Source organism: Ambystoma mexicanum, chromosome 12 (assembly GCF_040938575.1).
Source record: "Ambystoma mexicanum isolate Mex_15411 chromosome 12, UKY_AmexF1_1, whole genome shotgun sequence".
NCBI classification, from domain to species: domain Eukaryota; kingdom Metazoa; phylum Chordata; class Amphibia; order Caudata; family Ambystomatidae; genus Ambystoma; species Ambystoma mexicanum.
Window position 1 is genome coordinate 1,175,361,813 of NC_090936.1, and position 144,179 is coordinate 1,175,505,991.

At 47.3% G+C, this 144,179-nt stretch overlaps 1 protein-coding gene across 1 annotated transcript in view; it reads right to left on the reverse strand.

Moving 5' to 3' along the window:
• Positions 1-139,834: 139,834 nt before the first annotated feature.
• NTN4 (netrin 4) overlaps positions 139,835-144,179 on the reverse strand; it is a 626,566-nt gene continuing 622,221 nt past the window's right edge. Inside the window, exon 10 of the mRNA XM_069629824.1 lies at positions 139,835-141,938. Coding sequence (XP_069485925.1) covers positions 141,802-141,938 — 137 coding nt within the window. The 3' untranslated portion in view covers positions 139,835-141,801. The remainder of the gene's footprint in view (positions 141,939-144,179) is intronic.

The following is a 144,179-nucleotide window of genomic DNA, read 5'->3' on the forward strand; positions in this document are numbered from 1 at the left end:
CTTTCAGCCAGGTGAACGCGGGAGGCGTATTGAATTTGATTGTTTTTCTGGATGGTAGTTTCTTTTGGGTTCAGTTTTGAAATCACTGTCAATTTTCGAACGGATGAACCTTTCTTTCCTTCCACGTACTTATCACTCTGGCCAACCAATTTTGTGGACCTTAATTGGTTTTCTCCTGCAGCACCACTGTCCACCTGTTCACGTTCCGCTGATTGCTCTGGAAGGAGATCAGCGTAGATTGACAAGTCCTATAGGTTGGTAACAGACCCAGGTGACCCGATCACAGAACCTTCTATTTCGGATTCAGCTCTAGGTCGTTTGCTTGGAGGTACAAGTGAACGACATTGGGAGGCAGACGAGTTGTCCTCGGTTTCGTTACCTGTTTGTTTCCGGGAATTAGACATCTCATTTCTGCTAAGCAGCCCAGATTTTGTCAAAGGAGTCATGTTTCTGATGTGTTTTCTTTGTTTCGTGGTACCTTGAGCTCTTTTGGGGCCTTTAATTCCTTTTTTTAATGACAACTCCTGTAGAGTTAGTTTTTTGCAATCATTTTGGGGTCGAACTTCAGATTTGAAGCAGTTGATTTCGCAGCTTCCTCGAAGATACCAAATGAGACCAGAGGATTAGCCAAGATAATACTTGGATATTTGCAGAAGTTCTGTTGCGTTATCTGGATGGCTTAATCAGGAGGCTCCATTGTTGGGTCATTCCAGATGAGAGGCTCGTTTTCAGCGATGTATTGCAGAGTTTCTTGGATTAGTTTGTTCTCATTCAAGTGTAAGACTTCTTGTGGGGCAATTCCGCCAGCAGCTTCATTTAGGTTGATGGTTTGCTTGTCATTGTTAGACTTGACTTTTTCCTTCACATAAATCGTACTAGAACGAGGGGCATGCCGCTGTGACTGAATTACTGGCATGCCTATGGGATCAACATGAAGTTTAAGAATTCTTGGCTGGGTCGGTCAGGGCTAACATGGCGACATTTTAGTTTCACTTCAATTATATAATATATTGTCAAAATAGACAAATGTTTGCTTTCCAAGGTTTTTCTGTAAAGTCGCGTCTCAGACGGTTAGTGGTAAAGCCAAGAAAAAATCCACTCAAAAAGTATTCAAGAAAAGGAAAAAAGACCGAGAATGAGACTGCGCCCAGTTTTAAGAAAATAATATTGAATGTGTTGAGGTGCCCTTTGTGATGACACGTGTTTCGGTCCCTTAATAGACCTTTCTCAAATCAGGGCTCTTATTCCTTGAACTGCCCCTATTATTTTAGCTTTTGCAGAGAATATCCGCTTCCATTAACGGGTTAGATCCCTGAAATTGCATGAATCTCGTATAATCTTCGGACACTCAGCACGCGATTATACGCGATTCGTGCAGTTTCAGGTGTCATCACAAGGGCACCTCAACACATTAAATATTATTTTCTTAAAACTGGCGCAGTCTCATTCTCGGTCTTTTTTCCTTTTCTTGAATATGGGGTCAACAGATTTTGGGTCGTGGATCAATGAAGTTGCCGCTTGCTGGGCCGTCGTGAAAGTTGAGTGTTGCATCCATTTGACAGTTTCAAGCGGACCTTCAGATAGGGTGTCATTCTGACAATGATGTCGAGGCGCTAAGTCGCTCAACCTTTCTTGCCAACGTGTTGTTTGATCTACTTCACGTAATAATTGTTTCTGAAGAAACATGGTAACAGATTCAAAGTTTTCAATTTTTTCTTTGAGTGTTGATATAAGCAAAGACTGATCTTTAAAAGCTTCAAGTAGGGATTCATACATCTTTAGAAAGGGCAGCAGTGCAGTTGAAGAGGCCGCAAGAACATTGTTATAGATCTGCATGGCTGCAGCAGAAGAAAGACTGGGTTTAGAACTCCAACCAGAGTTCTCATCCGTACTTGAGTGCAGACTAGTTGCAGTGTCGGAATGAGAGTCACTTGTTAAAGAAATGTTCACAACTGGAGCAACAAGTGGGCCTCTCAATAAATGAGTTGAGGTTGGTCGTGTGCCTGCGTTTCGCGGGGTACTTGAGGAGGCCTTTCTATTTCTCTGTACATGTGGTTTGAAGTGAACAGCCTGATGTGAGGCCTGATGTAAGGCGTCGTCGGTCATGCGTTTTCTGGCTACTTCAGTACATGACGTTCCCATCAGGGGCCCATATACCGCAGGTATATTCTGGTTTCCTTTTGGACGTATTTCGGTGCCCTGGAGGCCGAGGTCCATACTGCAATTCAAGAGTGACTCAGGGAGGCATAACTTATTTTTAATCGACTGCACCTTCAAACTGTCAGACAGAATAGGGAATGACGTTGCCACCGTCGCTTTTGTAACCGTTTGTTGGTTTACATTTGAATCATTCTTTTTGAGCGAAATATTGCCAAGACTTGCAAGTGGATTATAGTCATTAGAGTTCGCCTTCTGCTTGGGCCTGGGCTCATTATCAATAGCACAGTCGGCCCTAGAAAGGCATTCCGACAACGTTGCAACGGTCATGCGCATGATAGAAGCATTAAGCTCGTGCTGAGGAGGCACCTTGACATCCTCATCCTGAGACGCTTCCATTAGTTCGGCATCAGTGCAATCAAAAGGTGCAAAAAAGACATCAGCAGTTTTGGGGGTAGGTATAGTCATCCCCCTCTGCCCTGCCGTCGTTGGAGGTGACAGTCTGTGTGGAACAGAAGGTACATCTTTTAGGGTGAGAAGCTTGGCATATGAACTGCCTCAGCCTCCGCTGAAGAGTCACCCAAGACAGTCACTTCACCAGCTGCCGCGATTAAGCAAGGCTCGAGTGCTTCAGCTTCGACCAAATGGGCGCTTGGATTACACAGCAGGAGGACCCGACTCCATAGCAGACACCATGACTGTTCCAGACGCCGCAGAGATGGCAATGGGATCGACAGAGGCGTGCAAAGACTCAGAGGACTCGGGTGTTGGATATGTTGATGGTAAGATACTTACCTTCGAAGTTTTGGCGGTCATATCTGCTTTCAGCTACGTCCATGGGTTCTGCATGCGGCGTTGTTGTAAAGTTTTACGCCTTGTAGCGGGACCCTCGTGGTCCGTGATCGCAGTCATTTTTGCAACAGTCCCGCAGTGGCTCTTAGCGGACTGGGGCAGACTGGGACTCTGCACCTGGACTCCGTGCTGCGCTCCACGCTAGAACGAGGTTTTTGAATAGAATGTTGGTGGAAAAAGAAACAGGGCTGACAGGTAGTCCAGCTCCTCGCACTTCGAGTAGATCAAGGAGACTGGGGCAGACTGGGACTCTGCACCTGGACATTGAATGCATTTTTTAAAGGTAAAGGGTTTAGTTTAATTATACTGGGTTTCAAAGGTTAAAAAAGGGGGGTTGGGAGTGGACTCCCATTAAAAAAAATGCTTTCGATGCTATTTTTTTCGATGCATTTTTTTCGAGGAATGATATGTCGATGGTAGGAATTTGATGCAATGACTAGGAGCCCAACACCCCTAGTGCCCGTCAGTAATGCAGGGCAAACACTGCAAGGGCGCGCTCCATGAAAATCACTACTTTTGCATTTAGAAAAGAAGTTAAAATACGGCACGTGTGAGGCGTCGATCGATGTCTACTGCACAAGTCTTTCCTGTTTTAGCTAGTCATTGCCTTCCTGGCAGCACCACTTTTCTGATTTACTGAAGGCTAAACAACACTTTCGTAAAATTAGAAAAGTGGCAGACTTTTGAGAACTCTTCGCAGTGTTGCTGCCGCACACCCTGCTCCCACAATGGTAGATCTGATCAGAGTTCGCTGCTGAAAAGCATAACCCCTGCAGCCGTCCATTTGCCTTTACTGCCAATTATTCTTTGCGCATGCACCCCAATGCATTACTCCTTATCCCCACAAATTGGCATGGCACAGAATTTCAAATGGCAAACTTGGCCGCAGTTTTATTTCCATGACAACAGAATTATTTGTACACATTTGTGAACTTCATTCTGTCCGTGTGGCGCTTGCTTGCCGGATTTCCTTTGCTTCCCCCTATCCTTGGTATAGTAGGCCCCCAACTCCCCCGACCCATTGTACCTGTTCCAATCCTGCCCATGCAGGTGTCCGTGGGCGGGGAGAGCGCCGTTTGTTTTTTGGGGGAAGCTGAGCCTTATTTGTCCCTACCAGACGCCCCCGCCGTTTAGGCCCCCAAGAGGCGCTGGTCCGGAAGAGCGAAGACCCATTCCGTTTCCTTCTGGCTCGTCCGGAGTCTATCCTTTGTGCTTGGTTGCCCAAACACCGCCAACTTGTCATATCCTGGCCTGGGTGTCCTGCGACAGCAACCCCCAGGTCTCCTGCTCTTTGCTTGTATTTCGTGGGTGGGTGGGTGGTGAACGAAATTCCTTCCATCTGCGAGCGAGGCGGCGACCGGGTCCCAGTGCAGGAGCGAGATGCCTGGCACCCCAGTCCCGCCTGCTTAAATCCTGATGGCCCCGCCCCTTTCTTTTGTTCCGCCCTTCGCGGGCTTTTGGGCCATTAGGCCTTTGGCGCCTTTCCGCCCCTCGCCTTTTGACCCCCAGAGGATGGTCCCAGGTCCTGGCGGCATGACCCCGCAGGGGTTAACCTGCTGCCTCCTCCATTTTGAGCTGATTTTTCCGTCGTCAGCTCCATAACCCCTGCAGCCGTCCATTTGCCTTTACTGCCAATTATTCTTTGCGCATGCACCCCAATGCATTACTCCTTATCCCCACAAATTGGCATGACACAGAATTTCAAATGGCAAACTTGGCCGCAGTTTTATTTCCATGACAACAGAATTATTTGTACACATTTGTGAACTTCATTCTGTCCGTGTGGCGCTTGCTTGCCGGATTTCCTTTGCTTCCCCCTATCCTTGGTATAGTAGGCCCCCAACTCCCCCGACCCATTGTACCTGTTCCAATCCTGCCCATGCAGGTGTCCGTGGGCGGGGAGAGCGCCGTTTGTTTTTTGGGGGAAGCTGAGCCTTATTTGTCCCTACCAGACGCCCCCGCCGTTTAGGCCCCCAAGAGGCGCTGGTCCGGAAGAGCGAAGACCCATTCCGTTTCCTTCTGGCTCGTCCGGAGTCTATCCTTTGTGCTTGGTTGCCCAAACACCGCCACGCCACTGAGTGGGTTCTCGCCCACTGTGGCTCCCCTTCCTCTCTCCTTCTCCCCTTCCAGTAGTTCAGTAGAGATGTCCTCGAAAAAGAGCTCCGTTTCGTTCGTGGACAAGTTAGTTTTTCCTCCGTCCGATAGGAAGTACTCGGGTGTTTCCCCATTAATCAAGCCATGCCTATTCTGACAGAAACCCCTGCCCTTGCAGAATTTTGCAACGGCCCTGTTCAGCTTCCTCCTTGCCTTCTCAACTGCTGTATGGCTCTCTGCCCCCTCCCCTTGCGCCGGGGGAATATCTTCCGATCACCCGATTTCAGTCTCGCCCCACTGTGCTGCTATTTCCTGCAAAGAGCTTGCAATGTCCCTTGGCCGGGCACCCCTCCCCAGGCTGGTCAGGTCGTTCCCTCCCAAGTGTATTACCAACCCTCTGGCTTCTGCCGCCTACTCAGCAATTTTCCTAGCTGCCCCTCTAGCTGAGCCAACTTCATCCCTGGCACCCCGTGCCACTCACTCTTGAACTCGCCGGCCGTCAGCGCCTCCTGCCGTTGAGTCCAGCTCGCATTAGCCTTTGAGATGCATGAGCGCCCCTACTACCTACACGGTACGTTCCCTCCTTCTTCGTGCTGCTGTGAACTGACAAAAAAGGAGGGAACGGCATGGTTAACTATATTTTGCGGGCCTGATATATCGTTTGTAACATCCTGAAGACCATCTCCCCAACTTTTTGATGCCTTCCGGCCATGCCTGGTCGGGGACACTTCTGCACCTACCACCTTTCCATCTTCCTCCACCTTAACCAGGGTGGGCCAGCTCTGGGACACTTCTGCCCCTACCACCTTTCCATCTTGCTCCACCTTACCCAGGGTGGGCCTGCTCTGGGACACTCCTGCCCCTGCCACCTTTCCACCTTGTACCGCCTTACCCAGGGCGGGCCTGCTCTGGGACACTTCTGCCCCTCCACCTTTCCATCTTGCTCCACCTTAACCAGGGTGGGCCAGCTCTGGGACACTTCTGCCCCTACCACCTTTCCATCTTGCTCCACCTTACCCAGGGTGGGCCTGCTCTGGGACACTCCTGCCCCTGCCCCCTTCCATTCTGCTCCGCCTTACCCAGGATGAGCCTGCTCTGGGACACTTCTGCCCCTGTCACCTTTCTCCACCATAGCCTGGGCTGGCCTGCTCCGGGACACTTCCCTGCCCCTGCCACCTTTCCGTCCTGCTCTGCCTTAACCATGGTGAGCCTGCTCCGGGACACTCCTGCCCCTGCCACCTTTCCAACTTGCTCCTCATACTGCACCCGTAGTAGGTTCCTGACTATTTTTGTTCAGCAAAAGGCTCCCCCACCAATTTAACCTTGCTCCGCCTGCCCTTGCAAGAGTCACCCTGTTGGGAGAGCGCCATTCCTGGCGGGTGAGCTTGAGCTGAATTCTTTCTGCTTGCTTTCCCAAAACCACTTTGCCTCCATTGCCCCTTCTCTCACTCTTATCCCTTTCTTTACCTTAAAGGAGGATCTACCCTTCCATATTCCTTATGTTGGCCCAATTCCCCTGAGCCTTACTCCTTAACGGGTTGCTTGCGCTTGGCTCACGATATAGTCCCCCGATACTTTAAATGGGAGGTTCCCCATTCCCTTGTCACGTCCGGCCCGCTTCCCCCTTCTTCCTCATCTGCGGATGGGACCGTTCCATTCCTTCAGCCGGCCAAAGCTCTCCCGCCATAGACCCAGCAGCCTGCCTCCCCGCAGCTGATACCAAGCTGATGGGGTGCTGTTCCCGACCCCCCCATCTGACTTGTCCTCGCTTCCCGTCAGCCATCCTTGGCCCACCTTCTGGCATCTAGGTAGCTTCTTATTACCAACCACTCTGCTATCTACCCTATGAACCACGAACATTGCTACTTGTTTTCCGATCCCAGAGGGTGAAGGCTGCGCTGGTCTTACTGCCCAGGTCAACTAAAACCCCACTCCCAATGTTTAACGCTGTACCCCACGTTATGCCAGATGGTAATGGTAATGCCTGACTCATGGCCCTCACTCACCACTTCGGAAACCCGGCCGCCCCCCGGGCCAGCCGTCAATGCCAAATGAACCACGTTTGTCATTGTCTTACTCGCCTACTCGCACACACTCCCCAGTAAGCAGAGTCATTTCAAGACTCAACACAGAACTAGCCCTCCCGCCCGTTAACTCGTAGCCGCGAACGGTCTGCCTCCTTTCCTTACACTACCGTATTCAGCGTGGGCCATGGGTTCTACCCCAATGTACCCTCCACCCTCTACTTTGCTCGGTGGGGCGCGTACCTGACTCGTCCTTAGACTCTGCTATTGAAGTCTGCAGCCCGCTTCAGACCTCGTCCTGAAGCATGCGACCTTTTGTGGTATCGCGCCCTCATGCAGGTTATTAATATTGCAGTCTTGCCGCCAAACAATTAATTTCCTCGTCTATTCAAACGTGGCATTGCCGCTGGTCCACCCACGGCTGCCCTCGGGGTCCGTTGTACTTGCGCCCTTTCCGTGTACGAGAGCCCCGACCCTGCTTGAGTAATGCGAACCCTGCAACCTTTTTTACATTCCGTGCCTCCAGAGGCCGGGCTCACCTGCACTAAGGACACCTTTTTGACCAACGAACCCGTCCATTAGGTGTTCCAAAGAGGCCTTAATCCACACGACTGCCCTCAAAACTCTCGCGGCCTGGTTGTGTAACCTGGCGTACCTACACCCATAGAAGTACCCTTTGCACGGTCCATGCGCCCAGTGTGCATCAAATAGCCCCCTTGCCGCTTACCAATGTAAGGACCCTCTACTGCCCCGTTTCCCCTATCGCGTGGAGCTGAGGCCATAACTCCCCCAAGGAATACCTTGCGCATTATGACAAACCCATACGCGCCTCTCTGCTTCTACCCCAACCGTGCTGAACCATATCGCCACTGAAGCTTGCAAAGCAGGTGATCACACTTGTCCCCTATTCAGCTCGAGCGCCTATATGGAACGGCGACCGTACTTTCCAACCGCCCATGCGGCCATGCGCGTCTCCCCAAGTGCGCGCCATGTGTCCACCCAACCAGTGTTTTAAATAACCCCCTTTTCCTCCAAGACTACCTGTGCCTTCAATTATCCCATTTAACATTAACTTAAACATTACGATTCCATGTTCCTCCCACTAGCCGCTCGCACATCCATACTCCTTTGCCACCATTGGTCAGTTCCTCCCAAAATTACGCGCACTGCAGACCGCATCAATTGTTTCCTTTCTTTTTCTCATACTATTGTGGTTGCAACGTTTAGCTTTGCTAGGGGGTTGGTTGTTCGGAGACGACCATGCCTGCTACTTGGAGGTCCCTGCGACCACTTCCTTTGCTGGGAGCCCGTTAATTTGTGTTAATCCCCCGCGCCGCTCTCGTGTGCCACTTAATGCACTTTCTCCTCCCAAACGGGCGGGCGGCCACCTCACTGAGCTATTTGCCAGCCGAAGCCCCTGAAGCACCAACTCCTGCCGAATAAAATTGTTGTGCCTGTGCACCACCTTGGATGGAACACTGAGCGACGCAATCCACAAACCATGCGCGCCTCCTAAAGCCGCACATAGCCCCTTCTCATTCTGGTTCCTGGCAATAACCCCCCTTGGCGTCCCTAGTGAGGCGTGTTGTCCGCCCCCATATTGCCACGCTGGTGAGCTTCCTACCCCCGCTTAGGCGTCCCCACAGGTTGGGGGAACCAGGCGTGCATCGACCACGACATACTAACGCCCGTGGGGAACTCTCCCTGCATCTCTGCCCGTGTGTGTTATCCAACCAACGAGGGGATATTTAACCCTAAATAACAATTGGGGGCAGGCGCCAAGTCATTCTAATGAAACATACTTACTAACACGTGTCCCATCACTGCCGTGATTGCACCAACCCCCCCACGCCTGATTGAATTCGACAAACTATGGTATGGTGCCAGGGAACTACTTTAGGACAATCCCAACCGCCCTCTCTGCACGTGGCAAGAGACGGGCCAAAATTGCGGTCTGGAGAAGACAATACTGCTGCGTTCATATAACGCTCCGAATCTGGGTATCCAGGTGCTGCTTATTATTACCCCCGTGTGTGGTGCTCATTTGTCGACCTCAAAAGGATGAAAGGCTGACCTTGGCCCTGCCGAGATTCGAACCTGTGTTAGCCTGATCTGCACAGATGCTAACGCGAGCGCTCTACTCGCTGAGCCAAATGACCGGACTCAAGATGGAGATATACTCTGATGCTATACGGCGGCCGCTTGAACTCGAACATCCCCGCAAATCTTATCCTTACATTTAACTGCACCTGAATATGAAGCTTGCTAATACACCAGGCGCTTGGCGAAGGGAGACAGCGAACGATGCCCACAAATCCCTCCATGCCTTTATAATCGCGTACCTCGCACGCATTACCTGACCCACCTATTTGCGTTTACTGACAACCGTCGCCCACACAGATCCAACCGGGATGCAAAATTACCCTTTATGCCACCAAAGGTTTATTTGTAACAATTTCAGTTTTGGGGAAACCAGGAATTTATTTAGTTTACATTTGCTAGGCACGGACCCGAGGGTCGAACCTGTGTTGCTTTGTGTCATTTTGTTTTTAAAGCGCGCACATTGCCGCCGAGCTATCCTCCCGGGATCAACAAGCACCGCCATAAAGGTGGCGTCCCCACGTCCTTGCACATTCCCCTGTTTTTATCACGCACCCGGCCCTGAAGCAAATATGAGCCCGACGTGATTTGAACACGCAACCCTCTGCACTGGAGTCGGACGCACTACCGTTTGCGCCACGAGCTCCTTAGTGCAACTCCAGCCCCGACTTTTAACTCTAATAACGTTAACGTTATTAGCTCCTGCACCCGCCCTCACTTCATCCTGATCCTGCCATACCCGCAGCAGCATCCCACTTTCGGCAGAGTGCCACCCCGCTCTCTATTTGTCCTGCTCCTTACCCCACACTCCTTCATTACTGCCACGGCGGTCCTCCTTCGCTGGAAACCGACATCACCGGAACCTTTCTCCCTCTGCAACGGACCGCAGCAACACTTCCTCCCCAACCACGGCAACACGAACGAAATACGAACGAAATTCCTTCCATCTGCGAGCGAGGCGGCGACCGGGTCCCAGTGCAGGAGCGAGATGCCTGGCACCCCAGTCCCGCCTGCTTAAATCCTGATGGCCCCGCCCCTTTCTTTTGTTCCGCCCTTTGCGGGCTTTTGGGCCATTAGGCCTTTGGCGCCTTTCCGCCCCTCGCCTTTTGACCCCCAGAGGATGGTCCCAGGTCCTGGCGGCATGACCCCGCAGGGGTTAACCTGCTGCCTCCTCCATTTTGAGCTGATTTTTCCGTCGTCAGCTCCACAACTACTCCCCTCCGATCCCTCCACCCACCTGATGAAATTGCTGCTGGAAACTGGAGGGGAGAACGCCGGCTTTCCACTCTACATCCTGGTACCCCCCATTTCCTGGTTTTAAATCGTCCCGCTATTGATGTATGTTTTTAGTGTAAATGTCCTTTGCGGCCGATGCCTGTGGGCTTTCGGGGCATAAATAAATAAATAAATAAATAAATAAATAAATGCTTTCCTCTGCGCTCAGAATCAGGACCCAAGGCTCTTATTAGGAGTCCAAGCGTAAAGATTAAGAGTCAAACCGTAAAGATTAAAACAGGAGGCATTTCAAACAGCAGTTTTTGCCATCCGTCCCCCAGATTGTGGGCAATTTTGGTAATTAGGGCATGCAGGAGCTCTGGTTCAAATTTGATGGAACGTGGTATCATTAACCGAGTCAACATGTCTTGAAGCACCTGGCAATCTTGGAGTCAATGATGACACTAAACTGCCCACTTCAATGCAGACCAGGTCCAGGCATGGACAGTGAGGTAACTTTGCTGCAAATGTCAGGACGGACGTGACGTCTAAAGGAAAGTGGCCCCTACCACATGAGCCCTGTTCCTTTATGCGTGACTTGTTTCTCACCCTCTGTGGTTTGATTAAGTAGGGCAGTTCTCCCTCCCCTGTTTCCACAATTAGCTTCTGTCACGATGGGTACATTCTGGTCTCAATCCCACCCTTCCCATTCAGACGCCGCTCTTCTCCTCTGCCCTCCACTCCGGCCCACCCTACTCCCAACTCCTTTTCAGTTGTGTGCTCATTTCATGGTGCGTGGGTGTTCAGTCATTTGCATCTCATTCACACCTGGTGAGACAGGTTTCGAGAAGTTTTCTGAATTTTAGATGGTCCTTCATGGATCGTATTTTTATGGCGAGGGAGCTCCAAAGCTTTAAGGCTAAGCACGGGAATGCTGATCAACCAAGTATTTTCCTTGTGTATGGTGTAGGTTCTAAGCGGATGTCATCGCAGGATCTGAGTGTTCTAGTCGGCTGGTACATGGTGATTTTCCTTTGTATGAATTCCATTGGCTGTGGATTGCTCTGTGTGTTATGCACACTGTTTTAAACGTGATTTGTTTTTTGATTGGGAGCCAATGTAGCATCCTTAGCACTGCTGTAATGTGGCCCCTTCGTGAGAGTTTGAGGTTGAAGTCTGGTGGCTGCGTTCTGAATTTGTTGCAGTTTCCTCAGTAAGTAGTCCGGCATTCTGAGGTATAGGCTGTTGGTGTTGTCTATCCTGGATATGATGAGGGAAATGATGCCAGTATTTTGTGCGTGACGGAGAGGAATGGTAGAATCTTTTTGATCGTGTGCAGGTCGAAGAAGCATTTCTTGATAATTGTGGTCACTTGTGGTTCCAGGGTTAACTCATTGTCACTTAGGATTCTAAGGGTTTTGACTACTTTAGATGGTGTGGGTGGGGTTCCCAGTTCAGTGGGCCATGGGATGTTTTGGTTGGTTCCTTGGTAGTTTCCTGTACTCATGATTTCTGTCTTGTCCGGGTTTATTTTGAAGTTATTAGTGTTCATCCATTGGTAGAGTTCTCTGAGGCAGTCTATTAGCGTTGTGTTCTCTTCTTGTCTATCACCGATTTTGTAGAGGCTATCATCTGTGTAGTTGTAGCAAGAGAAGCAGTGTCTTTTGATGAGGCTGATTAGTGGCGAACGTCGAAGGCAATACCCCCTGCAGAGCCTCAACAGAGGAGTTGCCCAAATGTCACTACTATTCCTGAAAGGAGGACCATGCTTGGGCTAGTACAGGATTTTGAATCAACTTACGTACCTGCAAGTCCACAGAGGGATATAGCGGCAACCGAGCCTGAGAGGGACACTGTGGACATATTACTTACGCCTTGTTAATCTAGGAAATAGAAAACAATTGAATTATTTGCTACTGATGAAAGCTGATATTTAAATAGGGGAAAGGTCTTGCAGATAATTCACCTCAGTCCTCAGCTAAAGACAATCACTACTAAGGAAGTTAAATCGGTGGTCTTGCCGGAATCTACGTATGACAGTAACTGGCAGTGGTTTGTTTTGCTTCACCGATAATAGCTGGGTGTCTTCTGCAGTACTATGGCAGTTTTTTTTAAAGATGGGATTTGAGTTGCAAGTTCAGCACGACGAAATAGCCATGATGCTGACAGCCCTTGTTACTTTGCTAATCCTTGTAATCTAAACATTCTGAGTAACAAGGATGGCAGAGCTATATATCAATGAGATGACAAGGTAAGACTTCCTGTGCAGGTTATTCAAAAAGAAGTTTGGTCTGGTTACCTGTAACTCTTGGGGGAAAGCAACACTGACAACAAATAGCCTATGGTGACTTATGATTTATTACGCGGCACACTAGAGGTTTTGAATAATTTACCAATTGTTGAGTTAGATCTACTTGTAATGAGTGACATCTACTTTTTGCAGGAAACCTGGTATGTGCAGTTAATTCTCTACAGATGTATATGGAACCATCTGCAGACCAGCTATACAGTCTTCTATAGGTTGACCTTATGCATAGGGGTGAGAATCATCTACATTTTATAGAAGAGTTTCTTCCCCAATGCACACACAGTAATGTAACATATGCAACTATTACTGATAGCAAATGTAAGCATAAAACCACAATGTTATTGGTAAATGTATGTGGCCCTCATTAGGACTCCGGCGCTAAACCATGGTGCTATTAGCACCATGGTCCATGCCGGAGTCCGCCATGGAGAAAGGGGGAATTACCACCCCATTCCAAGGTTGGCGGGGCGGTAATTCCCCCTTTCTCCATGGCCCTTCCCCATTCCCATTTTTGCCCCACAGGGCTCAATGGGAATGGGGAAGGCGGCAATTACAGTACCGCAAATTGCGGTACCGTAATTGCCATCAAGGTCCCTTTGCGGGTCCCTACTTTAACGGCTGGTCCAGACCAGCCGTTAAGGTCGGGAGCCGCATAGGGACCTCGTAATAAGGCGTTAAGGGGTTAACGGCGCCGCAGCCTTTTACGGCGCTGTTAACCCTTTAACGCTGGGGTCGTAATGACCCCCTATAACTCCCCCCCTTGGGCCATGAAGACCGGTTCCATTATAAATGATATTGGAAAGGTATACAAAGAATGGTCGCGCGTATTCTCTAAGCTCTGATGTCTCGTTGCTGGAGATCTAAATTCATATTGTGATCTAGTGAAAACGTATTGATTGAAAGATGGGCTTCAAGTTGAGGGTTGAAGCAATGCAGAGATGGTAACTGCTAATTATGGTATGTATGTGAATTTGCAGACAGGTAGTAGTGCCAAAAACATGATGAGAGCTGTGCAATAGTTGACCTTGATGGGTGAGCTAGGACTTGATTATCTTGATCCTGCTGACGTATTGGTGGGTGGTAATAGGGACAAGGTGTCCACTTGCTATGCCTAGTTTAATGGCATGGCCAACTCCAGGATCGATTACATATGTGTATCTTGGGGATATATTAAGGAACTATATTAAAGAACTAGTGTATTATGACAATTGCCACAGTGACCATTGCATATTAAAATTGACATTGGGAAAAACCAGCGGGGATGACTTAGTACATATGCCAGGCAACACCCGGGTTAAAATACAAGGTAACAGGGTGGGTTGAAGCACTGTAAATGCGAACAAGGTTACAGAAAGGTTGTTGGCTAACGTTCCACTGGGGGGAGGGTTCCATTTTTTGAGTGATAAAGACATCTTTATGGAAATCGAATACATTCTTTTGGCAACTGATCTCCATAAGCAAAGGATCCATCGTGACGGGCAGTCCTCTGATGTGGTTTACGATGCAGTGATCAGTAAAAAAATAAGAGAAATGAAACAAAACATTAGATATGTTAAAAGAATTGATACGCTAGCCAAAAGTAGGAAGTTATCTACAATTATAAACATTCGATCCAGGTACAAAAACACACACGTGGTCTATGCACAATGTGCTTTGGCAATTGATGTACACAATGGTTAGCTCCAAGGATACTAGGAAATTCTGGTAGCTTTATCAGAATCACACGGTGGGTAAGATGCTGATACCTGAAGAATACTAGAGGAAACATATAGGTGTTTTATATAACAATGATGAATTGGAGTTAATACCAGACAATGATAAGGGGTATTTTGAACACCCGCTTGATTTGGAGATGGATGTCGAAACAATTCAGAGTCTCATTGAACGTCTCAAACCTTCTAGGGCCCCAGGCCCTGATGGTCTGACTAACAATAGTGCTCACAAAGGTACCTGAATTTTGGGCAAAGTTTTGTATTTGAAACGATTATAGTGCGTTTATTTCAACTTCTTGGAAACAATCGATACTCATTCTGGTACATATAAAGGGTCTAGTTGGATCCTAGTAATAACCAACTATTAGCAATAATCGATAGTATGTGGAAAATATGTTTTAATCTTTTACTAGTCAAACTTAAATACTGGTCATTACCCACAATCTACTAAAGTCACAACAGACTGGTTTCCGACAAGGGATGAGTTTTGTATATAATGTATTGATGTTATTTGCATTAATAAATTCCACCCATAACATGGGGGATGCCAAAATATGTTTGTGTTTCATCAACTAGGCCAGCCCTTTCGACAGTGTTATTAGATCCCGCCGATGGAGTAAACTTGATAGGTGGGGGATTAATCTGGCATTGCTACATTATTTTAAACAAACGTATTGTGACACTTCGGTCCGGATAAGATTGACCAGGAGGGTTTCTTTCTAACATTAGCACCATGAAGGGGGGTGCCAGAAAATCAGGAGGCTCAGAACGTGGGCTCTATTGTATTTCACAAGCCCGCATTCTGTGCTGCCTGGGATTTCCCGCTCCCCCTATCAACCCTTCTCCCTCAGCGTAGCACCAGTGTAGCTACCCACACAGGTGCTAATGGTGTCTTAAAAAATAAAGAAACATACCTTTCCTGTGCGGCCCGGTGCCGGCAGTGCTGCTCGCCCCTCAATCTGTTTTCTATGCTGATGATGACAAAGTCAACAACATGGAAAACGCCAACCTCGTTAAGGGAACCTTGCTGCACTCAGGCCTTTAAATTGGGCGACTGGTCGTCACCTACAGGGTTGGTCGCCACCTCGTGACATATCGCCTCACTATACCTACAAATCGTGGCTTAAAGCAGGGTTGTATCCTCGCGCCCCTCCTATACAATCTTTATGTGGAAGGTACGCCGCAGGCACTAAAGGCGTTCTGCAATTTCCCTCCTAGAATAGAAAACAAATCCATATCCTGGCTATCGTTCGCTGACAATACGGGCATACTCGATAGATCCCCCATTGAGCTACAAAGGTCATTGAATGCACTTTTAGAGTATGCGAAAGAAAACAACTTGCGTGTAAATATGGGGAAAACAAAGATCATGATAATGAATGCTGGTAGCATTGGGAACTAGCTGGCAATACATTGGAAGTTGTTGATGACTATTCGTATTTGGTTGTCTCTCTTGCTAGTAAAATCAGTCATTTCTTTTTAGAAAGCAAACTCAGTTTTAAAATCACTAGATGGGTGGTTTCATAAGAGGTTTCCTTAAAGCAAAGAGAGGTAATTCTATTGGGGGTTACTTCAAGCTGTACAAAGCAAGCCATGTCCCAGCTGGGCTATTTGCAATGGAGACCTTTTCTGAATATCAGATCAGATGGTTAGAAAGATTAGAGGGTAAACTATGGAAAACAACCTTGGGCCTCCCCAACTGTGTGCCAGTTGAAGCTATAAGATGTGAGCTAGGCCTAACCTCTCTCCTATCCTTGCGGAAGATGTTAACTTAACATTTAGATACTGAAAGAGAAGGACACAGAAAATTGTATGTTTGGAGGATTTTTGAAAGAGACCCGTGTGATATGCTAGACTTTAAGGGAACTTAAATCTTGCTGTAATCCGTCCTTTACAAAAATTAGCTATGTCTCTTTCTGATGGCGAAACACGAGAAAATGAATCAATAATTAATGAGTACAAGCTGGTATCCATAATATGGACAATGAAAACTAAGGCTTTGCTGTGGAATAGGTCCTAAACTTTGGATAAATTGTCAGCTAGGAAGAGCTATGCGCGATATGAAACAGAAGGCATGTCTGTAAAGAGAGGCGGAGGAGAGGTGAAGTGGACACAAGTAAGTTTATTATCTGAAGGAGCCCGCCGTGCCCGTCCACTACTAAGCGCCTCCAGCGGTTCATACTTCCCCGTATGAATACCAGGGAGATTGGTTCGCGTGCCCCACATTCCATAAAGGAGAATCTCTACACACCTCGCTCCTTAACGAAAACAAGAAAATTCTCAATTTGAATTGGCAAGACTAAAGTTGCATATTAAACATTTAAACTAATATTACTCTTAAGCTTTTATCATGGTAATCCAAGTAAATTCTGTGAACACTACAAATTACAATTTAAGCACGAGTGACACATCCTATCATTAAGATGTATAGTCTTTCATCCACACAGGTTTTGACCTGGATCTCTGATAAGTACCGGTACTTCCATCAACATCTCTATCAACCACATTCTCGTTCTCAACTAGAACACTTCCATCAGAACTGTCATGAGCACTTCCACCTTGTTCACTCTCACTCCCACCTTGAACGCTTCCCCTCTCCTCATCTCTTTTCTTTTTGCAGTCATTATTAGAATCATTATTTTCTACTCTCTTATCCTCGCAATATGCTTTCGCAATTCTCCCCTTGGACCAGACCTCTCCTCCTTCCAATATAACCACACTCTTCCTTACTGCAGAGATCCTTTTTGGACCCATAAACTTGCTGTCCGAACATTTGTTCACTAGTCTGGGATTCTTTACGTATATCATATCTCCTACTTTCCACTCACGCTCTTTCACTTTCTTCTGTGCATCAAAACACAATTTATTTCTCTCTTGGCTCTCCCTGATACATTTCATTATCCGTTTTCTATCTACATGAACTACTCCCGCCACTCCCAACCAACCTGGACACAGTTTCGTTCCAGGTTCCCTTTTTTAAGAGAAACAAATGGTGATACCTTTGTCACTGAATGCGGGGTAGTGAGATAATTCCATGTCATTATCTCTAACATCTGTTTCCACGGTTTACTCTCTCCACCAGGCCATTGGCCCTTGGGTGGTATAATGCAGTTCTAACATGTCTAATGCTATAACTGCTGAGGAATTTTCTCATTGCCACCGAGACAAACTGAACTCTGTTGTCTGAAACCAGTTCAGTGGGCACCCCCTCTCTTAGGAAAATGTTCTCTAAGAACACAATGAGCTCTCTAGCCCTGACCTCTCTTACTGCTTCCCTTTCAATCCATTTTGTGTGGAAATCCACCAACACAAACAAAAATTTCAATCCATCTCCTAATCCCCTAATGGGTCCCACAATGTCCACCGCAACCTTAGACCACGGTTACTCTGGCACTGTGTTAAAGCTCAACAGTGTTTCCCTCATCACTTTAGTGTTGTCACTCATTTGGCACTCCATGCAGTCCTTCACCCACCTTTCTGCCATTTTGTCTATACGCGGCCACCAGAAATTCTGTCGGAGTTTCCTCTTCATTGCACTTTCCCCCAGGTGACCCTCATGAGCCAACTCCAAAAGAGTCTGCCGGATCACCACCGGAGGTACCACACATCGTCCTCTCCTCAATCTACCTTCGCTTATGTTCAAATCCTCCTTAACTTCCCACCAAATGTTAAAACTCTTATCCAAATTATTCTTGTGGGGCCATCCCTTCACAGTCCATTCTTTGATCAACTTGAGTTCCTCATCAGACTCCTCTCCCTGTAACCACCTTTCTTGGGCCACTGCCTCACTAACTTCAGCTATCACTGATTCTTCCACTGTCTCATCCTCCACTATCTCAGTTTGTTTTAAAGGCATCCTCGATAGACAATCTGCTACCAAGTTCTTCTTCCCAGGCAGATAACTCAAGTCAAAGTTGTACCCTTGAAGACCCAAGCCCCACCTGCTTATCCTAGGCGAACCCAAAGCCCACCTTCCACTCTCGAACAACTGTACCAATGGCTTGTGATCAGAGCAAACTACAAATCGCCTGCCCCACAAGAAAAATTTAAAATGTATCACAGCCCAAAACATGGCCAGAGTTTCTCTTTCGATAACCGAATACTTGAACTCCGCCCCCCTCAACGCTCTTGAGGCAAAGGCAATCACTCTCTCCTTCTTGCCTTCATCCAATTGTACCAATGTGGCTCCCAACCCCCTCAAGCTAGCATCTACAATTAGAATAGTCTTATCCATGGGGTTAAACCTCCCAATAGATGGTGCCTTACTGATTGCGTCTTTGATACCTTCAAATGCCTTCTCACATTCTGGAGTCCACTCAAATCTCGACCCATTTTTTAGTATCATTCTTATTGGGGCCGACACTGTTGCAAAATCTTTCACAAAACGATGGTAATATTCTGCAAGGCCTAAAAATGACTTCACTCGGTCCTTATCCGTCGGTACAGGAGCCTTTTCTACAGCTTCTACTAAACATTTTTTTGGTCTCACACCCAATTCATCAATCTCATGTCCGAGATACTCCACCTTCCTCACTGCAATCTTACACTTGTCTCTTTTCACAGTCATTCCAGCCTCCGACAACCTTCTCAACACTTATCTCAATACTTCATCATGTTCCGCCTTCGATTTTGCAAACACAAGCATATCATCTTGGAACACTACAACATTCCTCACACCCTCCATCACTTTGTCCATAACTCTCTGAAATACAGCTGCTGCCGAGGCAAGCCCGAATGGCATCCTTCTATACTTGAAAGTTCCAAAAACCGTAATGAACGCCGTCAAATGCTGGCATTCTTCCTTCAAGGGTATCTGGTGATACGCCTGAGACAAGTCAATCACAGAAAATACTCGGGCCTTATCGAGAGTTGACAACTCGTCACTCATTATCAGCAAAGGGTGCCTGTCCACCAGAATGTTCCTGTTGATGTCCCTCATATCAACGCAAAGTCTTATGTCTCCATTTGCCTTGGCTGCCACAACGACTGGTGATAACCATTCCGAACTTTCACTTTCTTCAATGATTCCCTTCTGTAATAAGGACTCAATTTCAGCCTTTAGTCTCTCTCTTAGGTTATGCGGTATCGGTCTCACCTTATGCACCTTGGGAATTGCTCCTGCTTTTAAGCGAATCTCATGTTGAAAGTCTCTTACCATTCCCAATTCTCCTTTAAAAACTGCTGGGAACTCCTCCTCCCATTTATCATGTACCTCAGCTACAGAAACAGGATCCTCTGCACTTGCTTGTATCCTGATTCCAAGCTTGCGCTGTTCCTCCCAGCCTAACAAAGACAAGCCTTCCCGTGTGACAAACACCTCTGAATCACAACTTCTGCCCTTATACTTAATCATTGCTTTGAACTTGCCTAACACATCTATCTTCACATTTCCATAGGCATATGGTTCTATTCCCTGCTCCTTTAAATCTTCTACCTTCCTTTGTAAACAGACTTCATATGTTTTCCTCGAGATCAGCGTCCATGGAAAGCAACTATCCACTTTCAATGCCACCACTCTTCCGTTCATCATAAACACGTCAGTCGGAGCACTTCGCTTGCCGGATAGTTCCGATACTTCCAGCATGTGTTTGGTCTGAGTCAGCTGAGCAATATCCGCATTTTCTTCTTGCTCCGAGATTCTTGCACTAGACCCTATGCACTGCACTTGCCCTGATTTTCTGCACACTCTGGTGAAATGTCCTTTTTTCCTGCATTTCAAACAGAAAATGTTCTTTGCAGGACAAAACGTGCTCGTAGAGATATGGCGATTGCTTCCACATTTGTAGCATTTGACTTCTCTGCTCAAATTCAATTTCTTGAATGCTCTCACAGCCGCTACTTCACCCTCCGCTTTTTCACTCTTCATCGTGGACATGTATTTGAGAGTCTGTTCCATTCCTCTCGCAATCTCAATTGCTACCTCTAAAGTCACATCTTTGGTTAACAATCTTTCTTGTATTGTCATGTTGCTTGTGCAACGCACCAGTTGATCTCGTATCAATGAGTCTGTCAACCCTCCGAATTCACATGTGTGACTTAATGATCTTAGCGCTGCCACAAAGTTCTATACTGGCTCCTGTGGCTCTTGAACTCTCTGAAACAACTTGTGCCTTTCAAATGTCGTGTTCTTTTTTGCTTCAAAATGGATTTCCAGTTTCCTCTCAGCTATATTGTACTGGTCCAAATCACCTTGGCCCTCCAGTGGGGGCTGGGGCAAGCCATCATAGAAACTACGACCTTCAGTGCCTAGGTTTTGCAAAGGAATCGCCTCTTTCCTCCCTGCAGCAAATTTGTCACCCCCAATTGCCACCAAGTAGGTGTCAAAAATCTCAGGGCGGGGCCATACTGGCTGCAGCCATGATGAATGTAGAATGTCACTTGCTCCACCTATCTAGACAAAACTGTTTGTCCCACAAAACTGTGCAAATGTCTCTAGAAGCCTTCAATTTGGTTTTGATGCTAGTTGGCAACACTGTCTAAGTGTGCACTTCCTTTCACATGCTAGTGTGCTGACCGTCTCACATAAAGCTCTCTTGCTTCAAAACTTTCCCTTTCTTCTTTTCTTTGGAACCGATAGGGCTTGTATTCTCTCTGTGTCGGGGGCGTATCTCTCTTGTAATCCTGAGCAGTCAGCCAGCTAGCTTGCGTCAGCCGCCCCTGCCTCCCCTCCTCCTCACCTTTATACGTGAAGCCTGGGGAGTGCAGCTGGTCCCACGACCCTGCGTTCAAATGAACGCGGCTCTGGCAGCTCCAGCAGCACTGCAGCTCCACCCAGCCCTGGGCCTCCAGCCGTCCGCGCTGGCGAGGCCCTGTCAGCAGGAGGGCTGGGGTGTCGCGGATCGCGGGCTGTCTGCGTCCCTTGGCGGGCCCCCTTCGATCCTCGTCGCCAATGTAAAGAGAGGCGGAGGAGAGGTGAAGTGGACACAAGTATGTTTATTATCTGAAGGGGCCCGCCGTGCCCGTCCACTACTAAGCGCCTCCAACGGTTACTGGGTCACGCGAACCAAGCCCCGTATGAATACCAGGGAGATTGGTTCGCGTGCCCCACATTCCATAAAGGAGAATCTCTACAATGTCCTTTACTGGGTATTTTGAGTGCATTGTTGCTACTCCAGGTGAAAAACCAAATCGTTACATAATGAAACTACGGTTTAATATATCACCAACATTATCGCATGCAGGCGCTTGGCAGTGTCTCATGCCAGAACAGAGAACCTGTTGGTTGCACAAGCGATCAATAGAAACACTCTGCTATGTTTTGACAGTCGGCTCTTTCCTCGTGGATTATTGTGTACGAGGATTTAGCAAATTTCTTAGTGACATTAGCCACATACGGCTGGACCAGAATTTGTGTTTATTCAGCTACACCCTTGGTAATAACCACTGCAGCCTACCACATATGCAGGGAAGGAGAGATGTTATGGTCTTATGCAAAGTAAAACATGTTTCTAGTAAATTAAAAGGCAACATCAAAATGTAATCATGTATTTTAGAATTACATGCTGTTTTATGGAATTGCCAACATTTTTGTTTCATGCGATAGGATGAGTTATGACAATCAGATGAACGATCATGTCTTGTGCCTTCTAGGCGAATTTCTTTTCCTGACCCGTAAATTACTTTCCCCAAATATTCTTGGAGGGGGGTCATTTTCGATTATGAAGTCCAATACTAGAATATTTGGGGAAAGTGTTTGATTTTACTGAGGGTGCATATTTGGGGAAATGTTGCCCCTGGCAGCATTTTCCTTAATGAGATGTTCACCAGATACAGCTTGTTTTCCTCAAACAGGTGTTGTTTCAAAGGTCTGCAAAAGTGCGGGCTTGTTTAACTGCTGATGCCATTGGAAAAGTCATTACGGCCTCTGGGAACAGGTCCAGGGAAGAAGTGATTGAGAACGTGCAATTTCTGAAACATTGCGGTGCAAAAATAGCAATTTCTTTTAACCCCATTAAAGATGAATAGCACCTTGAAAGGTAGGCAAGTCCGCGTAACAAATCATGCTTCTGCTTTTTAGTCACACACTGCTGTGACGGCGCAAACAGTCCATTCACACACAAAAAACATTCTCAAGTGCACACCTGAAGGGCAATATACACACTTTGGTAAAGTATAAGTATGGAGGTGTGCAGGGGCAATGTTGTGTGTTAATTATTTCCTAAAAGCAAACCTACCCCCAAGAGGCCATGGTGTGTTGTACATATCACCAAGGTTGGACTCACGGAAAATGGTGTGTGGTGGGGGGGGCCTTCGTATAAATGTTTCTATGATGAAATCCCTAACAAGGGAGATATGCATCCAGCAGCTAGAAGAATACTGCACAAAAATACATCAAATTGTAGCTCCTTGAACATACTAGAGCAATTTAAGAAGGGGGGGATCTTTGGGATGAGGGAGTGCCGTTGTTAGATGAACAAGTTCATAGATGGTGGGGAAACAAGTATTGTTTCACCTCATTCCTAAACTGCTGGAGTTATGGGGCGGCTTTGAAAAATCTGGGGTCAGTTTGTCTTAGAAACTGGGGACGGGGACATAAACCCATAAAGCTTGTAGCTGGGTCCTATTTGACGTTTCTATAATTCTGAGAAGGGTTAGATGCGGGCGCTGGGACATTGGGTGCTTGACGCAGGGAGACATTTTGTTGGCTGGGAAGTCTGTTTTTTTTAGTGTGCCCAAGCAGCAAAAGATGCTAATGTTCTTGACAAGGATATTCACAGGAAGAGGAAATCGATATCCACTAAGCTGGCGAGTAGGACATTTCCGTTATCGATACGTGAGCGGGCAAGGATACAAATCTAATGGGGTCTGGATACAGGAATGGTTTCAACATAGTCTGGGTGGGGAATTGCTGCAAGACAATTTTGGATGGCTAGCTGATGTGCTCTTTGAAGGTGACCTTGAAGTCCATGGAGATTTGGAGGGATCTGGTTTAGTTGGTAATCGACACGGAGCAGCTGTCAATCTTCGCGGGTGAAGATTATTAAGCAGAGGATGGACCCCTGGGGGAACTCCACAAGTGATGTGGGCAACAGGGCTTCTGGAGGTTTTGCATTAGACAAATTGCTGTATGTTTGACAGGAGTAAGGCCAGCTATTTCAGGCCTGTGCAGTCGTAGTCCTTGCGGTTGGACAGAGCGATGTGGATGGACCAGTGGTTGATAGTGTCAAAAGCTGTCAAAAGATCCAGTAGTGCTAGAAGGGAGGTGACCGTCTTGTATGTGATGTGGGACAGTCTGTGGGCTGCGATCAGGTGAAATGCAGGTTGATAGCGTTGGAGAAGCTTGGCACAGGCAATAATGATTTGGAGCTAAATTGTGACTGCTCTTTCTAGTACCATGGGCAGGAATGGAAGGTGATTGATTGGGCGGTAACGCCTGTGCATCCCTAATTCACAAAGTGTTGTGCACCTACTGTGCACCTCAATGGCCAGAGGGCCCCTACCCCGCCTTATAGAAGAGTATGTGTTACGCTCACCTGGCTCCCACAGGGGCGTTGATCGGAACTGGACAGCGGTTTCCACCCACGAGACGCGTAGTGCAGAGATGACAGACTGGATTGGCCCACCTAATCTCTTATTCTCACCTTAGGTTTTTAAAGGATGAGCTCTCCATCCTGCGTAGAATGCAGGGGTGCGTGGATAACCAGTTATTTCACTGGTCCGAAGGAATTGGAGAGATCCAGAACAATATTGACTGAGGTTCCTGGCGAGGAGCTTTAAGTATATAGTTCGTAAGAGTTCAAAATGTCTGACTTTCACTCTTGTCCGATTCCTTGCAGCTTGCAGCTTGACCCTAGAGAAGATTGCCTCGTGCGGCTGGTAAAGTTCAGGTAAGAGTATGTTTTATCCAACACTCTCGGTAAATGACATCTGTATGTAATCTGTTGCTTTCTCCCTTATTACAGGTGCAGAGTGAAAAATGATGGCGTTTTCAGGAATAATACCTCCGGCGGTAAAATCAGGTAAGTCTATTATGGAGAAAGAGATTCCCTTGGTTTGTTCTTTCGGCTCACCTGGCTGTCCTTTTGTTCCCCTTAGATGCTGGAGTTCGGCGAAGATGAATGGAGGCTGCGCCGGCCCATGGAGATGAAGAATGCCTCCGGCGGTAAAATCAGGTAAGTCTATTGTGGCGACTAATATTGCCTTATTATTCTCTTGGCTCACCTCACTGTTCTTTATTCCCGTTAGGTGCCAGAGTTTGGCGAAGAAATGATGAAGACAGAGGTGGATCGTGGAGGTGCTGCGAAGGCTGGTGAGTATAGTGCGGCGCTGCAGCAGGCGATGCGACGCGCATCAAATAACGTCTTTCTTCCTATTCAAAGGCGCGATGGATCCAGAATCAGGTGAGGAAATAAGTATTGTTCTTGTTCTAACCTTTTTTCTTCTTTCTTCCCTTTTTCTAGGAGCTCCAGACTCGAGGCGGGCGTGCCAGAAGACTGGATGCTGGCTTGCAGGCACGGTGAGCGTTACGCTGCAGGATGCAGAATAACACGCAGCGTGAGCTGCTCTTCGGGCGTGGTTTAAATAGCCTTCAAAGTAGTCTCGGGTAAGAAGTTCCCAAGACCACACCCGAGTAAGAAAATAGTCCCTGAAATAAAGTAGTCCCCCTTCACACTTCACGTTGGCTTGAATGCTGAGCAGCATGGTCTGCATGAGGTAAGTGAAAGCAAATGAGCCTGGTGCCTATGGCGCCAGGACTGACCCCTTCTATGAGCCTGGCGCCTAGCCGGGGCTGCTGGGTTTTTCCCAAGTATCTGGATGCCTGCTCCCGGGACAGATGGACCTGGTCCGGATGCCCAGGGATAGGAATCATGACAGTATGTGCGTAGTACAACCAAGGGCTAAACGCCCATCTGCACGAATTTGCAGTAACAGACTTGGGGGTGGCCTTCTGCCTTTGTCAATAGGAAAAGATCTGCGCCACATTCTTGCATAAGCAGTATGGGACGAGCAGCGGGCTGCCACACCCGGGGACGTCAATTCCATAGAACGCTAGGCAGAATCGAAGTGACTTTTTTATCCCAAGGACATTGCAGGAAGTGCCATGATATGACCCTTGACCCTCTCATGGCATTGCAGGAAGTGATATCACAGGTTCCAAATATATTAATCACCGTTGACGGGGTCACAATATGACTTCGGCACCCCCGTTATCTGCCTTCACATGCCAGTACACCCTTGTACAGACAGGTGTTGCTGCTATCCTATGCCATTTATATCACCATGTGGCATATACAGTCATCACATGCTGAGCACATCTTCCTACATGTGTGTGCGGCCGCCTCTTACTAGTTCAGGATCATACCATAATAAAGGATGTAAACATTTCAAAGCCCAAAATACCGAATTTCGAGAGCCCCATTTGACTGTTTGGGTCTGGGTTAAGTTAATAAAAAAAGTAGAGGGGCATCGGGGAGGGAGGTTGGGGGCAGTATAATGGGGTATTTCTTTTTTGCAATACTCACATAGATCCGCTACTTCTAGACGCACACCCAGGTATAGTCATACTGTATAAGGTAGAGCCGGACATATCCAGGTGCCGCAATCATTAGCCATGTGTAACCTCAAATGCCCTAGTATTGCCAGTTTATGGCACTTAATGCTTCAGATGCCAAGTCTAGAGAAGGCATAACCACACGTGCTGCCATCAGATGCCCAGTTCAGCCCACAGGCCTTCATTAATGACATCTATTGCCAGTTCATGCTTCATCTGCCTATTACAGCTTTGCCTTGCTTGCCCAGGTTATGCCATCATATAGTGTGCTCCCTCAAACCCTTGGGTTCTTCTGGCAGTCATTGGCCCTCGTTACGAGTCAGCCGATCCTGAACAAATTGACGGTAACAATGGTTACCAGCACCTTTTCCAGAAAGGTGTAGTCCAAGCAGTGAACAACCGGCGAGCCTGACCTGCCGGTAGTTCAGGCCCGAACTGGCAGAAAAATGACTGAAGCACCGGCACCGTTAGCAACAGCTTCAGTGTTCCCATTCCCGTGGAGTCCTGACTCCGTGGGAATGGGAACTTACCGCTCCAACCGTAATGTCCTAGTATTACCGGGATATCGGGCGGCGGAAACATTAAGCAGAGGTTGCCGGTAGGCCGCCGATGAGGGCTAATGTCTCAGGTGCCTGATAAAGTCACCTTTATTATTGAGAGTTCATGACTCGCCTGCCACATGTGCCTCATGGCCGCGTACAGATGTGGGCAGGCTGCGAGTAGAGAAGCCATCTCTGTCTCTGTTCTGTGTGTCTCTCTCTCTCTACCCTTGCTCCCCCCTCACCCAATTTCCAGCACCGGGTGAAACTACATCAATGCTTGGAAAGTGTGCGAGGCATGCAGCCCACATGGACAATACATATACATTAGATGTGATGCCATATTAAGCGAATTCAATTAAATAAGTTCTTTGCTAATACAGTGGGAGGTACACACCATGTGTGTAAGTATATATGGGATTTAAAAAGCGCTAACGTTCTTGGGAAGCAATGGAGCACTGTACATGCGGATGCATCACAGGGGTTAAAGGTCAGGTGCAGGGTAGCAGAGGAGCCGGAATTGATAGAGGATGCTGAGGGTTGTGGGATAGCATATTGCAAAATGGTGTCTTGCCTCTTCAGGTGGGCCAGGTGCAGTACCCTAATGTCCACAGGTGGCCGCTGGTACTACTGGCTACCCCTAAATGATGTCATTGGTGGCCCTGCCATGCCGCTGCCAGCTTCAGTCAGTGTGCAGGCCACCTGCACATTGTGACCTGTGCACGCACCTATGGTTGTGCATGTGTGTGCGAGACATACATGTATGCTAGTCCTTGTGAACCGCCTCTTTGTTGTCATGTGCACACTAAATAGTAATGCCTACTTACTCGTTGCATTGATCCTGAGATCCACTCAGGCAACTGCACCCCTCTCTTAATTCACATGGTACAAGGGATGTCGACTGGATTCTCTTTCAGTGATAGGACTGAGACCCGCTTACACAACTAACACACAGAATATACAGAGTTCAACACAACACACCAAGGAACAACACAAAATGCTTCTTGCACAATAAATGTTATGTTTGGCCTTTTACAAGAGGTGACCTCAGTTGAGATTCGGTGAGCCAAATGGCCGCCATTTTGTGGGCAGCTTCAGTTGCAGCGATTCACTGCCATTTTGAGCTACATCTCACACAGAGACAAGAGGAAATGTCCTTGGAGAGATCATTGCCACAAAAGGCTGCACTTTGAGGTTTTAAAGGTTATTACTGACCTGAATTCCAACCACGCCGGGTTTTTAGGATCACCACGGACTATTTAAATAACTCATTTATCTTCACTGCATTCAGATGTATTTCAAGGGGACATCCTGAAAACGTGCAGAGGACCAAACTTGGAGACCCCCTGCCCTAAATGAATGCTAAGGTAATGCAAAATGTAGCACTTTATCTTTGCCCCTTCTTACCATCACCTTTGAACTAGAGGGCAGTACTGTAATAGTGACGCCATATTGAATTGCTGGAATGCATTCTTATCAGCTAATAGTACTAATTTATACCAACATACGCTGGCGCCTCAAACTTATCACCCCTCCCCCCCACGCCACTTTTGGAAAAGGGGTTGTTATCAGCAAAGCATTGGCACATTTCAGAATTCAGTATCCACGCAAATTGTATTGTCTGCCAAATAGCGTTGCCGTTTCTTGATCACGTAGTTACGCATGCCCTTAGTCTCGCCTGACGCAACTCCGTGCCACTCGGCTACTGGGCCAATGAAACTTCATTGTGGATTCGTTAAGCATACGCGCACCCCACGAAATAAGGCAGCCCTGTGCTGCTCAGCTCCCACTGCACTAAAGTACCAGTGCACTATCAGTAATCATTGTTCCATTCCATATCTAGGTAGTCATGACCCTCCTCACTTTGAATGAATCTTTCTATCATACGTCAATTTGATCTTAACATTGCTACGACCCTACGGATCCATCACATATCCACTGTGTAAATTTCACTCTAGGGCGACAAGTGTTTGTATTAGCCCCTTTATCATTGTAGGTATATAGGCATATACTGAAGAGTTTCGCCACACAACCTTCATGGTCAGTATCTATTCCAGGAGTGAAATGACTTCCCAGACCATTGTCAGGGTATTTCACCCCATTCTGCCCTGCGGGGGTGCGAGCAACAGGTGAGAGACACTATCTCATTTCAGAATATCCCTTCATAAGAGTAGAACTAGCACTGGCTTTAAAAGGCTGAGTAGATTGTAGTGCCTTGAAGGGAATAAGCAAGTAGGGCGATACATGCTTAAAGGCCAGTCTAGACTGCAATATTCAGTAATCGCAACAGTAGTGCTAAAAACAGCAAAGGTATACTCAAAGCGCTTTAATGCTCAAAGGGGCTCCTTGAGGCCTGTGTTAGCATTGTATTGAAAAGTATTGACATAGCAAGAGCATTTTTGTAGCACTGTAAAAGACTCATAGTGACAAGTGTGTTTCTGTGTTAGCATGCATTCATTCATTTATGCAACCAGTTAATATAGCAAAGCACTAAGCAGCTTGATATCTTGATCATATCATACATACATGCACGCAAGCACGCTTATGTATGGAGTTTCGAGCAGGCCAGTACATTAACCCTATATGTACATACAACATATAGCTATAGGGAGTAGGCAGAGAAATCAAATCTGCGTCATTTTCTCTGTTAGAGGAATACATAGCATCTAGCTTAGACAAACAGCTCGTGAGGTTGGGGCCTTGAATTAGGGACATTTAGGGCCAGTAGATAATTCGGCTTGAAGCCGTTAGAGATAAATCGTCCAGAAGCCGACACTTGATAATTCGTCAACAAGCTAAAGGGAGGTAACAACCATATTGCTAACCTTAATCCTAAAAGGAATCAGGAGGTGCCTCTAGATCAGAGTCAGAAGCATGGGATTTGCCCAGCAAGTGGCAGCCATTTATAGTAAGGGGGATTTCCAAACGTGGGCCCCTATATATATGTTGCTTGCCCAAAAGCCAGGGCTGCTATTGCTGAAGCCACGCCAGGAGTTTCAGGGGGTGTGAGCTCTGAGCTACACATTAAAAGCATTATTATATTTTCTTTAAGATGAAATGGGTTTTGGCTTCATTGAATAATGTGCAATTCTGATCCTTTGTGCTTTGATGCTGTTATTTTGTGCTTTGCATTGAATAGTGTCATACATATCAAAATGAATATGATTGCTTTATTGATTTAAGCTTTTCATTTAATTTGGAAATGGAACAGGTTTGAGTCCCTGTACACAATATTGAAACAGACAATATTGCAGCAGTGAATTGAGCATTGCGATTTGACTTTAGAAGTGTTGTGCCTTTCCTTTCCTTACAGAAAGGATACAGGATGGGCAGGGTTTTTTGTATTGTAGATGTGAATTAAGTCCTAAAACAAGAGCACTGATGTTAATTTAGTGAAAGAAACGTGAATTGGTATCTACCAAACACACGTGTTTGAACCTTAGGTTGATCTGGTGAGGAGAACTGAGGGGCATTGAAGTTGACAAATGTGTTTGAACAATGTGTTGATTTAGCAACTGAGGGCATAGAAATGTAAATGAAATACTTATTTTGTACACAACGTTGGTCATTCTTGATTCTCGCATATATTGGTACAGTGAAAAGCTTATCGAAAGCACAGTGATATGTGTGGCATTTTGCCTCTCTTCGAAGTCTTTCTGTTTTGTCAGTCTCTCTATCCCTATGTTTGCATTAGGAAGCGACACAAGAATTTACATGGAATGGTTGCAGAGACAGTGAGTTAACTGTCAGGTTCTGAGGGTTGTAAATTGTTGTGATAGTGAGTGGGGAAGGGAAACAGACTCTGAGGCCCACAAATTATAAATCAAATATTGTAGCATGAGCATAGGATCAGCTTTGAACTGGTCAAGGGGAGACATCCTCTTTGGTCAATCCATTGGCTGATAGCTTCTTCCGTCGCATTAAAGGAATGCTAGACCTTTCGCTGAGCTCAGCTGAGAGTAAGGACAGAGTTCTTATCTGCCAGGGATGATTGTTAGACATGACACGCGACACCATGATGAAACTTCTGCCAGTGAAGACTGGTCCTGAAGAAGGCATGTTTAAATTAATTCAATGTGCCGAAACATACACGTTGACACCTATAATTATGTGATTTGTGTTGATTAACACCATGAAATTTTGTATACTCTGGCTGATGAAACCGACTGTAACACTTCAAGAAATTATTTCTAGTCTAAAATAATTCACTACAGATCATTTGAATAATTCCTGATAGTCAATATTGAAAGTATATTTTTCTTGTCAACAGTTAATCTATATTTATTTAACTAGTGTGAACGCTGAGTGATTGGGGCGTGTATGAATACATGATCATGGGAAGGAATTGTGTGATATTTTTACTGGTGGTATTCACAATCTTACTAATGTATATTTTCTAAAATTGTTTCTTGTTTGATTGTGATGACTTGTTTATAATCATAACACCTGTTTCCACTGAGGCACTTGTGTCACTGTGACTGCTGTGCTAGTGGAGCTGGTGAGGCACGGTTTTGTGCTGTGGGGGAAAGATGTCTGAATATTTGTAGTGTGCAGCAGTCACCAACTAATGGCAGGGCAGGTGTTTCTCTTTAGGAGCGGGGTTGCCTCTTGGCCTGATTTTAAGGGGCATCCCCTTCCCAGGTTGGCAGAATTCGTTTGCTGCCCTCTGCCCTCTATTTTCGTGTCCCTACATCTCTTCTGACCCTGTACCACCTCCCCCTTCTTGCCAGTGCTGCGGTTCCGCAAGTATTCCCGCAGTGGCAGCTAATTAATAGTGGACCCTCCCCTATGGGTTGGCAGACACCCAAGTACACCACCCAGATACATACCAACACCTGGGACTCGAGTACACCTGCCTCTCCTTCTCAACCCACTAACTCTCCCTCCCCTCCACATTCTCTTTCAAGCCAAGACTCTGGCAACATGGCAGAACCTGCACTATGTAAGACCACTTTACATTCCATTGCATTTGCACAACAAACCGCCATAGTATTTACCTTTTGCTCCAAAAAGGGTTAACAAGTCCCCTTGTCCGACAATGTCCCTCAAAATTACCTTGATTTGGTGGTACACCGTAATCTCTTCCATGTACCACTCTTGTGCAATTTTTTATTTCTGAATGACCTTTTAGGGTCAGGGGTGCTGATATAGCAGAGAAATCTATGGCGATAGCCTGGCACTGCTTGGAATGGTCAGGTGGCATTGATGGAAATTCCATGTGACCAGTTACAAGTGACCGCCACTGGATCCAGTTCCTGGCATGTGGGTTTTCAGATATCTGCTAATCTCCTTAGAGAAAAAAAACAGTATATTCCAGTTGTAGCTAGGACCTGGCTGTAGGTGTCTAATGGATTTTTTTTCTCTTTACTTGGCGGTACAATTCCATTTCCGTTTGAGCTCAAACTATGTCAGGTCAATGTCCCAAAACTTGTACACTGTAACTGGACCCAGTAGAACCCTGTAACAGTCAGGAGGGTCAGTTATACCACGGAGGAGACCCAGAGACCCACCTGGTTGGGGAATGGTTGGGTCAGGAGATATCTAATCCAGGCGAAGCACAGACGGAGAAATGTAATATGGAACTCCAGGACGGGCCCAAAAGAGTCGGAACGCAGCCTTTCTGCGAAGTAGCAGAGATGACGACGTTCAATTCTTGCGGCGGTCTGAAAGACATGGAACCTTCAGGCGGACACACGAGAGTCAGAACGTCGCACTCATGCGAATTAGAAGAGACGCCGACGTTCGACTCTGACAGCCGGCAGAGAAGTCAAGGAACCGCGAGCAGGGAGAGGCGGGGCTGCCGCGGCATGGGGAACATGCGGGTACTCGGCAGTTGTAACCCACCTGAGAACCGCGGAGCCGCGCATTATGAAAGACAGCTTTGTAACAACATAATAGAGCAGGACAAAAACACAAAACTCCCAGAGACCCACCAAAACCCTTCCAGGAAGGAACTAAGAACTCACCTGGTCAGAGATGACTGGAACAGGGAGCGGGTGGAGGTCGAGGTCGAAGAGAGCTTGCAATGCCTCAAGGGAAAAGGGGGCGGGGCTTGGGAGAGTTTATATAGACTGGAGGAGGAACTGAATACTGATTGGCCTGTTAAACTCCGGCTATATAAAGACAACGCTGGAAGGCGAGAGTGTGTTCATTCTTGGTTTTGTTGCAGATCGAACCAGACAGGACATCAGGAGCTGCTGAAGGCTGGTGGGCGTATGAGGACTAGGAGGAGAAGCCTTGCCAGAAGTCCTTACCAGATCCCCTGCAAGGATCAGAGAAGAAGCATACGCACAGAGAAAGGACCTTGCAGCAAATTTTGATTAAAGCTTATTTTCTTTTTATCCTTTTTGAAATAGTCTGAATAAAGACCCATTTTTAATTTCCATCAAGCCGCCTAGCTGTCTCATTGTCACAAATTTTGGTGACAGCGGTGGGATCCTGAAACACGGTATGGAGAGTATCGTCAAGGCCTTAGCAGAAGGCCAGCAACAGCTTCAGCAACTGGTGCAGGAGCAGGGAAATCAAGCCCAGGCGGATCGACAAGCCATACAACAAGCCCCACAGCTGCAAGCTGCCTCCCAGGATGCCCTGAAGAAAGTGACAGAAGCTGTGGTTGCTCATAGAGGCATGACGCCTGCCCCTTCCAACATTCTACAGAAATTCCAGGCCGGCGAGGATCCAGGTTATTTCTTTACGAATTTCGAACGGGTCGCTAGAAACTCCCAGTGGCCGGTGGAGAAATGGGGGCACTTCATAGCTCCTTTGCTAACAGGCTCAATGCCAGGGGCTTACCAGGCGGCAAACCCTAAAGGAGACACAAGTTACGCGGACATAAAAAGAACCATCCTAGAAAGGATGGGGGTGGATGAGGAGGCATATCATCAGAAACTTCGGGAAACCAAACTCTGCGATCGGGAAACTCCGAGGCAACTGTACTATCGGGTACACGATTTAACCGAAAAATGGTTAAAACCAGCCAACTGCACTATACCTGAAATCATGGACAAAGTGAAGTTAGAGCAGTTTGTGGATGCGCTTCCAAGCAATATGCAATGATGGGTCCGACAACACCATCGACCCACTCTCACTGAAGCCATTGACATTGCCACAGGATTCCAAAAAGCAGGTGGAGCCAGGATAAATCCTGTGGAAGGAGGAAATAAACCCTTACTTCCTCGACCCACGAATTTGGGAGATGTAAAGCCAACCAAGGTAGATCCCAGAGGTTCGACATGGCCCATCTCCAGCAGGCAACCCTGTGTTATGATTGTGGGGAGTGGGGACATTTCGCCCGATTTTGCCCAAGGAAGAACAAACCAGAACCTATGGAGATTGGTTGTATACAGAACCAGGAGTTTAGAAGGAGAAGAGAGCCCTATACAGTGGAAGTTCAAGTGGACGGTGTACCCCGACAAGGCCTGGTCAACAGTGGAAGCGAGCAAACCGCCCTCAGACCAGAAGTAAGTGTCGTGGGAAAAAAGGGGAAGCAAAATATTTCGGTGAAATGTGTACATGGGGATGTAAAGTCCTACCCTTCCAAAGAAGTAAACATAGAGGTTAACGGGGTTCACACACCAATGGAGGTAGCCATCATGCCTCATATACCTGCTCCTGTATTAATAGGGACTGACCTGCCCAACTTTGATGACTGTGTTAGAGAAAAGGAATGGTTAAGAAGAGCTCCTTTCTCAGAAACGGATATTGAAGGAATAGGGAGAGAATACCAAGGAAAACCAGAAGAGAGGTGAGAGAAGAGAAACGGAGATGGGTGGAGAGTTTCAGTGGACTCGTAGATTGGATTTCTGAAGATAAAAGAGTTTCTTTTAGAAGCAAAACACTAACTGACCCATCTTTAAGGCATGTCCTTGAGCAAGCAATGAAAGACCCAGAAAGTACAAGCAGTTATCCGAGGTTTAAAGTACAGCGGGGACTTCTATACTGGGTTACCAAAAAGCCTGATGAACAGGAGATGGAGCAACTTCTAGTACCCCTGAGTTTCAGAAAGTCTATACTGGGGATGGCTCATGATGACCAGACAGGCGGTCACATGGCCAGAGAGAAAACCCTAGAGAAAATCTTGCAGCAGTTTTACTGGCCCAGAGTTTATAAAGAAGTGGCAAAGTACTCTGATGAATGCCCCACATGCCAAAAATCAAACCCAAACAAACCCAAGACGTGCCCCATTAGTACCTATGCCATTAATCGAAGAACCATTTTTTAGGATTGGCATGGATATAGTAGGTCCACTTGAACCCAGTAGTCATGGATACCAATATCTATTAGTAGTGGGGGACTATGCTACAAGATATCCAGAAGCTTTTCCGATGCGAGGAACAAGTACCATCCAAGTATGCAACCAATTGATTCCATTCTTTGCCAGGGTAGGAATACCATCAGAAATAGTAACGGATCAAGGTCGAAATTTTGTATCAGGAGTGATGAGAAGAGTATGTCAACAGCTTCAAATAAAGCAAATCCGTACGTCGGTTTACCACCCACAAACCGATGGTTTAGTAGAGCGGTATAACAAGACCATTAAGCTAATGCTTAAAAAGGTAACGGCACCTACCGGAAAGAATTGGGACAGAGCAGTACCCTGGGTCCTATTGGTATTAAGGCATACTCCACAATCTTCAAAAGGTTTTTCACCCTTTCAGTTATTGTTTGGACATCAACCGAAAACAATACTGGATACTGCCAAAGAAGAATGGGAAGGTCAAGAGGATCCTGCCACCCTAACAGACTATGTGATCGAACTCCAGGATAATTTAACTAGGATGAGGGAGCTGGCACAAACCAACCTGGGAAGATCCCAGTTGACCCAAGAAAAATATTACAATCAGAACACCTGAGTTAGACAGTTTAAAATAGGTGACCAGGTGTTAGTATTATTGCCCACAAGCCAGAACAAAATGTTGGCCCAATGGAGGGGGCCATATAAAATAAAGGCAATATTAGCTCCAGTAAATTACTTGGTGGATCAACCCAATCGGAAGGAAAAAACACAGAATTACCATGTAAACTTGCTGAAGGAATGGAAGACCACAGACAAAGCCATACAGGTAGTCACAAGAACGACACAGGAACCTGCATTCAATTCAGTTTAGTGGGCAAAAAAGCTCAAAACAGAAGAGAAAAGAGAATTGAAGGAACACCTTGAGCCTTTAAGTAATGTGTTTTCCTTCTACCCAGGAAGACATACTTGGCAGAACACAAGATTGAAACAGAAACAGGACAGACCATAAGGATCCGTCCTTACCGATTGCCTGAGTCAAAAAGGAATGCAGTGCAAGCAGAAGTGGAGGAGATTCTGAGGCTGGGGGTAATTGAACCATCATGTAGCCACTGGTCATCCCCTATTGTTCTGGTCCCAAAACCGGATGGGAGTATACGCTTTTGTATGGGCTACAGACAATTGAATTCCATCTCTACATACCAAGCCTACCCCATGCCCCGTATTGATGAACTTATTGAACAGTAAGTGAACAGTAAGGCACTGCTAAGTACATTAGTACCACTGATCTGACAAAGGGTTATTGGCAGATTCCGTTAAGGACTGAAGATAAAATCAAAACCGCTTTTTCTACCCCTTGCGGTCTATATCAATTTACAGTACTACCATTTGGTTTACATGGAGCCCCAGCAACTTTTCAATCACTGATGAATCAGGATCTCGCTCCTCATAAGGGATACAGTGCAGCCTACCTGGATGACATAGTTGTATACAGTAAAAACTGGAAGGATCATCTGAGTCAACTATCATCCGTAATAAAATCATTGCAATCTTAACATAAACCCAAAGAAAACTCTACTGGCCACCAATCAGACTCAATACCTGGGATATCTGGTCGGGGACGGGGTTAAACGACCCCAGTTGGACAAAATTGAAGCAATAAGGAAACTGCCTATGCCCAGCAATAAGAAGCAGATCAGAGCATTTTTAGGCTTCATTGGATATTATCGGCGCTTCATACCTTTGTTTTCTTCCATTTCCAGCCCATTGACGGAGGCTCTCAAATCTTCCTACAAAGGCGACCTGCTTAAAGATGAAGAAGCTTGTAAAGCCTTTACAGTGCTGAAACAGATAATATCAACACAACCTGTTCTAAGGTGTCCCAATTTCCAAGAAAGGTTTTTTGTGCAATCAGACGCATCAGGAATAGGAATAGGTGCTGTACTATCACAAGGTAGTGAAACTGATCTACGGCCAGTGGCCTTTATAAGTCGCAAGCTCTTACCACATGTGGTGGTGTATTCTACCATTGAGAAAGAATGTCTAGTTATCAAATGGGCCATTGAGACACTCAGATATTACCTCGCTGGAAGAAAGTTTACAGTTTTTACAGATCATGCTCCCCTCCAATGGTTGGCCACGCACAAGGACTCAAACCAACGAGTATTGAGATGGTTCTTGACCCTACAGGAATTTTGTTTTGAAACAGTGCAACGACCAGCGGCTTTCCAATTAGTTCCAGATTACCTATCCAGAAATCCTGACCAGCCCGATCGGCTGGATGCTTCGGGGGGTGTATGTAACAGTTAGGAGGGTCAGTTATACCACGGAGGAGACCCAGGGACCCACCTGGTTGGGGAATGGTGGGGTCAGGAGATATCTAATCCAGGCGAAGCACAGATGTAGAAATGTAATATGGAACTCCAGGACGGGCCCAAAAGAGTCGGAACGCAGCCTTTCTGCGAAGTAGCAGAGACGCCGACGTTCGATTCTGGTGGCGGTCTGAAAGACATGGAACCTTCGGGCGGACACACGAGAGTCAGAACGTCACACTCATGTGAATTAGAAGAGACGCCGACGTTCGACTCTGACAGCCGGCAGAGAAGTCAAGGAACCGCGAGCAGGGAGAGGCGGGGCTGCCGCGGCATGGGGAACCTGTGGGTACTCGGCAGTTGTAACCCACCTGAGAACCGCAGAGCCGCGTATTATGAAAGACAGCGTTGTAACAACATAATAGAGCAGGACAAAAACACAAGACTCCCAGAGACCCACCAAAACCCTTCCAGGAAGGAACTAAGAACTCACCTGGTCAGAGATGACTGGAACAGGGAGCGGGTGGAGGTCGAGGTCGAAGACAGCTTGCAATGCCTCAAGGGAAAAGGGGGCGGGGATTGGAAGAGTTTATACAGACTGGAGGAGGATTTGAACACTGATTGGCCTGTTAAACTCCGGCTATATAAAGACAACGCTGGAAGGCGAGAGTGTGTTCATTCTTGGTTTTGTTGCAGATCGAACCAGACAGGACATCAGGAGCTGCTGAAGGCTGGTGGGCGTATGAGGACTAGGAGGAGAAGCCTTGCCAGAAGTCCTTACCAGATCCCCTGCAAGGATCAGAGAAGAAGCATACGCACCGAGAAAGGACCTTGCAGCAAATTTTGATTAAAGCTTATTTTCTTTTTATCCTTTTTGAAATAGTCTGAATAAAGACCCATTTTTAATTTCCATCAAGCCACCTACCTGTCTCATTGTCACAAACCCATTTGTAACTAGCCAACTTCAGCGTACCCCTTAGAGGTGTGGGTGGTAGGGCTCAGATTGTGTCGGCAGTACCCACAATATTTGTCCTCCTAAATCTACACTTTTATCAGCTGTGCGGTGCACCTACTGTTGGAAAAGTTGGGGGCCCTGCTGCAGTCTTCAGGAGCCTCTTCCGCGTGCATTAATTTTTACCAGGGACCTTTGTGTAGACCTGCTCACAGTTGCAGAGCACTGCCCCCTCAGCTGCTCTCATTGCAACACTGTAACGTTCCATTGCCCCTTCGTCCATCTTCTTCGTCACAGTCCTCGTGTGGAAAACAGGCTTTTCAGAAGCCTCCCTCCCTTCCCAAACATATTTAGCTTTCCCCAGAAAACAGTGGCGGCTCTACCCACCTTCCTAGTCACAGGACATGCATTGCAGAAACCCACAACCAATTTTTTAATTTCTGACATGCAGAACAGGGCCCTTGCCATGTTAAGAGCCAGCCTTGCCTTAGTGTGTATTGCACCATGTCCACTGCCTCAAAGGCAAGGGGATATCCTAAAAGGGAAGAACAACAGCATATTTACAACTAGAATAGAAACTAACCCCAAGCATGTCCAAATAGCTTAATCCTGTGACATACCGGAGATGGCGCACACGTGAACCTGCCTTCCTACGGAGACAGACAAAACAGGAAGTCTCGGTGAGTCAGAGGTGCTTTTATACCTTGCTTAGAGGAGGAGATAAAACATGGGAAGAGCAAAACATCTTTTGGGGGGAAGGGGGCTTGTGAAAAGCCTGTCTCCCAGGTGAAGATTCACCTGGGACTGTGACGAGTAAGACTTGGACTCAGAGTAATGAAGATTACTGGTAGGTAATCAGACCATTTCTTGTTTTTCTGGCGTTTTGCACAAATGTTATGGTATGTTGATTGATACTGTGCACCGCTGATTTGCATGATCTCCAGGCGCTCACGTGGCTCTGTAAGATAAGTGGGTAGGTATAGGTTAGTGAGGGAGCGAAGGATAGGATAGAATGTATGCTCACGTGTTGTTTCATGCAGAAGCAGGAGGAACTGGCGTCTATGTGTGTGAGGTTTCTGGGTGTGCTTTGTTACGTGCCCTGGGCTTGTTGTGTCCGTAAGCGTGGCATCCAGTGTCTGAGTTGTTTTTTGTTTTGTAGGTATTGGGTTTGTAGTATGATTCGAGAGGGGTGTGCGGTTGCGAGTTTTCTGGTGGGTTGTTTCACTAGCCTTCTGGGAGTGTGTAGTACATGAAAGGAGTGAGGGTGTAGAACAGAGAAAGGGGGTGTTTAGTTGGTTTCGGGAGATCTCTGGGTGTTGGGTAGTTTTATTGGTTGGTTCTTCATTCTGTTTTGTTCTATGTTTGCTTTGGTGCTGGTGTTTGGTTTTCAGAGTGCTGCGTCTAAACTAAATCTAAACAAATAAATCACTAAAATTCTAGTGTGGCTAAATTCAAAAGCAGAGGGCACCAGATAAGCACAGTTCTAGTGCGGCGAAGTTCAAAAGCAGCACTAGCTAACTCAGAACAATTCTAGTGTGGCTAAGTTCAAAAGGAGCGGATGCCAAATCAGTACAGTTCTAGTGTGGCTGAATTCTAAAGCAGCATTGACTAAATCAGTACAGCTCTAGTGTGGCTGAATTCTAAAGTGGCGTTGACTAAATCAGTACAGCTCTATAAATCAGTACAGCTCTAGTGTGGCTGAATTCTAAAGCGGCGTTGACTAAATCAGTACACTTCTAGTGTGACTGAATTCTAAAGCAGTGTTGACTAAATCAGTACAGCTCTAGTGTGGCTGAATTCTAAAGCGGCATTGACTGAATCAGTACACTTCTAGTGTGACTGAATTCTAAAGCAGTGTTGACTAAATCAGTACAGCTCTAGTGTGGCTGAATTCTAAAGCGGCATTGACTAAATCAGTACAGCTCTAGTGTGGCTGAATTCTAAAGCGGCGTTGACTAAATCAGTACACTTCTAGTGTGACTGAATTCTAAAGCAGTGTTGACTAAATCAGTACAGCTCTAGTGTGGCTGAATTCTAAAGCGGCATTGACTGAATCAGTACACTTCTAGTGTGACTGAATTCTGAAGCAGTGTTGACTAAATCAGTACAGCTCTAGTGTGGCTGAATTCTAAAGTGGCGTTGACTAAATCAGTACAGCTCTATAAATCAGTACAGCTCTAGTGTGGCTGAATTCTAAAGCGGCGTTGACTAAATCAGTACAGCTCTAGTGTGGCTGAATTCTAAAGCAGTGTTGACTAAATCAGTACAGCTCTAGTGTGGCTGAATTCTAAAGCGGCATTGACTGAATCAGTACACTTCTAGTGTGACTGAATTCTGAAGCAGTGTTGACTAAATCAGTACAGCTCTAGTGTGGCTGAATTCTAAAGTGGCGTTGACTAAATCAGTACAGCTCTATAAATCAGTACAGCTCTAGTGTGGCTGAATTCTAAAGCGGCGTTGACTAAATCAGTACAGCTCTAGTGTGGCTGAATTCTAAAGCAGTGTTGACTAAATCAGTACAGCTCTAGTGTGGCTGAATTCTAAAGCGGCATTGAATGAATCAGTACACTTATAGTGTGACTGAATTCTAAAGCAGTGTTGACTAAATCAGTACAGCTCTAGTGTGGCTGAATTCTAAAGCGGCATTGACTAAATCAGTACAGTTCTAGTGTGGCTGAATTCTAAAGCGGTGTTGACAAGAGCTCTAGTGTGGCTGAATTCTAAAGCGGAGTCGAGTAAATCAGTACAGCTCTAGTGTGGCTACATTCTAAAGCAGGGGGGTACAGTTCTAGTGTGGTTCAATTCAAAGCAGCAGACACCAAATCAGTGCAGTTGTAGTGTGGCTGAATCCAAAAGCAGTGGTGTACAAGTCTAGTGTGGCCAAATTCAAAAGTAGCGTTAACTAAATTAGTGCAGATTCTCACATCTGCATGTAAGAAATGCGTAGCATGTGCAGCCCCTCGATGTAAGTAAGCTTGTAGTTTGTGAATCTGTAAACAACACTTATTTTTAGATATGTTTTAAAAATTACGCAAATTGCACTTTGCGAATATACCCCAATTTTTCCCTGAGCACAACTATATGCATTCGGATACATTTCCTGTTTTATTTTATGGGAATAGGATGTGTTCCTAAAACAGATTGCTGCTTCCATTCTGAGTGAAACACCTTTGATATGATATGATAGGTTATTTATAACACGCTTAATACCCAGAGGTTTCTAAGGGCAGGGCCCAGGGATCGAACCTGTGTTGCTCCGTACTGTCTTGCTTTCAAGGCGAGCATGTTGCCCCTGAGCTACCCTCCCGATATTCAATTTAAACATTTGCATATTTAAAACTCTATTCCTAGTCTAATCATATTGAGATGCCCCATTATAAGCACATTACACCCCCCTCCGTACCCCCACCTGGAGAGCCCAGGCAATACATTATGGGCATGACAGCCCAGAGACAGAGCTCAGCACAGCCCCACTGCCTGGCGGGAGCTGGAGAAAGAGTCTTTCACGAGGCCTTGCAGATGCTAATAAGCTCACACTCTTGAACTGTGTCGGCTCTTTATCTGCTAAAGTCTTCGCTTTCGGGGAAAGCACAGCCATTATATCCACAACAATGCAACACAACAAAAAAAGGACGCCTCCTTTAAGTCCCGGCGCGCCGCATGTCAAAACCATCGAGCGGTTCACAGCCAGGCTGGGAAGGAAACCATTTTGTTTTTGGCCAAGGTGTGCAGGCCTTCCACACTCACCGGATGGCAGATAATAAAGGTACACTGAGGGTTCTAAAAAGAAATGTCTAGATGTTTCTGCCATGGGGATACAAGGGGCAGCCCCTTCGCCCAGCCCCCCCCCCCACCACCGTGGATGAATTTCATTTGCCTTCTGTAAAGAGTTGACTGAAACTGCCCACTGTGTACACATCCTGAATGGCCCTTTCAAGGCGCCCCCCCCACCCCTTTTCTGCTCTCTTTGCATAGACAAATGAAGGAAAGCTCTATTTTTTTAGGGGGGGGAGTTGGCGGCTTGTCAGCATTGGAATCCTTGCCTGAATCAAGTAGCCCAAACCTTTGTCCTCTCCCCCAATCACTTTCTGCCCACTAAGTGGCACAGGGCCTATCTGCCAGGGCACGTTGGCTCTCCTGGCGGTGAGAAGAGCTGGCAGGATTGTGAGTCGAGCTTAGCGGTGATGAGTAAGCTAGCTTTTCTCACGCCTCGAGCATTGTGCAAACCCACTCAGCTTCATAGGCACATTGTACATGGGAGGTTTCATAAGCATGTTCAGTGACTGGGACACAACACTGAAGACATGATATGTTGTCAAGAACCCCCACAGCAACATCTGTTCATGAGAACCCCCAGGGGTTGAAGCTATTAGGGTCTTCCTCATGACTTGAGTTATATCATGTGTGAAGGTGGTTTGCGTACAACGAAACGGTGTCCGCAGAGCGCTTCAAGATTGAGACTAGTACTCCAGAACGTATTCAAAGACACCAAGACAGCCTCGGATAGAACGTTAGAACGTTAAATACGCCGCCTCGTAGCTACTTCCAAAAGATTTTACGGACAGTAGTTGATGGATGCCACAAGTCCACTGTGCGGTCTGAAATGGATCCCACTCACGTGGAATGCCATCATGATCCTTCATTCCAGAATAATTCCAGCATAAGTGCTAGTCTGGTGGCCCGCCCGTGGTCTGAGGGCACCAAACTGACTTCTGCCCAAGGAGCCAGTCGCTTCTTGGGCAAATGTTTAGGCACCTCTTTCAAATTTTGGGAGCCAACGTATATAGACCAAGTTAAGTCACCTTTAGTCGCATCAGCACATGGAAGACTTTGATGACCCCCAGTATAAGCAAAACAGCAGTGAGCACGATATGTTAGGGCCTGGACTGTTGAGTTCTCGACACTCCTCACCCTGGTGCTTGCCCAGGATTTGTCATTAGGTTATATTGTCAAGTGGTGAAGTGACTGGCCTGCGAGCCTGGCAGTCGGCATAAATTCAGAAAAGACAGCCAATGTTTTTCATTTTGCACCCGACCTATAAATTAATGGTGAGTTGGTGACCGCCCTCTGAAAAAAGTGGGCGGATGGCGTCCACCGGCGTGTGCCCTCGACTTGAGCCTTGCGGCTCAGATACTGACTTTAAGAGCAACTTTGGCGGGGAAGAGATCAGAAGCATATCGGCACTGTGGAGAAGAGGCGTGGGACCATGTTGATCTACTTTACCAGAAGGATATGCAGCCGCCAGCTTGATAAGACTTTTGTCGGCCAAACAAGCGCTCCTAACGACGGGAAGATAGTGGAGTCCAGCTCTCGGCGCATAGATATGACTACCCAATTTATGAAGTCCGCAGATCAGATAGACCGATGCATTTTTTAACCCACTGGAGCTTGCTAACAAGACATGGGGAGGCCACCAGGCACAGCATTTCAGCAATGTTACCGTTATATGACATCTGTATCCGCCGCCAAGGCTTTCTGTTTCGGCGAGATCAGGGGGATAACACTGCAGAGTGGTCCAACCATAAAAAAACAGCTGCTGATCACTGATTTAACCCGAGGAAAGAGGGCCAAGTCGAGATTTTTTTTATTTTTATTAATTTGATTTAGTTGATACACAACTTTTCAAATATTTACACAAAATACAAACCATTACAACACATATAAAAGGAATAAAATAAAATACTACTGGTACAACAGATACAAAAGATTAAGAAAAAGGTACAAACAAAGCAGTTTGGATTTCATATGCGTTTCCGTTAAGTTTAAAAACGATACTTAACACACATCGCAGGCCAGTAAAGCCCAATACGAGAATGAAAGAGAAAATCCAGCACTCACCAGGATGTTGGGTTTAACTTACAGACCTGCAGCAACACAGTACTAGCAATTTATTGCCCCTAATATTTGTCAGCCTATGTTTCCTGGTGTGAACCATTGGCTCTAGGAAGAACCATATTGGACTATTGCAATCTGTACCCTTTCTCTTGAGGTTGAGAACATGATTTGTCATTTACGCTCGCCCGGAGTGTGGGTATGATAAGTAATCGTATTCTGAAAGCATCTTTCTCACACCAGCATTAGGGCTGGACAGTCTACTAGCAAATGTTGCAGAGTTTCTTGCTGTTCTACATCTATACAATATCTACAATAGTTTTGTTCTAGGGTGATCAATTTGCGTGTGTCTAAACAGTACATCACGCGTACCCCATGAATTAAATCTAAACCTTTGAAAGTCGGATCGGATAGCCGGGGAAGGGCATTTCAACAAGTACGGTGCCATGATTCCATAAGGCTTAACACCAAACACCCACACATTTAAATCTTTATAGTTCGTGCACTTGGACAGAGTCCCCACCCAGTCAGCGCAGTAGGTCTTTACTTTGGCACGGTCTGGGTTCTGGAGTAACAGCTCTAAGGTTACATTAAGGTTACAAGTCGAGATTTTTGTTACTGCTTCAGGAAAGAGAGTGTCCCAACAACAGAGAGAGAAATGGGAATCTTCTCTACCCTTATCCTGCTTTTGACCCCTAACATGATCACCTCCATTTTGGACCCATCAATTGGATATGATGAGTACTGATCCGATCAACTGTTGGCAGTAGGCTCGAATTTCGCCACTTCAATGCAAATTTGTGTGTGGTCCTCGTATGGCGGGTCGTTGGTTAAGGACTACATCACAGAGTAGAAGTGTACTGTTTTGTATGCAAGTGGTTTTGAGTGGAGAATCGGGTTGAGCAGCACTCATGGCTGAATGCGATAACAAATTCACTTACAGTTAGTTGCTGCTGCACCCAAAGGATTTCTACCTGCCAGATGTGCAGGTTCAAGAGAAGATAGTGGTACAAATGACCTGTTCTATCTTGTGCGCCTAGTTTGCATGGTTTAGCGGGATGGGGAGGTTACATCATGGACGAATTTGTCGAATACAAATTTGCCACATTTTTCTAATCGAATTTTGGCCAAAAATATATATATGTGAGGGGTGGGTAATCATGACAATTAAGATACAGGGATGTGGGGGTGGTGGATCCCGGGGGTCTCCTCCTGCACATATTTGAGGCCAAATTGCATTAAAGAAAAAAAAGAATTCTACAAAATCGTATTCGATGAATTGTTTTCGATGTAATGACATAGAACAGGTTAAGCCCATTCCTGCAATGGTTCTTTCTTTCTGAGAGGTACAGTTCCTGGATGAGTTCTTGTTTTTCAACAGGGGTAGTAGAGAAGGTGAATATAAGAAGTTGCTGGAAAATATGGCGCAGTGGATGGAATAAATGGGTGTTCAATTGGTGCTGTAGAAAACAGAAGGGCTGGTGGATATGTTGACATTGTTAGGACTAGAACTGGACTCCAAGGAGATGTGTTCAAGATTGCATGAGGATACAGTGGTGGTGTAGAGGCAACTATTGGTAGTGGCTTCACAGACAAACGTTGGAGGGGAAGGATGATATAGAAATTGTGGGACATGCAAAGTGGTGGTGCTCAGAAGGATGTTTTGGTGCAACATAGCAAGATCCATGTCAGGTGAGAACGCTCTGTAAATTGGGGATTGATTATCAAGAGCAACAGAATATAGTGTGGCCAATTTCTTGAGTTTCCCGGGGTTTCCATGTCATTGCAGTGGTCACCGGGTGGACTGGGGAGTTTAGATATGTTCTGACGTCACACGATTCAGCTCATACTGATAGGGAATTGGAAAGTGAGTTGGTGGGCGAAAGGACAGAGTACAGCATTCCTGGAGTGTTTCCATTCGTAGTGGCGCTTAGCTTGTGTGGGGGAGAGGGTGTGCTGGAACATTTAAAATAGTATTTTTTAATGTTGCCATTAGGTAAGCATGGCAGTTGGGAACTGGCTGTCAGCTACAGAAGGTGTTGACGCGTTTGCAGGTCTTTGCCCTGGGCTGCTTGGCCCACAATATCGTTTTTAGAGCATTGCATGTACCAGGACGGGCCAGTGGTATAGCCATCAGTGTATCTCGGTTGCATTGGCAGTGATTCCTTGGGTTGTTACCATTGGCCGCAGAAGTGTAGCCAAGATGCCAGTTGAGCTATGCCACTTTTCACATAAGGTAATTCGTGCTCGTAGATAACTCTTTCGCATCATCAGCAGTGGAACGTTACAGGGAGAAAGAAAAGTGCAGAGTGCTAAAACGTGTTGTAGACCCTCATCAGTGGGAGAAATTCCTTAGAACAGGATATTTGACCCATGTTCATTCTTAGTAGAGGGGCTCCCACACCCATGTTTAATTTGTAAAACTTGGTGTTTCACCCTAAATAACCCAGGGTAGTCCAGACGTGGAACCCTTGCTCACTGTGCTCTAGAGAGGCTCAGCTTCACCTCACTGATGAGTCCAGACTAAGCCGAAACACCTGTCTGGGTTTGCTGATGGTACTCTTGTTTAGAGGAGACTTGCCTAGCATTTCGGTGCTGGACTGCCCTTGTGGGTGGGACCAGACTGACATGCAAATTAATAATTCTCCTTCGCGAAGGGTGAAGTGAGCTAAAACGTGGTTTTAGACCCTCCTAGGTGGAAGAAAGTCCATAGAACAGAGTTTTTGACCCATGTTCGTTCTCAGTAGAGGGGCACCCACACTCCTTTGTAATCTTGTAAAATGTGGGTTTTCATCCTAAGTAACTAAGGGTAATCCAGACGTGGACCCCTTGCTCACTGTGCCTTAGAGGGGCTCAGCATCACCTCACTGAGGAAGCACAACAAGGCAGAAACACGAGTCTTGGGTTGCCGATGGTACTCTTGTTTAGAGGAGAATTACCTAGCATTTTGGTGCTGGACTGTCCTTGTGGGTAGACTGGTATGCAAGTGGATATTTCTCTTCTGTGAAGGGTGCAGTGAACTAAAACATGGTTGTAGATCCTCATAAATGGGAGAAATCCCATGGAACAGAGTATTTGACCCATGTTCGTTCTCAGTAGAGGGGCTTCCACATCCTTGCTTAATTTTAAAGTTACAGGAAAGACCGGTGTACATTTGTGAATAGTGTGGAGCAGAATTGGTGGGGTTTTGCCACTTGCGTGCAGGAGAGGATAGGGCATGGTGAGCTTGACCCTGAACGCAGTGGATAATGGTTTTTCACGGACAATTTCAGTGCAAAACTGCCCGCAATTGCACTTGACAGCAAGTAGTTACAGGGTTCTGTACTAGAAGGTGGTGGTGTGGGGGAGTTACCAGAAGTATGCTAGAAGGTCTGAACGCGGGTATCAACTGTTCAAAGTGTGCTCTCTGTGTGGAAGGTATTGCAGTGGAAGGAAGAGCCGGGTATTGAGGCCTGGTCTGGATGTTTTCTTTAGAAGGTGGAAAGTTGATCAGAGTAGGGGCCCAGGTATATGGTCAGGATGGTCTGGGCAAGTGGAGATTAGGGTGCTCTAGAAGTGGGTTCAGGTTAGCAGAAGAAGACAAGGAAGCATATTTAAACCTGCTGATTGGGGACCTTTGTTGACCTTTTAAATATTGGGGGTACTGAGGAAGGACCTAGGATCTCTGGAAATGGATGGTGCAGGTTGTGGCAGGTATTTAGTTAGACAACGCTTGGCATCAGACATCGAAAGGCTTGGATTGTAAGAGGAGGAATTGAAAAAAGCAGAGGGAGATTGAAGTCCGGCAGATATAAGATTTACGTAAGACCCTTTTAGGTGAATTGGTTATGTAATGTAATGTAATGTAATATGGCATTTGTATAGCGCCTATTCCCATCTATTGTTTGAACGCACTTGGAGGACCAAAGTCCGCAGTATGAGAGATCGGTCAGAGGAATTTAGAATGTGTGTGCACATTTTAGACCATGCAAAGGTAGGTGTGGGGGGCCAAGTCCATGCTAGGGACCCACGTAGAGCTGACTTTTGGATGGGGGCTGTGAAGGCAGTCGGGAGAGCAAGTGTGTCCAGGAGACTGATTATGTGTCCATCTAGGCATGATTTCATATGTTCTGTTGTATCTTCCTCCCAACACTCTACAGGTTTCATGTCATGGGCAAATAAACGAGAACAACTGTATGCCACTGTTTCTGAGGCATGGACATGGGACACTAGCTAGTGAGGTGGGCTAGGCAACAGGCTGAAAAAAGGGCATATGGCCAGCAACTCTGCAATAGCTTCTAGGACGTGGTGGTCAGGAGGTCCGATCTGGGACAGAGGGCATGCCGTGGGACCAATTGCTGCCTATGTTGGCACAGCAAAAGACAGGCCACCTGGTTCCTGGTTTTCAACTTATACACCTAGGGTACAATGCCATAGGGAAGGTCCCTGGGTGGGGCATTAATACAGAAGATCAAGAGGGATTTGATGTGGATATGGGAAGATTTTCCAGGTGTTCAGTTGCGCTGGATGGAGTGGGTTCCTAGGAGGCTGTTTCGTTTTGTATTTGAATACAAAATAATACATTTTATACTTGGAAATCCTGCAAAGATAGAAAGGATTTGGAGGTATATCATCTGGCCACTAAGGAATTAAAACATGCCGTCACTAAGGTTGAACAAAATCATGTTTGACACCAGAATCCAGGAGGCTAAGTATGAATCGAAAGAACTATTTAAAGTCCTAAAAGAATTAGAAGATCCCTGTCCTAGCCAACTGGATGGTCCAATTAAAGATACAGCATGGTGCGCTTCAATTCAAGAAGCGATGCTGGGTAAGCTGGACCGGATGAAGCAGAATATAGAGGATAAGAAACGAATACAGGTGCTATCGCAGCCTATGTTACACAGTCCTATTCAGAAGTGCTCAGAGACCCAGTTTAACTTTCATCCTGTAACAAGCTGAGTTTTCAGATATTACTGGTAATCTAAAAGCAACTAATTGTAAAGGGGATACCTGCCCTTCTAGTATCCTTAAAGCATGTTCACCCCCTTTGATAGGGATGCTAGCTACATTTTTCAATGCTTCTTTTGTGAAAAGACATGTTCCAGATGAAATTAAGAGTGCATGGATTCCCCCTTTACTTAATAAACTAGGCCTTTGCCCATTGGAGACGTCTAACCACAGGCCTATTACTAATACCCATTTCTATTGAGAATTTTAGATCTTGTAGCTTATAGGCAGATTTGAGAATATCTCCATATTTTAACATTTTAAACAAAAGGTAGTCTGGTTTTAGGCAGGGGCACAGTACTGAAACAGAACAAAGAACAAACGGCTCTACTTATGTTACTGGATTTATCTGCAGCTTTAGACCTGGTGTATCACCCACTACCTATCACCAGGTTTGAAGAGGTTGCTGCTTTTTCAGATAAGGCAGCTGAGTGGATCTGTTCATTTCTGGGCAATAGACTGTGTATGGTCTGCAGTGAAATGGCAGAGGCCGCACCAGTATTGTTCCAATTTGAATTCCCCCAAGGAGCCTGCCTGTCGCCTTCGCTCGATAACATTTTTACATTTACTCTTTTTAACTTGCTGGAGGAGAAAGGCATTGGTTTTACAAACTATGCCGATGACACCCAGTGTGCCATTCCGCTATCTGGCTCGTATGAGGAGGATGTTAAAAGGGTCAATGGGGACTATGAAGTTATTCAGGCATGGATGGTTGGGAGTGCCCTTGCACAGAATACAGGAAAAACTGAACTGATGGCTGTAGGAACTCCTAACAAAATCACAAAGCTAGGAGGAGATTCCAAGATATTTGAGGTGGCTGTTTGTGAGATTGAGACTAAAGAGAAAGCCAAAACCTGGGGGTTCAACTAGATAAATATACAATTATAATTTACTATAATTGGTTATTTATGATTCTCTTAATACCCAGTGGTTTCTAAGCGCAGACCCGAGGATTGAATCTGACCATGAATGCGCAAGTGAATAGTCTGGTCTCTGCCTCGGCATATCACATTAATTTATTAGTGCAAATATGCTCCTACATTTCTAAGGCTAACTCTGAGCCAGTAGTGAGAGCAATCATAGGATCCAAAATAGACCACTGTGGTAGTCTGTTAGTAGGAATCAAGAAGACAGAATGTGCCACCAGTCTACAAGTCGTACAGAATAGCGCTTCCCGGGTTATAGCTGGCCTTGGACGACGAGATCATGTTACTAAAGCAAGACCGGACTTGCACTGGCTTCTGATTGAGGCTAGGATCGATTTTTGCCAATTGGTAATTACTCACAAATGTCTCATTGGTGCGAGCTCATGCTATTTGTCGGAAGTACTTGTGAATAAATCCAACACCAGAACACTGAGATCCAGTGATAGCAATCAGCTAAGGGAGCCCAGATGTTCTCTCTCACGGGTTAATAAGGCCGCTTTTTTGGCTGCCGCCCCTAAAGCCTGGAGTTCTATTCCTCTGGATTTGTTAGCGGAGCTCTCCACGGAACTATTTAGGAAGAAATTGAAGACTCTGCTGTTTAGATAGGACCTGCTAGTCTTTAAATGTGTTCTTGGACCAGCTAATTGTATTTTTGCTAGGAAGTCTTTTTGTTGTTTTGTGTTGTTTGTGTTGCGCCCATAAGCCTCCGGGTCATTCTTTGTGCGGTAGAAACGATTAAAGTAAAGTAAAGTATACAAATAACAAATTACATTACATTACATAAGCGCGCCAACAGTCTAAACCCCCAGCTGAGGGATAAAACTTTAAAAGGTGGGTACGCCATGTTGCCGAAGTCCTATTACCGAGTTAAGTTTAATGTGTGGAGATAAGGTAGCAAACGGCTAGGTCTCGGGAGGATAGCTCAGGGGCAACGCGCTCGCATTAGCAGCAAGACAACGCGGAGCAACACAGGTTCGATCCCCGGTCCAAGCTTAGAAATCTCTGGGTATTAAGCGCATTATAAATAACCAATGATAATTATAACTAACATTAGGATAATGCATGTTTGGTTTGATGACCCACCTCCTACTTTTTATCTGAGTATTTCTTGAGACGGCAAATGTCCAAAATAAGCCAACTCACTGTACGCCACCAATCAGAATCCCGGCCCTGAGCGGCCAGTTACTAAAGGAATAGCTCCCAGCGACGTTATTGAATGATGTGGGTCACAGACCTCCCCTTGCTTTCCCCAGACCAAGGTCTGGCGACCCCCTGGCAGGGTTGCAACATGCCACCTTTCGGCCAAGGCCAGATGCCGTAAGACCACTATGGTGCTGATGGGCGCAGGATAGATATTGGGTCACATAACAGGGGCATCTTCTCAGCCACTTTCTACCAGCGGCTCAGGCGTAGGCCTGACCCTTGCGTCCTTGGCGGGCACTTGGCATGATGTGGACACAGCTCTACATAGCAGTCGGTAATGGGGCCCACCTGGAAGGTAGTGTGGCCCGGCGCTCTGTCATTATTGGACATTGTTAATTTCTAAGAATTTCCATGGTCGGAGGAAGGCACACCCTGCTGCCCCCAAATGGACCCCCCCCCCACCTGTTTGTTTGGCTTGTTTTAGGCATAAATGGAGTGAAGCCAGCTTGGGCCGAGGTTGGTGATTTCTGGAAGGCAATCGGGCAATTCGGAATTTTAATGACTTCCAATGCACATGCCCCCTGCAGAGCAGCCAACCCACCGAAAAGTGTATGCCAATCTCAGGCTAGCAATGGCAAATAGAGTATCAGAAACCAAGCCCTTTTCCCTTAAGAATGTACGCTGCTGAGTCCAGGGCATGCTATGCAAACATGCTAGGACCTGCAAACTAGAGCCAGTGGAGTAACTTTGCTGAAAATGTTGGGGGGGGGGAACATGCCATCTAAATGAAAGGGGCACTGCCAAATGAGTGGGAGAAAATGGTGTGCCACAAATGTTGGGAGAGAGGACAAACACCCTTGCCCCCCCCCCCTAAAATTTCACCCATGAGTCTAGACCTAAACCAATATTACAGTTTGGCGTGTGATCAGCGCTTCCACTTACCGGGCTCCCCATTAATCCTTCTATTTTCATTAAACACACGGGTCTGGAGTAGGAGGAGCCCGGTGGCGGTTCTCTCAGTCTAAAGCCGTACCCATGCTCATCTCCATGTTTTTTACAACGCTGCCTTTCCTTGTTTTCAACATTCATTGTAAGCACCTCTTATTCGCGAAATCAAGGAATCAGTGAAACAGTTACAACACCCCGATGCTTGAACATTTCTTACCTGCTGAAGCCAACCAGATATCTCTGTGTATTGACCTACTTGTCTTCACATCACAGAATTAGCTGTTTCATACAAGCATCTTCTGAATAAAATGTACAAGTGGGCATGCGTTATTACCGCATTGTTTTCATGTCAACAAGGTAAACTCATTGCAGACTAGCTAGAAAGATCAGGCTTATGTGGTCAAGGCATTCACTCTGGAGTAGATGCAGAATGAGGGCCTTTGGAATGCTACTGGCCCTTTCCCGGTGAGCTGTGAGTTGTCAGGGAAAGAGGCCATTGGCTCTCTCTATTCAACACATCACACCTGTGTCGGTCCCAGCCATGGGTCAAGGCCTAAAAATAAAATGGAGGTGACTCGTTAACATAGCAATTGAATGTGGCATCACCAGAAATTAGCATATCAAGGTGCCCTCTGAAAAAAATGGGGGGGGGGGCTCCTGAAAAAAGTGAGGGCACTCCATCTACCTGTGTGTACCCTCAAATTGAGCCCTAGTTAAAAGAAGTATGCAGAAAAAAACAACCATTTATCAGGATTTCATGAGGCAAATCTCTGTGTTTTACACTTCAGAAAAGCACCGTTTTCCGGGATGAGGATGCGTACCACACAGGAGTTTAAGTGCCACCACTGGGAGGAGAAAGTGGAGGCAACACTGCACCCACCCATTCTGACCCAGGAGGAATGATGAAACTTGGAAAACACACTGGCAAGTGATGTGTGTCTCAGAATTAGGCACTGACAGAAAGCTGTGGGCAACAAGTTAATAAAAGAAGAGAGCTTCCCACTTTTAGATTTGCGCATGCTGCAAACAATGGATTTTCCAATTGTGCCACAGCTTTCCGTACAGTACTTCTGAACGGAAATGTGTAGGATTTGATACAAACCGCATGCACAACAACTTCCCTCCCTTCACTCCCCTCCCTGCTTTTATCATTCATGTCCTCTGACTTGGAAGCATTTGACGAACAGTGTATGAGCGACAGGGCTAAGCTATCCCTGCGGCGACTGGGAAGAAACAGTCTCACTCACCTGCACTGCCTGCCTGGCAACCCCTGCACTTGGGGACTGTTTCTGTATCCCTGCAGTCCCCTTTACCAGCACTTGACACCTGATGTCTGCACTTACCCTTGCACTTGCCACTTGCTGGTCGTTACCTTACTTATTGCTATTATCTATTCCCATGTACTGCACTGTCCCTCCGCCCCATCCCATGTACTTGCGCGATCTGAATGACACCTGGCCTAGTATGATCGTTGTCTGTCCTCCCTTTGTTCCCCCTCCCTTGCCCTCATCGCGCCTTGAAACACTTTTGCATAGGCGCGTTATAAATGCCATATCATATCATGTCATTCATTCACACAAACTGAATTACGGATTACTTTTCCTCCCCAAAAATGGAAGGTTCCCCAACTTTGAGATTCACACCTGAGGCCGCTGCTCTACACACCCCCTAAGTATGCAGAAGTCATTTATGAAGAAACAACGAAACTGATGGAGAGATCTTCAGCTGAGGGATCAATACAGGAGAGCAAAGTGAGTCCCACGCGGCTCTCTGGATCCCTAGGGGACTCTCCTACACTATTTCTGGACCAGTTCTCAGGGCTCCCCTTCACCTAGTCAACAAAGGATGCCAAAGCCGCTTTCCTCTCTTCCGGTGCTGCTGTCTAACCTAAGGAATTGCAAAACTCTGGGGATTTCTCTGTAACTGCCCTGAACCTGGTGTTAAACTCCTTGGTATGTCTTTATGATTATATCAATGGTCAAAGAATAAAGATAACAGGGAGTCGATCAGCTACATTAAGGACACATTATTTACCTTGGAATCCCTGTGGGTTAAATGTAAGTAGATGGATTGCTGTCTAACCTAGGGAATTGCAAAACTCTGGGGGATTTCTCCATAACTGCCCTAAACCTGGTCTTAAACTCCTTGGTATGTCTTTATGATTATATCAATGGTCAAAGAATAAAGATAACAAGGAGTCGATCAGCTACATTAAGGACAAATTATTTACCTTGGAATCCCTCTGGGTTAAATGTAAGGAGATGGATTGTTGTCTAACCTAGGGAATTGCAAAACTCTGGGGGATTTCTCCATAACTGCCCTAAACCTGGTCTTAAACTCCTTGGTATGTCTTTATGATTATATCAATGGTCAAAGAATAAAGATAACAAGGAGTCGATCAGCTACATTAAGGACAAATTATTTACCTTGGAATCCCTGTGGGTTAAATGTAAGGAGATGGATCGCTGTCTAACCTAGGGAATTGCAAAACTCTGGGGGATTTCTCCATAACTGCCCTAAACCTGGTCTTAAACTCCTTGGTATGTCTTTATGATTATATCAATGGTCAAAGGATAAAGATAACAAGGAGTCGATCAGCTACATTAAGGACAAATTATTTACCTTGGAATCCCTGTGGGTTAAATGTAAGGAGATGGATCGCTGTCTAACCTAGGGAATTGCAAAACTCTGGGGGATTTCTCCATAACTGCCCTAAACCTGGTCTTAAACTCCTTGGTATGTCTTTATGATTATATCAATGGTCAAAGGATAAAGATAACAAGGAGTCGATCAGCTACATTAAGGACACATTATTTACCTTGGAATCCCTGTTGGTTAAATGTAAGGAGATGGATCGGGTGGAAGGTGCAGGAAAGCTAAGGTTTGATGATCACATCCTTAATGAAACAATCCTTTTGAGTGAGGCCATGCAATTGAGGCAGTGGGCATTTGCTTTAAAAGAGCAACCAAATGTAGAAGTTTCTGTGGTCGTGATGGCGGTCGCTCAAGAACGGGTGTCTTTTAGTAAAAGATCTGCACCTAAGGGTAAGAGGAGAAAATTAGACCGCCAAATAAATAATCAGCAACAAAAACAATTAAAAAAAACAAAAGAATCTGGCTACCAATAAAAATAAGGGCTCTAGAAAATCTTTGTGTCAGTTGTCACGCATGAAAGATGACCACTAATTCTATGGATGCGTTGGCGGATGCAATGTGCTCTCCCCTAGTAGATAAACCCACATCACCTCAAATGAAGGACGTGGGGAAAAGGAGATTGAAAAAAGTGGGATTTGTCAAAAATTCAGCACCTAATATTTGCCGTTTTTGTTTAACACAAGTGTTGCTCCAACGGAATGGATTGGAACTGACGATTCTCGTGTTGCCCCACAGGAGGATCCTATGACTAGTGCGTACTTTATATCAACACACTCGTCTGAGTGTAATGACTCTTTAAGAGCCAAGTCCTTGGATGTGCCTGGGGGATAAATCTTCCTCACCAATTACACAGAGGGTATCCTTCAATAGTAGGACTCCACCTAGTCTGCATCCATTGGAATGGAGCAAATCACGGCCCTATGGACATGGCCGATGGTCAGACTAGACGTTGTGTGGATGCCAAAGGATGCCGTTGCCTGAGCTTGGAATTTCTTATAGGCAAGAGGCCCCATATTATATTAAGCAGATCAAACATTTGGGCTCTGATGTAGAATATTCTACAAATAAGGATGGTAAACTATAACGCTATTGATTTGTTGGAGTTCACTGACAATGGAAGGACTGATGTTGTTGCATATCTGCAGCCCTACAGATAAGGGGTGCATCGGCCACTTTTACTCCCTAATAATAGGCAAACACTCCCAAAAAATCAAAATTGGGAGTAAAAATACTCCCAACAAAAAAAAAGGAACCCGACACATAGGAAGGAGCGTGTCCCCCTGCTTTCATCCACACGGCTCCATGGATATGTTTGGACATGGTCCATGTAGTAACACAGGAAGGAACTACTACTATGACGGCCTGATTGGAAGAAGTAAACGTGTATCTTTTAATATACATGTATAACTAAGTGCAAAAAAGTAATTATTGCAAAAACATTTCTGTTTTCCGGCTAAAACATTTTTTCTGCTTATGAAATTCTCCCATTGGAATTTGAGCTTACATTGTTACTCCCTAAAAATGTATTACACTCCCAATCGTGTCTGGAGCCCTGCATATATATTCACAAATAAAGTATGAATGTTTATTGTCTGAGGTAGATACTTTTCTTTCCCTATGATATGATTTGTGTCCATTTGAGAAGCTCGAATTTACCATGAATTTTAAGGGGCGAATGATTTGTGAGTCATCAAAAGTAACTTGTCTGAGTGAGGTTTATGCCTTTCATGGGAATCTAAAAATATTAATTTAATTTGTATTTATTTATTTGTAATGCGCCATATCCCGCAGGCACCAGGGCAACATCCGCAGGACCACAAGAATAAACATAAAACAGTATGAACAAACACAATTAGATACACAATAACATTTTCAGCTTCCTTCTAAATGTGGTGAGATTTTCTTCCTTGCCGAGGGGCTCCGGAAGGCGTTCCAAGCCCCGAAGCTTTAACAGAGAAGAAAATACCTTCACTCTTGCTCTTCTCACCCGATGAACTACGTGCAGGTTTGCTGTGCTAGAAAGCAATGATCTGGTCGGCACAGACCTAGTTAGCATTTGTGTAAGGTATGTTGGAGCTATGAGTTAGAGGTGAGGATCTTAAACTGGATCCTTTCTGTGACGTGCAGCCATTGGAGTTCTCCCCTATCACCGGAGACATGTTCTTTCCTGGGGATGTTACAAACTATTCTAACTGCGTTATTTTTAACAATCTGGAGTCTGTGTATACTCTCCTTGCTTGCCCCCCCCCCCCAAGGAGGGCATTACAATAATCCAGCCATGGCATAATGATGACGCAAACCAGAGTTTTGCAATTCTTGCGTGAAACAATTGGGTTTATTTGGTGGAGGATTTTTAGATGGTATTGGGTATTTTTGAAAATGTTGTTTACGTGTGCATCAGCACTTATAGATGCTTCTAGACCTGTACCCAGGGTTTTGACTTGTATTACTACTGGTATCTGTGAGATATCAATCTGGAACTCAGAGTATGCTGAGTCCAGCTTGCTTCTTGCTAGATCCGTAACAAAAATGATGATTTCCATTTTAGATCTATTAAGGCACATCCAGTTGTTTACCATCCACTCCTGGATGGATGAGTAAATGGAGGTTAAGTTTGCTAAATCCGTATTGTAGTCCCCACTAAGGTCCATGAGAAGTCGGAAGTCATCTGCATAGTTGGTGAATTGCAGGCCCCTTGCTTCAAGTTGGTCACACAAGGGCTTTATATACAGGTTAAGAAGGGCTGGAGAGATACATGAACCCTGTCCAACTCCATATTTGATTGGGATTGTCTTGGAACATACAGTACCCCAACAGATTTCGGAGTGTCTTTCACTAAGGAACGAATTTAGCCATGCAATGACGTCACTGGAGCATATCCCCGCAGAAGCCAGCGTTCTGAGGAGATAAGAGTGATCCAGCAGGTCAAACGTGGCTGATAAATACAAGAGGATCAGCACGCCAGTTTTACTTCCCTCTAATCTCTCCAGCATTTGTGCTTGCAGATTCAACAAAGCAGTCTCAGTCCCATGATGGCTCCTCAAGCCTGATTCACTGGGATGCAGAATGGCAGATGCTTCAAAGTGAGCCTGTAGTTGCGTGGACGCAACCTTATCCAAGATTGTGTACAGGAAAGGCGTTTTAGTAATAGGTTGCAGATTACCGGGGTTTTTTGTATTAAGGCCCGGCTTCTTGATAAGAGGGGTAACAGCCACTTCCTTAATGGTGTTAGGAACGGTCTTATGTCTAATGGAGGCATTGAAAAATCTTGTCAGGAAACGGGCAAAAGGTTTATTATTTGCTAGAATTACTTGAGACGTCTGTAGTTCTCCTGGACATGATGAGGGTCTCATTTTAGCAAGGATGTCTTCCATTTCTGGCGTGGAGATGACTTGAAATGAAAAACCTAGGTCTAAACCTTCTTTCCTGAGATCTGGTTCATATGCCAAATCAGGCGGTTTGTCGAGTAAGTCGCGAAAAGTTTGGATCTTATGGCATTGCCAATAGCACTTTGTCCTCTAGTGCTTTCTGGGTCTTATCACAATCAGTAGTGTCCGGGGAACAGGACAGGGATAGAGCCGCTGGTTTTCCCAGTTCCTGTAGATTTCAAATAGTGTGCGTGTGCTGTTTCCTGCTCTGTTAATTTGATCATCACAAAAAAGTATTTTTTCTTCAAGAATTTTGTTTTATACATTCTTTCTAAGTGTTTCAATTTTTCCCTATTTTCTGTTGATTTGTCTTTAGCCAATGTTCGCTCCGCCTGTCTTTGTTCCTTTTTCAGGAGATTGAGTTCAGGGGTGAGCCAGTTTTGCGTATTAGGGCAGTCGCGCTCTGTTAGGAATCTAAGAGGGACTTTGTCTTCTAATAGAGTGGACAGGTGCTGTTTATAAATCTCCACTTAATGCTCCAGTGGATCTAACTCGGAGGATGCGGTCCTAATTGCCGTCAGGCGGGCGCTTAGATCTGAGGCAGCCAGTTTATTGAAATTCCTATTAAGGATTTTCTTTGGGGGTGCTCTACTTGGCCCTGACCTCCTAGGGAGGTTTATCCTACAGCTTACGATCCCGTGATGTGACCAGATGCACGGCTCAGCATCTACTGTGCTGGTAACGAGTAGCTACCCAGTCCAGTGTGGGTCCTTTCATATGGGTTGTTTCGTGATTAATAACATGAAAGTTACTATTGGCCCGAAGGAGCTCTAATTCAGTATCTTGCTTGTCTAGCGGGTCACCTTTCCAGCGGTTGATGTCTTAGGCCGCTCCATTGGATTTAGAAGATTTAGTAGCTCTTCATTAAAGGATGGCATATCTGAAGGGGGACGGCAGATGAGGATAAAGTGTAGACAAGTGTTATTTGTTGGCGAAAATTTGGCATGAATGCGTCAACACAATGTAGGGTTGAACAACAACAACACACACAATACAACAAGGACCTTGAAATCCTTCCAGTGTACCTAGAGACTGAGACCCTTCGAGCCACTGCGCTCCCCAGATCCGACCGCATAGGATACTTCTTCCTTTGGAATATCCCGTCCTGATGAAGGCCATACCACCTGAGCTCATTTAGCTCACCCTTTGGCCGAAAACCTGTCGTGTTGACTTGTTGTATTGTGTGTGTTGTTGTTGTTCAACCCTACATTGTTTTGATGCATTTGTGCTGCTCATTATGCGACTACTTCACTAAGTTCTCTAGTCTCCTCCCCAAGGATTCTTTAGAGGATGTAGAAGCAATAGAATTATGCTACAAATATTCAACATGTGTTCATGTAAACTGGGTACTATACCATGAAAATGTAAAAAAATGGAAGTATCTTTTGTTCCACTTAGTCAAGTGTACCTAAAACACTCACTGCAAACAAATTAAATCTAAAATTGCAGTGCACAGAATTGTCCTGTCAAATATTTGTCAGAAACTATTTGTACTAGTCGGTGTCCACCACGCAAAGGTGAGACCTACTCAGGAGTTTGTTCATTCCTCTTTCAGCAGTGAGGTTCTCATGACCTTGCTCATTCTTGTTCTATATATGATACTACCCACCTGGGCAGAACGAGGCATCAACCAGGTGCCCTTTTTTGATAATTGATAAGGACAGTGAGGTCATCTTCTTTATAATGGCATAGAACCATATACACGATTACGGGAGCTTCATGAATGAAAACACAGATCTCCAAGTGTTTGCTCAGATTAATCCAGATCGTGGGAGCCAGTATTATCCAGAGCTTTTTTCGAAATGTGATCACGAGCATCGCTATACATTTGCTATGGCCGATGCGGGTGGCTGTGAGATTTTAATTATGATACTATTCTGAATTTGATTAATAAGCTCAATATCTCACAGGTTGCGGGACGTGATGGACTCACCAACTATTAAAAACTCACCAAATGTGTACTTACCTATTTTTATCAAATCACACAATTAGGAATGGCCCCCAAATCCCGCACAACACCCTATATTGTGTCAATGTAAGGGTAACAGATGAAACCCCGAGACATATAGACCCATAGCACTGCTTGATATCACACGGAATACATTATTTTCTGTAGTTATATGGTTCTATGCTGTTAGATCGGCAGGTTATTTTTCACAGAATTTTTGGCCAAATATTTTCAGCCGAAAAAATGAATAAAATGTTTTACATTTTTTTATTTGGGGTCCCCCCTCCACACCCCCTTCCTTATTATCTAGTCCCTATTCCCCACGCCCCCTACCTCTTATATCCCCATACCCCCCATATTTTTCAATGAGTTTCTTCAGCCGAATATTTACAGCAAAAATGATGCTTAAAAAAAGCTGGCCGATGTAACAACGTCGTACCAATTTAATACCATTTGGATACATGGGTAGTGAAGGATGGGAGAATGGATACATTTCCATCAGGTTTAAGGAAGTGCCAATGGGCATCACAAAAAAAGCCTGGTGCCAGGGCACTGCAGAGGTTGGCCTGGAAGAGAGGTCAGGCTATCTATACCCCCTTTATAGATTTAGCGCCAGCTTTTAATCGAGTGACTCAACCTAGACTTTGGTGGGTGTTTTTCGAAGTGGGCGGGGCTCGCCTGATGACGTCTTAGGTCCCCTTGTGGATTTGCATTCGGAAACATCTCTGCAGATTCGCCCGAATAGTCGTGGCTCCATTTCCGAAATCATACCAACATATAGAGGCCTTCGTCAGTGATGCGCTCTGGAACCTACTCTCTTCAATGTATTTACTTCTGATCTCTCTCACAAGCTTAAATATTTTCTGCAGCAAATGCACAAAGGAAGCTAACTTACAAGTTAATTACAGGGACGTACAAAGTCTGGATCGCTTGGAGAAGGTGTATATGAAAATTGTTCCAAACTTATCTGTAACTAGGCCAGGCACCCCCTTTTCTTCCAAAAGGCTCAGAAAAACCAACATTTCTGCCAAGCGTACGTCCTCCAAACCGTCAGAAGTGGACGCATGTTGTCGACGCTAACCAGTGTTTATAACGAAAAAAAATAATAACGATAAACCTTTTAAACGACACCTAAATAAGTAAAATAAAATCGAACTTTAAAATAAAATTCGACTTTATTTTCGTTGTGTAGGTGTCGTTTAAAAGGTTTGTTATTATTGTATTTTCATTAAAAACACTGCAGGTGGGTTAAGGGATTAAAAGGGGTAGGAGTGGTAGGGGGAGGGTAAAAAGACAGTAGAAACGGGGGGCTTGGAGGGGCTTTTCGTTATTTAGGTGTCTTTTTTTTACAGTATGTCGTAATTTTGGGTGTCGTTGTAAAGACATGGAACCGTTTTCCACCTGCATGGATCAGTTTTTCAGGATAATCCAGGGACTACACGCAGAGGCGTAGCTAGGATTGTCTAACAAGTGGGGCCTGAACTTAAAGTAGTTGGGCCCACCGCAGTGACATTAACATTGGTAAATGCCTTCACAGCGCTGATTGGTCGGCATTTACATATTCTGGGTGGGCCTTGCCCGCTCAGGCACTACCCCGTCTACGTCTCTGGCTACACGTAGCCATGTTGGCAGTACGTATACCCTGAATCGCCAGATCTGACTCCAAGATGCATTTACATATTTTGGGCGGGCTTTGCTCGCTCAGGCACTACCCTGTCTACGTCTCTGGCTACACGTAGCCATGTTGGCAGTACGTAGACCCTGAATCGCCATATCTGGCTCCAAGATGCATTTACATATTTTGGGCAGGCCTTGCTCGCTCAGGCACTACCCTGTCTACGTCTCTGGCTACGCATAGCCATGTTGGCAGTACGTACACCCTGAATCGCCAGATCTGACTCCAAGATGCATTTACAAATTTTGGGCGGGCCTTGCTCGCTCAGGCAATACCCTGTCTACGTCCCTGGCTACACGTAGCCATGTTGGCAGTACGTACACCCTGAATCGCCAGAGCTGGCTCCAGGATTCTCACTCTGTTCCTCCAGCCATAATCAGGTCTGCAAGGAATAAACCTACACAGAAAAGGAACATATATCAAAGTGAAAAAAGATTTCATGGTAATGGCTGAACATCCTGGCGATCCTTAAGGAGTACTGTTATTCTCACTAACCTTTACGCCGTCCCTGTTTTCAGGGTCCATGATAGTCGCCACATTTTCAAATGGGTGCAGTGTAGATACTGGATGGAACGTGAGATGTGAATTACTGAGTGCAACCAAAATCCCTCCGGCACCCAGTCGCATTCGCTCCCAGTCTCAGTTCAAATGGAGGTGCGCCCATTGGCATAACTGGGGCTCCTGCACCCCTGCTGTGTGGGGGTCCATATCCTGCGAGGGGCCCCTTAGACACATTTATTTATTTTTTTACAATTTGTTTTTTTTAAACAGAACAAAAATAACGTTTTTTAAGTCACTCTGCCTTCATAAAGAATTTATTTACAGAATTTCTTTATGAAGGCAGAGTGACTAAAAAAAGATGCTATTTCTTTATGAAGCCCGAGGGCTCCCCCACCTCATGACGTGGAAGCATAAAGGCTTGTGACCTCCAAGGCATGGTGCAGGTAGCCCCATGTCTTCAAAAAGAAATAGGGCCTCATTGTGAGGTCGGCAGTGACCCGCCAGTTAACTATTCTGCTTCAGGATTCCACCTCCTCCTTACTCCAGTGTCATGATGCCCTCGGGTGACCGTGTGCTTAATAAGTGCTATTAACATAACATAACAATGCCACCAAAAGATTGCTGTACCAGTATCAAACTGCCCCGGCCCAAAAAATACTGCTCTAGTTTCACATGACGCCCAGAATGCCCCTCCCTCATCCATGCACGAACTGGTATGTGAAAGAGAAGTTACCTGAGTCAGTCAGGTACTCCACCCACGTAGCAGGTACTTTGTCCACTATCAGACACTGGCTATCAATATTGTAAACAAACACACACAACTTTCAATTGTCTTGCTCTGTGACAGCCCACCTCCCTGTGGCATAAAGGATGCATGGCTTCACTTCCCCAGCCTTCACTTCATCATCACAGGGGTAGAGCACCTGTACCCCCTTCTTTATTATCCCAGGTTCTACCCCAACCACCCTTGACCCCAACTCTCACCTTATGCTAACCTTAACCACATGCATTGCCTGTGAATATGCAGATGAAGTAAGGGCACAGAGAAGTAAACGTAGGACAAACTAAATGTCTGGCGAAGTGAAGGTAAACTCAGTAAGTGTAAGGGAAGTGAAGGCAGACTCGGTAAGTTTAAGGGAAGTGAAGGCAGACTCGGTAAGTGTAAGGGAAGTGAAGGCAGACTCGGTAAGTGTAGAGGCACTGAAGGTAGACTCGGTAAGTATAAGGGAAGTGAAAGTAGACTCGGTAAGTGTAAGGGAAGTGAAGGCAGACTCGGTAAGTGTAGGGGAAGTGAAGGCAGACTCGGTAAGAGTAGAGGAAGTGAAGGTAGACTAAGTAAGTGTAGAGGAACTGAAGGTAGACTCTGAAAGTGTAGGGAAAGCAAAGGTAGACTCGGTAAGAGTAGTGGAAGTGAAGGTAGACTCAGTAAGTATAAGGGAAGTGAAGGTAGACTCAGTAAGTGTAAGGGAAGTGAAGGCAGACTCGGTAAGTGTAAGGGAAGTGAAGGCAGACTCAGTAAGTGTAAGGGAAGTGAAGGCAGACTCAGTAAGTATAAGGGAAGTGAAGGTAGACTCAGTAAGTGTAAGGGAAGTGAAGGCAGACTCGGTGAGTGTAGAGGCACTGAAGGTAGACTCGGTAACTATAAGGGAAGTGAAGGTAGACTCAGTAAGTGTAAGGGAAGTGAAGGCAGACTCGGTGAGTGTAGAGGCACTGAAGATAGACTCGGTAAGTATAAGGGAAGTGAAGGTAGACTCAGTAAGTGTAAGGGAAGTGAAGGCAGACTCGGTGAGTGTAGAGGCACTGAGGGTAGACTCGGTAAGTATAAGGGAAGTGAAGGTAGACTCAGTAAGTGTAGAGGAACTGAAGCTAGACTCAGTAAGAGTAGAGGAAGTGAAGGTAGACTAAGTAAGTGTAGAGGAACTGAAGGTAGACTCTGAAAGTGTAGGGAAAGCAAAGGTAGACTCTGTAAGAGTAGTGGAAGTTAAGGTAGACTAGGTAAGTGTACAGCACGTGAAGGTAGAGTCGGCGAGTGGAAGGGAAGTGAAGGAAGACTCAGTAAGTGTAGAGGAACTGAAGGTAGACTTGGTAAGTGTAATGGAAGTGAAGGTAGACTACGTAAGTGTAGAGGAACTGAAGGTAGACTCTGTAAGTGCAGAGAAAGCGAAGGTAGACATGTTAAGTGTACATGAAGTGAAGGCAGACTCAGTGAGTGTAGAGGAACTGAAGGTAAACTCAGTAAATCTAGGGGAAGTGAAGGTAGACTCAGTAAGTGTAGAGGAACTGAAGGTAGACTCAGTGAGTGTAGAGGAACTGAAGGTAGACTCAGTAAGTGTAGGGGAAGTGAAGGTAGACTCGGTAAGTGTAGAGGAAGTGAAGGTAGACTTGGTAAGTATAGAGGACCTGACGGTAGACTCAGTAAGTGTAGAGGAAGTGAAGGTAGACATGGTAAGTGTAGAGGGCCTGAAGGTAGACTCAGTAAGTGTAGGGGAAGTGAAGGTACACTGGAGAAGTGTAGAAGAAGTGAAGTCAGGCTTGGTATGTGTAGAGGAAGTGAAGGCAGGCTTGGTAAGTGTAGAGGAACAGAAGGTAGATTTGGTAAGTGTAGTGGAAGTGAAGGTAGGCTCGGTAAGTGTACATGTAGTGAGGGCAGACTCAGTGAGTATAGAGGAACTGAAGGTAAACTCGGTAAGTGTAAAGGAAGTGAAGGTAGACTTGGTAAGGGTAGAGGAAGTGAAGGTAGACTCAGTAGGTCTAGGGGAAGTGAAGGTAGACTCAGTAAGTGTAGAGGATGTGAAGGTAGTCTCAGTAAGTGTAGGGGAAGTGAAGGTAGACTCGATAGGTGTAGAAGAAGTGAAGGCCGACTTGGTAAGTGCAGAGGAAGTGATGGCAGGCTTGGTAAGTGTAAGGGAAATTAAGGCAGACTCAGTAAGTGTAGAGGAAGTGAAGGTAGACCCGGTAAGTGTAGAGGAACAGAAGGTAGACTAGGTAAGTGTAGGGGAAGTGAAGGTAGACTCGGTAAGTGTACAGGAAGTGAAGGCAGGCTTGGTAACTTTAAGTGAAGTGAAGGCAGATTCAGTAAGTGTAGAGGAAGTGAAGGTAGACTTAGTAAGGGTAGAGGATGAAAAGGTAGACTCTGTAAGTGTAGAGGAAGTGAAGGTATACTCGCTAAGTGTAGGGGAAGTGAAGGTAGACTCAGTAAGTGTAGAGGAAGTGAAGGTAGACTCAGTAAGTGTAGAGGAAGTGAACGTAGAAAAGTGTAGGGGAAGTGAAGGTATGCTTGCTAAGTGTAGAGGACCTGAAGGTAGACTCGATAAGTGTAGAAGAAGTGAAGGCAGTCTTGGTAAGTGTAGAGGAACTGAAGGCAGGCTTGATAAGTTTAAGGGAAGTGAAGGCAGACTCAGTAAGTGTAGAGGAAGTGAAGGTAGACTAAGTAAGGGTAGAGGAAGTGAAGGTAGACTCTGTAAGTGTAGAGAAAGTGAGGGTATACTCGGTAAGTGTAGGGGAAGTGATGCTAGACTTGGTAAGTGTAGATGAAGTGAAGGTAGACTCGGTAAGTGTAGAGGAAGTGACTGTAGACTTGGTAAGTGTAGGGGAAGTGAAGGTAGACTCAGTAAGTGTAGAGGAACTGAAGGTAAACTCAGTAAATCTAGGGGAAGTGAAGGTAGACTCAGTAAGTGTAGAGGAACTGAAGGTAGACTCAGTAAGTGTAGAGGAACTGAAGGTAGACTCAGTAAGTGTAGGGGAAGTGAAGGTAGACTCGGTAAGTGTAGAGGAAGTGAAGGTAGAATTGGTAAGTGTAGAGGACCTGACGGTAGACTCAGTAAGTGTAGGGGAAGTGAAGGTGCACTGGAGAAGTGTAGAAGAAGTGAAGGCAGGCTTGGTATGTGTAGAGGAAGTGAAGGCAGGCTTGGTAAGTGTAGAGGAACGGAAGGTAGATTTGGTAAGTGTAGTGGAAGTGAAGGTAGGCTCGGTAAGTGTACATGTAGTGAGGGCAGACTCAGTGAGTATAGAGGAACTGAAGGTAAACTCGGTAAGTGTAAAGGAAGTGAAGGTAGACTTGGTAAGTGTAGAGGAAGTGAAGGTAGACCCGGTAAGTGTAGAGGAAGAGAAGGTATACTAGGTAAGTGTAGGGGAAGTGAAGGTAGACTCGGTAAGCGTACAGGAAGTGAAGGCAGGCTTGGTAACTTTAAGGGAAGTGAAGGCAGACTCAATAAGTGTAGAGGAAGTGAAGGTAGACTTAGTAAGGGTAGAGGATGTAAAGGTAGACTCTGTAAGTGTAGAGGAAGTGAAGGTATACTCGGTAAGTGTAGGGGAAGTGATGGTAGACTTGGTAAGTGTAGATGAAGTGAAGGTAGACTCAGTAAGTGTAGAGGAAGTGAAGGTAGACTCAGTAAGTGTAGAGGAAGGGAACGTAGACTTGGTAAGTGTAGGGGAAGTGAAGGTAGGCTTGGTAAGTGTAGAGGACCTGAAGGTAGACTCAGTAATTGTATGGGAAGTGAAGGTAGACTCGATAAGTGTAGAAGAAGTGAAGGCAGTCTTGGTAAGTGTAGAGGAAGTGAAGGCAGGCTTGGTAAGTTTAAGGGAAGTGAAGGCAGACTCAGTAAGTGTAGAGGAAGTGAAGGTAGACTAAGTAAGGGTAGAGGAAGTGAAGGTATACTCTGTAAGTGTAGAGAAAGTGAGGGTATACTCGGTAAGTGTAGGGGAAGTGATGGTAGACTTGGTAAGTGTAGATGAAGTGAAGGTAGACTCGGTAAGTGTAGAGGAAGTGAACGTAGTCTTGGTAAGTGTAGGGGAAGTGAAGGTAGGCTTGGTAAGTGTAGAGGAAGTGACGTCAGACTCAGTAAGTGTAGAGGAAGTGAAGGTAAACTCTGTAAGTGTGGAGGAAGTGAAGGTATACTCGGTAAGTGTAGGGGAAGTGAAGGTAGGCTTGGTAAGTGTAGAGGAAGTGAAGGTTGACTTGTTAAGTGTAGGGGAAGTGAAGGTAGGCTCGATAAGTGTAGAGGACATGAAGGTAGACTAAGTAAGTGTAGAGGAACTGAAGGTATACTCGGTAATTGTAGGGGAAGTGAAGGTAGACTCAGTAAGTGTAGAGGAACTGAAGGTAGACTCAGAACGTTTAGGGAAAGTGAACGTAGACTCAGTAAATGTAGGGGAAGTGAAGGTAGACCAGGTAACTGTACAGCAAGTGAAGGTAGACTCGGTGAGTGGAAGGGAAGTGAAGTTAGACTCAGTAAGTGTAGAGGAAGTGAAGGTAGACCCGATAAGTGTAGAGGAACAGAAGGTAGAGTAGGTAAGTCTAGAGGAAGTGAAGGTAGACTTGGTAAGTGTAGAGGAAGTGAAGGTAGATCCAATAAGTGTAGAGGAACAGAAGGTAGAGTAGGTAAGTGTAGAGGAAGTGAAGGCAGGCTTGGTAAGTTTAAGGGGAGTGAAGGCAGACTCAGTAAGTGTGGAGGAAGTGAAGGTAGACTTAGTAAGGGTAGAGGAAGTGAAGGTAGGCTCTGTAAGTGTAGAGGAAGTGAAGGTATACTCGGTAAGTGTAGGGGAAGTGATGGTAGACTTGCTAAGTGTAGATGAAGTGAAGGTAGACTCAGTAAGTGTAGAGAAGTGAAGGTAGACTTGGTAAGTGTAGAGGAAGTGAACGTAGACTTGGTAAGTGTAGGGGAAGTGAAGGTAGGCTTGGTAAGTGTAGAGGACCTGAAGGTAGACTCAGTACGTGTAGGGGAAGTGAAGGTAGACTCGATATGTGTAGAAGAAGGGAAGGCAGACTTGGTAAGTGTAGAGGAAGTGAAGGCAGGCTTGGTAAGTTTAAGGGAAGTGAAGGCAGACTCAGTAAGTGTAGAGGAAGTGAAGGTAGACTAAGTAAGGGTAGAGGAAGTGAAGGTAGACTCTGTAAGTGTAGAGGAAGCGAGGGTATACTCGGTACATGTAGGGGAAGTGGTGGTAGACTTGGTAAGTGTAGATGAAGTGAAGGTAGACATGGTAAGTGTAGAGGAAGTGAAGGTAGACCCAGTAAGTGTAGAGGAACAGAAGGTAGACTAGGTAAGTGTAGAGGAAGTGAAGGTAGACTCAGTAAGTTTACAGGAAGTGAAGGCAGGCTTGGTAAGTTTAAGGCAAGTGAAGGCAGACTCAGTAAGTGTAGAGGAAGTGAAGGTAGACTTAGTAAGGGTAGAGGAAGTGAAGGTAGACTCTGTAAGTGTAGAGGAAGTGAAGGTATACTCGGTAAGTGTAGGGGAAGTGATGGTAGACTTGGTAAGTGTAGATGAAGTGAAGGTAGACTCAGTAAGTGTAGGGGAAGTGAAGGTAGACTCGATAAGTGTAGAAGAAGTGAAGGCAGACTTGGTAAGTGTAGAGGAAGTGAAGGCAGGCTTGGTCAGTTTAAGGGAAGTGAAGGCAGACTCAGTAAGTGTAGAAGAAGTGACGGCAGACTCAGTAAGTGTAGAGGAAGTGAAGGTAAACTCTGTAAGTGTGGAGGAAGTGAAGGTATACTCGGTAAGTGTAGGGGAAGTGATGGTAGACTTGGTAAGTGTAGAAGAAGTGAATGTATACTCGGTAAGTGTAGGGGAAGTGAAGGTAGACTTGGTAAATGTAGAGGAAGTGAAGGTTGACTTGTTAAGTGTAGGGGAAGTGAAGGTAGGCTCAGTAAGTGTAGAGGACGTGAAGGTAGACTCAGTAAGTGTAGAGGAACTGAAGGTATACTCGGTAAGTGTAGGGGAAGTGAAGGTAGACTCAGTAAGTGTAGAGGAACTGAAGGTAGACTCAGAACGTGTAGGGAAAGTGAGCGTAGACTCAGTAAATGTAGGGGAAGTGAAGGTAGGCCAGGTAAGTGTACAGCAAGTGAAGGTAGACTTGGTGAGTGGAAGGGAAGTGAAGTTAGACTCAGTAAGTGTAGAGTAAGATAAGGTAGACTTGGTGAGTGTAGAGGTAGTGAAGGCAGACTCAGTAAGTTTACAGGAAGTGAAGGCAGGCTTGGTAAGTTTAAGGCAAGTGAAGGCAGACTCAGTAAGTGTAGAGGAAGTGAAGGTAGACTTAGTAAGGGTAGAGGAAGTGAAGGTAGACTGTAAGTGTAGAGGAAGTGAAGGTATACTCGGTAAGTGTAGGGGAAGTGATGGTAGACTTGGTAAGTGTAGATGAAGTGAAGGTAGACTCAGTAAGTGTAGGGGAAGTGAAGGTAGACTCGATAAGTGTAGAAGAAGTGAAGGCAGACTTGGTAAGTGTAGAGGAAGTGAAGGCAGGCTTGGTCAGTTTAAGGGAAGTGAAGGCAGACTCAGTAAGTGTAGAAGAAGTGACGGCAGACTCAGTAAGTGTAGAGGAAGTGAAGGTAAACTCTGTAAGTGTGGAGGAAGTGAAGGTATACTCGGTAAGTGTAGGGGAAGTGATGGTAGACTTGGTAAGTGTAGAAGAAGTGAATGTATACTCGGTAAGTGTAGGGGAAGTGAAGGTAGACTTGGTAAATGTAGAGGAAGTGAAGGTTGACTTGTTAAGTGTAGGGGAAGTGAAGGTAGGCTCAGTAAGTGTAGAGGACGTGAAGGTAGACTCAGTAAGTGTAGAGGAACTGAAGGTATACTCGGTAAGTGTAGGGGAAGTGAAGGTAGACTCAGTAAGTGTAGAGGAACTGAAGGTAGACTCAGAACGTGTAGGGAAAGTGAGCGTAGACTCAGTAAATGTAGGGGAAGTGAAGGTAGGCCAGGTAAGTGTACAGCAAGTGAAGGTAGACTTGGTGAGTGGAAGGGAAGTGAAGTTAGACTCAGTAAGTGTAGAGTAAGATAAGGTAGACTTGGTGAGTGTAGAGGTAGTGAAGGCAGACTCAGTAAGTGTAGAGGAAGTGATGGTAAACTCAGTAAGTGTGAGGGAAATGAAGGTAGACTCGATAAGTGTAGAGGAAGTGAAGGTAGACTTGGTGAGTGTAGAGGAAGTGAAGGTAGACTCAGTAAGTGTAGAGGAAGTGATGGTAAACTCAGTAAGTGTAGAGGAACTGGAGGTATACTCAGTAAGTGTAGGGGGAGTGAAGGTAGACTCAGTAAGTGTAGAGGAAATGAAGGTAGACTCAGAACGTGTAGGGAAAGTGAACGTAGACTCAGTAAGTGTAGAGGAAGTGAAGGTAGGCCAGGTAAGTGTACAGCAAGTGAAGGTAGACTCGGTGAGTCGAAGGGAAGTGAAGTTAGACTCAGTAAGTGTAGAGGAAGTGATGGTAGACTCAGTAAGTGTAGGGGAAATGAAGGTAGACTCGGTGAGTGGAAGGGAAGTGAAGTTAGACTCAGTAAGTGTAGAGGAAGTAATGGTAGACTCAGTAAGTGTAGGGGAAATGAAGGTAGACTCGGGGAGTGGAAGGGACATTTTTTAGGCAATGTAAAGGGGGATACAGGAATAAGCAGGAGGCAGAAAGCCGGGAGAGAGGTTGGCAGTCACTTCTATTCCTACACTGACGCCTTTAGCACGTAATCAGAAGGCCTCAGTCTGCGTGCACACTGGGGTGGTGACGCAGTGTTCCCACACTGCTGCATCATTTACAGGCTCTGAAAGCATACCTGTCCACGCCCCTGCTTTTGGCAGGTGAAACCTGCCATAGAGTCATTTCATTCACATACCAGTCCCCTGGCCTGTCTATAGACGTCAGTGGAGCTCTTGCCCGTATAAACAGAATTCTCTTTTTCCCCCGCCTCAAAAGGATGGTGCAGAAGCGAAGGTTCGGAGCAGTGACTAGTGGGCAACCACTTTAGGTCCAGTTGAATGAATCACTCAGTCGCCGCCACATTAAGATGCGCGGCAGAGTGCTTTAGGCGAATCGAGACGTTCACGAACTCGGTGGCGCCAACACGGTTTCCAACACATGTACACTCTGGAGGCGAGCATTATTTTGCAACATGGCCTTCAAGCATTAATACGCAAACAATGTAACATTTGTGCTCCTGTTACCTTTGTTGAGCGCACATTCCTGCGGTCTCCTGCCACTGCAAGCCGGATCAGGGTCTGGGAGCGGTCATGTTTCTGCTGGCAAGGCCGCCCTTCCTCAGACACATCGCATCAACCTGAGCCGGCAGGTAGGCATTTCGGCAGCCTGCCACACTGGCTATAAATGTGATTGCAGCTTTGTGTTACAGCAACCAAAGGCCTGCAAAGGCCACACCGTGCACACAATGCATGCGGGCTAACAGATCACTGCACACACCAGACGTCACAACAGTAGCCCTTTGTGTTCAGGACTGGCTCTGGCGTGGGGTTCTAAGGTGAAACAAAAGGAAGGGGTAGTGATTCATTGATGAAAAGTCAATAAAACGCTGCAAGAAGAGATGGGGATTGGCTAAGTACCATTCTATCTGTCAACACAGGAATATTCCTTGTGCACAGCACATGCGCTGGGAAGGTGCGTTGGGCAAAGTCCAGGTTGCTTCTGTTCATAACGGTGCATGTGAACTGTGCCCGCAGCCATTGTTCTGTGTTTGTGTAATAGAGGATACACACACACACACGCACGCACGCACGCACGAACGCGCGCGCGCATGCGTGCCTGAGCGTAATTCTAGGGCGAGCAAGGGTGTTAGCCCACCCCTCAACTTTTGTGGCACAGCATTCTGTCCCCCTCATTTGGCAGGGGCCCCTTTCCTGTAGAAGCCATGTGCCCCCTAACATTTCCAAGTCACTCTTCTGCATGTGTGCACACTTTAGTGATGCAGAATGAATAAGCATCCCAGAAGCACCTTCAAAGAGCAACACCCCTGTAGGAGAGCAGACACGCCACCTACTCATCAAAACACGGGGCCTCACACGGCAGTGCGGTAAGGAAGTGTCGGTAATTCCGTTACTGCCACTATTTGGGCGTGAACCAAAGGACTGCCATGTTCACTGCACTGCCAAATTCTGAGTTTGGAGGTAAAGTGCAGAGTTCACCTCTGGCAAAATGCTGGAGGGCAAGCCCCCACTTTACCTCCAAATACCGGCAGATTTACGTCACAGGATTACCACCTGCGGCAAATCCACCGAAATACCCCGTGGAGTCCTGTGGACTCCAAAAATGGGGACTAACACCAGGCTCCCACCACTCGTAATCTCGTGGCAATACAGTGGGATCGAGTGGCAGTAACAGTAAAGGATTTTGCCAGTAAATTGGCAGATTTACCGCTAAACTCACAATGAGACCCATTGTGTTGTTGAAATTACTGGACTTGAATACACATGGGTTCTTTTGGTCTTTAGCCTGGCCAACGCTTACTTGCCAGACTAAATAACTCTTAGAATAGGTGAAAAGGTGGAAACAAAGCGAACATTTCTGCTGAGGACTTACTCGTAGAGGAAAATTACTTTCAATCCAAAAGTGTAGCTGTGTCGCAGATAGGCGTTGTGTAAGCTTGTATACAAAGCGTTTATTTAGCGCTTATATAGGCACCAAACAAATACATGAAATAAAATAAACTGAAACAACGGAAATAGAGTGTAAATAAAACAATTTTTATTTCCAAATATTTTTCTCTGGTTCTTGACAGGAACAGGATTCCTGTAACTGGATGTCTTTTTACACAAAACACATTTCACTGGTTGATGTTCTTGGGAAGGGCTTGCTGCCCCTTCACAACCTCGTCCCTGAACTCCTCTTCGCTCCACTCCTTTTGGGTGTTGTTGTTGTCTGCACTGCTTTAGCTTCTAGGATCATCTGGCAGACTTTCTCCTGATGCCAGAGTTGCCAGAGGAGTTGGAACTTTTCTAACTTCCGTCCTTTAGGTCAACTTCTTGAGGGATCTGCTTCAGTCTTGGAAATTCTTTCTCAGGTTGATGTCCTTGTGAACAGTGTGTTGCGCCTTCACACCCGAGTCCCAGACCTCCTCTTCGCTCCACTCCTTTTGCGTTGTTGTTGTCTGCACTGCTTTAGTTTCTAGAATCATCTGTCTTTCTCCTGATCCCAGAGTTGCCAGAGGAGTTGGAACTTTTCTAAGTTCCGTCCTTTAGGTCAACTTCTTGAGGGATCTGCTCCAGTCTTGGAAATTCTTTCTCGGGTTGATGTTCTTGTGAACGGCGTGTTGCCCCTTCACATCTCAGACCCAGAACTCCGCTTCGCTCCATTCCTTTTGAGTTGTTGTTGTCTGCACTGCTTTAGCGTCTAGGATCATATGGCTGACTTTCTCCTGATCCCGGAGTTGCCAGAGGAGTTTGAACTTATCTACCTTCCGTCCTTTAGGTCAACCTCCTGAGGGATCTGCTCCAGCCTTGGAAATTCTTTCTCTAGTTGATGGCCTTGGAAATGGCTTGTTGCATCTTCACACCCCAGTGCCAGAACTCCTCTTCGCTCCACTCCTTTTGGGTGTTGTTGTTGTCTGCACTGCTTTAGCTTTTAGGATCATCTGGCAGACTTTCTCCTGATCCCGGAGTTGCCAGAGGAGTTGGAACTTTTCTAAGTTCTGTCCTTTAGGTCAACTTCTTGAGGTATCTGCTCCACCCTTGGAAATTCCTTCTCTGGTTGTCACCTCTGCCTGCAGATCTTAGACTCAGTTGGGAATCTTAGGCTTGCTCCAGTTTTCCTAACATCCCACAACTTTCCCCATGGAAGCTGGCCTCCTTGCTGTCTGCATAATTCTTTCTCAATTACCGAAGACGTTGATACTTCTTCTCCCGTCTCCAGAGTGCAATGTTGATTTGTTAAGTAGAGTCTCTTTCTTACTCATAAAATACTCTGGGTCTTTGACTTTGGTACCCAGAATGCAGCATGGCTCTCTGTTAGTCAACTTGATCACATTTACAGAAGGGTTTGGAGCTTCTAAAAAACATATGGGAAAGGAATGACTTCCAGGGTGTTCAGTCCTCCTGATCATGAGTTGCAAACCCAATAGGAGGTGATACCTCCAGTACATGCAGGAAAGTATGTCTCCCCAAAAATAGACGAATTATCTTCCAGCCAGTGGAATTACCTCCATGGGTAATTCCTCCTTTTCCCAATGAAGTGCTATGGGACTTCAGAACATACAGCAACTCATAATCAGGAGGTAATTCCACAGTTACTACTGTCGGTGACTGTAATTGCGTTTGGAGGAATTACCTCCAAATGTGTAATGATGCCACATGACTTTAAATTCAAGACCACAGACATGTATCTTTGAATTCCCTTTAAATCCCAAGACGCTGTGCTGTACTCTCTTTTCCTCATTCACACAACTCCCTGGTGCTATGCCTACGAGTCCCAGAATACAACATTCTAGTCATATTTATGATCATGTTCTCATTGCCAATTGCTTTAGGACTCGCATTCCCAGAATGCAGCTTTGCAAACTTGTTTGCAAACTCCTTCCAGGCACAGAACGCTTCGGACTCCAATTCCCAGAATTCAGCTTTTTTCGCAAATTTTGTCTTGTTTATTTACACCTTCAAATGTGCATTTGTGGGAAAAAGTTCTTATTGTACCCACAGTAGGCCCAGCTATGAAAGTTGATGGCTTGGTTCAACTTGAATAGTGAGGAAAGCAGAGCATTCTATTAGTCACACGGTGATCAATTTACTTTCTGGCCCAATGGGAAATAGCCTACAACTCCCAGCCTACCTTTCACCAGTGCCATTAAAACAATAGGAAGAAAGCCATGTAACTGCATTGACCTGTGGCTTGTGCCTTTATGTTAAACTCTATTTTGTTCTGTTTTGCTCTGTTAGGCTCTCTTTCATTTTAGGCACATTCTGGTCTTGAAGCTTCCGACGTCTCCCTGATTACAGCATTACGCATAGGGCCCGATTCGTGGAACATTTAGCACGGTGCAAAGTCACTTGGCACTGCTGAAAAGTCACTTGCATTGCCAACACACACCCTGATTCATGGAACTGTGCAAAGCGTATTTTTGCGGTGCAAAGTCACACTGTACTGCAAAAATGACTTTGCACTGACTTTGCACTGGAAACATACACTTTGCACAGTTCCATGAATCAGGGTGTGTTGACAGTGCAAAGGGACTTTTCAGCAGTGCAAAGGGACTTTGCACCGTGCTAAAAAATGTCATGAATCGGGCCCTTATTGTCAACAACTGCAGTCACTTTTGTATTTCGACTCCACATTAACTCTCTTATTGTGTGAAGGGATTATTTGGGAAAGCCCAGTGTCACGTTTGTTTTTCTTCTTTAAATGAAATGATATTTTATTTATATCGCGCTCATGTAAAAGTGTTTCAGAGCGCGACCAGGCAAAAGGGAGGGGAACAAGGGAGAAAAAACAAAAAAACGAAAACAGCGATCTTACTAGGCCCAGTGACATTTAAGAAAGCGCAAGTGCAAGAAAAGGGGGAAAGAGCATGGGAGGGGTGGGGAAAGTGGTAAGTGCGGAACAGAGGAGAGAACAGAATAAATACTACATTAAATAAATAAATAAGGGCAATAAACGATGGTAGTGCGGCCCACAGGTGGCGGATGAACGTGAGTCAGATAAGGTAAGTCTGATAAGTGCAGAAGAAAAGTGTAAAGGGGACTGCATGGGTACAGATACAGGCCCCAGTGCAAGGAGTGGCAAGGGGGCAGTGCAAGAGGGTGGCAGGGTGAGCAGGTACCTGGGCCAGAGTGACAGAGGGTGGCCAGGTGCACGATGCCAGGAGAAGAAACAGATCAACAGGGCAGAAGGGGGGCAAAGGCAGAGGCAAACAGGAGGGTCTTGAGGCACACAGGGAGACTACCAAGGAGAGGCACACAGGGAGAGCTTGGTGGCAGTGCCTTGAGTCACACACTCAAGTTTCATTCCTGCAAGATGCCTAAACCACTGCAGGTCGTAGGTCATCAGTGCATGACCTTTCAAGCAGCCCCAGATATCCCTGAAGCCAGACATGCCCAGAGCTGGGCAGAAGTCGTGTGTAGGGGGCCTACCGGGTGCCCACCAATGTTAACTCGAGAGCAACTTCAGTTACACAATGCAACATTTTGGCAGCAAAGTCTGACCTTCGTGTTTGTTGAATACTGATGCAATAGCCCCTCGCCCCCAACATAGACCATGCAATTGATGGTTGAAGTGACCTCATGCCAGTGTCCATCTGATGGTAGAGCAAAAATCAAATGAAAAAAGACAAGTAAATGATGAAGTATTGACGGCACCATACTCATCCGCACTCAAAATAAATCCGGTACAAAACCTCACTGCAGTCACCAAGTGCAAGGGATCTTCATTGCAGAATGGAAAAGTGCAGCACTTTATTTATTTATTTATTGAGCATTTCTTAGGCGCCTATACAACAAAATGGTGTTTCCAGGTTCCACAAGACAAATGGGGAGGGAACAAGGTGTTAAAAACAATGGCGAAAAAAACAGTACATATAGAATCGTGGTCCTATTACACCTTGTGACACACGGACGTGCAAATGCAGGGAAGAGAAGTGCAGGAGATAGTGGGTGGGACAGGGAGCAAGGTACGGGCAAGTGCTGAGAGCCAGGCAGGGCAGTGCCAAGAGGTGTCGTGGGGGAAGGCACTGGCTAAGTGCTAGAGTGGGGGAATCCCAAGGGTGGGATGCACAGCCACCAGACAGGGGGCCCCCAAGGGCAGTGCTGTGGGGGGGCGCGGGGTGCTGGCCTGGTGACCTGTGAGATTCATGAAGGGCTAGGCACCAGTCTCAGCGGCAGTGAGGTAATTAGTAGGGAAGGAAAAGGGGTAAAGAGGTGGAGAGGAGCAAAGTTTTTAGAATTTTACGGAACTTAAGGAGGTCCGGCTGAAGTCTGAGAGGGGCAGGGAGGCTTTTCCAAAGAGAGGCACCAGACGAAGACAGAGACCTGCCCCCAACTCTCTGCTTGGAGAAGTGTTTGACAAGCAGAGAGTTGGAGTTAGAGGAGCGGAGGGCTCTAGCAGGGAAGTATTTAGGGAGAGAACGTCGGAGATAGCGGGGTCCCAGGCTCCAGAAGGCCTTGTGGATGATGCATTTGATCTTTGCGCCCACCAGGAGCCAGTGGAGAGAATTTAGGGCTGGGGAGACATGGTCCCGGGGCTTCAGACCAAGGATAAGTCTTACAGTCCTATTCTGGATTAGCTGAAGAGGGCGTAGGGAGGAAAGGGGGAGATTGAGAAAGACACTGTTGCAGTAGTCCAGCCTAGAGAGGACCAGAGCTCTGGAGTCATTGAGTTTCTGGGGGAAGGTGAGGAAAGGGAGAATGCCTCTGAGGAGGTGGAGCTGGAAGTGGGCCTTCTTGGCAAGGTCCAAGATGTAAAGGGTGAAGGAGAGAGAGGAATCGAAGCTAACCCCAAGATTTTTGGCCTCACATGATGTTGAGGGTAGAGGGCCCAAGGAGGATGGCCAGAGGGTAGGAAGGATACAGGGCGCAGGTGTGTCAATAAGAAAGATCTCTGTCTTACTGGCATAAAGACAGAAATCGTCAGCCGCGCACCATGCCTGAATAGCGGTCAGACAATCAGGGATCAGCGAGGAGGAAGAGCAGGTAGTGGAGCAAAGTTTGAAGGAAAGCGGTGTGTCATCAGCATAACACTGGAAATGAGCAAGAGGGGCAAGATAGATGTTGAAGAGCCACAGTGAGAGGATAGAGCCCTGGGGGATGCTGCAGGTAGAGAGTGCAGTGGTGGAGGAGAAAGGACCCAGAGGGTATCACAGAGCCGTTTTCTGAGGATAGAATGGTTGACCGTGTTGAAGGCAGAGGAGAAATCAAGGAGAATGAGAACAGCTGGAGAGTTAGAGTCAGGATTTGCGAGCATGTCTTCATGGGTGTTCAGAAGAGCACTTTCCGTGCCTCTGGAATTCCGGAATCCAGATTGATGGTCATGGAAGCAGCCAACAAGTACAGTATGAGGGGTCAGTTGGAGGGTGGTGGAGATAGGGCAATAGTTATCCGGGCAGGAGGGGTCAGCAGATGGCTTTTTTAGGCGAGGGTGCACAAGGGAGTGCTTGAGGGATAAAGGGAAAGAGGGAAAGAGCCGATGGCGAAGGAGTGGATACAGAAATCGGCAAGACCTGGGCGAGAGAGGAGATGTTGTCTTTGATAGTTCTAGAAGAGCAGGGGAGCACCTGTTTGGATGAGAACTTCATAGAGCGGACAACTTTAGAGACCTTGTCGGGTGTGATGGGCAGAAGGGTGGAGAGTGCGAGGGTGGAGGGAGGGGAGCCAAGGGAGGCAGGAGAGCAGGAGCGGGAGTGGAGATGGGGGTGGTGGAGAGTGAGGACAGGATGTCCTAAGTTTTAGATGTGAAATGGGAGTCCAGATGGGTGCAGAGAACCTGGGAAGGATGGAGAGAGACTGCAGTTGGATTGGTGAGTTCCTTTCAGATTTTGAAAAGATCGTCCGTGTTGTTGGTGGCTCCAGAGATGCAGGCTTGGATGTGGGTCCTTTTCTTGGAACGGATGGAAAAACCATATTGCCTTTGGAGCAGGCGAGAGGCCAGTTTGTCAGAGGATGAACCTGACGTCTGCCCTTCCATTCAGCAACTCTGCATTTACGTTTCAGAGACGCTAGATCAGTCATACAAGCTGCCGTGCATGAAGGCAGGCTTCAGGTGGATCCTCATGACAGGGGCAAGGATGTCAAGGGTATTAGAGATGGAGTGGTAAAGGTTAGCAGTACAGAGTCAGAGGGAGAGTCAGAGACATGGGTAGGAGGGGGGATGAAAGTGGTAGGAACAGCATCGACTGACACTTGTTTCATCGGTTGAAGGATGGTGAAGGAAGCTGGCAGTGCAGGAGGCAGCTCGGACAGAGGGCCGAGGGGCTCCAAGCGGGCTGAGAGGAGAGAATGGTCGGACCAGGAGAGGGGGGTGGTGACCGGTTTAAAGATAGGGATGTCTCCAGAGATGAAGGCCTCTAGATAATGTCCGGCTGAGTGGGTCAGACCGGAAGGGAGAATAGTAAGAGAGAGGGAGTTGCAGATGACACAGAACTGTGAAGTGACTGATTCAGGCGAGTCAAGGTGGATATTGAAGTTACCAAGGAGGAGGAGTTTCGAAGTAGAGGTCAAGAGGCAGGAAGTGAGGTCGGCCCAGTCAGAGAGGAAGAGACAGATAGGGCTGAGGGCTTGTAGATGGTAGCAAGGGTGAGTGAGAGGGTAAGAGAGACCCCAACCCTACAGACAAGGCATTCAAGTAGGATTGAGGAGCTATGATAGAAGCAGGGCCCACTCAGGGAAAATTAGGGCCAGTCCACCTCTGGGCCGGTTGGGCCTGGGATGGGGAGGAGTTTGTAGCCATCAGGAAGGAGAGTGTTGAGAGCAGTGACAGAGTTGGCATTGAACCATGTTTCGGTAAGGCCGAGGACGTCGAGGTCAAAGTCTTCAAGAAGGAGACAGATGTCAGAGGAATGTTTGACAGCAGAACAAGCGCTCAGTGTAGCTAAGAGAAGTTGATTACCACTGTTGAAAGAGTTCCAAGGAGGGGTAAATGGGGTGGTAATCCCATCAGTGGTGGTGGAGAGGTTAGAGGAGAGGAGGACGGACGAGTAGCAGGAGAAGGGAGGAAGTTAATGAGAGGTGGCAGGCGCTGGTCAAGAAGGAGATGAGTAGGTTGAGATCCTTGGGCCATGATAGTGCCATTGTGATAGACATTAATGATGCGCCTAGAGGATGAGAAGTATGCCAAGTGTACTTCCCATCTAGTACCACCATTAATGGGTGAAGAGGAGAAAGGGAGAGTGCAGAGACCAACCAGAGAGTCCATAGGTCCGGGGAGGGGACAGAAAAGCAGATGTCGGTGATAGTCTGCTTGGAAGTAGTATTGACATAGGTGTCAGCCAAAGGTAGGTCTGGATTAGTGGCCAGGAGAGTTTTTTTAAGCTTTTTCATTCCAGACTTTGTAAGGGAGATAGGAGAGGTGCTAGAGCAGGAGTTAGAGTAGACAGGGGAGATAGAGAGCGCCATGTGAGTGGTGGGAAGGGGGAGGAGAGAGACAGACAGAGGAGCTGCACAGGCATGAATAAACTCACCAGGTGGCCTAGCAGCCGCTAGACAGGCAGATAGAAGTCCAAGCCAAGCTCTTTGGATCCAAACGGCCAGTCAGCTCCTCATAAGCAGGATAGATGAGGTGTAGGTGCAGTCAGTGAGGCCGAAGGACAGAGACAAGGAGGAAGAAAAAAAAGGGCGGGATCTTCACCGGTGAAGAACCTCAAGGAGGAGGCAGTTCATTGCAGGAGAGGCCATCACAGGCACCTGTAGTTGATAGATTCTGGAAGGTGAAGTGGATGTTGCGGACTGGGCGTCTGTTGGCCTGTGGCAGTGAAGAGTGAAGCTTTCCAAGATGGTCGCCTCAATGTCTACAAGGTGGACATGCTTAGGTTCTTGGTCAGTCGGCTCGCAGAGACCAGTCGGCCTAGCAACCACGGAATGCCAATGGGCAAGGGATGTGGGTGGCGTTGGCCAGGACAGAGGCCCAAAGTGGGAGAGAGCTCCACATGGGAAAACCAAAATTGTGCAGCCAACAGAAATGGATCCGTGTAAGGGGAAGTGAGGCGCCTCCTTTGGAAGAAGCGGGATTGAGGAAACCATAGAGCAAACCAGGTTGAAGGCAATGCTGGCCAAAGCAAAGGCCCATTCGAAGGATAAGTAAATTGGAAAGTTGCATATCTGTGCCGCCGACAGCAATGGATGGGTGCAGGTAGGAAAAGTAGGGCCCAGATGAGACACCCAGCACATGGAGATGAAGAGTTGGGGGAATCGAATCGGGTGCTGGGAATCAAGCTGCAGTATCAGCAATGGGGAGCAAGGAAAGGCCAGGCTGACGCAGAGAAGATGGCCCAAAAACACAGACAGACACCCATGTCGTGGTGTGAGAGAGGCAGCCGTGGTGCCTGGTAGATCCCAGTGGGGGGACCGTAGATATGGCAAGGAAGTTGCGGGGGTAGGCCTTACTTGAGAGGCAGGAGTGGAGGCCTCAGGAGTCCACAGGAACCATTCATGGGCAGAGATGGAACAGGACAGCGGTGCAGGTGGACAGGAGGAATATGGCGAAGCCAGGCACCAGGCCCAGGACGTCCCGATCTGAACTTTCTAGTGACCCAACACCCAAGAAGCTCTCCAAACTGAAGGCCTCAACCAGGGCAGATGGCAGGGACGCCACCACGGAGTCTGGACGGGGACTCAGGGCAACCCTCTGAAGAAAAGTCTGAATACGAAGGTCTCGCAGGGCACGCGACATGCACTGTGGTCATGGAGCGGCCGACCTCTGTTCCAAGCCAAAACACACAAACAGAGAGGCAGACTCTATGCACTTAGGGACAGCCACCGAGGGGATCGCCAGTCAGACTCAGTGCACTCTACAGCAAGGCCACAGAGCTAGATGCAAGGCAGATGATGCATGCCCGCTCCACGCCCACTCGCTCTGGGGCCAAGAGGACTGAAGCAGACAGCCAAAACCCAGGGTCTCCAACCATTCCAAGGTGGGCCTTCCGACTCACCACGTCCAGTAACCAGATCTATGCACTGGCACGTTAAAATCCCCTGATTTTGAGGTATGAGGGTTCCAATCATTCAGCATAGTGGGGAACCTCAAGCCATGATCAAGGCTGCACACTCACTCGAGGAAGCGACACCCAGTAAGAGAAGTGGAAGCAGGTCTCAGCCCGCCCGGTGTCCAGTCCTCAATGAGGGCCGACGAGATGCCGTAGGCCGACCACCTCTACCTCTCACACACAGCCTCTTGGGGTACCTCATCAATGGAAGCCTTGGAGAGAGCGCGACACTCAAGCTCAGGCCACACAGACGGACTGGTTCACCAGGGCACTCAGCAAGGCAAATCCCGTTGGGGCACAACCAATGCTCCAGCTACACTTCCTGCTGTGCTCAGGGTGCCGTTTCAAGGGCTTATGGCACCTCGGATTATATGAGAGCCGTGCTGTTGGCATGAAGCAATTATCGGCAAGATGGAGGTCCTCTGCAAGACCCCAGGTGCTCCCACACACCAGCAGTTACTTGTAGGGCAAAAAGACAAATCCAGAACATCTAGCAGACGAAGGTCAGCCATATCACCTAAAGGAGACTCTGGGGTAACCTGCATGGGGCATCTGGGGTGCTCGGCATGCCATTCCTTTAAGATCTTGAGCGCAGGAAGAAAATGAGACTAAAATCACTCTCAAATAAATGCAGTGAGCGTTACATTCAGATTTTCTTTCAGGTGCTTGAATCAAAGTCAGAAGATAGCAGGACTCGGGGGACCATTGCCTAGTTTGTTGACAGTGCTTCTTCTTCGAACACCCCCAGATCTCATTCAAGAAAACATACATTCTCTTCACCAACATGCACAAAATAGGCCGCAATCTCATCAAAAGCCCACTACTATAATGCCAGAATCACCAAGGCCAGCTCCAATGCAAAAGAACTTTTCTTCATTCTCAAAGAGCTAGAGAACCCTGTCCCCATCCTTTCTCAGACCTGGCCAGACAAAGAATGGTGTGACACAATCCAACCCGCCCTTGCCACCGAAAATGACACTATTAGGGAATCAATCTCTGCCAAAAAAGCACAACTAGCTGCCAAACTACTGTCCGCAAACTCTCTGGCACCCCCATCCCGACTAAACACCCCCCCACCTTCTCCCTTCAGTTTCCCTCAAGTATAACACACTACTGTACTTGAAACTATCTATTCACTCAAACCATCCAACTGCAAAGGGGATCCCTGCCCTGCTCATATCATCAAAACTTGCACCCCCACACTTAGCCCTGTCATTACTGAATTCATCGACACCTCCTTCCAGACTAACTCAGTCTCTAATAGCTTCAAAGCTGCCTGGGTTACCCCTCTACTCAAGAGAACCTCCCTCGACCCTACCCTCCCTATCGACTACCACCCCATCACCACTGTTCCTTTTCTCCTGAAAATCCTAGACCATATGGCCTACTCCCAAATCCAACTCTTTCTAGAAAACCACCATCTGCTAGGAGCAAAACAATCAGGCTTCAGTCCTAAACACAGCACTTAAACTGCACTGTTAGACCTCAAGACCCAGTTAGATAACATCTGTGACTGAGGTAATCTGTCTATTCTCCTCCTTGACCTCTCCGCTGCTTTTGTCTTGGTGGACCATGAAACTCTCTGCTACCACCTTAGCTCTAACTTCCATTTCTTCTTGGATGCCACCACCTGGGTTAAATCCTTCTTAAGTGACCGCTCATATAGAGTCTTCATTGGGGACTCTCCAGCAGTCCCCCTCGGAGTCCCTCGAGGCTTCTGACTCTCCCCGACCCTCTACAATACTTACACCAAGCTATTCTTTGACTTTCTTGACTCCTCCGCTATCACCAACACTAACTTTGCAGATGATACTCAAATCCTCATTCCTATCACAGGAAACTACCACTCCGATACATCTGCTATAAACAGGGTCCACAGCATCATCCAAAATTGGATGGCCGCCCACAATCTGTGTCTCAATGTCATCAAAACAGAGTTGCTTAATGTGGGCTTCAACTTCTGTCTCAAAAACCTTGACCCTGCCTTCTCCTTCTCTATTGAGGGCAGAAACACTTCAGTCCTGAAACTTGTCAAAACACTGGGCTCTCCCTGGACGCAGATCTCTCCATGACCAAACATATCAATGCCCTAGCATCCTCCACTGCATACACCTCAAAGCTTTTCTGTCTGAGCAGACCATTCCTTACCACGGAAAACTGATGCTTGCGAGGGCCACCATTAACAGTAAACTGGACTATTGCAATGCTCTTCGCTTGGGTACCTCTGAAAAATACCTCGCTAAACATCCAGATGAGATGCCCACTGGCCCCCCTTTGGGGCCTGTATCGAATTCAAATTTCTATCACACACAGCTGCATATACAAAGAGCCTCCTCTATACCTTCACAACAGCATTGCCCCCGGAACCCCAGATTCCCCCCCTCCGATTAGCGGCCAGCCTGGTTCTGGCCACCCCGAGATTCAAAAGCAAAAGAGCTGGAGGCGTGAGGTTCTGTACCACAGCGCCTTCTCTCTGGAACTCTCTACCACTGAACATCAGAAATGAATGCTTTTATCTGCCTTTCAGAAAACTTGTGAAAACTTGGTTATTTCACAAATATGACTAATGACTATCCGGATCTCTACCTGTGTCTCAATTCCTCATGTTTTCTATGTACAAACGCTATCTGGCATTACAAAAAAGTAATACATAAAATAAATAATGATACCTCCAAGTAACTTCTAGAGTGTTTCATGCCTGGAATAACACCCCACGTCAATTCTAGGATGTTTCATTCACGGGATAACTTTCTAAATAAATTAAAGATGTTGCATAGACAGGCTAACTCTCTAAATAAAGTCTAGGATGTTGTGTGCACGGGATAACATTCCAAGTAAATTCCAGGATGTTGTGTGCATGGGATAACATTCCAAGTAAATTCCAGGATGTTGTGTTCATGGATACCATTACAAGTAAATTCCAGGATGTTGTGTGCCTGGATAACATTCCAAGTACATTCTAGGATGTTTCATGCATGGAATAACACCTCAGGTAAATTACATGATGTTTCATGGACAGCTAAACACTCCAAGAAAGTTCCAGGGTGTTGCCTGCACGGGATAACACTCCAAGTCAATTCTAGGTTGTTTCATTCACGTGATAACATTCTGAGTAAATTCTAGGGTGTTGTGTGAATGGAATAACACTCCAAGCAAATTCCCGAATGTTGCATGGACAGGATAACTTTCTAAGTAATTTCTAGGATATTGCGTGTGTTGGGAAGGGGACACGATCTTCCGGCACTCCCAAGCGCTTTAGAATAAAGCACAGCCCATCAGCGGTAATGTAAGAGACCAGGGGGGAGGGGTGCCCTTAAAGGCTTCTACGCAATTACAGTATTGCATGTTTTGTAGGTGCAGTGCACATGCAGGAATATCAGCCATCTTAGATATTAGCAGCCATATTGGAACACAGAGCTTAAATGTAGCGCGGCAGCCCGCATACCAGGTATAGGCAGCAAACTGAGCAAGGAATAGGTTGGATCCCGGGCCCTGATGAGAAATGCCAGAGCTGCCCGGATCCATAAGCCCTTCATTGTCCTAAAATGTTGCCAACGTTTGCACCCTGGGAAGAATGTGCCCTACAAGGCCATGGGAAGAGGGCTGAGCGTCTTTGTACGTTGCAATCCCACAAGAAGGAGGGCATGGGCCTCTGACCCTATCAGTCCTAACTATAAGTTGTAGCACAATAAAATACCCCAGCTTTAGGACCTCTAAATTCCAATGTACTGGCCAACCCGCCAGACCACTGATCATAAACCTGCTGGACCCCCGATCGATCAAAAAGATCAGAAAGTAGTGCATTCCTGCCTTCACTCCCAGGTCACGTGATTTGTGCTGCGAGGTGCAGAGAGGGATGAAATTATAGCTCAGAACGAGGGTGGAAGACCTGGAAGAGATGCCGGCCTGTCGGGGAGGGTTGGAAGTGTGAGAGTTAGTATTGATTGATTGATTATTGATTGATTATTTGCTATGCGCTTATACACAAGTGTTTCAAATTGCAAGTATGACCTCGACTTTGCTCCCGCCCCACTGTCTGCTTGTACCAGGTGCATCGTTACATAGGTAGAGATGTGTTGTTCAGTTTGAAATATCAGTGTTCCTTGGCAGCCTTCTGACAGATGATGACTGTAGCATCCCCCACATAGATGGACGGACGGGGCTGTGACCAATAGCCTGGCATTCCATATGGAGCAGGTGAACTATGTGTAAGCTAACAAGGTGGGTCCTGGGACTCCCTCTGCCAGACATTAGTCCTGGTTACCAGAGACTTACCCAGAGTCTTTAGCTCACTTTAGCTTTCACAGAGGAGAAATATCCCAAACATATCAGTCTTTGTCCTGCCCTGGGGCAGTCCAGCACCAAAATACCTGGCACATTACTATGTGTAAGGTCACACCAACCAGCCGCACGAGTTTCTACTGTATTTAATGACGTCACTGATGAGGCTGTGTACCTTCATAATGCTTTGCTCATTCAGATTTTGGCAGAATGTTCAGCGGCAGCAGAGTTCTTTGTTGGCGCTTCCATCTACGTGTGGAAATAAACATATTGGCCCTCATTACTACCCTGGCGGAAAGTGACTGACCGGACCGCCACAGCGTAAATAGCGTTTCCGCCATTGCACGATGGAGCAAAGTGCGGCCCATTCCGACCCATCGGGCACGAGCAACACGGCATGGCGGAAGTGCAAAGTCCGCGATGGCGGAAATGACCCCAAAACGGCCCACACCGCCGCCGTACGGCGCCCTAGGTGCAATACCGCCACCCATCTTAGCGGACACCGCAGTGAGCGCCAACCGGAAAGTACGGTGACCGTAAATATACGGAAACGGAAGTAAAAACATGGGCCCGGAACGGGAAACAACACGCCGTACACCTATAAAACCACAAAATCCACACAACCACTAAAAACACTACCCTGAGACACATCCCAACCCGTCATCCACCCTAGTGAAACCAAGAAAAATGGGAAAAGTAGCGAAGAAAGCGTGCGACCGCAAGCGGCAGGTCCACTTCTCCCGTGAGGAACTCACCGTGCCCACAGAGACCCTCCAGGAGAATGCCGCCGCCGTCTTCTCCACGCAAATGACCAGGACGGCACTTGCGAACAAGAAGGCCATATGGGCCCTGGTGGCACAGTGGGTAAGTGCGGTGGGGACCGCACCCCGCAACCCACAGCAATGCAGAAAGCGATGGGACGACCTGCGGATACGCGTCCGTAGCATACTTTCTGCCAACCGCAACATTGCCACAGCCACCGGGGGAGGATCGGAATCACCCATCAAGTTGACCCCCTGGGAAGACATCTGTGCCTCCACCATAGGAATGGAGAGCATAGAGGGAGTCGGAGGGATGGAGAAAGGAGTGCAGACATCCGGAGAATCAGGTAGGTGTCCCAAATAAAACCATGCCAAATCCACAATGTCCAATCATGTGACTCACATGTGTCCACATAGCGCAACAGCAACACATGGCCAGGAGAACGTCCACACACATTGGCCTGATAGCGCACTTTAAAACCACAATAAATACATAAATAAATAAAAACCCCTAAAACACCCACTACACGTGCAGCAGGCACACCCTAACTGCAGGCTGCCAAACAACTGCACCCTCACTCCACACACAAATGGAAGCACCTCCAAGGCCCCGACCCAAATCACCCTCAGGTACCACCCCAATGCATGTGATACATTGCCATTCCAATTCCCACAGACCCATTAATAACGCTCGCCCTCCTTTATTCCACCACAGGGTCCGATCCAAACGACGAGCTTCAGGACACCCCTACCAGCACACCTGCAAAGAGGGCCAAGACCAATGGCCAAAGACCCTCCACCTCAGCTGCACGCATCAAGACACGGCAGCAGCACAAATCAAGTGGCAGCACAGAGGAGGGAACATCAACATGCACCCCAGCAGCCAGCATGCCCACAACAGCAGCACCACAGGTCCCCCCAATGGATGCCACAGAAGGCACTGCCTCCGGTGGCAGCAGCACCATAGGTGACACCCCATTAATGGCAGCATGCTCCGACACAGAAGACGGGGATGTCGAAGTCAGATCCATCCATGACCTGTCCCAATCCCCCTGTCTGTTCCATCCCGTACACCATGAGGATACCACGCAGGGGCACCCACAAGACGACGACTGGCCATCCCCCACAAGCCCTGTGGCAGGGCAACATGAGGCGACCAGCCACTCTGTGACACCACCGCAAATGGCCATGGCCCAGCAGAGGCAACAGTCCCTCGACCAGTTAATCGTGCAACAGCAGCAACTGGCCATGCTCCTCAAGGACCATGCCGATGAATGTGGGGGCACTAAGGCAGACATAGAAACATCAACTGAGACACTCAGGGCAGAAATGGAGAGAAGTACAGAGACACTAAGGGCACAAATGGAGAGTAGCACCGAGAGCCTGAGAGTCCAAATGGAGAGTAGCACCGAGAGCCTGAGAGTCCAAATGGAGAGAAGCACCGAGAGCCTGAGGGGGGAACTGCATGCGACGTCCAAAGACGTATGTGCCGAACTTGCCGCAGTGCGCCGTGTGCTCACTGAGCTCTCACAAACCCTTAGGGACATGCATGGACGTGAGCAGGCAGAGACATCATCCGTAGCAAGTTCCGTCCAGGGCAGCCCCCAACGTAGATCTGGGAGGAACCTGCGCTCCACAGGCAGGGGTGCCCCTGATACCCGCAGAGGGGGCTTGCAATAGCGACTGCCCACTGACAATGTGCATCTTTGGACACTGGTGTTCGGGGGGGAGGTAGGAGGGTGGAGGGGGTGTGTTGGGCTCACTTGGGTGGCGGGTCGATAGGGTGTTCAACATGATATCACATATGCCATAAACAATGCACGATCAACCAATGAGATGTGTGGACAATGATCTTTGTGTACTAGGCCATCATAGGCGTACAGTCCATATTGTGCATGTACCAGACACACACAGTGCCACGAGTCCCGTGTCCATGTATCAGCCACCAGGCGTGAGTGCTAGAAGCATGCATCAATGAGATGCTGACGAATGTCACGGCCCTCCTGTGCCTCGCGGACTCCTTGAGGTGCTGCCACATCCCCACCCTCATCATGACCATCTTCAGGTGCTTGCAGTTCTGCGTCAGGGGGCATGGGCACATTTCTACGTACGCACATGTTGTGTAGCATGACACATGCCATCACCATCTTTGCAACCTTCTCATGGTGGTACAGGAGTGCCCCGCCAGACCTGCTGAGGCAGCGGAAACGAGTCTTCAGTAGGCCGAATGCCTGTTCAATGACTACACGGGTACGTGAGTGGGCATGGTTGTAGTCCTCCTCATGCTGGTCCCGTGGGTTCCGGACTGGTGTGAGGAGCCATCTCTTCAGTGGATATCCGGCATCACCTGTATGTGGACGATAAACGAATTATGTGGAATGCCATTGCTACGTACGCACCCCCCCCCTTCCTGCCAGGTCATTGCCGCATCACATACCCCACATCATCATGCATGAAATGAGACTCACCGAGTAGCCAGGATCTGTACCCTGCGTGTCGCTCCATGTAGCGTGGTATTGTTGAGTTCCTCAAGACCATAGAATCATGGGTTGATCCAGGGAATCGGGCACAACAATGTGTAATGATCCTGTTGGAGTCACACACCATTTGTACATTCAGAGAATGAAATTGTTTTCGGTTGCGGTACTGGGCCTCCATGGCATGTGGGACGACCAATTCCACATGGGTGCAGTCGATGGCACCAATGCAACCCGGTATGCCGCCAAGTGCATGCAATCCCACTTTTGTGTTGGTAATTTCCTGCTCCGAGCGTGGTAGTGAGATGTAGTCGTCTGCGTGCTGCAGGAGGGCATCGAGCACTTGCAATAGTGTCCGTGAGAACAGTGGCTGAGAAATGCCATGCAACTGTCCGACTGTGTGCTGGTAGGTGCCTGTGGCCAGGAAGTGGAGTACAGACACCACCTTCAGTAGGGGTGGGATGGCGGTTGGGCTATCTATCATGCTGACAAGGTCAGCCTGTGTCATGTCCACAATGGCGGCTATGGTGTCCCGGTCCAAACGGTAGAGGGTGTGGATCTGCTCATCAGTGAGGTTGAATGGATGTGCTCGGAGGCGTGGGATTGCGGGCTGCCTGCGTGGTGGTAGTGGCTGTGCTGGCGGCCCTTGCTGGCCCTGCCTTGCACTCCTCCTCCTCCTGCGTCTCCTCCGTGCGGCCGGTTGTAGTTGGTGTTCGTCTTCTTTTTGGAGTTGGAGTACTTGCAGTGCTATCAGGTCCCCCAGGGCCAACATAGCTAGTCCTGCCGGTAGCATTTCGGAGTGGGTGTGGTTGTGGGAGGAGACTGGGTGTGCAATATATGTGTTTTCAGGCTGTATGGCCTCCACCTGTGGTGATTCATTCCACCTGTGCAAGCTGCTCTCCCCTTTGGCCGAGCACGTCCCGCACACAACGCTGCAATTCGAGGAATGGCATCTTGCTATTACAATCATGTATTTGTACCCGATGGCCGTGTAAAATTGGTTGATATGTTCATTCGGCTATGGTCCCATTGTTTCACATACTATCTTAGCAGTCGCGAACAGACTTGTGAAGGGTCAGTGGAACGTAGTACTCGAGTAACGGTGGACCCTCATGCATCACTGTACCGAGTTGCAACGACGGGCGGGGCATCCCATTTGTGAGTGAAGGCAGTTGCCATTTTCACACACAGCCGCACTCGATGGATTAATTTGTGATTTCAAGCGGCCACAGATGCCTTTTCGACGTGATGTTGCAAATGAGGAATTCGAAGGGCGGCGCTTTCGGTTATCAGCTAGCGGCGAGGAGATGCCCACAGGTCTGACTGCAAATATAACGTTCTATTGTTCAATGTCCTTGGGACAGGGGCCATGGCGAGGATGCAATTATTGATATGAATAGTTTGGGATGCGCAATAGCGAAGTGGACGATGAGGCCGGACGTTCCCAAATACATGTTACTTCACAACACTGGAATTACGGGCTGGGGCACAGTGGATTTTGCAGGCTGCATAACGCACAGACTCAATGGAATTCTCACATGTTATGTGAGTATGGAAACAGGCGTTATCATTACGGGATGAGGGGATGATGAATGGATGCATGGACAGATGATTTGATACAGTGTTTGCCATGTACAGGGCTTCTTGGAATCTGTCCGCCTCCCCTGCGCTATGTGATGCAGGGCTGCCATAGTGGGACCATCGTCTATCTGGCCTTGTTGAGCCCTCCCTGTCTCGACGCGCCTTCAGACACTTGTGTCCATGCACGTTACCAATCCCATCTGATGGATTCTGTTTTCACAGACGCATGCACAGGTACACTCATTTGTGATGGTGTTTTCACCTCGATATATATAGTTATGAGTCGCAAGTGGTTTTTGGGTGGTGATGATCCTTTGGAGTGGGCTAGCATGCATATGGCTGTGGATTTAGTGTGATCATTGAAGTGAGTTGTTCGAATGTAGTTCTGATGGCCATTCTATTCTTTTTCTTTTCTTTTGGTTGACAGGTATCGCCTCCCCTTTTGCCACTGCCATCTCTATGCCACTCCTGCAGATGGCTTTTACTCCCGACACCTGCTGCTTCGTGTTAATCAGTGGAGCAGCATTACGATCTTATGGGACGATCGCCAATGGGCCACATGCCCTTACGCAGTACTAGTGGCTCGGAGCAACATTTCGGCCTTTCAGCTGGGCTAGTGCCTCCCCATTGGGACTGCCCTGCGGTTCTGTGCGCTTCCATGTTGCCTTTTCGTACGAGAATGTGGCCCTGTGTACCATGAAGGAACAGGGCGTCACACAAGAAGTAGCTGGTCATTTCTTGCGGATGCAGCCCACAATGGTGAAATGTGTTTTGGAGTTCATGGCCTAATGGCTGTATGGGCTTGGTGAATTTGTTGTGCATTAAATTTCTATTCTGATATGGGCCGTGTAGCATTCTTCTCTGCAAGTGATGTGGCATATTCCTATTTGGGGAGCGATGTATTGTGAGGAGATCTGCATTGTGTTCCAGCTTCGGAGTATGGTTGCGTGGTACTGTGCTGGGCGCGTTTGCCTACGAAGCCCAGTGAGGTCAGGGATGAGGGCTGCCAATATGACTGTTTGAATGATGTCATGCTCAGGGGCGGGGGATTAGGTTTTGTGTAACAGATGCCGGTCAGCCAGGTGGACTGGTGGAATGATGTGATTTTCGGAATATTGCTGGTCACAGGTGCCTGTGTTTGCGTGCGTTTCTTGGTGGGAGACTGAGGTCATGTCCATTGGAATGGCTTCTGTATTCGTGCCATCTGTGCCCTGCAGCTCCCATTGGCCCCTCTTGAGATTCTTTTGTTCGTTGGCATGCATGGGTGACTTGTACATTTCACTGGTTGCATTGTGACTTCATTGCACCTACGGGGAGTTGTACAATGTGGCCAGGGAGCGGTGTACAGGCACTCAGTGGGGCCGTTTACGGTTGATTCGCGATGCCGTACTTCTCACCATGGCGGAATGGTACTTTCCGCCGTGCTTGATGGCGTTAGGTACATGTCCGCTAGGGTCGGAATTCGCGTACCGTTGCGCCATGGTGGTATTTACGGTTTGGCATGGCGCGCGCACGCGTACTTGGTGCAGTTAGCGTTGGCGTTCACTACGGTGTCGCTAATGGCATCGTACTTTACGGTGACGGGTCATAGTCGCACCGAGCGGTATTCGATGGCGGTATTGCATTTCCGCCATCGTTTTTCGATTTCCGCCAGGGTCGTAATGAGGGCCATTATCTTTGCAAGATCTGTTATGGGCCTTTTTCCCTAGTGGGTTGTATACTTTCTGGTCTGAGCCTCTAGGGGGCTTTCCTACACGTGCACAGGATACCAGTCCAAGAAAATCCCATGGTGTCATACACATGGGATAACACATCAACTATATTCTAAGATGTTGCATGGACAGGTTAACACTGTAAGTACATTTTAGGATGTTTTTTGACAAGATAACGTTATATGTACATTCTAGCATGTTGCGTGCACAGGATAACTCTCTAAGTAAATTCTAGGATGGTGCGTGCACAGCCTAACTCGCCATGTAAATTCTAGGATGTTCCATTCACGTGATAACACTCCAAGTAAATTCCAGGATGTTTTGTGCATTGAATAACTAATGAGGAAATGCTAAAATGTTGCATGCTTGGTATAACTCACCAAGCACATTTAGGATGGCGTGACTTTTTCAAAAGCCCTCGTGGCTGCTCCTTTTTGGAGGAACATAACTTTAACAAAGACTGACTACGTTATTTTATGTAGCACTACCGAGCCATGTAGAACGCTGCTGCCAATTGAAACAGAACCTCTCTGCAAATGCAGAGCCCGTCCTGAGGAAGGAGGTAAGGTCCGAAATGCATCAGCATGCGCCTCTGCAAATGAATGTTTGAATAAAGAAAATCCCATATAAAATTGATGTTTGAATCAGCATGGATTGCATTATTCAGTCAATCTGATCAGGTTGATTCTTTAAGAAGTATCACAATTTTCAACCATTTGAGGATTACTTTTCGAGTAGTATTTACTACAGACCAGGCGTCTCCAAGCTCTGTGGAATTTCCACTGAGCAATCCCTGTGTGCCTTTTTCAAAAGCCCTCGGTGGCTGCTCCTGTTTGGAGGAACATAACTTTAACACAGAATGACTACGTTATTTTATGTAGCACTACCCCGCGTCACTCTTTCTCGTCCCAGTACTTACCATTGAGTGTTTTTACACAGTCTCCGTTCCTCATGACTTGAGGGTACAAACGCTCCTCAAGCCTCTACTCAACTCTTTTTCTGTGCAGGAACCGGAGGCCTTCTGGGCAAGTCTCCCGTATTCTACGACTTTGTAGCAGGTAAGCACTGCCAAGAATCTACTTGTTTTGGCAGCATCAAAAGAGGATTTAGAATTGCAAAATCCTGGACTAAGATTTCCAAAATGCAACGTAAACACTAGGACTGGACTACAATCGATTAAATGTAAAGGGGTATGCTTGCAGGCATGTGCAAACTCTGTGCTGCAACCCTTCCCCACCCCCGTGCAAGCCTTTAAATTGAAATAAAGTTTGGTTGACCTGTACTTAAAAGTTCAATAGAACATAGATCACAATATTGCAAAAAGGAATATATTCTCATTATCTCATGTGTATGTAATTGTCTAAATGATGGACACTCTCCCAGATGTTGCTTGCTGAGAAGCAGCTGTTGCTGCTAAGCAACCTATTCCTCCAACCATTAGCATCAGCGATTGACAATGTAATCAAGCTGAGAAAAATGTTCTTCCAGTATGTAATGTTAGCCTACTGATAGAGTGCTGCAATATCTATATATGTAAAAGTTGAAAATTGTGGGTTTGTAGTTTGGCGAAACGTTGACGGATGGGAGGCGAAGGTGTATGAGAGGCGAAAGGCGAAGGTGTATGGGAGGTGAAGGCAAGGCGTATGGGAGGCGAACGGAACCTGAGAGGCGAAGGTGAAGGCAGGTAGCATTCCAAAAGTTGCTATATAAAGAGGTGCGACAGGCATTTCTGTTAGTCTCTTACGAATAGTGCTGAAGTGTTATTCCACGAGTGGCTGTGTGGATGAGCCATCCTTGCTGCCTAAAATGATTCGGTCAATGAAATTAAAAATTAGATTCAGGATATGCTTCCGGGCACAGTTACTGGGTGCAACTCAATCGATACGGAGGTGGATGCAGACAAAGCCGTAAACTATCAAACAGAATTCCTCAACTCACTCGACCGCCCGGCCATGTCACCACATCGCCTTCGACTGAAAGTTGAGTCACCCATCATGCTGCTTCGCAATCCCGACCCACCTAGGCTGTGTAATGGCACAAGGCTGTGCGTTAAAAAATTGCCGCCCAGCGTAATTGAAGCAACACAGTTGACCGGGAAGCGAAAATGAGAAGATTAGCATTCCACTCATTCCAACAGGCAAGCCGTTCAGTTTCAAGCGCCTACAATTCCTGGTCAGGCTTGCATCCGGTAGCACAATGAACAAGACGCAGGGCCAGTCAAGCAAGCATACTGATATTAACTTGGAATCTCCATGTTTCTCTTACGGGCAGTTATATGTTGCATGTTCTAGAGTGGGCTCCCCGAATCAGTTGTATATCTTTGCTCAACAAATCTTCCTTATAAACAAGCCTTACAATGAACATGTAGTTTGGTAACATTAAACTTTAGGTCCATAGTTGTTGTCACCCATCACGCTGCCCAGGAATCCACATGTTGTTATCATGTACAGTTATACATTTCAGAAAGACCTTTTAAGAAGAACAAAACATTGTGTTGTGTAGTCTTTATAAGATTCTTTTTTTTTAATATTAAACACTCGAAAAATGTAGTGAATTTTTCTATTTACCTCTCTTATGGAGACTGTCTGAAAAGTGTAAAGCTACCTTAGGTTTATGTTTATGTTTGTTTATGTTTATATACTTATATTGCGCCAGAGCCCACAGCCATCATGGCACAAACACAGAACAAAAGGGAACAAACGGTATTATCATGTATTAGACAAACAATAGTGTTTGAGACTTTTCATAAATGCAGTGTTGTTTACTTCTCGGCGCATCTCCACAGGGAGTTTGTTCCACATCATCCCTGCCTGTGAGGCAAAAGATTGTCTATTACCCCAGACCCTTTTGTACCTTGGCTGAGTTAAGTGCATAGAGTCTTTTGACCGAGTGACTTTACCAATACGTTTCAGGACTAATCTGTCCTGCAAGTATTCAGGTGCTTTTCCATGAATGCATTTGTGTACAATTGAGTTAGGTTTAAAACATATTCTAGCATCCATTGTGAGCCAATGAAGCTCTCTCATGTGTATGGATACTGGGGCCCGTCTTGTAGTGCCCTTAATAACATGAACTGCATCATTTTGGAGTGTTTGAAATTTTTTGAGGCTTCCTTTACTTGCTCCTGCAAGAAGGGCACTACAATAATCCAGCCTAGGCATAGCAATGGCTCTTACCAGTGTTGCGCAATTTGCTACTGACACATACGGCTTCACCAATCTAAGCAGCCTCAGATGATATTGGGCTTTCTGGACCACATTGTTTACATGTGTTTCGGACCCCAGAGATGATTCCAGGGTCACTCCAAGGTCTTCACCTTGGGGGCAACTTTGATGTAATGTCTTTCTATGGCAAAGCCTTCATACAGCTCTGTAAGTTTAGCTCGTGCCTGTGTCGATCAAAAGATCAAGAACTCTGTTTTATTAGCATTGAGGCAGAGGCCATTCAATATCATCCAAGTTTGAATAGCCTTGTATACTTTCTCTATATTCTCCAGATCTTTCTTGTAGACCCCACTCAGCTCTATAACGAACTGTCATCTACATAGTTAGAGAAATGCACCCCCAATGCATCCAGGAAATCGCATTAGATGCGACAGAAAATGTTGAATAAGACCGGGGCGACACATCCCCCCTGCGGTACCCCACACTTAATTAATTCGAAATCAGAGCATGCCTCTCCTCAAACTATTCTTGACCATCTGTCAGTGAGGAAAGACCTAATCCACTCTATTGCTCCACTAGAGCACTCACCCTGATCTGCAAGCTTAGTCAACAATTCCTCCTGATCTACAAGGTTGAAGACTGCTGACAGATCTAATTACATCAGCAGCCCCGACTTGCTCTTGTCTATAATATCGAGCATTTCTGATTGTAGATCCAGGAGGACAGTTTTCGTACCATGGGCAAATCTGAAGCCTGACTGCTCGGGGTGGAGGATTTTTTGACTTTCCACTTATTCTTGCAATTGTATGGTAGCCAGTGTATCCATCAGTTTCAACAAAAAGGGTACATTTGTTATAGGTTTTAAATGATTACAATTTGTGTAGTCCTGTCCAGGTTTTTTAATCTTCTCAGTGTTCCAGGACAATCCCTGCTGGAATAATATTTTCCGAGCATGTAGTAGGATGCAAAGTATTTGTAGTAGGATGTAAGATATTTATAACTAATAGTACCTATGAGGAAATGATATCCTGGGCAACGCCGGATATATAAGCTAGTAATGTATGTTTTTTGTTTTTAGATAAAGAGCATTTGACTCAAAGAGGCAACATGGCAGTACTGTTATTAAGCTAACAGAATCTTTTGTTTGCACAAAGTAATTTGAAGCAGCCGTTTAAATGTTTGCACTGGCACACCTTGTATACATGTCTGAACAGAGTTGCAATATAGTTCCAATGGAGCTGGTAAGCAATAGAGTGCCGTGCAATAAGAGGACAGGGCCACAGGATACAGTCATAGGGAACCAATAGGATGAGAGACTCCAGTATTTGGGGTACATTCGGAAACGTTATGGGCAGAGGATAAGCAGAGGGTTCCAGGCAGCGGATACAGAATCGGGCGTGAAAGGCGAGCCAGTCTGGGCACCAATCCTGCAGGGTGCGACGAGACGGTATTTGTGCTGGAATTCCTTGCTCTGGGGAGTAGTGGAGCACTCTTACAAATTCCCTGTGGGACTTTGCTGCAAGCCTGAAATTCCACTGATCACTATATGTGAAAGTTTAAAGAAAATAATGTCATTGGTTTGGTTTGGATTCTCTGCAGAGTCAAGCATTCATGTAGGTAAACTTAGGCTGGGCAAAGTTCCACCCTGGCCGGTCTGGCGGGACTAGCCGACTATTGTATTCAGGAGTGGGGGATCTTGTGTGATCTCGCGGGACTGCGGGTAGCCGAAAATCACGTTCAGACTTGCGCAAGAGACTGCGGCCCCGACTGCAGTGGGCCAATCAGAGTCACTGATCCTCTCTGTGAGATTTGGTGAGCCACTCACAGCCGCCAAACCTCTCGGTCACACGATAAAAGCATCGGCACACTTCCTGGTTCACTAGAGGTTGTGCAAAGGAGGAAAAGAGAAGATGTAGGGTGTTGTAATGCAGTGGGGGAATCCCTGGTACCCACTGTGGTGCTCTGTGAGCCCCGGGCCCCCCTCCGTCTCATAGACTCACACGGAGACGAGGTGCGCTGCTCGGGCTCCCCGGTCGCAAATGACGCAGCCGGGAACACCCCCTTTATTAATAGTGCACGCTGAGCCGTGTAACATCACGCTGCCGCATGCGTTCCTTTAAGGGGACAGTACCACATAGGGTAAAGGAGAGTAGGACTGCTTGTGCTCTAACCACTAACAAAATGTTTTTTTCTTCTCATTTCACACTATGTTTGCGACATTTTACTTTGTACTCTGCTTATTTTCCGAAGTTCTTTAAAGTGTGACTTGCCCCTTTATAAACACTTTACGACTGTGCTTTTGTAATCCCTTTTCTTTCCCTTACACACCCAAAAAAAAAGAAAAGAGTAAAGAAACCCTTTGTGAAAACCAGTGGTCGATGTGAGAGGGAACGGTCGGGAGCAGAGGGCCACTACTTTTTTTTTTTTTACTGTTTACAGTTCCACTACGTTTTGCAACCATTTTCACCATGCCGGAACTGTTCTTTGCGAAGTTAAACCACTTTTCTCCACTTTGCCACCCAATAGCAGTTACAGGTAAACTGAAATCTGTTTCAACTCAATTGGCTGTCATCCAGCATGACTGCAACCCTTGAAAAATATGTTGCACGTTATTTATTTATTTATTTTATTTCTTATAAAGCGCCACATGCCCATGGGCCCCAGGGTGCACACGTAATGGAACAAGACACACAGACATGTATCAAGACTGATGGCGATCAGGGCCGGAAACAAGTGGGAGAAGGGCTAAGGCGAGAAATGCCTGATTGTGGCCTGTTAAACCGGTGGATTTTAACTGCTTTTTTGAATGCCAGAAGGGAGTTACAGGCTCTAATTGGTAGTGGGAGGGCATTTCAAGCCTTAGAGGCATCTACCTGAAAGCTGGCACTTCCAAACTTGGACAGCAGGAAACGAGGCTGAACACATTTGTGATTGTTGCACCGCGCCAGCTCACAGTCCCTCTACTTTTTTTGGTACACGTCGGCCACTGGTAAAAGCCTTTTTTTAAATTCTTTCACAGTTTTTGTAATCCCTTCCCTGTTTCCCTTTCCCCATCAAAAAAAAGAAGAAAAGAGTGAAAAACAACCTTTGTGAAAACTCTTTTTAAAATTCTTCTGCATTGTGGTTTTGTAACCCTTTTTTTTACCTTTCTTTCTCCCAATAGTTCAAAATAAAATCAAGAAATAAAGAATGCTTTGAAAGCCTTTGTGGTACCCCTTATAGACACCTTTCCTCTAGTGCTGCCCCCAACCCTTACCAGGAATAAAGAATAGGAACCAGTGTATCTCTTTGGCAGAATATCATCTTTGGATGAGGGGGAGGTGGTGGATGTTGGGGTGCAAGATTTGGTGTCCACAGACATGTGATTAGCGGAGGTCAGGCTAAGAAATGACCGCCATCTTGGATTCACATCTTGTGTTGTAAACATGATTGAAGTGGATATATAGCAGTATCTCTCTCCTTCCTGGGATCAGTATTGGGAGGCTTATAACTATGACCCCTGCGTACAGCGTTGCATAGAACATTCCAGAGCACGTATGCAACCTACTTTCAGTAGTGTGTGAAGTTGCAAGAATGGTGGACAAGTTATAGAAATGTTTCTTTAAGGTTCTCCCCCCCCCACCCCTTTGTGGATAGATCTGTAATAGCATTTTAAAACAACAGAATCAGCCAATTCTGATTATTGTTGGAAAGTTTCGTGGAGTTCCGTCTGCAAGTTAAGGGGGAGGGGTCAAAATAAAACATTTCCGGTAAATGTTGTCCCAGGGAAATGTACATAAAAGAATACATGTAATTCAAACAAACCTCTGAACTGACTGATATCATACATGGACGAACGGTTGGAGGGAAGGTTTGCTGTACCCAGTGCATGGCTGTAGGGCCACCCAACCCGCCACCCCCAACCGGGCACGACGACCATTGGAAAAGGTTGCAGACCATGTCCACTGGGCACAGTGTTCTCTGGGCATACCTGACGGTACAGTGTCTACTGGCAAGCCGCGTGGGCACTGCGAGTATGTTCACAGGATCGCAGGCAGTTCTGTCCACTTTACCCATGCCAGGGGGCACTGTGTTCAATTTACCCACAACCCTGGGTGCACTGTCCATTGGGCACTGTGCTTGTGTTGCAGTGCCTGGTGCATGGCTTGTGCCTCTGTGGGTGAGTTGACTTTGTCTGTGACGCTAGGCATAGTGTCCATTGGGCACCATGCGTGTGTTGCAGTGCCTAGTACATATTGTCAAAACTTGCAACCCTGGTTCCCCTCCTTTCCAACTCCTCCTCACCTGAATCACCGGCGGAATCTTCTTGAAGTTCCGTCTTCTTTTTCCTTCGTGTCTTTCTGGTTTCTTTACTCCTTCTTTGATGCAAATACGGGCGTGACTCCCAGGAGGCCACCGTGACCGGATAGGAACCAAATCCCAGAAGCCTCCCAGGAGCCAACCCGCTGTACCAGGAAAAAAGCTGTAAGCTGAAAAAACCCTGTGTGAATGGTCTTCTTCAGGTTTGGTAGAAGAGTAGAAGCGAGTCGAATCCTTTCTTCGGTGTAGTCTGATCGAGAGAACTGAGAATTCGTGTCCATAGGCAGTTTATAGTAGCCGGTGGTGCCGAAGGAACTGAGGCACACCAGGAGCACAGGAAAATGGCCGGATGGTAAAAGTACGCCAAGACGGCGAACCAATGAACTGGAGATTAGTAGCCTAGAAAGGTTAGACTCTAACTAGAGAGAAGAAACTCCAGGTGGAAGAAACAGAATAAGTTGAAAAGAAACGGTAGGCAAGGAGAAAGTAAACAAGGTACGTAGCAGGAAGGATAGATACAGAGACTGAGGAGTTAAAGAACTAGCCTCAAAGTGTGATTATCAGGGATACAACCGTATGAAGGAAAGCTACCCAAAAAATAGTACGTAAACCTTGGTGTAAGATAGTGGAAGATGAGAGAAGAATAAACAGCATGAAGCAATAATAGGTAGCGAGAGATTCAGAAACACAGCGCTAGTAAGATACGAAAGTACTTTGATACAACGCATCGGAGCACTGGTGCGTTGTGCGTAAATACGTGCTGGCGGCCATCTTGGATGATGCATAGACCGCAACACAAAGCTTCCAGCATCCATGTTAGGTGTACTTCCATCGGTTCCAAACCTTCCAAGGTCGATGCATTACAGTATGCCCCCTTCGATGTCGGACACCACCTGGCTCACTCAGGTACAACCTGTGAAATTTCTGAACAAGTCTTGGAGCACTTATATGGGTTTTGGGCTCCCAGGTTCTCTCTGATCTGGGATATCCCTTCCAGTGTACCAGATACTGCAAAATACCTTGTCGATCACGTGAATCAACCAATCTGTCCACTTCATACTCCTTGGTTTCTTTGAGATCTGCTACACTCGTCTTCTTAACACTCCTCTGATAAGGATCTTCCACATAAGCCTTTATTAAGGAAGTATGGAATACAGGGTGTATTCTCTTGAATCAAGGTAGTAGCTTCAACTTGTAAGCGACAGGATTGATCTTAGTCTCGATCTTTTATGGGCCGATATATCTTGGAGAAAATTTGCCCATACGCGTCCAGCGAGGTAAGTACCTGATGGATAACCATACCATTAAACCAGGGCCCCATTGAGGATTTGGTCTTCTCTTAGCATCGGCTAATCTCTTGTAGTTCCTTCTGCTCTCCTCTAGAGTCTCCTAAGCCAATTGATGGGTTTGTTGGATTTTGAACACTACCTCGTCTACTGCCGGAGCCTTGGTACTTCCGGCTGTATTCGTGGGTAGAAAATGCGGATGATAACCATAGGTACACTGAAAAGGACTCATTCCGATAGCTGTATGTACTGTGTTGTTATATGTGAACTCCGCCATGGGTAACAATGATGTCCAATTGTCTTGTTCCTTATTACAGAAACACTGCAGATACTCCTCCAGTGTTGCATTTAGTCTCTCCGTTTGTCCATTGGACTGAGGGTGGTATCCTGAAGATAATGCTCTATGGATCCCTAGTTCCTTACACAAAATGGACCAAAATTTAGAGGTGAATTGTACTCCTCTGTCCGAGACGATCACTCGAGGAAACCTGTGCAGTCTTATGATGTCTCGTAGGAACACAGAAGCTGTCTCAGAAGCGGAAGGCACTCCTGTTAGAGAGGAGAAATGAGCCTGCTTGGAAAAGGAATCAACAGTAACCATTATAGCTGTCTTCCCTTGGGAAGGAAGTAGATCTACGATAAAGTCCATAGATAGATTCTCCCAGGGACGAGAAGGTAAATCAGCTTGGTGTAGAAGTCCTAAAGGCCTCTGTCTAGAGACCTTTGCACTAGCACATACCGAACAGGAGTTAACGTATGAGTTAACATCAGCTCTCATCGAAGGCCACCAAAAACTTCTGGCCAATAGTTCGTAGGTGTCCTTTTGTCCCCTATGACTAGCTAATGGGAGATCATGGCAAAAATGTAGCACCTTGGCTTGAAGTTGCGAAGGAGGAAGAAAGAGAGTCGAATTGTAGAACCATAATCCACCTCTTTCTTGAATACCTTTAGACATTAGCTTCTGTCTAGTCCATGTCTTGTATTCCTTTTTAACCTTCTGAAGAAAGCAGTTGATCACTGCTATAAATCTTGTGGTAGGCAACATCCTTTCCTTCTCAGTACGTGTAATCACCATTCCTTGTTCTTCCGACCAGCTTCTAGAAAGGGCGTCAGCTTCTGCATTTTATGAGCCAGGTATATATGTTACCTGGAAATCAAAGTTGGAGAAATAGTATGGCCATCTGGCATGACGGGAATTGCGGCATTCCATCTGCTGGAGAACCCGCAGATTCCTGTGGTCAGTGCGAATTAGAAATGGATGCGTGGCCCCTTGTAATAAATGTCTTCACTCCTCGCAAGCTCTTCTCATAGCTAATAGTTCTCGCTGTAAGAGTACGTGAATAGTAGGCAATGGGATGTTCTACTCCTTCATTATCCTCTTGAAACAACACAGCTCCGAGGGCTCAGCCTGAAGCATCTGCTTCCACGATAAAGGGTTTTGACTGATCCGGTTGAATAAGCACCGGAACTGTGGTAAACAGTCTCTTGAGGTCCAGAAAAAGCTGATTGTGCGGTAGGATTCCATTTGAAGACACTTCCCTTCTCGAGAAGCATTGTCAGAGGAAGTACCATCTCCGAGAAGTGAGGAATGAAACAACGGTAGAAATTAGCCAGACCAAGAAATCTTTGAATATCCTTAGGAGAAGAAGGAGAAGAAGGTTCTGGCTACCTGAGAATGGCCTTTACCTTATCCGGATCCATCCGTATTCCATTAGAGGATAAGATGAAGCCGAGGTAAGGTACTTCGTTTGCCTCAAAGGTACACTTTTCGACCTTAGCGTACAGACGATTGTCCTTGAGCCTTTGCAGTACTTCCTTAACAAGAGTTCGATGTTCAGTTAGAGTGGAAGAGTAGATCAAAATATCATCTAAGTACACTACTACGGAAGTTCCTAGCATATCAGCGAAAATATGGTCCATGAACCGCTGGAACACTGATGGGGCGTTGACTAATCCAAACGGCATCACACAATACTCAAACAACCCCAACGGTGTTCGGAAGGCGGTCTTCCATTCATTGCCTGCATGGATCCTGCGTAGATCGATCTTGGTGAAGATCTTGGAGTCCTTAACAGCTTCAAGAATGTCCCTTATCAAGGGCATGGGATAACGATCCCGGACAGTAATTCTGTTTCGTTCTCGATACTCTATATATGGGCGTAGTTCTTTTGTTCCCTTGTTTGCTACAAAGAAAAGTGATGCACCTCCGGAGGATCTTAACTTCCGAATCAGACCGTTCTGAAGATTGGAGTCCAGATATTCTTTCAAGGCAGTCCGTTCCTGCTGGGACAACGGATACATCCTACCGAAGGGTAGTGAGACTTCCTCCTTTAAGTCTATCCTGCAATCTTCAGGTCGGTGTGGTGGGAGGAGTTTGGGAACAACATCTTCAAAAACCTCTTTTTATTCTTGATACTGGCCGGGAATGGCAGAAATAGAAACTGTAGACTGGTTGATAGGGCAAGCAGGGACTTCAACCAGTTGCTTCTTGATGAACCAGATCCCAGAAGCCTCCCAGGAGCCAACCCGCTGTTCCAGGGAAAAAGCCGTAAACTGAAAAAACCCTGTGTGAATGGTCTTCTTCAGGTTCGGTAGAAGAGTAGAAGCGAGTCGAGTCCTTTCTTCGGTGTAGTCTGATCGAGAGAACTGAGAATTCGTGTCCATAGGCAGTTTATAGTAGCCGGTGGTGCCGAAGGAACTGAGGCACACCAGGAGCACAGGAAAATGGCCGGATGGTAAAAGTACGCCAAGACGGCGAACCAACGAACTGGAGATTAGTAGCATAGAAAGGTTAGACTCTAACTAGAGAGAAGAAAGTCCAGGTGGAAGAAACTGAGTAAGTTGAAAAGAAACGGTAGGCAAGGAGAAAGTAAACAAGGTACGCAGCAGGAAGGATAGATACAGAGACTGAGGAGTTAAAGAAGTAGCCTCAAAGTGCGATTATCAGGGATCCAACGTATAAAGGAAAACTACCAAAAAATAGTACGTAAACCTCGGTGTAAGATAGTGGAAGAAGAGAGAAGAAAAAACAACACGAAGCAAAAATAGGTAGCGAGAGATTCGGAAAAACAGCACTGGTAAAATACGAAAGTACTTTGATACAACGCATCGGAGCACTGGTTTGTTTAGCGTAAATACGTGCTGACGGCCATCTTGGATGATGCATAGACCTCAACACAAAGCCCCAGGCACAGTGGTCATTGGGGACTGTGCTTGTGTTGCAGTGCCTGGTGCCTTGCTTGTAGCCACTGTGAGTGAGTTCACTTAGTCTCTGACCCCAGGCACAGTGTGCATTGGGCACTGTGCTTGGGTTGCAGTGCCTGGTGCCACTGTGGTTGTGTTCACTTTGCCCAAGACGCCAGACATAGTGTCCATTGGGCACCATGCTTGTGTTGCAGTGCCAGTGCATGGCTTGTGGCCACTGTGGGTGAGTTCACTTAGTTCACTTTGCTTGCGAGCCCAGGCACAGTGTCCATTGGGTACTGTGCTTGTGTTGCAGTGTCTGGAGCCTGGCTTGTGGCCACTGTGAGTGAGTTCACTTAGCCTGTGACCCCAGGCACAGCGTGCATAGGGCACCATGCTTGTGTTGCAGTGCCTGGTGCCACTGTGGTTGTGTTCACTTTACCCACGACCCTAGGCACAGTGTGCATTGGGCACTGTGCTTGTGTTGCAGTGCCTGGTGCCACTGTGGTTGTGTTCACTTTGCCCTCGACCCCAGGCACAGTGGCCATTGGGTACTGTGATTGTGTTGCAGTGCCTGGTGCATGGCTTGTGCCACTGTGGTTGTGTTCACTTTGCCCGCGACCCCAGGCACAGTGGCCATTGGGTACTGTGCTTGTGTTGAAGTGTCTGGTGCCTGGCTTGTGGCCACTGTGGGTGAGTTCACTTTACCTGTAACCCCGGGTGCACTGTCCATTGGGTACCGTGCTTGTGTTGCAGTGCCTGGTGCATGGCTTGTGCCACTGTGGTTGTGTTCACTTTTCCCGTGACCCCAGGCACAGTGTCCATTGGGCACCATGACTGTGTTGCAGTGCTTGGTGCATGGCTTGTGGCCACTGTGGACGAGTTCACTTTTCCCGCGAGCCAAGGCACAGTGGCCATTGGGTACTGTGCTTGTGTTGAAGTGCTAGGTGCCTGGCTTGTGGCCACTGTGGGTGAGTTCACTTTACCCGTGACCCCGGGTGCACTGTCCATTGGGTACCGTGCTTGTGTTGCAGTTCCTGGTGCATGGCTTGTGCCACTTTGGTTATGTTCACTTTGCCCGTGACCCCAGGCACAGTGTCCATTGGGAACTGTGCTTGCGTTGCAGTGCTTGGTGCATGGCTTGTGGCCACTGTGGACGAGTTCACTTTTCCTGCGAGCCAAGGCACAGTGTCCATTGGGTACTCTGCTTGTGTTGTAGTGCCTGGTGCATGGCTTGTGCCACTGTGGTTGTGTTCACTTTGCCCATGACCCCGGGTGCACTGTCCATTGGGTACCGTGCTTGTGTTGCAGTGCCTGGTGCATGGCTTGTGCCACTGTGGTTGTTTTCACTTTGCCTGTGACCCCAGGCACAGTGTCCATTGGGCACTGTGATTGTGTTGCAGTGCTTGGTGCATGGCTTGTGGCCACTGTGGACGAGTTCACTTTTCCCGCGAGCCTAGGCACAGTGGCCATTGGGTACTGTGCTTGTGTTGAAGTGCTAGGTGCCTGGCTTGTGGCAACTGTGGGTGATTTCACTTTACCCGTGACCCCGGGTGCACTGTCCATTGGGTACCGTGCTTGTGTTGCAGTTCCTGGTGCATGGCTTGTGCCACTTTGGTTGTGTTCACTTTGCCCGTGACCCCAGGCACAGTGTCCATTGGGAACTGTGCTTGCGTTGCAGTGCTTGGTGCATGGCTTGTGGCCACTGTGGACGAGTTCACTTTTCCCGCGAGCCAAGGCACAGTGTCCATTGGGTACTCTGCTTGTGTTGTAGTGCCTGGTGCATGGCTTGTGCCACTGTGGTTGTGTTCACTTTGCCCATGACCCCGGGTGCACTGTCCATTGGGTACCGTGCTTGTGTTGCAGTGCCTGGTGCTTGGCTTGTGCCACTGTGGTTGTGTTCACTTTGCCTGTGACCCCAGGCACAGTGTCCATTGGGCACCGTGATTGTGTTGCAGTGCTTGGTGCATGGCTTGTGGCCACTGTGGACGAGTTCACTTTTCCCGCGAGCCAAGGCACAGTGGCCATTGGGTACTGTGCTTGTGTTGAAGTGCCTGGTGCCTGACTTGTGGCCATTGTGGGTGAGTTCACTTTACCCGTGACCCTGGGTGCACTGTCCATTGGGTACCGTGCTTGTGTTGCAGTGCCTGGTGCATGGCTTGTGGCCACTGTGGACGAGTTCACTTTTCCCGTGAGCCAAGGCACAGTGTCCATTGGGTACTCTGCTTGTGTCGTAGTGCCTGGTGCATGGCTTGTGCCACTGTGGTTGTGTTCACTTTGTCCGCGACCCCAGGCACAGTGTCCATTGGGCACTGTGATTGTGTTGCAGTGCCTGGTGCATGGCTTGTGCCACTGTGGGTGTGCTCATTGTGCCAGGGTCTTCTGGCAGTTACCAAAGGGCATGGCCACAGGCAATTGTGTCGGTACTCTAGGTGTATTCATTGTGCCTGGAGCCTTGATTACAATATGCACTGGAGGTGAGTTCATTGTGCCCTGGCCTGGCACTGAGCCAATTGGGCATGAGCACAGGCTGTGCCCAGTGTACACTGTGTGTGTGTTCAGTGTGCATGGGGCATCAGGCAGAGCATCCACAGGGCATGGCCAAGCCTGGGGTCGCTGGCAAAATGTACACAAATCATGCTACTCATTTGCTTGGTTGCTCCGCTGCTCACAGGAGCGCTCACCTTCTTACCACACCTGCTGCCGCTTTAAATTTACTCCTAAAGCGAAGCATGGAGTTCCCGCGGACCCCGGGCCTTCGGGAATGGTCTATTTGGTCGGAAAGAATTAGGAAATTAGGAAAAAAAGAAGCTTGGAGCTGCTGATGCTGCACAGAGCCTTGGTGAGCATTGGAGAACGGAGCCAGCAACAAGGGAAACATTGATATGCCTGCAACAAGCGGAACACCGATGTGCTGGCAACAAAGCAAACTGCGATGTGCTGTTAACAAGCGGATCAGCGAAGTGCCAGCAACAAGGGAAACAGCGATGTGCCGGCAACAAGGGAAATAGCGATGTGCCGGCAACAAGCGGAACAGCGATGTGCCGGCAACAATGGAAACAGCGATGTGCCGTCAACAAGGGAAACAGCGATGTGCCAGCAACAAGGGAAACAGCGATGTGCCGTCAACAAGCGGATCAGCGAAGTGCCGGCAACAAGGGAAACAGCGATGTGCCGGCAACAAGGGAAACAGCGATGTGCCGGCAACAAGGGAAACAGCGATGTGCCGGCAAGAAGCGGAACAGCGATGTGCCGGCAACAAGGGAAACAGCGATGTGCCGGCAACAAGGGAAACAGCGATGTGCCGTCAACAAGCGGATCAGCGAAGTGCCGGCAACAAGGGAAACAGCGATGTGCCGGCAACAAGGGAAACAGCGATGTGCCGGCAACAAGCAGAACAGCGATGTGCCGGCAACAAGGGAATCAGCGATGTGCCGGCAACAAGGGAAACAGCGATGTGCTGGCAACAAGCGGAACAGCGAAGTGCTGGCAACAAGCGGAACAGCGATGTGCTGGCCTGCTGATTGAGTGACTTTCTAAGTCTGTTTTTGCTAAGTTCTGCGCTGGGCCGGGCTGTTTCTTTGTTGGTCATATTTGTTCCCTTTGGGTATTTTAACCCTCACGCTATAGGGCTTCCAGCCCCTAATGGCTCAATTGGATACGAGTTAGTGGGTGGCTAAAAGTGTCCTGCTACGACTTGCTACGCCTACACTTGCCCCCGAGCACCATCTACTCTACTGGGGCAGATCTAGCACATCGGATGCACTCGGGGGTTATTGACTATTGGAAAAACTCATAACCCACAACCGAACATTGACTTTGCCCTGTCCTTTTTTGCCATCTGATTTGCAGTGATTGTTAAGTTTAGAGGTCAGTTGTACACATTTTAAAGATTTATCAATTGATTTTTAGTCTATATTCATTTTTTTGTTCCGTGAGGAGCAGGGAGAGTGGGTGGAATCAGGGTCTGGATGCCCCCTGAGCTCAGCGTTGCCCCTCTCTAGGCATTGCAGTCAGCTTTATTCATCTAGTTTATCATATGATCATATATGATTTGGCATTTATAACACGCCTGTACACAAGTGTTTCTCGGTGCGACAAGGGGGGGAAACAGAGGTAGGACAAAGAAACAATCTTAACAGGCCTTGTGTAATTCAGATCGCGAAAGTGTGGGGAAGGGGGAAGGGGAGAAGTGCCAGGGGGGAGGGGAACGGGGAAGTGCAGTTCACCCACAAGTGCAGCCAGCGGATGCCTCATAAGTGCAGAGAGAAGGGACTGTAGGGTTGCAGGTACAGACCCTTAAGTGCTGGAGAAGTCCGTAGGCAGTACTAGGACAACTGGACATGCAGCAGCCTGGACCCAGTTCAGAGGGTAGCCAGGTGGCCAGTGTGTAGAGCAGTCTGGTGCATCAGCAGGGGAGAAGAAGAGAGGAAGCAGAAGCAAAAAGGAAGGCCTTGAATTGCTTCCGGAACCAAAGTTGGTTCTGCTCAAGTTTGAGCGAGGCAGGGAGGCTGTTCCAGAGTGAGGCCCCAGCCGAGGAGATAGAACAGCCCCCAACTCTCTCCTTGGAGAAACGTCTGACCCTCAGAGAGTTGGAGGTGGATGAGCGGAAAGCTCGAGAAGGAATATGTTTTAGAAGAGAAAGTTGGAGGAAGAGTGGTCCTTGGCCCCATAAAGCCTTGTGGACGATGCAGAGGGTCTTGAACTTGGTCCATGCAGCCATAGGGAGCCAGTGAAGAGATTTCAGAGCTGGAGAGATACGATCCCCGGGCTTGAGGCCAAGGACAAGTCTTGCAGTCCTGTTCTGCATAAATTGTAAAAGTTGAAGAGTAGCGGCAGGCAGATTTAGAAAGAGGCTATTGCAATAGCCCAGCCTAGAGAGGACAAGAGCTCTGGAGACAGTGAGCTTCTGGGGGAAAGTGAGAAAAGGAAGAATACCTCTGAGAAGGTGCAGCTGATAGTTTGACTTCTTAGAGATGTCAGAGATGTGAGGAGAGAAGGATAGGGTGGAGGGGAAGGTGACATCAAGGTTCTTCACAGGAAAGAGCAGAACGAGGGCCCAGAGTGGGTGGCCAGAGAGAGCAGGGAAAGGAGGGCGCAGGCATCCCAATGAGGAGGATCTCAGTCTTACTGGCATTAAGGCAGAGATCATTGGCGGCACACTATTCTTGAATTGCGGCCAGACAGTTTGGTATGAGATAAGAAGCAGAGGTGGCTGAGGGGAGCCTGAAAGAGAGCTGTGTGTCATCCGCATAACATTGAAATTGGAGCAGAAAGTAGCAATGCGGTGGGCAAGAGGTGCCAGGTAGTGGTTGAGAGCCAGGGAGAGAGGATAGACCCCTGGGGAACACCACAAGAAGAGAGAGAGATAGAAGAGAGGAAAGACCCCAGTTGGATCTAAGAGGGTCGGTCGATGAGCAAGAAGGTCAAGCAGGCCAGGGCATGATCAGTAATACCAAGGTTGTCGCGGAGGCGATTGAGCATGATGGCATGGTTGACCGTGTCAAAAGCAGAGGATAGATCAAGGAGAATGAGGACAGAAGGGAGATTAGAGTCAAGATTGGAGAGTACGTCTTCACGGGTGTTCAGGAGAGCAGTTTCCGTGCTTCTGGCAGCTCTAAAGCCAGATTGGTGGTCATGCAGGGAACCGAAGATTCAGTATGTAGATTAAGCTGGGAGATGGCCAGCTTTTCCAAGAGTTTGACAAGGAAGGGAGTGTTTTAGATTGGGCGATAGCCTTAGAGGAAAGATCGGCCGAGGGCTTCTTTAGAAGGGGGTGCACAAGAGAGTGCTTAAGGGGGAGGGGAAAGAAGCTCCAGTGGCAAAGGAGTGATTGCAGAAATTGGCCAAGTCTGGACAAAGGTTGTCGGTGTGGTCCTTGATGGTTTTGGGTGAGCAGGGGAGAACCTGCTTTGACGAGACTTTCATAGATCGGACTTGTCTAGAAACATTGTCAGGGATGAACAGGAGAAAGGAGGAGGAGAAATGGCCTCAGACGGGCCGGGAGTGGTAGAGGAGGAGGAAGAGGAGGTAGAGGAAAAGAGGGTGAACAGGATGTCCTGAGTTTCAGTAGTGAAATGAGAGGCCAAGGCCGTGCAAAGGGCATGGGAGGGAACAGGAGAGGTAGAGACTACAGCAGGATTGGCCAGCTCCTTGCAGATTTTGACAAGTTCAGCCGAGTTGTTGGATGCCACAGAGATGCAGGGTTGAATGTAGGCTCTCTTCTTAGAGAGGACAGAGAGTCTTTACTGCCTTTGGAGCAGGCGGCAGGCATGTTTGTCAGGGGGTGCGCCCGATGCCCTACACTTTCTCCTCCACCTTACACTGTCTCCTCCACCTTACACTTGCATTTAAGGGCAGCGAGATCAAATTGGTACCAAGAGTTGCACTTGGATTTGGTCTTCAAGCGGATACTCATGACAGGGGCAAGGACATCCAGAGTGTTAGAGATAGGGAGATGAAGGTTAGAGAGGATGGGTCAGGGTGTGAGTCAGCCAAACGTGCAGGAGGAGGAGAGAAAGTAGTGGCAAAAGCATCAACTGATGCCCGCTTCATGGGTCGGATGACCGAGAAGGTAGGTGGCAGTGCTGGAGTCGGCTTGACCTGTGGGTCAATTGTGTACTTTGGTTTATTCTGGATAGTTTTTACTGGGTTTTGGATGATTTCACCCAGTTTTAATAAGTCCTAATAGGTCTACAACTATTTTGTGTAGATCTGTATACAGTTTGTACACTGCTTTAAACGTGGAAGTCTTGCACTTTGTATTGCCTACATAAAGCCTGGCTTCTTTTGCATTACTTGTATCATCTTTATGATTTGCACACTGCACTTTGCACTTGCACCTTGTTCTACAAACTTTGTATACTGTATTCTGCACTTGTATATTTGCACTTGCACATTTGCACTTGCATAATTCCACTGCATATTTGCATTTACGCGTTTGCACCTGCATATTTGCACTTGCGTATTTCAACCTGCATTTTTGCACTCTGAACTCTGCAGTAGCATTTTGCTCCTTTTGCACCTGCTTGTTATTTCCCAGATCCCCCATAGATTGCTGGATCTTTGTGTGTCCTGTTTATCTTGTGTATTTTGTGGCATTCCCCCCTTGCCCGTTACTGTGAGAGGTATTGGGTTTGTGGCAGTGTGGGACTGCAGATATTGGTTATTTTCTGTTTTACCCTTAAACCAGGTACAGGAGGTACAAGTGTAGTTGACCAGATGGCGAAGCGTAATGCAATCTATAGGCCTCATTACGAGGCAGGCGCTCCCGTAATGAAGGGTGCCGGTACGGGACCGGCACCGTTCATTACGGGATGCCTGATTACGAGGTCCCCTAGCGGGACCCGGAACAGACATCTGGTAAAACCAGGCGTCCTTTCCGGGTCCCGCGAGGGGACCAAGGAGCTAATAACGTGCCCGTTATTAGCTCCACCCCCTCTACCATTGAGCATTATGGGGGCTCAAATGGGAATGGGGAATGGTTTTTTGAATAAGGAATTACCGGGTCCTGTGGAATGACCCGGTAATTCCTCATTCAAGGAACCCGGACCCAGACACGATTTTGGAGGCAGCCATGGCGCTAATAGCACCATGGCTACCTCCAAACTCGTAATGAGGCCCTATGCAAACACGCCAGAAATAGAGTGGAAAGGGGTCTATAAGCTCCCTGAACCTATTAATGAAGTTCATGTTTTGGTAACAGAAATCAAAGGTTTCTTGTCCGACATTGATATGGGGTTCAAACTTGTCAAGTCCAATTGTGCAGTTTTGGATGGCGATGTATATGTAATCGATAATGGCAGAGATAGGGGAGGCTGGTAGAGCGCCCTCTAGCCATCACATTGGTCAGCGAACCTTATGCTCTAGGAGACCAGGCAACGAGGATCCACTGGACCTATTTTTAGTGGAGAACACCACTTGCCAAGAAGGGGTGAAAAATTCCTGTATTCCTGTACATAGCTCGAAATCTATGGGCTCCCCTTCAACCAATATGGTGGAAGTTTATGGTAACCATGTTAGGGCCCAGGGACATGTATCCTCTGTGCCTGTGCCGGTTGATCAGATAGATCGAACCTCCTGCAGCTCCGAGGTGGAACCACCAGTGGGCTTGTGTACTGGTCTAGTCAGATTGACAAAGTTGATAGCCCCCAATGGGTCCCATGGACTGAAATCCATCATATTGGATATTCCCCTTCAAAACAGATATCTGCCATTATTGGTGGAGGTTTTGGGGTAGTGACCCCTCAAGGCGAGGCTCTAAATGTACCGTCACATGTGGTCAAAGTAGGTTGAGTACGATGTATTCCAGGGGTCTCTTTGCAGGGGGTGCAGGTTCCTAATGAAAAGCCTCAAGTAACTAGTACGAGTACGTGAATTCAAACCTTTGGAGAACGTACTGGGGAAAAGTGGAATTTGACCCCTGTATTGATTGATGGGTCTCCTAGCTGTGGATGTAAAGGTAACTTAGGTGCTGACCTGAGGGGGTTGATGTGTGAAGTTGGGAAGCTCAAGGAATTGGTCTTTGACCTGACCAATATAATCAACATACAGGGGGAACAAGGCCTAAAGAAATATAGGCTGTACAAAGAGGTTGCTTGTTTACCCCCTCAACCGTCCGTCAGTTTGGCTGGGCGAGTTGTGCACCTAGATGGAGCTAAAACAGCCCCCTCAATTAGCCACCAAATTAAGCCAATTAGTACTGCTAGGGAACGAGCACAGAATAAAACAGGGCCTAAAGAGGTGAGGAAGGTAGCTGATTGGGTGAAACCCATAACAGATATTATCCATTGGCACGAGTCCAACCATCCCCCAGGAAGTACTGGTATTGGTAGACGCAATTACCCTCCACGCTCAAATCGCTTTTTCTCCATGACTACAGGGCTCAACCTAGGAGGGGTGGAAACAGGAGCCACTATTTATATGTGTAATGTCCCAAAATTAAGACCTGGGGCATACGAAAACAGGGAGATGCTAACCAATAAGAGCATACAAAGGGTACAGCACGTTAGAGGGTGTTCCCCAGTGATAAGGGAGGGTATTACCATATGTAAAAGAGGGACCATACCTATTGGTCTGAATGTTTTCATCCAGCTATCATTCAAAGATAAGCGATTGGTAGAGGGCCTTCTGACCATTGAAGCAAGATCCGCCTCCCCCGGGACTATGATCTCTTTGTGGATGACTCCTAACAGTGGAGGTCGATCTGGACCATGTCAACAACAGAGATTTAAGCTGTGCGTAATCTCCTGTCCAAGGGTAATGAGATGGAAGAGCTTGACTGACAGGACCCTTCCCCTATCCCAGAGGCTTTGGTTAGAGCAAAGGTAGCCAGGGCATTGTCCCGGAGCGTTGCTGAGAGCGACAGGCATATGTTGGACCCAGATTGGATGGCTTTTATATCCTCCAGCATCCAGCATAATTGTCTGTATCCAGGAAATCTGGGCTCTATCTATGATTGAGGTCCCTGGATTCAAGGCCTTTAATACTCTGGCCATAAAGGCTGCTAGGGCAAGACCATGAGGAGTTATTAACTTCAATCGCAATCGACTCTGGTTGGGTAACTGAGATTGGTGATCAGAGTAGCTCCGAGCTGCAACTAGTTGTCAGAGAAAATAAGGACAGGCACACTTTGCTCATATTTAACTTGTACAGTCGGCCGTATGGCACCTATACCTTGGGAACATTTACTCTTTTGCAGGGCCTGATCTCTAACCAGGCACATTTAACCAATGGTCTGTTGCATATTATTGTCAGGGGGGTCTTCAACCTGCAGTTTGCACCTCTAAAAGAACTGGAGGGTCTATGTGATGAGGTTGACCAGGCATGGGAAATTCTTGACCTAGAGGCAAGCTACCCATTAAGGATTCATAACTATGCTATGTTGCGGCCAGTGATTGGGAACTTGTTGAGGATTTTGCCATCATTGAACGCAGAGATAGAGACCATAAACCACTACTTTTGGAAGTGTGATGAAGTGGTGGGAATTGTAGTAGGTTGGTATCTGGTGCGCTACTGACAATCACAGGGAATGCCAGGCATACCGTTGAATGGGATACAATTGAGGAGACAGGAATTAAGCCTACTGTTTACCTCAGGGCACTGTTTAGTATTGGGAATATCTGTTGGGGGGAATGAGAAACGGAGAGGTACTGATCGAGTATGATAAACTGGTTGCTGGTATGAGCCCCGTTTACTAAACCAGCAAATGCAATAAAGCGAATGATGGTGGCTATGAACTCTTGGCTTGACGAGGAGTGCCAAATGGCTAAAAGGGGAGTGTTAGATTGTCTCCAGGGGGTGGGCACCATGAACAAAGAGGAGCTACGCCATTGTAGGTTCACGCATGAGAGCATTAACCACGAGAAAAAGGAGGGAAGCCTGAAGCTTGAATGGGACAAACTCTTAGAGGTGGCTTCTAGGAACGACTTAGTCCTTCTGGGCTTTGGTTGCTGGCAGTAAGAGGAGCAACTATAACGGGATTCACTGTTGTATCCCCGCTGAGCATTGGTTTGATCATTTACACAGGTTATATGAACATGCAGCAGGGAGTGGATGTGTTCAAACCAATGGTCCAGTGCCATCTGGACGCAATAGTCCTCCAATGGTCATCACGCTTTTAGAAGTTAGAAGTGCAATTCTTAATTCTAAATGTCAGAAAGCACCAGGCCCAGATAGGATCCCCATCGATTTGCTAAAGGACGAGTTGGACATATGTACACCTGATTTAACTAAATGCTTTCAATCTGTGGTCCAACTTACCAAAGGTCCCGATTCATGGAGAACTGCCGAAATAGTTCTGGTATCTCGCACCTTGAAACACTTGTGTATTGGTGCATTATAAATGCCATATATCATATCATATTATATCATATCATATAAAAAAGGGGGCAGGAAGAAGCCTGGTAATTACAGGCCAATCTCCCTGCTGGATGCTACCGGGAAGAGTTTTGCTAAAGTTGTCTTGAAGCAGCTGCAGGATAGTGTGACCTCAGGGCACCTCATTTCTCCTCTTCAGGCAGGGTTTCAGAATGGGGTCAGTACTATTGATCAATTTCTTTGCTTGTCCCTGATCTTATATAAATACACTGTGTTGAAGGGGATGAAAGTGTATGCGGTCTTCGTTGATCTTCAGACCGCTTTTGACTCTATACCAAAAGCCCAATTGTGGCGGGTTATAGCTGAGCGGGGAGTCCGAGTAGAACTGGTAAGAATAATGGGAGAACTGTATACAAGTCACTCTGCGGTGGTAAGTTGGGATTCTAGAGTTGAAAACACAAGCCAGTTCAGGGTGGACAGGGGCGTGCGGCAGGGCTGTGTCATTGCCCCGCTCCTGTTCAGCCTGTACATTAATGAGATAATCATGGAGTTGTTGAAGGGATGCCAAGTGGACAGGGTTGATCCCCCGAGGTTGGGCTGCGGTATGTTTCAGGCATTATTCTTTGCCAATGACGCTGTTTTGCTAGCCACATCTCCCATTGGGATCAGGCTTTGTCTGGAGTGTTTTGTTAACCAATGCACGGCACTGGAGCTGACTTTAAACAAGAGTAAGACAACGGTCCGGGTTGTTAGGCCGAGGAGATCCAGGTATGGTGCAATCTCATTGAAGGTTGATGGGTCGTACCTCGAACAGGTTTGCCATTGTGATTATCTCGGTGTCAGATTCACCGACACCGGAACATGGTCTGCCCAGCTAGATAAAGCACAGGTTATTTTGGGGAACAATAGTGGTGGGTTAAGAAGGTTTTGAACCATGGGGAAAGAGTCTCCTGTGATCAGTATTTATAAAATGCAGTCGGCTTCTACAGCTCTTTATGGTGCGGAACTATAGGGGCACGTTATTACCGTTGGCAGTAACACCGCTATGCTGTATTGTGGTTGAAAGGTGGCAGATGAATTTGTACGGATGGACTGGAAATACCCAGTCCTAGCAGAACAGACATGTTGAGAAGTCCCATGCCCAATTACAGAAATAGTCAAAGTAAATGGTAAAGGTCTGTTTTATTAATAATCCATATAAAACAGGGACAGCAATAAACACTAAAGTCTCCACGCTCCCAAAGGTTCTCATACGAAACAACGTATAATAAACCAAAAATATGTTATGATTGACGTCAAGTCACAATCTTGGTTACAAAAACCTACAGGAATCGGGGATTGGTTAGGAGAATCGTCTACATATGGTATATACAGGTATTAGTTTCTTCATTGGTCAGCTGTATCTGATGGCCCACCTCGGACCACCCCTAAAATGATACAGGTAAAAAAAGACATCATCATAATAAACTATTGGCTGCTGCAACTGTTACAAGACCGCATCCTTTGAGGGCGCTGATTGGTCGGCAATGGCTTTACCAACCTTGGGAGCTTGGCAGGTCATCGGCCCATGAGCAACAATAGTGTTAGGGGGAGCAGCATCAAAGTGCTGCTGCTTCCAATTAAACAAGACACCATCAAAGTGCTGCTGCTTCCAATTAAACAAGACACCATCAAAGTGCTGCTGCTTCCAATTAAACAAGACACCAACTCTGATTTCCTAGGCCACAAGCTAGAACTTTAGCTTTGAACTTATTTTATGGTATTGATTATTTGTAAGGCGCTTTATAAAGTAGAACTGTGCTTCAAAGCAGCTTTGTCTGGTATCTTTGTTCTGAGAACCTGAGGGGAGTGAAGGCATGGCTCTATCTGTATGTAGAGTTAATGAATAGGCACTGTTCACCAACCACAGGTCACATGTGAGGAGAGCACATTTTGAATTATTCTGCTTGACTTTTATGATGATTCTTGCTCATATTGATGCAGGTGTCTTTACCCTCTCTGGCCACTGGAGACTTGTTTGTGCTACCTTCTGTACAATATAAAGTCTTAATTAATGGGTACCTGGCATTCAAGGGCTGTTTATTTCTTTCTTAATCTAAGAGCAATATGCCTTTTGCTTGGGAATTATTATCTTCTGTTTTCTTGGGGGGTACCCAAACATCCCTTTTCCACAGTAGCCTTGACAGGGGCTGTGGAGCGACTGTCTGTCCTGCGTGGATTTGTATTTTCAGTGAACTCAGCAAATTGAAATCCCCTTTTCGATGCTTTCCATACACTCAAACATGGCTGCACTGTCCATTTTATCCAAAATGGCCACTTGGTACTGTTGCATTTCTATATTAAGCAAGCTTTGCGTGTATCTCATTTGCCTTGTGTTTCAGTGTATACATTGATTATTATAGGTCTCTAGTGTCTATTGACGCAGGTAACATTCTTTATGTCTAAATACAAGTTTGACCTTTTGTTCATGTATCCTCATAGTGAGTGCATATCTGCTTCGTATCTAATGTGTCTACGTGTGTCAGTTTAGCAGTGTTGTCACTTGCTCTCATTATTCTCGGTTACAGCATGTTCATTTCCTCTTGAGCTTGCCAATTAATCTCACCTTTGATTGATCCAGGATAAGGTTGGTAGGGTTGCCTTAGTGAATAGCGTCTCTTGAACTTGCAGTGCGGCGGTGGGGAAGGGGCACACATCATAGATGATGCACTCCTCTTGTTCTTAGGATATAGAGGCGGGGAGGGGCCGATGCTATCAATGACGCTTTCATCTGCCTCTCGACATTCCCCCCTCTGCCCGAGTCCCCGACCACATCTCTTGGAGGGCCCTCTCCCCAGTAAGGTACATTGGGAGACCATATCGTTGTCACCCCCTCAGGTCACCTGAATTCTGTATGTGCTCCTCCACACTCCAGGGCATGTAGCAGCACTCTCCATCTGGTTTGCAGAACACCCAACGCCCCACGTAAATATGAGGGTCTTCGGGATACAAAATGTTACGCCTGGCAGGATGATAGGACTTTGTCTTAAGTACAAGTGAGGTAGATCATCGGTTTGTGTGCATTCATGCGTAATAGTGTCCAGGTTTATCACTATTTTCATCCCTACCTACCGTTTTAGCAGTCTTCTTGCATTGACCTATGGCTTTTCTCAGGATGCAGAATCCTAATAGCACTAGTATTTTGAATGCATTAGCCAGCCAGGAGGGGATCCAGGAGAATAGATAAGGGAGAAAGTCATCATGCTCAACTTCATCCATCTCCTCTACCATTTTTGTGTGGAGATTTGTTAACAACGCTATGGCCTCTGTGAGAGTCCCATTTTCCTCATTGTGAGCAGGTGGGTATGTACAGCAAGACAAGCCAATTTCTGCACACACGCCAACCTCCATGGCTGTTATTAGATCAAGGACAACCCGTTTTGAAGAATCATTAGCCTTATTGCTGTCAGCTCTTCCTTTATAGCATTATAGCCTTTCGCTGTTGTGTTGTTTGCAGCAGCTCCCAGCCGGATATCTGCACCCACTTGGCATTTGAATTGGCTTGCAAGTCGGGAGTAAGAAGAGATGAAAAGAACATTTCTGTTCTACTGAACAGTTTGTTCGGATGGTATGTCTTCAAATGCCTCTTCCAGAGATTTAGTTACTGCTCCTTTTTGTTCATTCGAGGGTGAAGGATCTTTTCTTTCTCATATGTGTATTCATTTTAGGTAAATCTATAATGTGTACATCACTTTCGGGCACTACCAGCATAGGTATCCTCACCAGCACAATCAAACACAGCCATCCACCAATTTAGGGGCAGCTTCATATATGCTCTGGAACCACAAGCTTAATAGTGGTCCATAAGTATGACAGTGCCTATTTTCATGCCAGGCAGGCACATCATAAATGTGTTTGCACCCTTTGTTTTCCCTTACTTTCACACAGCCAGTATCCCTGAAACATAATGTGGCGTTTTTCATGGGATTATGTGTAGGGGGCCTGCTTTATGTCTACACGTGTATTTGGTCCATTCTTTGAGACATCCATCATTTGCCTTCTGTAATACTTCCAATGGCACTGACAGGAGCGCTTGTGCTATACACCCCATCATGCCTTGAACCTATCCAGCTGAAGTATATAACTGTCCATATATTAATAACTGTGGTCTTTCCCAGCATCCTGGCAGCCCCCTATCTCCTTCCATACGATATTTGGGCATTGCAACAACTTCTGATCTACTTTTGTAAAGTCTCCTTTATTTGGGCTGTCTAACATGTATTGTATCATCTTATTTTTCATTTTTGGGTCCTCCATCATATTCTTTGTTTTTATATAGCTATCCTCATAGGGGAATGTGTCTTTTTACATCCATTGTAACGTGGCACATCTTCCCTCAAACTGTCCCCTAGTTGTGCAGAGTGCTAAATGGGTTAGGGATCTGTGGCCACAAATGTCCTGGAGGCGCTCATGGCATAGGGAATGAGAGGGCACACATAGCAGCTCTCATCAGATGTCCCTCTCCCCACCCGGGTCATGTGCTGATATCACATATGTTGCTTTGGCAGATTCGGCCATGTATGCATCTATGTGTCAGACATTAATGTCAGCATTTATTTTCAGCCTTTTCAACTGCTTATGGGACTAGAGAATGGTTCGGTTATTGCTTCTTCCAACATGGGAATGGGGGTCACATTTGTATACACTGGCTTGGGTGCATTATAGAGGACCAATGCTCCAAAGACCAAAAGAGTAAAGAAATAGAGACAGCAGAATGTGAAAAAGATAGCCACAAGCATTACAACCAATGTATCCACCTGTTGTAAAGGGCCACGTACGCTGGGTGATCCTCGTGCCAAGAGCTTATATGAAACACAATGAAAAATACCCCTATTTTCATTTTCACTGTAGTTTTGACAGTATTTCCAAGATGCTGGTACCTACAGGAAAAACTGCATAATTATAGCTTTCAAGAATTCTTTAAAAGATAAACTTTGTTTTTGTGTCTGTCAAAAGGATGGCAAGCAGTATGGCAGTTCTTTTGAAAGCATGGTAGCTATCGATTATGTAAGAGAAAATTGTGAACAGTATTACTCTTAATGGCAACATTGAATGTTCATAGCTTTCTCCTCACGAAAGTGCATGTTTATTTATGCAGATAATATCCTTGGGGGAGAGAATTCACTCAAATCTTTTCACTCAAATTTGTCTTTATTCACTAGGTTGAGACACTAAAGTTTATTAGGTGTCTCCGGCTGCTGGTTGCTGTCTGCTCCTTGTGGCTGATCGTGTCTGCATCCACGTCACATCTTCTTCACCTTCAACTTCAGGGACTGGCAGCAGGAGGGTATCTCCTTTGTAGGGTTTGACATCACCAAGGTGTCTTAGGAACTTTGTTTGGTATTTCATATTTATACGGTCCATGTGCCAGGACCGTTTGTTCTCCCCTGCACCTTAAGTTTTATACTTAATTGATAAAGAACACACATTACATTTAACTGACATTATAAGTTTGATACCCTGAGACAGGTGTTCGTTGTTGACTATATTTGGTTTGACATCACCAAGGTGGAGTCAGGCCCGCCTGCCTTGGACTCGGAAGGCAGTGGGCGTTATTTCCTCATCTACATGGGGGGCTTACACCCGAGGCTTGTGCCACCTCCTAACAACATTCTTTATAAGAATACACTCACCAGGGGTTAGTGCGGGGGGTTTGAGTAAGGTTTGGGCATCTAACTGTTCACGGTCTTCCTCATTCTTCATTGCCCCCTCCTGCTGATCCTGAAGCTGTTGAGACATAAAAGTGAGACCATCGCCATCATAGCAGCCAGATATTCATGCTTTTCAGAACAAAGAACATCAGCAACAGTATGGGTATCAGCTTGCGCTGTAGTGGGAGGAGCAAGAGGTATATGTATACAGCGTCCCGACACCAGCTTGTGGGGAGTTAGTCGATGGTCTAAGCCAGGCTGATTGCGTAATGCAAATAGGGCTGAGGGTAGGCAATGGAGCCATCCTTTTATCAGGGTCATTTTTAACTTGGCTATTTTCTCTTTGAGAAGGCCATTGAGCCGCTCACGAAAATTCCATTTGCCTGCGGGTGATAAGAAAAGGAAAATGTATGCTTAATACCCAGTATGATTGTGATGTGCTCAAACAATTAATTTACAAAATGCGTCCATTGTCAGACCGCAGGACTTCGCATACTCCCCATCTCGGAAAGACCTCACGTACTAGGAACTTTGCAGCACATGTGGCATCAGGATGTGTGCATGGACTGGCTTCAATCTAGCAGAAAAAAGGACATACAACTAGGAGCATGTATCTGTTTCTGTTACAATTTTGAAGCATATCTATGTAATCAATATGCAAATCCTGGAAGGGTCCAGTAGGACAGGGTATTGCTCCTCTCACTGTTTGCAGTGTGTGCCCTGCTGCAAATGTTTGGCACCCTATACTATTTACAAAAAAATAGCAACATGTTCAGTGAGGTTGGGCACAAACCAGTCTTTCGAAATCAGAGCTGCAAGACTCTCTTGTGTTGTGTGTGCTGGGTAGTGAAGCTTTTCTAATGCTACTTTAAGTAGTGCAAGGGGCATAACTGGTTTACCAGTGCTGTCATGTTGCCACATCGCATTCGTGGGGGACAATGAGCACCCCCTATGTTTCCACAAATCTTGCTCTTCTGGTGGTGCACATCTATGCAATTCTGTTATCTGTGCTACAAGCAAGGTATTAAAGCCTTCTTTCATTACCATACTGCGCGCTCTTGTGTGATTATTAGAAGGTGTGTCAAATTCAGATATTTCAGGAAAATACGCTGCTTTTTGGCCTCTTTGTCGGCAGCTTTGTTGCCATGGAAAATTAAGTCTCCTCCTCTAGTGTGGGCTACACACTTCACTGTTTCGATGGCCGATGGTAGTTGTAGTGCGTCTATGAGATTTCCAAGTATGGCGGATGCTGCACTGGTGTGCCGTCTAAACATAGGAAGCCCTGCCTCTTCCACTGTGACAGTCGTGCACGTTCTGTTGACATCACATAGACAGAGTCAGAATACCCTGTGATTTCCTCATCCTCATGCATTAGAAGGGATACAATAAGCACTACGAATTGTGCTACTTGCGCAGAAAAATGTAAAGGCAACACTGTGAAGAGGACTCCCCCCCCCACCTCCAGAGATCTCCCCCCTCCAAGGGCATTTTCTCTGACATGGGGCATTACGTCATACTATTCAGTGGACTTGGTGCAGTCATGCACGTGATCTCCTTCCTCCCCTGGCTCTGCTGTGAACTTTGCTGGGTTCACTACCCTGCATCTGACAATCTTTATTGCTGGGTTTGAGATGATCATGTCGTACCCAGATGCTCTCTGTGTGGTCAATGTACTTTTGGGCTTCTCAAGAATGGTGAATAGGGAATGCTCTACGTAGATCGGGACTATGCAGCCCATCGTGATACTTGTAGACTTCTTAATGGCAAAGGCTGTGGCCGCCAGTGATTGTTTGCAGGGATAATGGTCTCATCACTGGATCTAGAATCACACTGTAGTATGCTAGTGGTTTGTGTCCTGGGTTCCTTTTTGTGTGAGAACTGCTGTCATCACTACTCCATTTGAATGAGAGAATAGGAAAAACTCTGCACAGTAATCAGGAACCCCTAGAAGGGGTGCTGTGCATATTGCTTCTTTTAATTCATTGAATGCTTCTGTCATTTCACCTGTCCAGTCGATGACACTGTCTTTCTGAGCTTCCTTGAGTCCTTTTACGAGGGGTCTGGCGTATGTACTGTAGCCAAAGGCCCACGCCCTGCAGTAATTGAATTATTGCATCCCCCTCACTGTCTTTGGCTGGGAAATTTTCATGATTGCTTTTGCTATTTCAGGGGTCACATTATTGCCCTCTTGGGATATCAATTGTCCGATGTACAGGACTTCCTCCTGGCAATATTGTAATTTCTCCTTGTCTACTTTGTATCCCTTCTCTTCCAAAACTGTCATCAACTGTATTAAGTCTTTTCTGCACTGTTCTACTGTTTTGCTGCAAACCAAAATGTCATCTACGTACTGGATCACTACACTGTCAAGGTGTACATTCTCCCGATCCATTTGAAGGACCCTTTTGAATATTGATAGAGACTCACAGTACCCTTGGGGCAAACAAGTATGTTCCACCTCTGATTTCTACATGAGAACGAGGTCAAGTCTTGTGACTCTTCATGAAGGGGGATTGAAAAGAACGCATTCTTTAAATCGATAACTGTAAAATATTTGGCTGTGGATGGAATATTTCACAATATTGTGGCTGGGTTCGGGACCAATGGAAATTCTGCATCAACAATATTGTTTAGGGGGTGTGAGTCCTGAATAAATCTCCACGACTCCCCCTTCCCCGTTGATTCTTTCACTGGGTACCCTGCAGTGTTACATGGGGATTTGGATGGCACTAATATTCCCTGTTGCACTAAACTAGAAATTGCTTCCTTTGACATGCGATATTGCTTTACTCGTTGCAAAATTGATCCTGGCTTCAGTTTGATTTTAACTGCACCTACTCCTTTCAGTAGGCCAACGTCATATGGACTGCGGGTCCACAATACACTTGTTACCTGCGCTAAAGCTTCTGGGAAAAATGACGGTGTAATGCCATCCTCTGTGGCACTTCCCTGTTCTCAATTTTCACCCAATACGTGAGGCTTATAGAAAACACTACCTCACCATCTGACGCATCGTCTCTGAACAGTTCCCCATCTGTCAAATCAGTCAGTCTATGTCCTTCGTCAAGAGCGATTACTGCTCGCCATGCTTTCCCCTCGTCATCAGTCCTGTGAATAATCACCCTCTCTTCTCTCACTATGACTGCTTCTAATTCTAGTGGAAACCCGTGCCCTTCCTCTTCATCCATGGGTACTTCTGGTCTGAATAGAAATTCTGCAAGGAGTCACATTACTTTACCCCTTATCCCAGGAAGCCATGCTAGTAAAAGGTGTACACCATACTGAAACACTTTGGGGTCCATTGGCATACACTGTTGTGCTTTTTGGCCATAGAATGCTGATATACATTCTCGTGTATTCATATAATGAATCCCTGGAGTGGAGCACACTATTCCCTGGTTAGTGAAGGATATGGTCATGTTAAGCTTGCTCATCATATCCCTACCCATTATATTAACTGGTGTCTTGTGAGAGTATAATAGTGGCATGGAAAGGTCATGTTCTCCTCTGGTGATAGGCAAGCCATTGATGAAAGGAACCAAATTGTAGCCCTAGAGAAACCTTGTGCATTCATGGTGAGGCTTGACATTGGGTATTTCCCCTCCCTCACACAGGACCTGGTTGCCCCTGTATCTACAAGGAAGTAAAATGTTTTGTCACCTATCGTCACTCCAACCCGTGGTTCCTCTTATGGGTCTGGTGTGACAAATAGGATTGACCACATCAAGTCAGTATGTGGGCTGTCCTATTGTGGGTATAGGTTAGTTCCTGTCCCCATGAAAGGGTTCCCTCCCACTATGGTGACAGTCCCTATCCTAGGGGTAGGTGTCTGTGCTCCTGCATTTGCGTTCCAGTTTGCCATGGTATTCTGTTGCACTGGTGCTTGTGGTTGGATCTGTGCTTACTGTGTATGCATGGGGGCTTACTGAAGGTGGTTGTGCTTGTATTTGTGCCTGCAGGGTATATGTCTGATTTTGTGTGTGATCTTGGGCACAATATTCAGGTGTATCTGCACTGTGTGGTGGAGGATTTGCCGCTCCACCCTTTTGGATCCTGCCAGTTCTGTTGTATCCTTCTCCTGCTTTTGTATGCTCGAGTGATGTGCCCCATTCTCCCACATGTCCAACACTCATGAGGTGGTCTTCTGAATTTGGGCTATCCCCCATTAAATCCTCCGCCTTGGGGAGCTTAAAATCCAACCCCTCTACTTCTCGGTGCAACCTGTCTTCCTCATAGCCAATAATTATATTCTCCCCTTCCTGCGAAATTCCCTCCAGGTATTGGTTGTGCCTGCTGTGTGTCTTGTGTAACCACTCTCTCTCCACTTGTGAACATAGCTCATTCCATTGAAAACGTCAACAGTATTTTCTAAACTCACTTTGCTTCTTCTAGCTTTCTTTCCTCACGTTTCCTTCTGGTTTTCTCTTAGAATAATGACAATGGTGAACTATAGTCAATTGAATCACTGTCCATGGCTTTGCTTCCATTTCCACTAATTTTTTCAGCTGTCTCTGCACTGGTTCGGGTAACCCCTGACACAATATATGATAAAAGATCACTATAGTTTTGCCCCATGGTTCCCTCATCTCAAGATGCCATCTCTCTTGAATATCCCGAATATGAGGAACTGGGTCTTCATCATCACACATTTTGTGCATCATAATCGCACATGTGTCTGACGTATCAAGATATTGCATTCTGAGTGCTCTCCACACGCCTGTCCTACAATTGTTAAATGGTGCTTCGTCATGAGTCGTGTTCTGAGCTGTCACTCTGGGATGCTTTGCCTGCTTCCAAATGTCATTAGCTCTCCCCAATAGTGGCAGCAAGCAAACTTTTTATGTCACCCACTGTTAACGTCATTCCTTCTGCCATTCTCTCCAATTCATAGATCCATTTGCCCACTCCCAATGTCAACGTTGGTAACGTACACCTCAAATTATCCTTATCCATTTGCAGCCATGGTATACATTGCAGCTGTCCTCCCCATTTTTTTTAACAATGGGAATTGCGTCAATTCTGCCCCCTGTTCGAATCCAGCTATGCCGTTCGTTTTGATGACAGCGTCAGTCATGCTCGCTTTCTTTCGCCCTGGTAATGTTCTTAACCTGTCTGCATATGGGGTTGTTTCTTTCATACTATGGGATCACCCTTTTGGACATTTAGGTTATGGTACAGGTTCTGGTCTCTCCCCTTCTGGTTCTTCTAACTCGAACCATGCTATCTCTTTCCTTGGGGTCAAGCCTGTGGAGTGGCCTTATGCGCGCCCTCCTCTTCCTCATTTTCACTTTCATTTCTCTCCTCATCTAAAAGCATCGCCCACCAAATTTCATCACTTCCCTCGTCTTCTCTGTCTGTAAAATGTAGCCTTTTTGGGGGGCTCATTCCATTCAATCCTGTCAGTGCCTTTTCGAATAAGCTCTCTTCTCTTTGTGGGAACCCTACTACACACCGCTGTCCCTCCTGCTTCTGTACAGCTTACCTACCCTTCTCCGTTTTGCTGCTCCCTCATCCTCATCTGGGAGTGGATGATTTTTCATTATCTCCTCCATCTCTCTAAATCATCTCTCTAAACTCCTTTCTCTTTCCTGCCTCTGTTCCTCCTTTTTCTCCTTCCCTCAAAGCCTGCGTTCAACTTCCTTTCTCCGTTTCTCTCGCTCCACTTCATCCCTCTCTCTCTTCATTAATTTCCCTCGCTCTCCTTTCCTCCAGCTCCCTTTGCATTTCCCTATCTTCCTTTTGTTTTCTCACTCTTTCCTTTTCTTATCCTTTTCTCTTTCCTTTAGCTCCCTTTCCTTCCTGTCGATTTTCTCATTTTCTTTATCTGCTCTACATTTCGTTTCCCTGTCCTTATCTTCCTCAATTATTTTGTCCCATTCTCTTTTTTCTCCTCCTTCTTCCTTCTCTGCTGCGTCTCTTCTTCCTGTTCTCTTTCCTCTTTTTCCTGTCTCTCGTTAACTTCCCTCTCTCTGTGTTTAGAATCGCTCCCATTCTTTCCGTCTAATGTAAGCAATATCTGTCCTCCCACTCATTGGGCGTGATTGCAGTCTCTTCCTTTTTGTTCTCTCTGCGTTTCTGCCTTTGCACCTCTTCCTCCATCTCTGTTAGCTTCGGCTGCAGCCCGCAGCGTTCCTTATTGTCATCGCGCATGGACACTGGCGTTTCTTTATTTAACTTGGCTGAAATTATAGCGTATACACTGCTGTAAGCAGGGGCACATATATGGGGTTAGTGTACCCTGCTGCTGCTTTCAATTCTTTCAAATGGTAAAATCCCTGTCCTTCATTTGGCGGATTGTTGCTATGGGGAGGAGGAGCTGAGGGTGCTGTGACCTCCCTTTCATGCAGATTAATCATCCACTCCCTCAGGGTTTTATTCTCTACCTCGACCCCAAACATCGTCCACAACTCTAAAATGGCGGATCTCTTTTGCAGCTTCTTTCCTTTATATGGAGCGTGTAAAAATGTTGTCATGCGTTGCAGCACGGATTTCGAAAGAGTCCCCTCTTGGGGCCAGGCCATAACCAATGGGAAACAGAGCAATTTCCTCCAGGGGTAATTTTACTGACGGTAATTCATCCATACATACGCCCGAGGCATTTACTTTCTATAGGGTTTGGAACCCATGGGCTTCATTACAAGTTTGGGGGTGCATTAGAGAGTGATGGTAACACTTGGCTGGATGTATTTCCTACACGTTACCTTCAAAAGCAGAAGAATTACCACTGGCGGTAGTCCCACCAAACATCATTGAAGTCCTACACCACCAGTTCTGAGGCTGTATTTATGGAGTTATTGGTAAACGAGCTTGGCAGATTTACCAATGCTAAATCTGACAAACTCATCAATATGGACAATTATCAGGAGGACAGAAAAAAACAGCAGGACTTCTGCTACCGCCAATCCGCAATCAATATTCCATGTATGAAACCGTGTTAGTTATTAATAAAGATTATTAATAGCGAAACAAATAAAATGTTGTACTTCTGAGATGTGTTTGTAAATAAGATATGTAAGCAGCACAAAGGTTCAGCAATGCCCCGAAGCCCAAACCCTGCCTGGAGGCCCATCCCTGCCATGAGACCCATCCATTCTCTAAGGCCTACTCCTTAACCAAGGCCCATCCCTGCTCCGGGCCCAGTCATGCATCGAGGTACAATGCTGTACGAAGGTTCATCAATGCCCCGAAGGCCAAACCCTGCCTCGAGGCCCATCTCTGCCATGAGACCCATCCCTTCTCTATGCCTACTCCTTAACCCAAGCCCATCCCTGTTCCGGGCTAAGCCATGCATCGAGGTACAATGCTGCACGAAGGTTCAGCAATGCTCCAAAGGCCAAACCCTGCCTCGAGGCCTGTCCCTGCCATGAGGCCCATCCCTTCTCTAAGGCCTACTCCTTAACCCAGGCCCACCCCTGCTCGGGGCCCAGTCATGCATCGAGGTACAATGCTGCACGAAGGTTCAGCAATGCTCCAAAGGCCAAACCCTGCCTCGAGGCCCGTCCCTGCCATGAGGCCCATCCCTTCTCTAAGGCCTACTCCTTAACCCAGGCCCATCCCTGCTCGGGGCCCAGTCATGCATCGAGGTACAATGCTGCACGAAGGTTCAGCAATGCTCCAGAGGCCAAACCCTGCCTTGAGGCCCATCCCTGCCATGAGGCCCATCCCTTCTCTAAGGCCTACTCCATAACCCACGCCCATCCTTGCTCGCGGCCCAGGCATGCACCGAGTTACAATGCTGCACGAAGGTTCAGCAATGGCCCGAAGGCCAAACCCTGCCTCGAGGCCCGTCCCATCCATGAGGCCCATCCCGTCTCAAAGGCCTACTCCTTAACCCAGACCCATCCCTGCTCTGGACCCAGACATGCATCGAGGTAGAATGCTGCACGAAGGATCAGCAATTCACCGAAGGCCAAACCCTGCCTCGAGGCCTATCCCTGCCATGGGGCCCATCCCGTCTCAAAGGCCTACTCCTTAACTCAGGCCCATCCCTGCTCTGGACCCAGGCATGTATCGAGGTAGAATGCTGCACGAAGGTTCAGCAATGCTCCGAGCCCAAACCCTGCCTCGAGGCCCATCCTTTCTCCTAGGCCCAACCCTGCCCAAAGCCCACTTCTATGGCTTACCCAACTGGGATTAGCAGTGATGAAGGCCCAGTACATATACATGTATACGAATGCATATGATTAATAGTCAATATATGCAAACAGTCCCGTACCGATCAATCCCCACACATCCCCCGACCCCGCCGACCCCCCATCTCCTCGGCTGCACGTCCTATCCTAGCACAAACAGAGCCATATTCATTTTGTAAAGCAATATATGTTTTGCAAATTAAAGAAAACAAGGATCACTTTGATCAACTAAATCACAGACAACCGCAAAGCGCCTGGCAGAGTTTAGCCGCAAATATTCTAAACAAAGATTAGTATACACACTGGGAAAGAACCCACTCGTTCAGAATATCATTTTATTATGTACACAAGTTAAAAAACGAAACAAATTAACAGAATAGCAACACATGAACAGAATATCACGGTTTCTGTAAGTCCACAGGACCTCAAATAAAACAGAGAAACAAAGTAGGTTGGCATGCATGTGATATTAGGAAAAGAACACACGGCGCCGGGGCCTTTCTGTGTTTTTTTGTGCAGGCAGCTGTGCAGAAAGGGGAGCCAATAGACAACGTGCATCTTAATACAGCAGAGCTTTCGGTCACGTGCATTGTGTTAATAGTGTGCAGTTAGAGATGTCGACCTTGCAGACTTTACAGGGGCAAGCGAATTGAGCCAGTGTCCTGCCGTCTGCAAGTGCCATGCGTGTGGTGTGTGGTGCTGCAGTAACCCTTGCCAGCAGTCCTTTCAGTGGGGTAAGACATTGAGGGGGGCAACATTTGGGGGCATGGCTTGTCTGATGGGCGTGACCTAAAACCTGAAAGCGTGGCCTAAAGAAGAGCATGGAAAATGAACAGGGGTGGTCTGGTCTACATAACTAAGCACATACTGCAACACTGCTGGTACAACCAAAACGTGTGGTCCTGGGCAAATCATGGAATTGCACTGTGTCGTATCTGCAGCATATAGTGACAGAGTGTGATATAATGCGACAGTATACAGCAGTGTAGCCCCACAGCGTACAGTGGCGCCTCCTCCATGTGAGATTAGTTTGTGAGTCCCCTCTTGTGAATGCAGAAATGACAAGAACTAGAATGCAAACTTAAGGAATCATAGAATCCAGTAGTGGCTCATCATTTCATACCTGAAATGGGACAGGTTGCGTTTTTTATAGTTTTTGCTCATAGCTTCTAATCCCCGTCCTCTATAGCATATACACCTTTCCAACTGCTCCACATATTTGGGGCTTGTCGATGGCAGCGACATTAACGTTCCTTGTGGCTTCAAAGTAACTCAAAGCACAAGCTCTGCTACATACATATTCCTTGTGATGTCCAATCTGTGTTTGCCTCTACACTGGGGTATGTACCTCACTCCTATGGCTGCTGATCTGTGCCCGGTATCTACGCCAGAGCCCATATAATCTCCTCGTGGCTACTACTATTAACACATGTCCTGTCCCTATGCTAGAAGAGCGTACCAACATCGCGGACTGCTAATGCTACCCTTACATGACACTTTGGGCAGGTGAAAGGGGCTAAGGGAACTTGAAGCACTTTGCCATGCACTTTTAACCACTGCCAAGGCAGTTTGTACCAGTGTCCGTGAGTGGCGACTGAAACTAAAGGGGGGGAACTGGCAATCGCAGATTCTAGGATCACCCATTTTCTTTGCTTCGGTTGGGGCCCAACGTATGTCCATTACCCAGAATTACTGTCTTCCTAGGTCACAATGTGTTAATGGGTGCAGTTTCCGTATTTTTTTCTGGTCATGGTTTTCCATCCGGTGTCCTTTATGCCTGTTTGATGCCACTGTCCTTGTTCATTGAAATAAGAAAAGAAGTATTATGATATTTCAGAGCTATGCCCATGTATGCTGCCTGAGCCTCATGCCCCTATGCAGCACGCGAGTTCATGGGCCCTGCTCTCAGCCAGGATATGCATTCATGTTCCTAAACGCATACGCCGGCTAGTTTTACTGTTAGCATGCATTTAATGAATTATCTTCCCAGCCTTGCTGCACGTTGCTTGATTTAACCAAGAATGAGGGAACTTTGTTTAGAAAATGCCTCTCAGGCAAGCGGAAGACCAAGGCCGAATTGAACACGCAAACACACAACGATGAACACGTCATACTTGCATTTGTGGAAAGAAACGGTAGCTTGTAAATATGCAACCAGTGTCAAGATTGCGAGCGATGCAAGCAGCGTCCTAGTGACCCATGGAGAGTTCAGTTTCCTGATTACCTGAAGCCTACAAAGGCAGCCAGTATGTCATCACCAACCTAGCGTGCATGTGACCTGCTGCACTGGGTCATTTGCATAAGGAAAGAGGTGGTGGCTGGGAGGTGATGGCCTTTCCCCCTGTAGTCAAGGCTTTCAGAAGCTAATGTCTCCGCCATGGGGTTAGTGGGTCAAACATGGACACCCTTTTGTCTCCATTTCTGTTGTGCCTGTGCATGGCTGAAACTGAATTCTTACTCCCAGCCTTATTCTGTAAAAGGAACAACAGGGAGTGGAGACAAAGGGTTGTTAATGGTGGGATGCTGTGCGTTTCCTGAGCTGTGAGTAACACAAGTGCCAGCCACCCGCAGCTTCACGCAAACTAGTTTGAGGGAAGCTGTGACTGCCCTGCACTTCTGTCAGTCACAGCTGCTTGATGATGGCAGGCTCATCTACCGTCGCGGCTGGGCCGTGGCGGGACAATGACCCGCCGTGAAGTGGTGGGACTGGGGGGCCCCAGCAGGGTCACGGCTCGGCCCCAGCCCACTTAAAGCACTGCCTGCCAGTCTGAGTGCCCATAACCAGGATCCTCAGAGGTCTGCAGGCAGCTTTTAAACATCTAACCTGTATGCATTCAGCTCCAGTGTATGCACGCAAATAGTATTCATTCCATTCCGAAGACACTACTCCAGTCCTGGCTTTACCTTTGCATTCTGGCACTGAGCATAGGGGAGAGGGGATCCATGACTACAAGTCCCAGAATGCAAAGTTAAAACCAGGACTGGACTGGTGTCCACCGAATGGAATGGGTAATGCCGGCATGTATGTCTCTGAGGAGACCTGTGAAAGCGGCTTCAGTACAAATGGAAGACAGACAATTGGACCTCCTCAGAGGTGACTACACAAGACTGGTAGATGGGAGTCTGGGGGGGGGATGTCTTTCTTCATAACCATTAATGTGCAGTTGTCACCGTCACCTTAACAGCGAAAAAGTGCTAATGGTTAGGTAGGCATGGTGGGGGTTCTGCCAATTTAGCTTATTGTCCCAAAATAAAAGGAATTTGAGTGCACAGTTCTCACTCCATCTTATGATATGATAAGTTATTTATAACGCGCTTTCTAAGCGTGGACCCGGGGATCGAACCTGTGGTGCTCCATGTCCTCTTGCTTCCATGGCGAACACGTTGCCCCTGAGTTATCCTCCCGAGATATGGCTTTGTGTTGTATAGACAGTAGCCGGGTAAGAAAATTGGGACACCCACCCAAACATCCTTTTCAGCATTCCACGTGGCGTTGGCCAGTGCCTCCCAGCTTGGCACTACTTCCTCCCCTTTCAAGGCTCACGAAATAGAGAGAGGACTAGCAGCACAGGCCACCATGCAGCCACAGGACAGCGTTGGGTAGGCTGATTTCTGAAATGACCCACAGGGACCAATGCGTGACTTGTTAGATGGAACCCGCACAGCAGGATCTAGGCTGAGACCACCAAAAACTAATTTCCCCAAGCAGTTACAACAATCACCAGTCGAGGACAGGATTCAAACCTGTGCTGCTAGAGTGGACGGCTCACAGTAACGGGCTGAACCACTTCGGCACTTTGCGGTGGTATTCTGGACAAGCGCCCACTGCTTACACTGGACCCCTATAACCAAGCGGGCTCTGCCAGCTCTCAAACCTGCGGCAACACTTCAGGCAAGCCCTGCTCCTGGGCCCTCTGTAGAAGACTATTAATGGCATGCATTATTCAGCCAGAAGCCAATGGCATGCATTATCTGGCGCTAGAGTGCCGGCCAGCGGCCATTGGCTAATGGCATGCATTATCTTGCGCTAGAGTGCCGGCCATCGGCCAATGGCATGCATTATCTGGTGCTAGAGTGCTGGCGCTAGAGTGCAGGCCAGCGGCCATTGGCTAATGGCATGCATTATCTTGCACTAGAGTGCCGGCCAGCGGCCATTGGCCAATGGCATGCATTATCTGGCGCTAGAGTGCTGGCCATCGGCCAATGGCATGCATTATCTGGTGCTAGAGTGCTGGCGCTAGAGTGCAGGCCAGCGGCCAATGGCATGCATCATCTGGCGCTAGAGTGCTGGCCATCGGCCAATGGCATGCATTATCTGGTGCTAGAGTGCTGGCGCTAGAGTGCAGGCCAGCGGCCATTGGCATGCATCATCTGGCGCTAAAGTACCGGCCAGCAGCTATTGGCCAATGTCATGCATCATCTGGTGCTAGAGTGCCGGCCAGTGGCCAATGGCATGCATTATCTGGTGCTAGAGTGCTGGCGCTAGAGTGCAGGCCAGCGGCCAATGGCATGCATTATCTGGCGCTAGAGTGCCCGCCAGCAGCCATTGGCCAATGGCATGCATTATCTGGCACTAGTGTGCCGGCAGCGACCATTGGCCAATGGCATGCATTATCTGGCGCTAGAGTGCCGGCCAGCGGCCATTGGCCAATGGCATGCATTATCTGGCACTAGAGTGCCAGTCATTGGCCAATGGCATGCATTATCTGGCGCTAGAGTACCGGCCAGCGGCCAATGGCATGCATCATCTGGCGCAGAGTGCTGGCCAGCAGCCAATGGCATGCATCATCTGGTGCTAGAGTGCCGGCCAGCAGCTATTGGCCAATGGCATGCATTATCTGGCGCTAGAGTGCCGGCCAGCGGCCAATGGCCAATGGCATTCATCATCTTGCGCTAGAGTGCGGGCCAGCAGCCAATGGCATGCATCATCTGGTTCTAGAGTGCCGGCCAGCAGCTATTGGCCAATGGCATGCATTATCTGGCGCTAGAGTGCCGGTAAGCAGCCATTGGCCAACGGCATGCATTATCTGGCGCTAGAGGGCCGGCCAGCGGCCATTGGCCAATGGCATGCATTATCTGGCGCTAATGTGCCGGCCAGTGGCCATTGGCCAATGGCATGCATTATCTGGCGCTAGAGTGCCGGCCAGCGGCCAATGGCATGCATTATCTGGCGCTAGAGTGCCAGCCAGCAGCCATTGGCCAGACTCAAAATTGCATACCAGAGTGTACTTCTACCCCTTAAATTATGAGGGCCCACACCTAAGGACCCCTGCCGCAACTACCTGAGGTCCTAGTCCAGCCCAGGCCTCCCTTTGGTTCACTGACTGCTTCTTCAACCTACCCAATCATGAGAAAAAGCTTCAAGGTGTGGGGGAGGGCCAGGTTGTAGAGCGCGAGCAGGGGAGATATTTAGTCAGCGACAATATTTGACTATTTTCAAGTCTTCATGAACCTACCTCAGAGGTGGTAACACCTCTTTAATTAGGACAGTACATTAAACACTGAATATTAATGTGCGAGGCACTGTACTGTGTTATACCAGTGCATTAATATGCATAACGTTGAAGTGCATGGTTGCCTCAGTGCCGTATTTCCCAAGCAGTGCCTATTGGTTCCGGGTGACGCGCCTCAAGTGACTTTGATTATGGCCTGAGGGACCACAAGAGGGGCTGCACTCCCTGAATTCACCCCTCCCATGTGTGACTAGCGGGATCTAGTGAAGCAGGGGCAGCTTCGAATTCCCCAAAAGTGGGACTGGCAACATGTATCCTTTGGGAAGGTTGGCGCCAGCTGGGTACATTAGGAAATAACACGATTCGATAAAGTGGGACGAGCTCATATACATGGGGCTTTGTACAAAGCAAGTGGGCTCCCCCCAGAACCAATGGGTCAGTCCGTCAAGGTCTATTCCGTGATAACATGCGTTGTATGTGTGTAGTTTGACACCTAGTCCTATTTCCATGTCACCTAGGTCTTTTATCTCGTTGGAGGGGGTGAGTGAGGCATTGAAGGTGGCTGAGGGGTCTCTATGGAGCTGCAAGCACTGTCATATTTTATCCTGCATTGCTAGCAGCCAGGGTGCTTCAGTGCTATCCCCATCCACGCCTGTAGGGGGCGCTGCTGCAGAACATGGTTCTGGGTCCACGCCCGGCATGCCCCGTGGCCGCTGCCTCTGCAGGTGCACCGTCGGTCGTGCTGGGATTTGCAGGGGCTGGCCTCAACATCTAGCCGCCTGCCCCGGAAAGCCCCCCTCTATGGAGCGCTTAGGAGAAGACCGCAGCATCAGGTCACATTCAGAGCCTCGATTCTAGGACTTAAAAAGCAGGCTGCACCGAAGGGGAATTAAGTTTAATGCACCCTAATGAGGTTGTTGAATTGTTTAGCGCTGCAAGAACACGCGGCTCGGCAGAACTACAGACCAGGAGCGGACACCAGGGCTTAGTAGCTACCTCCTAGTCGAGGAGTTCGGTCCTCGAAAGCGGAGTGGCTCCGTGTTTTCTAGATAACCACACGCAATCAACTTGAATACATGGACTATAAATGGGAGTTATTTGCAAAGCCTGGCGTGGCTGTTACTCTCGAGAACTGGAGTTAAACTCTCAAACCGTCGAGGGAGCAATAATATTATTGATTATGAGTTTACTTTTATTTATTTTTGTAGTTTCCTAGCGCTACATGCTTCAGGTGACAGCATTGTCAATGTTAAGGTTACTCAGTGCGGTCACATCCAATGAAAGGACGAGTCAGCTCTGCTGGGAATCTAACCTTTGACCTGTATAGGCAACTCACTCATCTATCTAATTTGGGAACACACTTTCACGATCTGGCTTAGGGAATGATAAAACCCTCTAAGTCTTTTACATCCAAAATTAGAAGCAGCTACTAAGAGAATTCAAAATCAACACCCCCACAACATTTCTTATAAGGGTCCTACAAGAAGCTTCTAAGAATGTATGAGAAACTAGAGGGATTTGGAACCAATGCTTAGAACTTTAAGAACTTACATGACATGCTTCCTAAATCCTTATAACATCTTACACGTTTTAAGTTGGATTTTTTTTGTAGGCTCTTGTAAGATTCTGATAAGATCCTTATAAGAAAATAATTAAGAAATGTTTGTATGGGAATGGTGTGTCCGGGGCTTGGGAATTCCCATCATTTGCTAATTAAGCGCACCTGAGTGTTTCTAAACATTGACTTTTTTCTTTTTCTTTGTATTTTGTTTTTCTATGTGATTTATAATTATGGAGCGCATTTACGCCAACGCGCTTCACATAATTAAAACAGTAGAAAAGGTGTCAAAATGAAAGAAAACTAGCAAGGGCTAAGAACTTAAAAAATGCTCTTTGAGCTTTATAAATATAAATACAATCCAAAATACAAAAAAATATGTCAATGATGTGCATAGGAGGGTTTAAAACATAGATTTTTTTCTTTTTAAGTAGTATTTCTGATATGATGATAACTATAGGAGAGATCTATCAAGCACCGTCTATCACCCCTCGAACCCCAGCATGGCACCGCAGGCGCCTATCATCCCTCGAACCCCGTCTTGGCACTGCTGGCGGCTTATCATCCCTCGAACCCCAGCTTGGCACCACTGGTGACCTATCATCCCTCGAACCCCAGCTTGGCACCACTGGCGGCCTATCATCCCTCGAACCTCAGCGTGGAACCACTGGTGGCCTATCATCCCTCGAACCCCAGCGTGGCAAGGCAGGCGGCCTATCATCCCTCGAACCCCAGCTTGGCACCGCTGGCGGTATCATCCCTCCTAGCCCAGCGTGGCACCTCTTGCGCCCTATCATCCTTCGAACCCCAGCTTGGCACCGCTGGCGGCCAGCTTGGCACCGCTGGCAGCCTATCATCCCTCGAACCCCAGCTTGGCACTGCTTGCGGCCTATCATCCCTCGAACCCCAGCTTGGCACCACTGGTGGCCTATCATCCCTCGAACCCCAGCTTGGCACCACTGGTGGCCTATCATCCCTCGAACCTCAGCTTGGCACCAGTGGCGGCCTATCATCCCTCGAACCTCAGCGTGGCACCGCTGGTGGCCTATCATCCCTCGAACCCCAGCTTGGCACCACTGGTGGCCTATCATCCCTCGAACCTCAGCTTGGCACCAGTGGCGGCCTATCATCCCTTGAACCTCAGCGTGGCACCGCTGGTGGCCTATCATCCCTCGAACCCCAGCGTGGCACCTCTTGCGCCCTATCATCCCTCGAACCCCAGCTTGGCACAGCTGGCAGAATCATCCCTCGAACCCCAGCTTGGCATGCTGGCGGCCTACCATCGCTCGAACCCCAGCTTGGCACCGCTGGTGGCCAGCTTGGCACCGCAGGTGGCCTATCATCCCCCGAACCCCAGCTCGGCACCGTTGGCGGCTTACCATCCCCGAGCCCCAGCTTGGCACCGCTGGCGGCCTACCATCCCTCGAACCCCAGCTTGGCACTGCTGGTGGCCTATCATCCCTCGAAACCTAGTTTGACACCGCTGGTGGCCTATCATCCCCCGAACCCCAGCTTGGCACCGCTGGCGGCCTACCATCCCTCGAACCCCAGCTTGGCACCGCAGGTGGCCTATCATCCCCCGAACCCCAGCTTGGCACCGCTGGCGGCCTATCATCCCTCGAACCCCAGCTTGGCACTGCTGGCAGCCTATCATCCCTCGAACCCCAACTTGGCACTGCTGGCAGCCTATCATCCCTCGAACCCCAACTTGGCACCGCTGGCAGCCTATCATCCCTCGAACCCCAGCTTGGCACCACTGGCGGCCTATCATCCCTCGAACACCAGCTTGGCACCACTGGCGGCCTATCATCCCTCGAACCTCAGCGTGGCACCGCTGGTGGCCTATCATCCTTTGAACCCCAGCTTGGCACCACTGGCGGCCTATCATCCCTCGAACCCCAGCTTAGCACCACTGGCGGCCTATCATCCCTCGAACCTCAGCGTGGCACCGCTGGTGGCCTATCATCCTTCGAACCCCAGCTTGGCACAGCTGGCGGCCAGCTTGGCACCGCAGGTGGCCTATCATCCCTCGAACTCCAGCGTGGCACCGCTGGCGGCCTCTCATCCCTCGAACCTCAGCGTGGCACCGCTGGTGGCCTATCATCCCTCGAACTCCAGCGTGGCACCGCTGGCGGCCTCTCATCCCTCGAACCCCAGCTTGGCACCGCTGGCGGCCTATCATCCCTCGAACCCCAGCTTGGCACCGCTGGCGGCCTCTCATCCCTCGAACCCCAGCTTGGCACCGCTGGCGGTATCATCCCTCGAACCCTGGCTTGGAATGCCGGCGGCCTACCATCTCTCGAACCCCAGCTTGGCACCGCAGGTGGCCTATCATCCCCCGAACCCCAGCTCGTCACCGTTGGCAGCTTACCATCCCCGAACCCCAGCTTGGCACCGCTGGCGGCCTATCATCCTTCGAACCCCAGCTTGGCACCGCTGGCGGCCTATCATCCCCCGAACCTCCGCTCGGCACCGTTGGCGGCTTACCATCCCCGAACCCCAGCTTGGCACCGCTGGCGGCCTACCATCCCTCGAACCCCAGCTTGGCACCGCTGGCGGCCTCTCATCCCTCGAACCCCAGCTTGACACCGCTGGCGACCTATCATCCCTCGAACCCCAGCTTGACACCGCTGGCGACCTATCATCCCTCGAATCCCAGCTTGGCATCGAAGCACGGAAGAGTGAAGAAGGCGCGGAATAATGCACGAGAAGGAAACACCCCCCCCCCCCCGCCCCCGCAGACAAGGGATGACTGTCTCGCAAATCCCCCCCCCCCACCCCCGCCTCTCATCATATACAAGGCAGTAGTATCAGATACAACCCCCCCCCTCCCCCTATAGATTCAAGTACTGCAGAAGACAACCGGAGACCCCTCTACTTCAGGAACGCCTACTGGACCAATGATGAGCACAGACCTAGTAAGCCCCCCACCACACAACATTGAAGCGCCCCCTCCTCCAACCCCCAGTGTAGGCTTACTGTAATTATGGCATCCTATCAGGGGTGCAACTAAGGTTTAGTGGGATAGTAGGGGTTAACCCTTCAAATGTTAGACGAGGGCGTAACTTCAGAGACTGTAGGGGGAGGAGGGCAGAGGCCGAGTGGGGCAATGAGGGAGGCTGGGAACCGGGGGGTGGGGGGGGGGGCAGTGGGAGGCAAAGTTGAGAGAAGCCGGCAGGCAGCTTGGACTGCAGGCTTGTACCTTCAAATAAGACCTGATTTTTCATGTTCACTGATTGGCTAAGAGGTTCAATGAGGGTACTAAAACAGCATATGCTTGATCAAGGTGGATTTTGGGCTCTTGTTTCCAGACACCACATTCGGTGGACCGACAGGCGTTTTAACGGATTTCTGCCCGCCACAGGCTGCCAATCGAAAGGTCGCCCTGGCAGGGGAGTTGCTAGGTCTGGAAAAGACCCCGGGCTAAACTGATGTCTGAACTGTTGGGACTGGGGGCTAGCTAGTCTTTTGGCTGTAGCTCCTGAGATTCTATCCGGGGCTACAACCAAAACATCAGGGGCTATAACCCCCTTAGCCCCCCCCCTAGCAACGCCCCTGCGCCCTGGCAATGTGATGAGGGGGTTAATACTGCCTGTTTCAGGCAAGGTGGGCTCAGATTAAGTATAACCTCTTGAAACACTTTTATTTCTAGGTGAGCGCTGCGCTTAAAGTGCAGTGCGCTCCTTTAGGTACAGCTACTGTGATGGTATAATAGCAGCATAAAATGTGTAAGCGTGCCTGCTTGCCTATGCATTCCGCCCCATGCAGGACTCCCTGAGCGACTCAAATAGGCAGATTTGGCGGGAAATCATCTTGCAGAGTTAATCTGACACTTACCGCACTTGGTCAAGCACTTAGAGTACTACTAGTCAAGCATAGGGGGCTTACGCAGCCGCACATTCATTAGCGCGTAGTTCATGTCAATAGAGTTAGCTTACAGCAATGTTGCGCTCTACCTCCCACTGAGGGTACTGTTGTAAAGCAGCAGTACTACCATAAAACACAACCAGGCAAAGAAAACCCCACACGCGTGGTGCACATGCGCTTTACTACAGAGATGTCGCTCACACGCAAGCATAGGCTATATTGGCGGCCATTTTGATACATACACATTTCGGTTCACGGCGTCGCCAGAAAACAGAAGGGGCTCAACCGTGAGAACACATTGGACTCCGTGTCAGTGCAGGCCTACGTAGTGCACGTGGGACAGGAAGCGACATCCTTGGTTTCCGTATCCGGTGCCGCAGAAAACCACATTCACACTTTGGGGGCCATTTTGTAAAAAAGTGCTAATTGCATGCAGGCCACCATTAACGTTAGCACTTACTAGCTGTTATGTCCCCTGCACTCAATTTTCAACTTTTATCACACGGAGTGGCAGAGGGAAGCAAGCGTGAAAGCAAGCGAAGCCGCCTGTACTCTTTCATTTTACTCTCCATGTTGGAAAGAAATGTGAATGCAGTTTAGGCTGTGCAGACAATATTTACAAGGGTTTCCTGTGGGATGTGCCTGCTTTTAGCAGGTGCTAAATGCAGGCAGGTTCCATGGCAATCAATTTGCTTGATTCCTGAATGAAAATCTGGTGCAGACGCAAAGCCAGGATGCATTTAAAGGCGCAATTCATGGCGGAAATGCTAAATCTGTTTCGTGCCCTTACTCCTTCTTCCAACGCATCAAAACACCCCTGGAATATAGCGGTAAGATGTGAACACCGTACTCCTGGCTTTTACGCCTGCTTTGTGCTCTCCACCCCTTATGAAACAGCCTGTGTGGCGCTGCTGACAACTGACTGAAGACTGCCTACAAGAAAAATGCGCTGCCACGTTCAGGGCCTAATTCACAGAACGTTTAGCGCGGAGCACTTTACACCACGCCTAATTCACAGAGTGGAGCCAAGGGACTTTGCACTGCAAAAATACACTTTACACCACGCCTAATTCACAGAGCGGAGTAAAGGGACTTTGCACTGCAAAAATACACTTTGCACCGCGCCGAATTCACAGAACGCAGCAAAGTGACAATGCACTGCAAAAATACACTTTGCACTGCACCTAATTCACAGCGTGGAGCAAAGGGACTTTGCACTGCACCTAATTCACAGAGCGGAGCAAAGCGACTTGCTAAATGGGCCTAATTCACAAAAAAGCACTACGTTTGCACATGACCTTAGTGATTTTTGTGTGATTTGGGCCCATTTAGCATGGTGCAACGTCACTTTGATCCGCTCCGTGAATTAGGCGCAGTGCAAATTGTATTTTTGCAGTGCAACGTCACTCTGTTCTGTGCTGAACGTTCGGTGAATACGCCCCCCAGTGTCATTAAAGGGTATTACTCCATGGATACGCTTCAATGGGGAATTCTGATGTTTGGCAGCCTCTGCGGTCCTGCTGCTTTAACATGAAGGTACAGTATAAATAAAAACAGGAAGATAGTGGCACAACAGGCCTTGCATCCTCTTCTAGCTCATCAAGAACACACCATGCGTGTTACGTTAGCACAGTTGGCGCTTCCATAAAAAGAGGTGGCTTGCAATAAAGTGCTTTGTACAAGAACATATTTATGCTGGCATTTGGCCAGTGGGAGAAGTCAAGGCAAGCCCATGGTTCTGGAAGCAGGTGAGTCTGCTATCTGCCTCGTCAGTTCTCAGTGTCTTGTTCCTAAGCTCTAGCGCCACCTGTTCCCAATGACGCATAATACGCAGCATAGGATCTTCGGGGCCATGCATCCCCTTGCAAAGTACAGGCCACAATGTCCCTGCACCATAGCGTCAGTCCTGCAGCAACCTGCCACAAGCAGCATCCTCAGCGTTCCGTAAACCGCCTTATACAACAGGCCCTGATTAATATGCCGGCAATGTACTGAATAGTATCGGGAGCGTGCCGTAAAGGGTCCACTGGATGCCATCCTTGAACTAGGAATGGGTCGACATACGCGGTGGCGCTAAACTTGTACATTCCAGTTTCCTCTCTCTGTGTCCTTCTGCATGTGGTGTCCAACTAAGCACAGTCTCTTTTCAAAATCTCCAGTACTTTTCTCCCAAGGCTGGGTTTCCACATGTGCACAAAGCTCTTCATGTTGACGATCAGTCGCCCGCTTTTGATGTCCTCATAACCTGTGACAAGGTACTCCAAGCCTGGAAAGTAACAATAAATAAATAAATACATGAGAAATACACAAACCACACATTACTGATTATATTTCCCTGCTCTGTAGCCTTACTGGCCTAACATTAATTGTTTAACTGTTGATAAAAAGGTTTCAAAGTTTAATGAGGCACCACAAAGAGACCTACATCTCCAACCAAGTGTTATCACACCCCCCCTATCTTGGTTCAGAATGTGTCTCACAAAAAGGATAGTTAATTTCAACCACAGGGACTCAAAACAACTCACAGCACAAACCCTACTGAGGTTGATGTGTCTGACGCCTTAATTCTCAACTCACTCGCTGACAAAATGAACAGTGACCGATATGGAAAAGGAAAAAAGAATGTTTAAATGCTTCAATACTTCTGTTAAAACCTGATTCACTCAAAGGAAGATTCTCTAAATGTATTGCACTACCTCGGCAGGGTGTATATCTTGAAAAGCAGTGATTCTTGGGACGAAGCACCCTAATCATTCATGGACGTTGTTCGAAAATACGGTCGACCGGTTTCTGCAACCCAATACTAGCGGCTTTCCTCAGGATCAATAGGACCCTTTCTTCAAAGGGCCGTACTTTCAAGTCACAATAATTGTGTCAATATTATAATTTGTTGTCTCACCACTGGCGTTTCTTGGAGTACATTTGATTTGATTTGTACCGTGCCTGCCTGGCAAACGTCATCGTATTTGGGCAGAAATGACTGATCAAAAGAGTTATAATCAAACAATACCTAATCAGCAGTTTAGTCCCTGTCAATCCATAAGCTCCAGTCAGGGGTCACTACATCCCCTGTACAGATTGGAATTCATTTCAACAAATCCGCCTTTAATACTGTTTGAAAAAGACTCAGTGATTTTGCTGCTCAAATCTTTAGGGGTAGACTTTTCCAAATTCTAGGTCCGTAGACCGCAAAACTCCAGTCACCGCTTGACGCAGGAGGATGATGGAATGCTCAAAGGCAATTTATCCTCGGCCCCGAGTGAGCGACTTGAACAGTATCTGCTGATTGGATCTGCCATACAGGCTGGAGCCAGATTGTTTAGGCATTTATAAATAAGACCTAGAATTTTAAAGTCAATTCTGTCCCTCAGAGCTAGCCAACGAAGGGAACGACAGAATCTTGAGCTCTGGTCGGACTTCGTTACTCCCACCACCCATATCGCTGCCGCATACTGAGCTCTTTGTAGTCGTTGGCGGTGCTTAGCTGGAATTCCTGCAAGCAGCCTATTGCAATAGTCTGATTGAGCACTTACTAATACTCCGACCACTGCGGCCCGCTTGTCCGACAGGCCAGGCCAGGCCAGGCCAGGCCATGAGGTAGGGCATGACGCAGAAGCCAGAGAGTGTAGAAAACGGACTGCACCGTGGCACTCACCTGCTCAGATTCTCTGTCCATATGCAGCCCATATTCTTAATCTTGGTGGCTAGTGGGAGATCCGTGCCCAAGAAGTGGGAGGTCTGGGGAAGAGTTCCTGCTTCCAAGAAATGTTTCAGGGGCAAATAAGGCTACCTCTGTTTTCTTGGCATTGGGCTGAAGCCAGTTAGCTGGCATCCAGCTACTGACCGCCTACAGTCCTTCACTCTAAGGAAGGACTCTTCCACATTACCTATGTCGACCTATATCTGCGTATCGTCAGCATAAAACTGCAAGTTCACCCTGGGTTTCCTCACTATATCCATCAATGGCCGTAAGTATAGGTTGAACAACCGGGGGGCGGGGGATAGGATCCCTGCCGCACTCCACAGGTCTGTACCAAAGGGTCCAAAACCCAACCACCCAGTTTAACCTATATTTGCCCTACAGTACAGTAGTCACTATGGTGAGTAAGGCTTACCAAATAATGCATGGGACAAGGCTGGTAGGGACGAATCCTGCCACCAGGCTCAAGTTGATCAGGAAAGTGACCCGTTAAAACAAATGCCAGATGCGGGTGAGGAAGCCAGCCCAGCACAAGAGCTGCCAATTAATCTGTGGGGTTAAGAATTTAGAACGACAAAGCAATGTCCGAAGGATCTGCTGCCCTCCAGCTACCAGGTGGGCAGAACGGGGGTGACACAGTACCTGTCAACTGCTCCCTCCTCCTCCCTCGATCAGAAGAGCCACTGAATGAAGTAGCGGCCTCAAATTTGGCTCTATCTGGGAAGAGGCATGACCCCTTTCCTGCTTCCTTTACCTGGGCTCGGCTACCTCGACTCACAAGTGGTCTCCAGGTTTCCATGTCCAGCG